At 45.9% G+C, this 127970-nt stretch overlaps 11 protein-coding genes, 2 long non-coding RNA genes, 2 other non-coding genes and 1 pseudogene across 25 annotated transcripts; 9 read left to right on the top strand and 7 right to left on the bottom strand.

Moving 5' to 3' along the window:
* Positions 1-8923: 8923 nt before the first annotated feature.
* Positions 8924-19531, top strand: LOC120221905 (patr class I histocompatibility antigen, B-2 alpha chain-like). The gene is made up of 5 exons (XM_039219562.1): positions 8924-8966; positions 12330-12491; positions 12754-13023; positions 19362-19373; positions 19527-19531. The coding sequence occupies exons 1-5, from the start codon at positions 8924-8926 to the stop codon at positions 19529-19531; spliced, it is 492 nt and encodes a 163-aa protein (XP_039075493.1).
* Positions 13320-15737, top strand: LOC120221879. The gene is made up of 6 exons (XR_005525917.1): positions 13320-13481; positions 14154-14407; positions 14528-14630; positions 14743-14887; positions 15026-15058; positions 15409-15737. It is a non-coding gene; the product is annotated as an uncharacterized LOC120221879 (long non-coding RNA).
* A 28009-nt stretch (positions 19532-47540) lies between the features above and the next one.
* Positions 47541-50896, bottom strand: LOC120221918 (BOLA class I histocompatibility antigen, alpha chain BL3-7-like). 2 transcript variants are annotated; one of them, XM_039219587.1, is made up of 7 exons: positions 50798-50879; positions 50258-50527; positions 49761-50036; positions 48877-49152; positions 48654-48767; positions 48189-48221; positions 47541-47849 (listed from the first exon to the last, which is right to left on the bottom strand). In XM_039219587.1, the coding sequence occupies exons 1-5, from the start codon at positions 50868-50870 to the stop codon at positions 48661-48663; spliced, it is 1002 nt and encodes a 333-aa protein (XP_039075518.1). In that variant the 5' UTR covers positions 50871-50879; the 3' UTR covers positions 47541-47849; positions 48189-48221; positions 48654-48660. The 2 variants fall into 2 exon arrangements, with proteins under 2 accessions (XP_039075518.1, XP_039075517.1); XM_039219586.1 differs by lacking the exon at positions 48877-49152 and having other exon boundaries at positions 47555-47849; positions 50798-50896.
* A 2237-nt stretch (positions 50897-53133) lies between these two features.
* On the top strand, positions 53134-54940 carry LOC120221903 (annotated as a pseudogene).
* Positions 54941-66858: 11918 nt separating this feature from the next.
* MCCD1 (mitochondrial coiled-coil domain 1) lies at positions 66859-67740 on the top strand. Its single transcript, XM_039219516.1, has 2 exons — positions 66859-67017; positions 67555-67740. The coding sequence occupies exons 1-2, from the start codon at positions 66859-66861 to the stop codon at positions 67738-67740; spliced, it is 345 nt and encodes a 114-aa protein (XP_039075447.1).
* A 317-nt stretch (positions 67741-68057) lies between these two features.
* Positions 68058-79515, bottom strand: DDX39B (DExD-box helicase 39B). Of its 2 annotated transcripts, none has more exons than XM_039219569.1 (11): positions 79412-79515; positions 77836-78178; positions 76714-76841; positions 76330-76422; positions 73840-74023; positions 72200-72318; positions 70015-70146; positions 69171-69280; positions 68928-69072; positions 68636-68783; positions 68058-68299 (listed from the first exon to the last, which is right to left on the bottom strand). In XM_039219569.1, the coding sequence occupies exons 2-11, from the start codon at positions 78044-78046 to the stop codon at positions 68283-68285; spliced, it is 1287 nt and encodes a 428-aa protein (XP_039075500.1). In that variant the 5' UTR covers positions 78047-78178; positions 79412-79515; the 3' UTR covers positions 68058-68282. The 2 variants fall into 2 exon arrangements, with proteins under 2 accessions (XP_039075500.1, XP_039075501.1); XM_039219570.1 differs by lacking the exon at positions 79412-79515 and adding an exon at positions 79116-79195.
* On the bottom strand, positions 73711-73787 carry LOC120221940. The gene has a single exon (XR_005525922.1). It is a non-coding gene; the product is annotated as a small nucleolar RNA SNORD83 (small nucleolar RNA).
* On the bottom strand, positions 78594-78669 carry LOC120221939. Its single transcript, XR_005525921.1, has one exon. It is a non-coding gene; the product is annotated as a small nucleolar RNA SNORD83 (small nucleolar RNA).
* Positions 79516-81010: 1495 nt separating the features above from the next.
* ATP6V1G2 (ATPase H+ transporting V1 subunit G2) lies at positions 81011-83985 on the bottom strand. Of its 4 annotated transcripts, XM_039219580.1 has the most exons (5): positions 83768-83982; positions 83385-83489; positions 82698-82798; positions 82053-82175; positions 81011-81314 (listed from the first exon to the last, which is right to left on the bottom strand). In XM_039219580.1, exons 1-5 carry the CDS (start codon positions 83817-83819, stop codon positions 81273-81275), a joined length of 423 nt encoding a protein of 140 aa, XP_039075511.1. In that variant the 5' UTR covers positions 83820-83982; the 3' UTR covers positions 81011-81272. The 4 variants fall into 4 exon arrangements, with proteins under 4 accessions (XP_039075511.1, XP_039075510.1, XP_039075513.1 ...); XM_039219579.1 differs by having other exon boundaries at positions 81011-82175; positions 83768-83985; XM_039219582.1 differs by lacking the exon at positions 83385-83489 and having other exon boundaries at positions 81011-82175; positions 83768-83985.
* On the top strand, positions 83501-93667 carry NFKBIL1 (NFKB inhibitor like 1). Of its 4 annotated transcripts, none has more exons than XM_039219572.1 (4): positions 83501-83587; positions 84699-84975; positions 92454-92675; positions 92855-93667. In XM_039219572.1, exons 2-4 carry the CDS (start codon positions 84711-84713, stop codon positions 93439-93441), a joined length of 1074 nt encoding a protein of 357 aa, XP_039075503.1. In that variant the 5' UTR covers positions 83501-83587; positions 84699-84710; the 3' UTR covers positions 93442-93667. The 4 variants fall into 4 exon arrangements, with proteins under 4 accessions (XP_039075503.1, XP_039075504.1, XP_039075502.1 ...); XM_039219573.1 differs by lacking the exon at positions 83501-83587 and adding an exon at positions 84046-84100; XM_039219571.1 differs by lacking the exon at positions 83501-83587 and adding an exon at positions 84161-84314.
* Positions 93668-95996: 2329 nt separating this feature from the next.
* On the top strand, positions 95997-106814 carry LTA (lymphotoxin alpha). 3 transcript variants are annotated; one of them, XM_039219578.1, is made up of 6 exons: positions 95997-96134; positions 104469-104618; positions 104920-105084; positions 105481-105585; positions 105671-105776; positions 106020-106814. In XM_039219578.1, exons 4-6 carry the CDS (start codon positions 105490-105492, stop codon positions 106430-106432), a joined length of 615 nt encoding a protein of 204 aa, XP_039075509.1. In that variant the 5' UTR covers positions 95997-96134; positions 104469-104618; positions 104920-105084; positions 105481-105489; the 3' UTR covers positions 106433-106814. The 3 variants fall into 3 exon arrangements, with proteins under 3 accessions (XP_039075509.1, XP_039075507.1, XP_039075508.1); XM_039219576.1 differs by lacking the exon at positions 95997-96134 and adding an exon at positions 103866-103966; XM_039219577.1 differs by lacking the exon at positions 95997-96134 and having other exon boundaries at positions 103983-104618.
* Positions 106815-108342: 1528 nt separating this feature from the next.
* Positions 108343-111159, top strand: TNF (tumor necrosis factor). The gene is made up of 4 exons (XM_039219575.1): positions 108343-108791; positions 109332-109377; positions 109565-109612; positions 109942-111159. The coding sequence occupies exons 1-4, from the start codon at positions 108606-108608 to the stop codon at positions 110361-110363; spliced, it is 702 nt and encodes a 233-aa protein (XP_039075506.1). The 5' UTR covers positions 108343-108605; the 3' UTR covers positions 110364-111159.
* A 1958-nt stretch (positions 111160-113117) lies between these two features.
* LTB (lymphotoxin beta) lies at positions 113118-115219 on the bottom strand. The gene is made up of 4 exons (XM_039219490.1): positions 114937-115219; positions 114461-114512; positions 114191-114262; positions 113118-113751 (listed from the first exon to the last, which is right to left on the bottom strand). The coding sequence occupies exons 1-4, from the start codon at positions 115096-115098 to the stop codon at positions 113297-113299; spliced, it is 741 nt and encodes a 246-aa protein (XP_039075421.1). The 5' UTR covers positions 115099-115219; the 3' UTR covers positions 113118-113296.
* LOC120221867 lies at positions 113751-118928 on the top strand. Its single transcript, XR_005525915.1, has 3 exons — positions 113751-113827; positions 114583-114882; positions 118787-118928. It is a non-coding gene; the product is annotated as an uncharacterized LOC120221867 (long non-coding RNA).
* A 232-nt stretch (positions 118929-119160) lies between these two features.
* On the top strand, positions 119161-120702 carry LST1 (leukocyte specific transcript 1). The gene is made up of 4 exons (XM_039219492.1): positions 119161-119235; positions 119601-119702; positions 119970-119992; positions 120482-120702. The coding sequence occupies exons 1-4, from the start codon at positions 119208-119210 to the stop codon at positions 120623-120625; spliced, it is 297 nt and encodes a 98-aa protein (XP_039075423.1). The 5' UTR covers positions 119161-119207; the 3' UTR covers positions 120626-120702.
* A 458-nt stretch (positions 120703-121160) lies between these two features.
* NCR3 (natural cytotoxicity triggering receptor 3) lies at positions 121161-124504 on the bottom strand. Its single transcript, XM_039219491.1, has 5 exons — positions 124428-124504; positions 124074-124221; positions 121613-121957; positions 121383-121490; positions 121161-121274 (listed from the first exon to the last, which is right to left on the bottom strand). Exons 2-5 carry the CDS (start codon positions 124126-124128, stop codon positions 121228-121230), a joined length of 555 nt encoding a protein of 184 aa, XP_039075422.1. The 5' UTR covers positions 124129-124221; positions 124428-124504; the 3' UTR covers positions 121161-121227.
* Positions 124505-127970: the final 3466 nt, after the last annotated feature.

Raw genomic sequence — 127970 nt, 5'->3', positions numbered from 1 at the left:
TGGTGTGAATGAAAGAGTCAGGAATAAAGTTTCATATGAAGATTTTTCTTAATTAAGAGCTGGGCATGGCTATTAATATAACTACCTTAATAATTGAGAATAGGTCAAAAATATAATAAGGGGAAACAGATAGGGGAAGATAATTAAGATATGTCCTAATAACAAAGCTACTTATGCATTATGGTGCTTGAATGGGAAAAAAATTGTATTTGTAATGATGTTTCAATATAAATTTGAATATTAATTTTGGACTGAGGGCTATTCTTTAAAGTATTTTAGATTCCAACACATCCACAGATATAGCTTCTCTGTTGACACATTATTTTATTATTTAAATTCCTCTGAGGCTACTCTAGAACATTGTGTTACCAAGAACTTGTCTCAGAACACAGTGGTTCTCAACAAAAACTGATAAACAGTGTACCATATGGATAATGTTAGAGATTATCCTTTTAAAATATTGTTAACCCCATCATTCTTCTCAGCCTTTTGGCTACGATCAAGCGTAAAGTATTGTTAACGTTTTAGTAGGTGCATATTGCTGTAATAGGAATTATGACTCTGACCGCACTGTTAAAGTTTAAATACATAATTATCAAAGGCCAGTTAGGTACTTTCCTGGACTAATGGCCAAGCATAGGGTCAGCAAACACAACACATTTTCTCTAATTTTTTTCCTATTTTTTAAAGTTTATTTATTTATTTATTTATTTATTTATTTTTTAATATTTTGTTTTATTTATTTATTTCTAGGAGAGAGAAACAGCGTGAGCAGGGGAGGGTCAGAGAGAGAGGGAGTCACAGACTGAAACAAGCTCCAGGCTCTGAGCTGGCAGTCAGCACAGAGCCCGACGCGGGGCTCGAACCCACGAACCGCGAGATCATGACCCAAGCGAAAGTCGGACGCTTAACCGACTAAGCCACCCAGGCGCCCCAAAGTTCTGGAAATTTCTTTACAGTCCAGGATTTCGGGGGTCCTTTTAGGACCTCATGACCCAGCCTTCTCCCTGGCCCCTGACATGATGTTTTCTTCTCACAGGGGAAAAAGATGGAGGTACACTCAGTCTGCAAGTAAGTATGGAGGGGTGATCCCTGAGATCATGGGTAGACAGGACCCCATGAGGAGCTCACCCACCCCATGGCTCCTCCCTTAGTCTCCTCTCCTGGGGCTCTGACCACGTCCTGTTGGTTCTGAGGCTGTGACCGTGCCCAGGACTCTGATGTGTGTTTCAAGGCTTCTAAAGGTGAAACCTTTGTGGTGGCTGGGTGGCTCAGTAGGTTAAGCATCCAACTTCACCTTGGGTCATGATCCCATAGTTTATGAGTTCGAGCCCCACATCAGGCTCTGTGCTGACAATGCAGAGCCTGGAGCCTGCTTGGACTCTCTGTCTCCCTCTCTCTCTGCCCCTCCTCCATTTCCTCTCTCTCTCTCTCAAAAATAAGTAAATGAACATTAATATATATATAAAGTTGAGGGGCGCCTGGGTGGCTTAGTCAGTTAAGCGTCCGACTTTCGCTTAGGTCATGATCTCGTGGTTTGTGGGTTTGAGCCCCGCGTCGGGCTCTGTGCTGACTGCCAGCTCAGAGCCTGGAGCCTGTTTCGGATTCTATGTCTCCCTCTCTCTATGATCCTCCCCTGCTCACGCTGTCTCTCTCTCTCTCCTAGAAATAAATAAAACATTAAAAAAAATATATATATATATATAAAGTTGAGACCTTCAAGGGCCCAAAGTGGGGAGGGGTTGAGGCAGAGGGGATGAGATTGGGTTAAGGGGATCCTCCGGACTTGGACATTTTGAGTGCGTGCAGGGTTTTTCCAAATGCCATCACTTGAATGTGTTCATGGTTATGTTTCACAGTGTGAGGCAGCTGCCTCATGGGGGACTGAGTGATGCAAAGTTTGTTCTCACTGCCACTTTGTGAGTTTTTTCATTTGCTCTAACAATTTTGTGAGCATGTTTGTGTGGAATCCTTAGGCATTTCTACATATATGATGATATCATCTGGGAACAGAGACAATTTCACTTCTTCCTTTCTGATTTTACTGCCTTTAGGTCTTTACATTTTCATAATTATTTTGGCTAGAACTTTTAATACTGTATTGAACAAAAGTGGCAAAAATGGGCACCCTTATCTTGTTTCTGACCGTAAAGGAAAAACTTTCACCCTTTCACATTAAGTATGAATTTAGCTGTGGTGTATTCATCTATGGTCTATTATGTTGAAGTAGTTTCCTCTATTCATATTTGTTGAATGTTTTTATTTAAAAAAGAGAGTGTTGAATTTGTCAAGTGCTGTTCTAATTCAGTTGAAATAATCGTGTGTTTCCTCTTCATTCTGTTAATGTGCTGTATTGTATTACATTCATTGTCTCATAGGTTGAACTGTATTTGCATTCCAAGAATGCATCCCAGTTTATCATGGTGATGCTGCAGAATTCAGTTTGGTCGTATTTTGCTCAGGATACTTATGTGACTACACAGGAAAGATAATGGTCTGTAGTTTCCTTGGATTGTCTCTGTCTGGCTTTGCAATCAGAACAATGTTGGCCTCATAGAATAAGATTGAAGTTTCCTCTTCAGTTTTGTGAAAGATTTTGAGAAGGATTGGTGTTCTTTAAATGGTTGGATTCATAGTGAATCCATCATATGTGGACTTTCTATCTCAGGAGGTATTTGATGACCAATTCAATATCCTACTAGTTATGATTCTGTTCAGTTATTCTGTCTCCTTATTAGGCAGTGTTGCTAGGTTTTTGTTTCTAGGGTCTTGTTCATTTCTTCTAGGTGATCCAATTTGATGGTACATAATTGTCCGTAGCAACTTTTATAATCATCTTTATTTTTGTAGAAGGTAGTAAAGTCCCCACCTACATTTCTGATTTTAGTAATTTTATTCTTGTCTCTTTGTCTTAGACAATCCAACTAAATAATTATCAATTCTATGGATCTTCCAAATATCCAGCTTTTGGTGTCATTGATTTTCTTGATCATTTTCTATGCTTTATTTATTTCTGCTCTAATATTATTTTCTTTCTTCTAGTAACTTTGGGTTTTGTTCTCTGTCTACATCCTTAAGATTAGAGTTTGGTTGTTGATTTCAGATCTTTCTTCTTTTTAAAACATTTTATTAATTGTGTATAATTAATTCAGAGTGTTTTGATTCTTCTTTATATATTTTGTTGTTGGACCAGATGGATCTGATAGAGATATTTAGAACTCTACATCCTGAGGCCATGGAATTCACTTTCTTCTCAAGTGCGTATGGCACATTCTCCAAGATAGATCACATACTGGGACATAAAGCATCCCCCAATAAATATAAAAGAATTGAGATCATACCATTCACACTTTCAGACCACAGTGCTATGAAACTTGAAATCAATCACAGGAAGAAGTCTGGAAAACCTCCAAAAACATGGAGGTTAAAGAACACCCTATTAAAGAACGAATGGGGGCGCCTGGGTGGCTTAGTCGGTTGAGCGTCCGACTTTCGCTTAGGTCATGATCTCGCGGTTTGTGGGTTCGAGCCCCGCGTCGGGCTCTGTGCTGACTGCCAGCTCAGAACCTGGAGCCTGTTTCAGTCTGTGACACCCTCTCTCTCTGACCCTCCCCTGCTCACGCTGTCTCTCTCTCTCTCTCTCTCTCCTAGAAATAAATAAAAATATTAAAAAAAAAAAAAGAACGAATGGGACAATCAGGCAATTAGAGAAGAAATTTAAAATATATGGAAACAAATGAAAATGAAAATACAACAATCCAAACTCTATGGGATGTGGCAAAGGCAGTCCTAAGAAGAAAGTACATTGCACTCCAGGCGTATTTCAAGAAATTAGAAAAAGTGCAAGTAAAAAATTTAACAGCGCACCTAAAGGAACTGGAGGGAGAGCAACAAGAGCACCCCAAACCGAGTAGGAGAAGAGAAATAATAAAAATCAGGGCAGAAATAAACAATATAGAAACCAAAGAAACAGTTGAACAGATCAATGAAACCAAGAGTTGGTTTTTTGAAAAAAATAAAATTGACAAACCTCTAGCTAGGCTTCTCAAAAAGAAAAGAAGAGCACTCAAATAGACAAAATCATGAATGACAATGGACTTATTACAACCAACCCCTCAGAAATAGGAGCAATATCAGGGAATACTATGAAAAACTATATGCCAACAAACTGGACAACTTAGAAGTAATGAACAAATTCCTAAACACACAATCACTACCAAAATTCTCACAGGAAGGGATAGAAAATCTGAACAGACCCGTAACTAGTGAGGAAATTGAATCAGTGATTAAAAATCTCCCAACAAATAAGAGCCCTGGACCTGATGGCTTCCCTAGGGAATTCTACCAGATGTTTAAAACAGAATTAATATCCATTCTTCTCAAGCTATTCCAAAAAATAGAAATTGAAGGAAAACTTCCAGACTCATTTTATGAAGCCAGCATCACTTTGATTCCCAAGTCAGAGACCCAGCAAAAAAAGAGACCTACAGGCCAATATCCTTGATGAATTCGGATGCAAAAATCCTCAACAAGATACTTGCAAATCAAATTCAACAGCACATAAAAAGAATCATCCACCAAGATCAAGTGGGATTCATTCTTGGGTTACAGGCCTGGTTCAATATTTGCAAATCAATCAATGTGATACATCACATCAACAAAAGAAAAGATAAAAACCATATGATGCTGTCGATAGATGCAGAAAAAGCACTTGACAAGATACAGCATCCATTCTTAATAATGACCCTCGACAAAGTCGAGATAGAAGGAACTTACCTGAAACATCATAAAAGCCATCTATGAGAAGCCCTCAGCTAACATCATCCTCAACGGGGAAAAACTGAGAGCTTTCCCCCTGAGATCGGGAACACGACAGGGATGTCTGCTCAGCACTGTTGTTTAACATAGTGCTGGAAGTCCGAGCATCAGCCATCAGACAGCAAAAGGAAATCAAAGGCATCAGAATTGGCAAAGAAGAAGTCAAACTTTCACTTTTCGCAGACGACATGATACTCTACATAGAAAATCCAGCAGACTCCACCAGAAGCCTACTAGAACTGATCCAAGAATTCAGCCAAGTTGCAGGGTACAAAATCAACGTACAGAAATCGGTTGCATTTTTATACACCAATAATGAAGCAACAGAAAGAGAAATCAAGAAACTGATCCCATTCACAATTGCACAAAAAACCATAAAATACCTCGGAATAAACCTAACCAAGGATACAAGAGATCTGTATGATGAAAACTATAGAAAACTTATGAAGGAAATTGAAGAAGACACAAAGAAATGGAAAAACATTCCATGCTCATGGATAGGAAGAATAAATATAGTTAAGATGTCATTACTACCTAAAGCACTCTACACATTCAATGCAATTCCAATCAAAATTGCACCAGCATACTTCTCAAAACTAGAACAAACTATCCAAAAATTTGTATGGAACCACAAAAGACCCCGAATAGCCAAAGTAATACTGAAAAATAAAACCAAAACGGGAGGTATCACCATCCCAGACTTTAGCCTCTACTACAAAGCTGTCATCATCAAGACAGTATGGTATTGGCACAAAAACAGACACATAGACCAATGGAACAGAATTGAGAACTCAGAAGTGGACCCAAAAGTATACAGCCAACTGATCTTTGACAAAGCAGGAAAGAATATCCAATGGAAAAAAGACAGCCTTTTTAACAGATGGTGTTGGGAGAACTGGACAGCAACATGCAGAAGAATGAAACTAGATCATTTTCTCACACCATGCACAAAAATCAACTCAAAATGGATAAAGGACCTGAACGTGAGACAGGAAACTATCAACACCCTAGAGGAGAAAGCAGGAAACAACCTCCTTGACCTCCACCGCAGCAACTTCTTACTTGACACATCCCCAAAAGCAAGGGAATCAAGAGCAAAAATAAACTGTTGGGACCTCATCAAGATTAAAAGCTTCTGCACAGCCAAGGAAACAACCCAGAAAATTAATAGGCAACCAACGGAATGGGAAAAGATAGTTGCAAATGACATATCAGATAAAGGGTTAATATCCAGAATCTATAAGGAACTCACCAAACTACATGCCCGAAAAACAAACAACCCAGTGAAGAAATGGGCAGAAGATATGAACAGACACTTCTCCAAAGAGGACATCCAGATGGCCAACAGACACATGAAACGATGCTCAGCATCCCTCCTCATCAGGGAAATACAAATTAGAACCACACTGAGATACCACCTCATGCCAGTCAGAGTGGCTAAAATGAGCAAATCAGAGGACTCTAGATGCTGTTGAGGATGTGGAGAAATGGGCACCCACCCACACTGTTGGTGGGAATGTAAACTGGTGCAGCCCCTCTGGAAAACGGTGTGGAGGTTCCTCAAAAAATTAACAATGAACTCCCCTATGACCCAGCAATAGCACTTTTAGGAATTTACCCAAGGGATACAGGAGTGATGATGCATAGGAGCACATGAACCCCAATGTTTTAGCAGCACTCTCAACAATGGCCAAAACATGGAAAGAGCCTAAGTGTCCATCAACAGATGAATGGATCAAGAAGATGTGGTTATCTATACCATGGAATACTACATGGCAATGAGAAAGAATGAAATCTGGCTACGTGTAGCAACATGGATGGACGTTGAGGGTGTTATGCTGAGCGAAATAAGTCTGGCAGAGAAGGACAAATACCATATGTTTGCACGTATAGGAGGATTAGGAGGAACTTAACTGAGGACCATGGGGGAGAAGAAGGGGGGAAATGGGGGGGAGAGGGTGGCAAACCATGGGAGACTCTTGAATGTTGAGAACAAATTGAGGACTGATGGGTGTGGGGAAGAACGGAAGGGGGGTGATGGGCATGGAGGGGGGCACTTGTGGGGATGAGCACTGGGTGTTATATGGAAACCAACCTGACAAACTATTAAAATTTTTTTAATAAATAAATAAACAAAAAATTTTTAAGAAAAGAGAGATAAGTCAACTAGACATTACACTGAGACACAGAAGAATATCTGTGGCATGTGTTCACCTACAGGAAGGTAAAAATCAGGCAAAAAACAATATTTGGTTGGAAAATACATACACTTTAGAAAAAGTCAAATGAATTGTAACCAGGAGTCTCAGGACAGAGGTTACACAGGGGGATGGGAGTGGGGATGGTTCATGGAGCATCATTCCTGCTGGTTCTTGTCCCAGTGCAGGTGCCCAGAGGTTGACTGTATCAGAACTCCTTCAACTGGCATTTTTCAAACTGGAGTTTGTTAGCCACTCTAGGTTAATTTTTTTTTAATGTTTTATTTATTTCTGAGAGAGTGAGACAGTGTGAACAGGGTAGGGTCAGAGAGAGAGAGAGAGAGAGATTCTGAAAGAGCATCCAGGCTCTGAGCTAGCTGTCAGCATAGAGTCCTATGCGGGGCTCAAACCTACGAACCATGAGATCATAACCTGAGCCAAAGTCAGACACTTTACCGACTGAGGCACCCAGGCGACCCCAGATTAATTTTTTAAGGAAATTAAAATGAAATACCAAAGTTTATACCAAAGATACTTTGTAAAAACTATTCTCATTGGGACAAAACCACAGCCAATTATTCTGAACCATGTTAGAGAGAAGATACAGAAAGTGATACACATAGGTCATTTGACCTTTTGCTCACTGGCATCTCTGTTGATTTCTTCCATACAATGTTGCATATGGTGTGCAGGCAATTGTATCTTGTGAAGGATTTGATGGGTCACATTAACCTCACATTCAACTGGATTCAATACATTAACAGAATGAAGAAATACATTGTTGTTCAATTTAAATTAAGCTGGAAATCATACAAAGTAATAACCACTGATGAAATAGTAAATAGGAATAGAAATGACAACAAAAGGAACAGCCTAAAAAATTTTTAGTACACAGTAACAGTGATTTTTAGAATTTGTTGATGCCTAAGTCTCATTGAAAACCATAGTGTGATATGTTAAATTATAGATGTTCAATTTATATAAACTTCTCATGATTACTTTCTAAAGAGAAATTTGAACAATTCAAGAAAAATAATGGGTGAAAGAAGCATTTGACTTACAAAGTCCAAAAACAGTATTTCATATTAACTTTGGTTTTAACGTGTACCTAAACCCTTTGACATCCTCCCTTCCAGAGGTGGATTTAAATGTCTCTCTCTTGACTCTTGAATGCTGACAAAAACTGAGGACTGATGGATGTGGGGGGGTGGGGGGGATGGGCATGGAGGAGGGCACTTTGGGGATGAGCACTGAGTGTTATGTGGAAACTAATTTGACAATAAACTATTTGTAAAAAAAAAATAAAATAAAATAAAATAAGGAAAAAAAATAAATAAATGTCTCTCTCTTGAGTGTGGGCCACCCTGAATGATTCACTTATTTTTTTTTTTTTTTTTTTACTTTTGAAAGAGAGAGAGAGACAGAGCATGAGCGGGGAAGGAACAGAAAGAGAGAGACACAGAATCTGAGGCAGGATCCAGGCACTGACCTGTCAGCACAGATCCTGATGCAGGGCTCAAACTCATGAACCACGAGATCATGACCTGAGCCGAAGTCTGATGCTTAATGGACTGAGCCACACAATGCCCCTGAAGGATTCACTACTAACTGACAGAAAAGGATGATGTAATGGTGTGTGACCCTGGGTCCAGGACATAAAACACATGGCAGCTTCCAGTTGGGTTTCTCTCTTTCCCTCTGTCTTTCTTTCTCTGATTACTTGCTCTGGGAGAAGAAGCTACTTAGTCATTAGCCACCTTATGGAAAAGTCCCCAAGGAGTCCAGGCCTCTCAGGACCATCAGGGAAGAAAAGGAGGCTTCTTCCAACAGCCACTTGAGGGACCCTTATTTCCTGTGAACTCCCAGTCCCCCTCAGGCCATCAGATAGTGCAGTCCTGGCTGACAACATGACTGCGACCTTGAGAGAGGCCCTGAGCCAGCAGCATCCAGGTGACCCTCTCCTGGATTCCTGACCCTGGGGAACTGTGGAAGACACTGAACACGTGTTGTTCTGAGCTGCTGAGTCTCGGGTAACTTGTGATGCAGCTGCACATAACTGCTACAGGGTCCAAAGAGCAGGATGAACTTTCCCACTTTACTTTCCATTGGCTCTACATTAACTATGAGATGCTCAACATCCTCAATTGGTTTTAAGAAGAATATCTATATCTAAGGGGACAGAATGCATATTATTAAAATTTAGGCAATCTATTTATTTTAACTTTGGTCTCTACTCTGACCCATTAGACAAAATGGAAGAAGCAGTCTGTCCCGGGCAGATTGCAAGATGGCTGCCCTAACCAACCTCACGCTGTTCATATTCTCCCAGTTGTTGGATCAAACACTAATCCAGGTGCTAGTGTGAAGGGACTTTGCATGTGCAGTAAGGATCATATCTGCTGAATTAAAACAGGAGGGTTGTCGTGAGTAATCCTGACCTCATCAGGTGAGCCCTTAATAGGATGGGGTTCTTCCTGAGTGAAGGTCTGGCAGAGGGAGCAAGACTCAGGGTGAGGGAGGCCTTTTTTAAGTTTTTATTTAATTTTAAAAAGTTTTTTTTTTTTTTTTAACTTTTGAGAGAAAGAGTACAGAGCATGAGCAGGGAGGGGAAGAGACAGAGGGAGACACAGAATCCAAAGCAGGTTCCAGGCTCCGAGCCGTCTGCACAGAGCCCGATGCAGAGCTTGAATTCATGAACCTGAGCAAAATCACATGACCTGAGCTGAAGTTGGATGCTTAACTGACTGAGCCACCCAGGAACCCCAAGACAGGTCTTGACAGCAGAATAGGCCACCAGCCCCAAACAGTGCTGGTGGCCACAGGAACTGAGAGCAACATCCCACTGACATTGTGCAAGGAAGTGGGGACTGCAGTCTTCCAGCTCCAGGAAATGGAATTCTGCCAACAGCTCTGTGCAAGCTTGGAGGCGACTTTGTGTTGAGGTGCAAACACTGCCTGTGACACCCAGGAAAGAACCCTCAGTGTCATACCAGACTGCTGACCCCCAGAACTAGGACAGATGGACGGGTGCTGTGGTAGGTCACTATGGTTGTGGGAATTTGTGCTTCAGCAATAGAAAACCACTGCACAGCCTCAGTGTACATAGCGGTCTTGCCCCTGGAATGAATTTATTAGCCCTCAGGTACACTAGTGGCGTGAAATAAAATCTTTCCTTACTTTGGTTTATGTATTTTTCATTTTATGATTTTTATGACTATTATTCTAATAGTCATATTTCATTCATTCATTCAACAACAATTAATTTAGTGCCTATTATGCACCAGGAATGGCTTTCTATGCTGGGGAGACAGCTTTCATCAAAATAGCCCAAAGCCCCTGTGCTCATGAGCCTTACATTCTAGAGGCTTCCCAAGAATGAGACAGCACCATTGGAGCATTTTCAGTGAAGACATGACACGACCTGACTCACATTAGCAGAATCACTAACCCCTGTGGGGAGAAGACCCCCAGGTGGCAAGTCATGGGGTGGCACCAGTGCCCCAATCCAGGAGGGAGAGGGTGGTGGAGACTAAGGGGAGGAGAGGGCCTGAGGGATGGGAGACAGAGAGAAGGGCTGCAGATGCAGGGTGAGGAAAAGAAGCAGAGGGGAAGAATTCTAAGCAGTGGAATTCTCAGATTTAAATATGTTGTTACACAACTGGTACAGCCCCTCTGGAAAACAGTGTGGAGGTTCCTCAGGAAACTAACAATAGAACTCCCCTATGACCCAGCAATAGCACTGCTAGGAATTTACCCAAGGGATACAGGAGTGCTGAGGCATGGGAGCACATGTACCCCAATGTTCATAGCAGCACTCTCCACAATAGCTAAAACATGGAAAGAGCCTAAGTGTCCATCAACGGACGAATGGATCAAGAATTGTGGTTTATCTATACCATGGAATACTACATGGCAATGAGAAAGAATGAAATCTGGCTACGTGTAGCAACATGGATGGACCTTGAGGGTGTTATGCTGAGCGAAATAAGTCAGGGAGAGAAGGACAAATATCATATGTTTGCACGTAGAGGAGGATTAGGAGGAACTTGACGGAGGAACAAGGGGGGAAATGGTGGGGGAAAGGGAGAGAGGCAAACCATGAGAGACTCTTGAATGCTGACAAAAACTGAGGACTGATGGATGTGGGGGGGAGGGGGGATGGGCATGGAGGAGGGTACTTTGGGGATGAGCACTGAGTGTTATGTGGAAACTAATTTGACAATAAACTATTTGTAAATAAATAAATAAATAAATAAATATGTTGTTACACAGATTTTTAATGAATCTCCATCTACAGGGCGCAGCAAGACATTCTTTGCATCTAGTGTTTACTATACCCTGGGGCTGCCTGAAAAGCCATTGCATCCTTATGATAATCAGGGTAAAGAAAACAGTACCAAGTGCCCCAGTAATATGCACATAACTTAGGTATTAATTCAAACACAGGAAATGCATGGACGCTGTTGAAGGGCATTTGGCTGCACCGAACACTTATAACTTGGAGGTGATTAAAGCTTGTGCACTCTTCCAGCAGAAATATACAGTAACAATGGTGCATCTATGGACTAAGGATATGTCCAGGACTCACACAGATGATCTCAGGGGTATCGAATGAAGATAATGTTAAAACCAGAGAGTCACTGATACATTGTTTGGAAAATCTAAGTGCTTTGTGAGTCTGACTGCTGTGCTGTATGGTCACTTTTCTCTCGGAAGGGATCAAAATCACTTTTACAGATTAGATTCCTGATGCTCAGGGGTTACCAACATTGTGCTACCACTAGAGTTAATCAACAAGAAGGAAAGTGGAATCAGGTACAGCTTCTCCAGGTGTAAAAAGAAAACCCCTGTCACTCCATTTCTGTCCCCTGGGTGAGCTCACTCTCTTATATCAGATTCCATGAAGGTGAATTTTCTTCTAGAACAATCCAGAGGAAGAGAGGTAAGGGGTAAGAGAGTCCTATTCAGAGAATATTCCAGAAAGGACTGTGGAGGAAAAGGGGGCTGAGCCCAGCCTGTGGGTCTCTCCCTGGTTTCCTCAGACAGCCCCTGGGCCAGGACTCAGGAAGACAGGATGACAAAGTCACCTGACCACCGTGCCCGAGGAGAGGGGTCAGGGCAAAGTCTCAGAACCCCCGGGAGGCCTGGCTCTCCGGGTTCTCTTCCGAGGGCGGTGTCTGGCACAGGGAAGCCCAGTGTTGGGGAGGCCTCTTCTCCTGGTTTTACTTGCTCTCACAGCCTGGGTCACGCCCTCCTGCCCGGTTCCTCAGCACGCGAGCCCAGTTCACACTCCCACTGCGTGTCCGGTTTCAGAGAACCAGTTAGCGTCACCGCTCTTGCCGGATACGAAGTTCTCAGGAACAGTCTCCACTCAGCTTCTCCCAAGCCCCCGAGGGTCTGCGGCATGGACCCCACAACCCTTTCTCCTGTTCGCGGGGGAGGGAAGAGGGGCTAACCCTTACCGAGACTGGGCGGGTGAGTACGGGGTCGGGAGGTGAGGGGACCGCCCGACAGGGACGCGAGACCCCCGGGGAAGGTGCCTGTCCGCCGCCCCCGGCACCAGACCCCCACTCCCCCCGGCCCCGCCCGGGCCTGTCCTTCCGCGTCAGTCCCCGACTCCGCCTGCTCTCCCCCACAGGGTCCCCCTCCCACTCCTTCCCGGCCGCCTCCACCTGGGACCCGCGCCCCCCGCGCCGGGAGGAGGGTCGGGCGGTGTCTCACCCCTCCGCGCCCGCAGGCTCCCACTCCCTGAGGTATTTCTACACCGCGGTGTCCCGGCCCGGCCTCGGGGAGCCCCGCTTCATCGCCGTGGGCTACGTGGACTACACGCAGTTCGCGCGGCTCGACACCGACGCTCCGAGTCCGAGGATGGAGCCGCGGGCGCCGTGGATGGAGCTGGAGGGGCCGGAGTATTGGGACCGGGAGACGCGGATCGCCGGGAGCAACGCACGGGCTTTCCGAGTGAGCCTGCAGAACACTTGCGGCTACTACAACCAGAGCGAGTCCGGTGAGCGACGCGGGCCCGGTTCCAGGTCACGACCCCCATCCCAACGTCCGCCCTGATTTCCGGGTCCGAACGTCACCCCAAGGTCCACCGACAAGCCACTAGATTCGGAAAGAGCCCACAGGGATTGCTCGGGTTTTGTTTCCGATTTAAACTGAACAGGCTCAGAGCGAGGACGGCCCAGGAACTTCTCTCGGGGGCGGGGTTACGTGGGAGTGGCTGGCCGCGGGGGCGGGGCCAGGGGCTTTCCGGATGGGAAGTGGAGCCGGACAGGCGGGTCCTCTGCACGTACAGTCAATGCTCAAAGAACGGCGCGGATTACATCGCCTTGAACGAGGACCTGCGCTCCTGGACCGCGGCGGACACGGCGGCGCAGATCACCCGCCGGAAGTGGGAGGTGGCCGGTGCGGCGGAGCACCCAGGAACTACCCGGACGGAGAGTGGATGGAGCGGCAACGCAGGTACCTGCAGAACGGAGATCAGATGCTGCAGCTCGCAGGGACGAAGGGATGAGGAATTTCCCCAGTCTTCCCTGAGCCTGGGGGCAGTGTCTCCCTCTTAGGAGAGATAAATGGGACTGATGCCAGAACGCACCCCCACCCCCATCCCCAGAGGTGGAGAGAGAAAGGAAACAACCCTGGTGTTCAGACTGGGTACCAAAGAGCAACCTGTCCAGAGTGCCCATGTTTCTCCCGGGACACTTAAGGAATACTGTCTCTCAGGGATGGAGGGGAAGCCATCTCTGAAATAACTGATCAGTCACTGTGGCAGCGGCTTTAGGAACCATGGGGACTTTCTTAGTTTTGTTCTCTGCCCCAGAACCAATGCGTTTGAGTTCTGACTTCAGCTCTTCTGTGTCCCTGGGCCTCCACTCAGGTCAGGACCAGACTTACCTTCTCTCCCTTCAGAGATCTGGCTCTTACCTTAGGCTTTCTTGTCCTGATTAAAGAACTTTCCAGACAAGAAGAGATCATTCCACATGTCTACGCCCAGTCCGATGTCTGGATTTTTTGCTTCTTGCTCCCACCCCAGTTGAACTGTCCATTCTCAGGATGGTTGGTCATATGAGTGCTGCTGCAGTGGCCCAAGACAGATGTCTTTTTTTTTTTTAATTTTCTGACCCTTCTTCTCAGACCCTCCAAAGTCACATGTAACCCACCACCCCATCTCTGACAGTGATGTCACCCTGAGGTGCTGGGCCCTGGGCTTCTACCCTGGCAGTGTGATGTGGAGGACCTGACCCAGGACTCAGAGCTTCTGGATACAGGTCTGCAGGGGACGGCACCTTCCAGAAGTGGGCAGCTGTGGTGGTGCCCCCTGGACAGGAGCAGAGATACATGTGCTTGTGTGGCACGAGGGGCTGCAGGAGTCCATCACCCTGAGAGAGGTGAGAGGGGAAACCTGGGTACAGAACCTTTTCTCAGGGAAATCTCTCTTCTGAAGAACTTCAGCAAGTTGGGGGCTTATGCCTGGGGTACAGGGCCCTCACCTTCCCTTCCCTTCCCAGAGCCTCCTCCTCAGTCCACCATCCCCATCATGGACATCATTGCTGGTCTGGTTCCCCTGTGGTCACTGTACTGGCTGGAGCTGTAATCTGGAGTAAGAAGCAGGTAGGGAGGGAGAGGTTGTGCTCTGAGTTTTCTTACCCCACTTAATGTGAAGTACCACCCACCCACGTGTGCTAGTCCAGTGTGGAATTGATTGCTAACAATTGCTTTTTAGTAAAACACATGTGAAAATGAAGGATAAATTTTTCACCTTGATGAATCTGGTGATGGGGACCCGATTTGCAGAAGTCACAGGACAGAGACGAAAGCCCCTGCTGAGGACAGACTATAGGAGGGTGGTTTGTCCAATCCTCACACAGGTACTTTCTTCGTGTTTCCTGATCCTGCCCTCAATCTGCAGTCACAGTTCTGGAAGTTTCCCTGGAGTTCAGAACTAGGTCTAGGACTCATAGCCCTGCCTCCTCCATGGGCTCAAACATGATGTTTTCTTGCCACAGGTGGAAAAGGAGGGGGCTACACTCAGTCTGCAAGTAAGTATGGAGGGAATGATCCCTGAGACCCTGGGATAGTGTAGACAGGACCCCATGGGGAGCTCACCCACTCCATAGCTTCTGTTTTAGTCTCGTCTCCTGGGGGCTCTGACCACATCCTTTTTGTATTAACCCAGGCAGTAATGGTATGGAGGGCTCTGATGTGTCTCTCACAGCTCCTAAAGTAAGACTCTGGAGGACCTCACTTGGGGAGGGGTTGGGCAGACGGAACACAACTGGGTTATGGGGATTCTTGGAGCAGGACATTTTGAGCATGCAGTGGGTGGGGTGAGACTGTCATCACTTACAGTGAGTCATCTAAATTTGTTCATGATTGTTTTCTTTCACAGTTTGAGCCAGCCTTGTAGGGGACTGAGTGACACAAGATTTGTTTACTTTCCCACCTGTGACATCAGTGTCCCTGACTTCTTTTTCTGCAAAGGGCATCTGAATGTCTGTGTTCCTATTAGCATAATGAGACGAAGCAGGGAGACAGGTCCATCCTACCCACCACGACCCTTCCCCACACTGCCCTGTGTTCTCTTCCCCAACTTGCCTTTCTGTGCCAGCAGAGATGAGACTGGTCCATCTCCCTCCTGTGTATATATACTATGGCTTCTTTATCCATTTATCTGTTGAAGGATACTTGGCCTGCTTCCATACCCTTGCTATTGTAAATAATGCCTGCAATAAATATAGTTTTCAAATTAGTGTTTTCATTTTCTTTGGGTAAATGCCCAGTAATAGAATTACTAGATTAGATGATAATTTTATTTTTAACTTTTTGAGGAATTTCCATACTGTTTTCCATAGTGGCTGCACCAGTGCACCACACAACACCACCAACACCACACAAGAGTTCTTTTTTCTCCACATCCTTGCAAACACTTGTTATTTCTTGTGTTTTTTTTTTTTTTTATTTTAGCCATTCTGACAGGTGTGAAGTGAAGGGTGCCTCATTGTGGTTTTCATCTGTATTTCCCTAATGATGAGTGATGTTGAGCATCTTTTTCTGTGTCTCTTGGACATCTGTATTCATTGGGAAAATATCCATTCATGTCTTCTGCCAAGAGATGGCTGTTTTACTTTAGATGCTCGCGGTGGACCTCCCTGAAAAGGTGAGCTTTGAGAAAAGATTTGATGGACCCATGAATTATCCATGAGATTGCCTGGGGCAAGGTCCTTCCAGGCAGTGGAAAGTCCAGTGTGAATGCAGAAGGGCAGGTGTGTCTGCGTGTTCTGAGAGGAAAAAGAAGACCGGTACGGCTGGAGCAGAGAGTAACTGAGATGAGATACAGGTATGACCAGACTCTATAATCTTGGAAGATATCAAAAGGGTTTTGACATTTGCTCTAAGTGTGAGGGAAATTACAACACAGTTTGAGCAAAAGAGAGACATGGTGGGGCACCTGGGTGGCTCAGTCAGTTGAGTACCCAACTCTTGATTTCGGCTCAAGTCGTCATCCCAGGGCCATGGGATTGAGCCCCACATTGGGCCCTGTGCTGAGTGTGGTGCCTGCTTGAGATTCTGTCTCTCTCTCTCTCTCTCTCTCCCCCCTGTGCCCCTCTCCCCTGCTCATGCATGCTCTCTCTTTCTAAAGTAAAAAAATAATCAAAAAAATTAAAAAGAGGGACATGGGACAGCTTCTGCTTTGAAAGGATCACTTTGTCTGCTGTGTTGAGAACAGAACGGGAGGCAAGGGGCAGGTGAGGCACTGGGGACAGCAGTAGAAAGCCAGTTCTGTGTTCCAGTCTGGGAATGTCTGCTCCTTTCACTGAGGTGTGAGCAGTGGAAAGAGTGTGAAGTGATGGGATTCTGGATACAATCTGTAAATCGACTTTGCAGCACAATCTAATGGATTAGATCTTGGGTATGAGTAAGAGGAGCCAGGGAGGACCCCCAAATTCTGGAGTATACAAGTGGAAAGATGGAGTTGCTGTCAGCAGAGATGGGGAAGATTCTGGGAGGAGCATATTTGGGAAAGGGCATCACAGACATTCAGTGAAGAGATGATGAGCTGAGATGTCTATTAGAAACGTGAGGGAATCAGCTTGGCAATCAGACGAGCGTGGATGAGTATGGAATTTAGGAGAAATGTCTGGGCCAGAGAAATAGATTTTGGAAGTGACACCAAGTAAATGATGTTTAGAACCTTTGGCATAAATGAGGTCACCAAGGGGGTGATGGCCATAGAAGAGAAAGGAAAAAGGGCCAAACCTTGGACCCCCAGTTCCAAGAGATCTGATCAGACCACACACTCAGAGCTGTCTGCACAGTCTTGGCTCCACCTGTCAAGGCACATAGACCAGGGAGTCCCAAAATTCCCTGTTCACAGGACTCCCCCAGACACCGTGTTAAGGCTCACAAAGCATGGAGTATGAGATTCTGTGTTTATGACAAGGTGCTGCTGGTGGTCTTCACGTCACCCTTTCAGTAGCAAGAATATAGATTAAGATTCCCACATGGCCCTCACTTGTAGGGCTTGCTAAATAAGTGATTCCTTGATCTTGTGCCGAATACTCTGAGCCTGGGTCTGGGGAGAGACCTGTGCATTTTGTGAGAAGCCCCTCAAGCAGTGCTGGTGCTCAGCGAGATCTGGAGCCACTGAGGTCAGTGATCAGAGCAGGCAGTGTGGGGAGGGGCATTAAAATCACATTTAAATGCATTTTCTTTTCCCTTGTAAAGAGAGGGGTGCATGTACGTTGTCAGTATGAAATGTGATGTTGTGAGACACACGTCATTGTTGTATCCTGGGGTCCAGATGAATGGAAGGACCAGGGAGAGGTTCACAGTTCAGCATGATCTACACCTCGGAATGCTTGCTCTTTGCAACTACTCCCCTGACAAATTTTTGGAGCAAACGATGGAATTCTTTTCTCTAAATGTGAGATTATGTTGGGGAAGGCCACCAAGCAGACTTGGGGCTACAGTGTCAGGAATGGAATACACAGTCCTACCCAGGTTGAAGCCCACACAGGGACCCCTACTGCTCTGCACAGACATCGTCGGCCATACCACGGACTCCCCTGAGGCAGGACACTCAGTCCTGAGTCTAGGACTGACGTTGCTGCTGCTCCTGGCAACAGGATGTAGTAACTGCCGCACACGGCTCCTGGGCAAATGTTTCTGCACAGTGTTAGCCTTGCTGACACCACCTCCTGAGTCAGGGCCAGCTCATGGTCACCTGCCTGGTGGAGCCTCATGCTGTGTCTAACTGGAAGAATATTAGGAAAATAGGTTTTCCTTGTCTCTGGAGGGAGGTGGCTTCTACCTCCTAACAAGACTCTTGATGTGGAATTCTAATAATAAAATGGCAGTTTGGGTGCTGGGGGTGAGGAATGGAGAAAGAACAGCTAATCGCCATTCTTGGAGCACAGACCTGAAGCTGCAGCTTGATCTAGTGCTATGCAGGCACTCAGGTTCAGCACTCTCCTCTCATTCCTCTGATACTATTAGATCCAACTTTTGTCTACTCCAGTTTATGCTGACAAATATATGGAATGGTATTGGGGGGTGTTGAAATGATTATTCAAATTGTCATCACTCTTTGTCTTTAACAACAGAACACCCGGATCTGTAAGGGGGTCTCTGTGTGCACTGATGTGTCATGTTAATATTTGTATTTCCCTGTGCGTGGAAATATTCTGGGGAGAGAGTCTCTAACATTTCTCAGTTTTTATGTGGCTGTCCCAAAGGACTAAATAACAAACCAACCAACCAAAAAACCAAAACACCACCCTGGTTTTCTAGTGTGGCTGTAGTGTTCCTCAAAGTCTGAACTGTTAGTAATCAACTGAGAAAAAAAAATGGTTTGTTTCAAATTTTATTTAAATTCTAGTTAGTGAACATATAGTATAATATTGTGGATTTTAGTGATTCACCACTTATATATAACACCCAGTGCTCATCACAAGTACCCTCCTTAATACCCATCACCTATGTATCCCATCCCCCACCAACCTCCCCTCCAGCAGCCCTCGGTTTGTTCTCTGCATCATTAAGAGTCTTTTGGAGCACCTGGGTGACTCAGTTGGGTAAGCAACTGACTCTTGGTTTCAGCTCAGGTCATGTTCTCAAGGTTTCATGATCAAGCACCTCGTCAGGCTCCGTGCTGCTAGTGGGGAGCCTGCTTGGGATTCTCTCTCTTTTCCGCTCTCTCTGCCCCTCCCTGACTCACACTGTCTCTGTCTCTCTCAAAATAAATGAATAAACTTAAAAAAAAATTTTTTTTTAAAGAGTCTCTTCTGGTTTGAGGAAGCAGCATTTTAGAATCACCACTCACCATTAGGGTTAGTCTATTAGGGTCTCACTCCTGTTGGACACCAGGCTTTCACCTCTTTCTCTGCTCAGCTCCTCAAAGCAGCCAAAAGCTCAGACAGATTTCTTGCTTGTCTCCTCAGTTTTGGCTAATGTTTTCAGAGCAAAAGTGAATCTGGAGCTCTGGGTCCCCTGACCTCACCCCTCCAGGCTGAAGTCCTCTCCTAGATGTGGGCTGGGTCTCTTCTCTGTGTCTACATGTTGAAAATTTCAATAAGATAAACTATGTTCCATCAGACTTCCTCAGTTGTTCCCAGTGGGATCATGAGTTCGAAATTCTCTCCCTAACCAGTAGTCAGAACGTAACCTACTGTCTAGGCTGAATCTCAGAGTAGTGTTGAAAGCTCCAGAGAAGGAGAGCATTTGATCCTAATCCAGGTGGGGCAACATCAGAGTGGGCATTAGCTCACAAGGTCAGGGTGGGGATCACAGATCTAAGAAGGGAGAGTTGGGGACAGAAGGGAAGGGACCCCTGAACTGGCTGGAGCAGGACTCCGGCAGAAGGGCAAAGAGTCTCCCTTGTATACTTGGTCCCATATTCAATTATGAGACCCAAAGGGACATTCTATTCCTCTGTGGTCACTGACTTTCCCTTCTTCTCTCTCACTGGCCCTTTCTCTGACCTTACTCAAGCCCCAGGGTCTTTCATTAAAAAGGACATGAATGGAATTGGGGTCATTCTAGGCAAGCTACCCACAGAAAATGTGTCTGAAATCTCACACACACCCCAGTTATCTGTCAGGACCAGATGTGGATGCTGGGGTCCCTCTCCTCACCCTCCCTTGGGTGAGGCCAACAGAGGACTCTTACTTCCCCAAGGGGTGACCATGGAGATGGTAGGTTCCCCCCCAGAACCTGAGGGCAGCAGTAGCTCATTTGTAACCTCCAGCAGTAGCTCATTTGTAACCTCCAAGTGTAGGAGTAGTGAGCCCACACACTTCAGTCAAGTAGCACCTCAGGATCTTTGCAAAAGACCTCTCCATTATCTTTCCCCCCTGCCCTTGGCCTCAGTAGCCAAACCGCCTGCCCTTGTCCATACTGTTAGTACTCCTTCAGAGACATGAAATCCTCACCATTCTAAGGGACTAAAAATGTCCCCTGGAGAAGCTCCCATTGGGGTCACCAACATCTGTAAGACTGAGACCAGAAACCAAGAATCAGTGACAAACCAGATTGAAAATGACACCTGAAACAAAATGCCACACACATTTCCCAGGCTGGGAGGGAGGGGTGGTCAGCACATTGCCCTGGCACAACATGGTGAAGGCCCTCTGGTCTACAGTTGGGAAAGCCCAGCTGGTTCTTATAAGAATCTCGACATCTCTCACAAGCCTTACTGGACAGTCCAAACTCTTCTGGCACTGCTAACACTACAGAAGTACTTCTGGATCCTTATCCTTCTGGTCTCAATAGTCAGTTCTCCTGTCCTCCAGCCATGTTGCCCGCAGCTCACGTTGTGATCAGCACAGTGGCTGTCCAAGCACAGCAACTGTTTGTGGTCCACAAAGGCAGTGTCAGGAAGCCAGGCTTGCTTATGCCAGGTGGACACACGTGGTGTGAAAATACACCAGGTAGTGAATGCAAAGGGTGGAAACGGTTACTTTGGGGTCCAACAGGGAGTGGGCTGGGGACCCCCCCCTTCTTTCTCTGCTGCTCCCTGGGCTCACTTCTACACCCCCACTTTGTCCAGAGAAGCACCCCTGGGAGACTGCTATTGCTTTGTGAAGCTGGGACAGATGAGAAGGACAGAGAGACAGGCCTGGAGAGGGACAGGATGGATAGAGGGGACCAGAGTTAGGGGGAGGGGCTGAGTTTCAGTCAGGGTCAGGAATCCCCAAATGAGTAGGAGGGAGATTAGGAACTGCTTGCACCAACTTCTCTAGACATCTCAGTATCTGTGGAGAACTAACTGAAATCCCCACCCACTTCTATAAACACAAATCTCCACTAACTTTGATGGACGTTTCCACAACCCCAAGATCTAATTCCAACAAAAGTGCATATGAGTCCTCAGTCCCCAGGCAGAACAATCAGAAGAAACTGAAGGAGGTCAGGGGAGGAAAGTAAAAGCCTGGAAGAAGTCCCAGGGAGAGGGCAACCCTGAGAGCTAGGTCCTACTTCACATCCACCTCCTTAAAGTGGAGATGCTCAAATGCAAACATGGCTCTGTAAGTGTCTTCCCTGAGCCTTCTCTTTACCCATTGAGCAGTCATTGCCCCATTCTACCTTGGACACCTGATCCTGGGACACTCTAGGTGACTGTCAAAGTCATCCAGCTGCTTCAGCCCCAGGCAATCCTTCTTGTTCTCCCTACTTCATAGAGTGAGCTCTTCTCCAAGGAAAGGCAATTTATTTTTGTTGATGGACAAGGCAAGTAGGGAAGAAAAAAAAGAGAGCTAGGGTCGAGGACAGAAAGGTGTAGAAAGGGGTAGGGAAGAGATGTCCAGGGCTCTGGGAGGAGGTAGAGATGGGTTACTCTCTCTGCCCCAGCACCCACTCAGATAGCCTTCCTTTGCTCCTCCTTCCTCATTATCAGTCTCTCCAGACTCCATGCTCACCAGCTCATAGTGAGCTTCAGCAGTAAAATGACTCCAGATTTACCTTAATCAGTAAAAGTTCTCCAGAAAGAAGCAGAAGGAGGGTTTGGAACTTCATGGTCTGGCCTCTGGATGGCTTGGACTTGGGGCCAAATACAAGGTCCCTACCCACTGGTGTGGATAATATAAACGTAGATTATTAACCAACCCTGACTGGCTTCTCTACAACCTCAAAACCCAGTGGAAACTAGACATAATGCTGTGTCATCTGTGGTTTGCTAAAGCAATCATAAATACCTGACACAGGTGTGTGAAAACTAAAGGTAATTCCCAGGATGACTTGCAGTTCCCAACATTTGGATCTCTGCTAAGCTGGGCTTCCCTACTGAGTCATTATGCTCAGTGTGCATTGAAGATTTTGAGATCCAAACCTAGAGATGTTCTGACTTTCATTATTTTATTTTCAGCAACAGGGCAGAATGTATCCCATTAGTCTGGACACACTTTCTTTTTTTTTTTATGTTGGATGATAATAAGATTACCTGTCTAATTTCCTGTCCCCTTTTCCTTTTCTCCCTTTCCCAGAATCTCTCTGCATGAATCCCCCAACCCCCAAACCTGATTCTATGGATAGTACAGAGTCAAAAGCAGAGCACTGAGGCCAGATTGCCTGGGTTCAAATTCAGGCTCCACCGTTTACTTTCTGTGTGGCCTTAGATAAGTGAGTTAAACTCTATACCTGTGGGCTCACCTTGAAAATTGGAAAAGATACCTCAGTGATTTATTAAAAGGGTGAAATGTCTGGGGCGCCTGGGTGGCTTAGTCGGTTAAGCATCCGACTTTCGCTTAGGTCATGATCTCGCCGTTCGTGGGTTCGAGCCCCGCGTCGGGCTCTGTGCTGACTGCCAGCTCAGAGCCTGGAGCCTGTTTCGGTCTATGACTCCCTCTCTCTCTCTGACCCTTCCCTGCTCACGCTGTCTCTCTCTCTCTCCTATAAATAAATAAAACATTAAAAAATTTTTTAAAAAAGGATGAAATGTCTTAACATGTGCAAAGCACTATATAATTGTTAGATAGTATCATTTTGGGTATTTTATTATTACAAACTTAAGCCTTTCTCTGAGGCCTGCCTCTTCCCCCAGGCTTTTTCACTGAAGGAAATTCACCATGGGAACTGACACTATCTGGTGCATTTAGACATCACTCATTCACAGTATGTAACTCTACATACTGCAGCATCATTAATCGTTTCCATCAGCTCTTTATCACTACCCTGGGCCGTGCTAGTTCACCTTGGCTTTCCTCAACCTGAAGCCAAAGAACTCTGTCTGCAATATAGTGCATAACAAAGTAAGGCATAGTCTTTACTCCCTTCTTATTTTTTTAAATATTTTTACTCCCTTCTTTAGTTAGAATCTTCATTCTGCGGTTTGCTTATAAGTTCCAGTCTACTCACTGACCTTAAGAGCATCTCTAAGCAGTACATGGCCTCATGAAATGATCCAGTGACATTCTTTTATTTCCACATTGAGCATATAGACTAGGTGCCCTTTGAGTCAAAAAAATCTTTTTCCACAAAATTAAAAGCCACTATGCACCAACCATAATGTTCTAAATGAAAAGATCTGTCAATGTCAAGTGTTGACAAGGATGTGAAACAGCTGAACACTGCTGCTGAAAAGAATAAACAGTCTCAACCAATTTGAAAATTGGTTTGTCCTTGTCTTCCAAAGATAAAGATTCACCTTCCCTATACTTGTGGATTGACTTTTAGGTATATAACAACAACAACAACAACAACAACAACAACAAAATATGTGTACCATTGATGTATTCAAAGCAGTTTTGGTTGTGATAGTCAAAAGACGGAAACAATCCCAAAATTTATTAACAGTACAGTGAATAAACTGACACATGTTCACATAATAGAATGCTACACAAGTAACAAAAATGGACAAAATACAGCTACCCACAACTACACGGATGAATCTCACAAATAATATTGTCGTGCACACAACACATAATGTTTTTTTTAATGCTTTTATTTCTTTCTGAGAGAGAGAGAGAGAGAGAGAGAGCACATGAACAGGGGAGGGTCAGAGACAGAGAGGGAGACACAGAATCTGAAGCAAGCTCCAGGCTCTGAGCTGTTAGCACAGAGCCTGATCTGGGGCTCGAGCCCACAAACCATGAGATCATGACCTGAGCTGAAGTCAGATGCTTAACCGACAGAGACACTCAGGCACCCCAACACACAATGTTTTAAACAGGAAAAAGTAATCTGTTCCTAAAATTCAGATCAACGGTTATTTGGGGGCAGGAAGAAGAACTTAGTGATTGAGGGGCATATGAGAAGGCTTTCTGTGGTGCTGGTAATGTGCTATCTCTTGACTTATATGTTGTAAAAGGTGTGCTAATTTTGTGAAAATTAATCAAACTGTTCACTGATGATCTGTGTGTTTTATACTTGAACTAGTAAAATATAAATGAATCTCTCATCACTTTTGGCACAAGCTCATTTTTCTTTTTTTGTTTTGTTTTATATACTTTTTTATTTTTTGTTTTTGTTTACAAACTCATTTTAATAAACAAATAAATAGGGAATTCAAGCCATTATCCTAATTTTTTGGTCAGAAATTTATTTCAGAGGACCCAAATTATTGATGGAGAAGCATCATCTTTCTAACAGGATTCCAATTAATAAATTCAGAAAGGAGAGAAAAAGTATCCTTTTATAGCCTCTAATGAAGTAATGAGTAAAGGCAAAGATCATCAGAGGATGTTTGACTATTAGTTGAAAGATTCATTAGGGGACTTTATAGTGGTTGGATATAAGGTGGCCACCACCTGAACCCATTAACCAATGTTAATGTCTCTACATGTGAAACTAGACGGATGTAATGGGGTATACACAGTGCCACCCATGAAGGGATTTTTGTCATTTATTGAAATTTTAAGTACATAAATCTTTGTTTGCTATTTCTTCTATCCCCACATATTGCTAAGCACAAATCAATGAAACAACTTGCTTAGAGCTTATGGAGTAATTAAATTTTTGTTATTTTCTCACACGCTGAACAATGATCTCCTTTTTATACCTTATGTATGACATTTTATGTCATCTTGACTAGGCTACAGTAGCCAGTTATTTTTTCTTTGAAATAATTTACTTCTTTTATAAAATTTTAATAAAAAATAATTAGATGTCTAATTAGTAAGCACCAGTTACACAGGTGCTACTGGTTTTTTTTTTCTTTTTTTTCTTTTTTTAAAGACTTTTTTGTGTGTGTGATTTATTTATTTTAATTTTTTTTTTTTACAAATAGTTTATTGTCAGATTGGTTTCCATATAACACCCAGTGCTCATCCCCATAAGTGCCAGTTATTTAATAACACTAAGTAAGTGTTACCGTGAAGACATTTTGCACATATGGTTAACATCTGAAATCATTTGACTTCAAGTAAGTTGAGGTTATCCTTGATAATGTACGGTGGGACTATTCTACTCAGTTGAAGACCCTAAGAGCAAAAACTGAGGTTTCCCAGAGAAAAAGAAATTCTGCCTCAAGACTACCACATCAACTCCTGTCTGAATTTCCATTCTGATAACATATACAGGGTTCATATTTGCCACTCTCTACAATTGTATAAGTTAATTCCTTAATATTTATTAAGATCTGAAATGATTATGGAGTTTCTGGAATTGATTCTCCAATCTGAGGCACTAATGACTCTATTTTAAGTAGTAAAAAGGGCACTTGACAATCCTTTGCAATAGAGATACTCACAACTGGATACTCACAACTGCAATAGAGTGTCACAACTGGATATTCCTAATCAAATACTTATAAAAGACAAAGTACATGGGTGACCATATATTTGATATGTTAGAACACTTTCATCAAACTGACAAGCATAATAAGATTGGCTGTTTGCTCCTAATTGTGTTAGACAAATTGAGGAAAGAAAAGGATGAGCTCAGGGCTTCAACTTTCCAGCTCAAGGGCCACGTAAATCACTTGAAAATTTTCTGCTCTGAAACAAAAATTCATCTCCTGTTACCACAGTTTAACTCTCTGAACACCAAACCTGAAGTCTCATCTTGCAAGTGGATAAATTACAAATTGAATTCCCAACCTGACATTATGTCTGCTGTTAAAGTGAGGGCATTTATTGGGAAGGAGTGGGACCCTGAAAATTAGAACAGAGACATATGGACAGATCCTGGTAACTGGAGACATTGAACTCCCAAATTCTGCAGAGTCTTCCTTAACTGTAGAATCAGTCCTTTGACCCCCATCTGAGGAAGTTAACCCTGCTTTGCCTGTGGACACTGTAATGGCCTCCCCGGAGGTAGTCACCTTGCAAGACACTGCTGATTCTCCTCAGGATGGATTCCGCCACTCCCCCATTTGCTTCTAGACCTATTACTACACTCAAGTCCCAGCAGACCCTGAAGGTAAGGTTGATAATGTAAACCATTAGGAGTTAGCCTCACCCCAATAGCACTGCATGGCTTTTCTAATTTATACAGACAGAAATCCAGGAAACATGTGGGGCACCTGGGTGGCTCAGTCAGTTGAGCATCTGACTTCAGTTTAGGTCATGATCTCACCAATTGTGAGTGTGAGCCCCACATCCTGCTCTGTGCTGGTAGCTCAGAGCCTGGAGCCTGCTTCAGATCTTCAGATTCTGTGTCTCCATCTCTCTCTACCTCTCTCATTCTCTCTCTCTCTCTCTGTCTCTCTCTCTCAAAAATAAATAAACATTTAAAAAATTAAAAAAGAAAAAAGAAAAAAACTCCAGGCAACATGTATGGGAATGAATATTAGGGGTCTGGAATCATGGTAGAAGAAATGTAAAGTTGGGTCAATCTATATATATGTTTTTTTATATAGTTTATTGTCAAGCTGGTTTCCATATAACACACAGTGCTCATCCTTCTTCTATGTAGTCTATATTTATTGACATGAGCCCACTCGCAGAGATTCTGGACTCAATATTGTAGCTTAAGGAACTAGAAAGGGCTCTAACAGGTTGTATTTTGGTTGACTGAAACATGGACCAAAATGTGACCAAATTTCAAAGAAATTTGAAATGCCAGAATTGCCTTGTTAAAATGTAGAGGAAGATATCCAACAGCTTAGGGAAATTGGAATGTTAGAGTAGATTTGTCTTATAATACATGCTTATTCATGCTAGAAGGGTCCAGAGGACATATCTTTCACCATGAGTGTGAGAAATAAATTTATGAGGGGAACCCCAGCTTCCTTGAAGAACTCTTTGGTCATTCTTCTCTGTAAGTCAGGAACTACCATGAGAACTGCGGCTCTGAACTGAGACTCTTTTTCTTTTTCTTTTTTTTTTTAATTTTTAATTTTTTTTTATGTTTTATTTATTTCTAGGAGAGAGAGAGAGACAGCGTGAGCAGGGGAGGGTCAGAGAGAGAGGGAGTCACAGACTGAAACAGGCTCCAGGCTCTGAGCTGGCAGTCAGCACAGAGCCCGACGCGGGGCTCGAACCCACGAACGGCGAGATCATGACCTAAGCGAAAGTCAGACACTCAACCAACTAAGCCACCCAGGCGCCCCCTCTTTTTCTTTTTAATGTTTATTTATTTATTTATTTTTTGTTTGTTTGGTAAATTTTTTTTTTTTTACAAATAGTTTATTGTCAAATTAGTATTGCAACCCGTTCGTGGGTTCGAGCCTGCGTCGGGCTCTGTGCTGACTGCCAGCTCAGAGCCTGGAGCCTGTTTCAGAGTCTGTCACTCCCTCTCTCTCTAACCCTCCCCTGCTCATGCTGTCTCTCTCTCCTAGAAATAAATAAAACGTTAAAAAAAAATTAAATGGAACCACCCAAACAGAGAGCCTCCTCAATCAATTCCCAGACTTGAGCCAGTTTACAGACCCAAGACCTTATGAATAAAATGGGGGCTGGGTCCACTTTAATAATTTTAAATAATAATATTAATTAATAGTAATTACAATTATTTAAATTTATTTATTTATAAATTACTTATATATTTAATAATAATATTAAATTTAATAATTTAATAATGAAAAAACTATACTGTGGATCTTTGTCCCAGCTTTCCCCAAAGTAACCTATGGCTGATTATTAGGGTGTCTGTGCATTGGGGGAAAGGAAATAATCAGATATTTGAAGGAAGACTAGACACTGGCTCTGAGCTGTTATTAATTCCAGAAGACCCTAAACTGCACTGTGAGCTACCAGTCACAGTATAGACGTTAGGTTATGAATGGAGTTTTAGCTCAGATCAATCTCACAGCGGGCCTTGTTAGTCTTGAACTTATCCAGTAGTTACTTCCCCCAGCTCTGAAATACATAATTTGAATAGACCTACTCAGCAAGTGGAAGAACCCCCACATTGGTTCCTTGACCTGTAGAGTGGGGGATATTATGGTAGTGGAAGCCACTAGAAAGGTCTTTACCTAGGAAGAGTTAACCAAAAGCAATAGTGCATTCCTGGAGAGAATAAAAAGATTAGTGCCACCATCAAAGACATGAAGGATGCAAAGGTAGTGTTTCTCACAATATCCTCTTTCAACTTGTCTATTTGGTGTATCAAAAAAAAAAAAAAAGATAAGTCTTGATGAATGGCAGTGGAGTATCATAAGCTTAATCAGGAGGGTGACCCCAATGAGGTGTTGTGACAGATGTGGTTTCATTGATTGAGAAACTTAACATATCTCCTGTTACCTGGAATGCAGCTATTGACCAAGCAAAAGCTTTCTTCCTCCATACTTGTTAATAAAGAATACAAGAAGCAGTTTGATTTCAATTAGCAAGACCAGCAATATATCTGTCCAGTCCTACTTCAGGGGTATATTAACTCTCCAACTTTATGTCATAATTTAGTTTGCAAAAAACCTTGATCACTTTTCCCTATGACAAGACATTCAATGGTACATTGCATTCATGACATTTTGCTGATTGGATTTAGTGATCAAGAAGTAGCAACAGTTACAGACTTGTTGGTAAGACATTTGTGTGTCAGAGGATGGGAAATAAATCTGATAAGTTCAGGAGCCTTTCATCTAAATGAAATTTGTAGTGGGTCCTGTGTCCTAGGCCATGTTAACATGTCTTTTCTAAAGGTGAAAGGTAAGTAGTTACATCTGACCCCTCCTACAGCCACAAAAGAGGCATAATGCCTAGTTGACCACTTTGGATTTGGGGTTCACCATATTCCTCATTTATGTGTGCTACTCGGCTCATTTACTGAGTGATCTGAAAAACTGTCAGTTTTGAGCAGGGTCCAGAACAAGAGAACTACGGGTACAGGCTGGTTACAAGCTGCTTTGCCAATTGGATTATATGATCTTGCAGGTCCAAGAGTGCTTGAATTGTTAGTGACAGGTATAGCTACTCTTCGGAGCCTCTGGTAGAGACCCCTCTATGTGAGTCACAGTGTGTACACTTAGAATTTTGGAGCAAAGTCCTGCCATCAATTGTGAATAACTAGTCTCCTATCTGAATTGTCCATCATGAACTGGATTTCTATAACTCACCAAACCATAAAGTTGGTTGTATATAGCAGCACTCCATCATCAAATATAAGTTCTGAAGATATATGTAAATCATGTGAGGAAATGGATCAAATGCCCACTGAGCCAATTCCTTCTATATATATTTTTTTATGAGCGACACTGTTTTATTTATTTTTTATGTTATTTATTTTTTTTTACAAATAGTTTATTGTCAAGTTGGTTTCCATATAACACCCAGTACTTATCCCCACAAGTGCCCTCCTCCATGCCCATCTCCCCCCTCCCCTCCCATACCCATCAGTCTTCAGTTTGTTCTCAGTATTCAAGGAAGAACTAACAATTATAAATGTCTACGCACCGAATATGGGAGCACCTAAATATTTAAAACAATTAATCACAAACAGAAACAACCTTATAGATAAGAATGTGCTAATAGCAGAGGACTTTAATACTTTGCTTACAGCAATGGATAGGTCAACCAGACAGAAAATCACTAAAGAAACAATGGACTTGAATGACACAATGGACCAGATGGATCTGACAGATATATTTAGAACTCTGCATCCTGAGGCCAAGGAATTCACTTTCTTCTCAAGTGCTCATGGCACATTCTCCAAGATAGATCACATACTGGGACATAAAGCAGCCCTCAATAAATATAAGAGAATTGAGATCATACCATGCACACTTCAGGCCAATTCCTTCTATATTACCTAATCATTCCCAGCCTGGACTTATGGATTCCCTCACTTGGTTGACTAAGGAAGAGAAAAGTCAGGCTTGATTTGTAAATAGTTCTACATAGTACACAGGCACCACAAAAGTGAACAGCTGCATGACAGCCCTTTTCAGGGTCATCCCTAAAGGACAGTTGTGAAGGAAAATCTTCCCAATAATGCAGCTGGTTGTTCATTCTGCTTGGAAGGAGAAATTACCAGAGGTGTGACTGTATACCAATTCATGGGCTATGGCCAGAGCTTTGACTGGATGGACTTGAAAGGAACATGACTGAAAAGTTGGTGGCAAGGATAACTGGGGAATATCTATGTGTCCAGAATTCTCTGAAGACAAAAATGTAAATATTTTAACGTTCCATGCAAATTCCATCAAAGGGTGACCTCAGAAAGGGATGATTTTAATAAAGTGGACAAGATGACTCATCCTATGGAAACCTGTCAGTCTCTTTGGTTAATGGCCTCATGAATAATGTAGCCATGATGGCAGGGATGAAGATTATACATAGGCACAGCAACATAGATTTTTCTTCACTAATCTCAGCCTATCTACAGCCACTGCTGAGTTCCCAATATGCCAGCAGCAGAGACCAACACTGAGTCCCTGATATGAAAACATTCTCTGAGGTAATCATCCAGATACCTGTGGCAGGTTAATTACATTGGACTGCTTCCATTATGGAACATGCAATGTTTTGCTCTTATCAGAATAGACATTTTCTCTGGATATGGACTTGCCTTTGCTACATACAATGATTCTGCCAAACAAAATCTATGGACTACAGAATGCAATATCTACTGTTATGGTATGCCCCACAGCATTGCTCCTGATCAAGCAACTCATTTCCAGCAAATAAAGTATGCCAAGGTGCTCATGGGCATACAGTTCGCTGGTTTTACCATGTTCTTCATTATCCTGAAGGAGCTGGCTTGATAAAATGGGGAATGACCTTTTGAAGACTCAGTTAGAGTGCCATCTAGGTGCCAACACCTTGCAGATTTGGGACAATGTTTCCCAGGAGGCTCTAAACAGAGTCCGATATATATTGCTGTATCTCTCATAGCCAGATTTACAGATTCAGGAATCAAGGATATGGAAATGGGAGTGACAGCACTCACTCTTTAGCGATCCACTAGCAACATTTTTGCTCCCTACCCACATGATCTTATGCTATAGAGGCCTAGAGGTATCAGTTCCAAAGAGAGAAATGCTTCCACTAGAAGACAGAGCAATGATTCCATTGAAATGGAATTTAAGACTACCACCCACCCACTTTGGCACCTCATGCCTCTAAATCAACACTCAAAGACAGTAGTTATTGTACTGACTGGAGTGATTGATCATCATTATCAAGGAAAATTGAGCTGCTAATACACAATGATGTTAACGAAGAGTATGTCTGAAATAGAGAAGATAACTTAGGGCATCACTTAGTCCTATCATAACCTCTAGTTAAAGGCAATGGAAAACTACAACAACCATTCAGGCAGGACTATTAATAGGCCAGACCTTTCAGAGATAAAGATTTGGGAGATATATCTATATCTATATCATCTATATCTATATTTGCCTATATATATATAATATAAATATATTTCTATAAAATAAATATATAAATATATATACTAGGGTGCCTGGGTGGCTCAGTCAGTTAAGCATCCGACTTCAGCTTAGGTCATGATCTCATGGTTCGTGAGTTCAAGCCCCGCATCAGGCTCTGTGCTGACAGCTAGCTCAGAGCCTGTAGCCTGCTTCGGATTCTGTATCTCCCTCTCTCTCTGACCCTCCCCTGCTCACACTGCCTCTCTCTCTCTCTCTCTCAGAAATAAATAAAACGTTTAAAAAATTAAAAATAAAATAAAAATTAAAAAATAAATATATATACTATTCAGTTTTTTGAGGTAACTTGATTGATACATTGATATTTCTAGTATTCAGGTTCACCTATATATCAAGCTCTGAATATTGTAATAAAAAGGGAAGAATCTTGCTCAAGAGATCAGTAAGATTGTAGACTCGACCCTTTTCCTCCACAAAAATGTTTGAAAAAGTAAATAGAGACTGACAAAAATAACTATATAGGAGTTCTGGAAATTACTCAAGGAGGTGTAGCCACCAAGCAAACATCCAGTCAAGAAAAGTAACATTCAAAATGGTAGGAAATATTGTGACATTTTACTCATCTTTGTCCCACTCCCTCCCCAGGATGCCACGGGGCAGTTGGGACAAAGAGCCCAATTCCCACTTTCTTTCTTCCTGCAGGCTGGAAGGAACAAAGTAGAACCTATTTTCAACATTCTAACTTCTTGGCTGCCCAGGGGATTGTTCTCTGCCTCATCTGACTCAGAACTCACACAGAGAAACCTAGTATATCTATCTCATGCTGGGAACATCTGCAGAAGTGCTATAGCACTGTGAGAAGTGCTGTAGCCTATGAAAGTTACAGGTGAAATGTAGACCCATGGATGCTTAGGGCAAGAGATTATAGGTAAAGGAATACAAAAAAATATCAATAGCTCAGGTTTCTTCTTTTATTTTTTTTAATGTTTTATTTATTTCTAGGAGAGACAGAGAGAGACAGCGTGAGCAGGGGAGGGTCAGAGAGAGAGGGAGTCACAGACTCGGAAACAGACTCCAGGCTCTGAGCTGGCAGTCAGCACAGAGCCCGACGCGGGGCTCGAACCCACGAACCGTGAGATCATGACCTAAGCGAAAGTCGGACGCTTAACCGACTAAGCCACCCAGGCGCCCCTTTTCTTTTATTTTTTAATCATGCTTATTTTAACAAACAAATCAAAGCACGCCTAGTTATAAGTCCAAACACTCCCCACTGCAAGCAAGGAGGAACACTACAGAGGACTAACCTGGAGGAAAGAGCAACCAAAACCCAAGAGCACACAGCATACACCAGAAACATTTCCTGAAGCACCAGGTCCTGGACAGTGTACAACCCCTTCTTAAAATAGCATTAGTCAGGGCGCCTGGGTGGTTCAATAGGTTAAGCATCCAACTTCAGCTTATGTCATGATCTCATGGTTTGTGAATTCAAGCGCCGAGTCGGGCTCTGTGCTAACAGCTCAGATCCTGGAGCCTGCTTCAGATTCTGTGTCTCTCTCTGTTTCTACCCCTTCCCAGCTCGTGCTCTCTCTCTCTGTCTCATTCTAAAAAATAAATAACCATTAAAAAATGTTTTTAAATATATAGCATTACTCTCAGGAGCAGGAAACATAACAAGCTTTCATAACACAAAAAAGACAGAAATCTATACAAAATGATGATATGGAGGAATTCTCCCCAAACAAATCACAGATATCAAAAAGAAATCACAACTATGGATTTACTCAAAACAGACATAAGCAATATATCTGAACAAGAATTTAGAACGACAATCATATGAATAGTAGCTGGGCCTGAAAGAAGCATAGAAGGCACCAGAGAAACACTTGCTGCAGAGACAAAAGACCTAACAACTAGTCAGGCCAGAATAAAAAATGCTATAACTGAAATGTAAAACCAACTGTATATAACTACAACAAGGATGGAAGAAATAGAAAATGAATAGGTGACATACAAGATAAAACTATGGTGGCACCTGGGTGTCTCAGTATCTGATTCTTGATTTCAGTTCAGGTCATGATCTCGGTGTCGTGAGATCAAGCCCTATGTGGGCCTCTGCACTGGTGCGTGCAGCCTGCTTATGATTCTGTCTCTTTCCTTCTCTCTCTTCCCCTCCCCCACTCACACTCTTTCTCCTTCACTTAAAAAAATGAAAAATAATGAAACTGAAAAGAAGAGGGGAAGGACTATTAGATCTCAAATGTATGCTTAAGGAACTCAGGGACTCTATAAAGCACAATGATATCCATATCACAGGAGTTCTAGAAAAAGAGTGAGGGAAAAGGGCAGAAGGTTTATTTGGACAAATTATAGCTGAGAATTTCCCTAATCTGGGGAACGAAACAACATACAAGTCCAAGAGGCACAGAGAACCCTCTCAAAATCAACAAAAACAGGCCAACACTGAGACATATCAAAGTGAAACTTGCAAAATACAAAGAAGAAGAAAGAATTCTGAAAGCAGGTAGGGACAAATGGTCCTTAACCTAAAAGGGTAGACACATAAGGTTAGCAGGAGACCAGCCCACTGGAACTTGGCAAGCGGAAGGGAGTGGCATGATATATTCAACGTGCTAAATGGGAAAAATATGCAGCTAAGAATACTTTATCCAGCAAGGATATGTCATTCAGAATAGAAAGAGAGATAAACCGTTTCCAAGACTCAGGTCTTCGGCTCAGGTCATGATCTCACAGTTTGTGGGTTCAAGCCCCGTGTTGGGCTCTGTGCTGACAATTAGCTCAGAGCCTGTTGCCTGTCTTTGGAATTCTGTATCTCCCTCTCTCTCCCTGACCCTCCCCTGCTCACGTTGTCTCTCTCTCTCTCAAAAATAAATAAAACATTTTTAAAAAATGCAACAAAGACTATAAAGGAACAGAGGCAATCTACAGGAACAGCAACTTTACAGGTAATACAATGGCACTAAATCCATATCTATCACTTACTACTACTGCCTTCTGTAAAGACGCATGGGAGAAGAATGAGGCACAAACAAGTCAGCTGTAAGAGAAAGGGAGCAGGGGATGACAGCTCAGAGAGACTGTCACCTGGAATAACTCCTCATTCCCATATTTATTGAAGAAGCGATAATCAATCAATAAGACTTCAAGATTGTTTTTAGTGTTCAGAGAGTGATCTCATGAGAAAAACAGAACTTGCTTAGGCATGTATGTTATGGTTGATCAGGCATAATCAATAAGTTTCATCAGACTAGGTGGTCTCTGAGGAAGCAGAGAAGTCAACACAAAAGAAGCAGGCAGCCTTCCACCCAGAGTGGGCCAGGCATTCCCAGCTGCTAGGCTCCTGTGTCATAAATCAGTGGCTTTTCCAGAGAAACATTACAATGTGTGTTTTCTTAGAGGTATATTAATCATCTATTAATCATTATAAAGTTTTGTGTACTGTTTCTCTCCATGACTACATTTTATGGGTCACATTGTTCTGAGGGGGCATCACAAATTACTCTGAATATAAATGGACTAATTGCTCCAATCAAAAGACATAGGGTATCAAAATGGATTTTTAAAAAGATCCACATATATGTTGCCTACAAGAGACTCATTTTAGACCTAAAGACACCTACAGATTGAAAGTGAGGAGATGGTGAACCATCTATCATGATAATGGATATCAAAAGAAAGCCAAAGTAGCCATGCTTATATCAGATAAACTAGATTTTAAACCAACGACTGTAACAAGAGATAAAGAGCATTATATCATAATTAAAGGTCTATCCAACAAGAAGATCTAACAGTTGTAAATATTTATTCCCCTAATTTGGAATAGCCAAATATATAAATCAGTTAATAACAAACTTAAATGTTTATTTTAAGATAGAGAGCACACAAGCGCAGAAGAAGAAGCAGAGAGAGAGAATCCCAAGCAGCCTCCACACCATTAGCACGGAGCCCAATGCAGGGCTTGAGCCCACGAACCATGAGATCATGACCTGAGCAGAAATCAAGAGTCAGACACTCAATTGACTGAGCCACCCAGCCACCCCCAATTAATAACAAACTTCAAGAAGCTCATTAATAATGATACAATAATAGTAGGAGACTTTCACACCCACTTGTAGCAATGGACAGATAACCTAAGCAGAAGATCAGCAAAGAAACAATGGCTTTGAATGACACACTGGACCAAATGGACCTAACAGATATACTAAACATTTCATCCTAAAGAAGCAGAATACACATTCTTTTAGAGTTCACACAGAACATTCTCCAGAATAGATCACATACTGGGTCACAAATCAGCCCTCGACAAGCACAAAAAGATTAAGATCATACCATGCATATTTTCAGACCACAACACTATGAAATTTGAAGTCAACCATAAGAAAAAATTTAGGAAGACCACAAATACATAGAGGTTAAAGAACATCTTACTAAAGAATGAATGGGTTAGCCAAAAAATTAAAGAAGAAAATTTTAAAATACATTGAAGCAAGTGAAAATGAAAACATGACAGTCTAAAACCTTTGGGATGCAGTTGGGGCGCCTGAGTGGCTCAGTCGGTTGGGCGTCCAATTTTGGCTGAGGTCATGATCTTGCGGTTTGTGGGTTCAAGCCCCACATCGGGCTCTGTGCTGACAGCTAGCTCAGAGCCTGGAGCCTGTTTCGGATTGCATCTCCCTCTCTCCCTGACCCTCCCCTGTTCATTCTCTCTCTCTCTCTCTCTCTCTCTCTCAGAAATAAATAAAACATTAAAAAAATAAATAAATAAAACCTTTGGGATGCAGCATAGGAAGTCCTAAGAGGGAAGTATATTGCAATACAGGCCTACCTTAAGAGGCAAAAAAGTCTCAAATACACAACCTAACTTTACACCTAAAGGAGCTAGAAAAAGAACAGGAAATAAATCCTAGAGCCACCAGAAGAAAGGAAATAATAAAGATTAGAACAGAAATAAGTTAGAATAGAAACAGAGTGGAACAAATCAATGGAACTAAGAGAAGGTTCTTTGGGAGAATTATTTTTTAATTAAAAGAACTTTATTACTATAAAGCCAGGACTTATGAAGAAGAAAGTTAAAGCATACGAACAGGAGAGTTAAGGATTACAGTTTTCCATACTGAGTTCCATACTGTTGTAACATCCTTCAGGTACTCAGGAAACTCTGACCCAGCAGGGTTCAGGAGGTAAATAGATCGCAACACAGACCAGCTTCCGGAGAGTGTCCTGAGGAGTGGCTGGGTGTAAGCTAAACACATGTCCTGAGGTTTTCACTCTAATCGGACAAAGAGAATTAATAAAATTGATAAACCCCTAGTCAGACTATCTGAGAGAGAGAAGCCAAATAAACAAAATCATAAATGAAAGAGGAGAGACCACAACTAACACCACAGAAATACAAACAATCACAAGAGAATATTTTTAAAAATGTATATGCAAACAAATTGGGCAATCTGGAAAAAATGGATAAATTCCTAGAAACATACAAACTACCAAAATTGAAACTGAAAGAAATTTGATCAAACCCATAACCAGCAAAGATATTGAATCAGTAATCACAAATTACCCACCGAACAAAAGTCCAAGACCACTTCCTGCGGGAATTCTACCAAACATTTAAAGAAGAATTAATACCTATTCTTCTCAAATTGTTCCAAAATATAGAAATAGAAGGAAAACTTCCAAACACCTTCTATGAGGACAGCATTATATTGATTTCAAAACCAGAGAAGGACCCCACTATCAAGGAGAATTTCAGACCAATATCCCTGATGAACATGGGTGCAAAAATTCTCAAGAAGATACTAGCAAATTGAATCCAACATTAAAAGAAGTAGTCACCACGATCAAGTGGGATTTACTCCTGGGGTGTAGAGGTGGTTCAATATTCACAAATCAATCAATGTGAAGCACCACCTTAATAAAAGAAAGGATAGGAACTATATGATGCTGTCAATAGATTCAGAAAAAGCATTTGAAAAATATAGCATCTATTTAAATATTTTTTAATGTTTATTCATTTTTGACAGAGAGAGAAAGAGTGTGAGCAAGGAAGGGGCAGAGAGAGAGACACACACACAGAATCCAAAACAGGCTCCAGGCTTGATGCTGTCAGCAGGGTCCAACGCGGGGCTTGAACTCACAGACTGCAAGATGATGAGCTGAGCCAAAGTCAAAACTTAACCGACTGAGCCACCTAGGCACCTGTACAGCATCCATTCTTGATTTTAAAAAAAACAAAAACAAAAACAAAAACAACTCAACAAAGTAGGTATAGATTGAACATACCTCAACATCATAAAGTCTATATACGAAGACCCACAGCTAGTATCATCCTCAATGGGGAAAAACTGAGAGCTTTTCCTCTACAGTCAGGAACAAGACAGGGATGTCCACTTTCACCAATACCATTTAATGTAGTACTGGAAGTCTTAGCCTCAGCAATAAGACAATAAACAAACAAACAAACAGCATCTAAATCAGCAAGGAAGAAGTCTAACTTTCACTATTTGTAGATGACATGATATTCTATGTAGAAAAAATGAAAGACCACCACAAATCACTAGAATTCAGCAATGTCACAAGATGTAAAATCAAAATTGCATTTCTTTTTGTTTTGTTTTTTCGTTTTTAATTTTTTTTCTTTTAGGGAGAGAAAGTGCAAGCAGGGGAGAGCGGCAGAGAGAGAGACAGAGAAGGAGAGAGAATCCCAAGAAGGCTACATGATCAGCACACAGCCCAATGCAGGGCTTGATCTCACAACCATGAGATCACGATCTGAGCCTAAATCAAGAGTTGAACGCTTACTGGCTGAACCATCCAGTACCCCACTGTTGTATTTGTATACACAAGTAATGAAACAGCAGAAAGAGAAATAAAGAAATCAATCCCAATTATAATTGCACCAAAAAACATAAGATACCTAACCCAAGAGGGTAAATATCTGAACTCTTAAACTATAGAACATTTATGAAAGAAATTGAAGAGGACATAATGAAATGGAAAAACATACCGTGCTCATGGATTAGAAGAACAAACATTGTTAAAATGTCTATACTACCCAAAGCAATTTACACATTTAATGTTATCCCTATCAAAATACTACCGACATTATTCACAGAACTAGAACAAACAATCCTAAAATTGTATAGAACCAAAAAAGGCCCTAAATAGCCAAAGAAATTATGAAAAAGGAAAGCAAAGCTGGAAGTATCATGATTCCAGACTTCAGACTATATTACAAAGCTGGAATCATCAAGACAGATGGTATTGGTGCAAAACCAAACTTAAAGATCAATGGAAGAGAAGTGAGAACCCAGAAATCGACCCACAACTATAAGGTCAACTAATCTTCAGCAAAACAGGAAAGAATATCCAATGGAAAAAAGACAGTCTTTTCAACAGATGCTACTGAGAAAACTGGACAACATGCAGAATATAACTGGACCACTTTCTTAGGCCATACACAAAAATAAACTCAAAATGGATGAAAGATGTGAGTTTGAAACAGGAAACCATCAAAATCCTAGAGGAGAACACAGGCAGCAACCTCTTTGACCTCAGACAGAACAATTTCTTATTAGACATATTGTGAGAAGCAAGGGGGAAAAAAGCAAACACGAACTATTAGGACTTCATCAAGATCCAAAGCTTCCGAACAGTGAAGGAAACAATCAATAAAAATTAAAGGCAGCCTACAGAATGGGAGAAGATATTTGCAAATGACATATTGGATTAAGGGTTAGAATCAAAAATATATAAGGAACTAATCAGACTCAACACCCAAAAGACAAATAATCCAGTTAAGAAATGGGCAGAAGACACGAATACACAATTTTCCAAAGAAGACATCCAGATAGCTAACTGACACATGAAAAGGTATTCAACATCACTCATGTGATTAAGCAATGGGATACATAACACATTGATGAGGTTAAAATACAGGTCTTAATACAGCACTATGGAAGGTTGGGTGAACCAAAAAGACCCCATACTTGTTCCCCAACATTAAAAAGCACCCAAACAAGGGGTGCCTGGGTGGCTCAGTTGGCTGAGCATCTGACTCTTGATTTCGGTTCAGGTCATGATCTCACAGTTCATGAGTTCGAGCCCATGCCGGGCTCTGCACTGACAGCATGGAGGAGCCTGCTTATGATTCTCTCTTCTTCTCTCTTTCTGCTCCTCCCCCACTTTTGCACTCTTTCTCCCAAAATAAATAAGTAAACATGAAAAATAAAATTGTAAAGCCCCAAATAAGATGGCTCTATTTACCCTGGTTTGGAAGAATTTAAAAAAGGAAGCAAAGATCACAATGAAAACCCTGATCAGCAATAGTCAGGCAAATTAACTGAGATAAGATTGACAAAATAGTTAAGGTAGTTTGACTTGACCCCTTGCTGAGGATTCAAAGCCTTATACATAAAAGTGGGTAAAATGACTGGGAGCTAGAGAACAGAAGACTCCAGGACTCCATTACACAGGAACACATGCCAAGGCGGCACCACAACCTATTCCTGATGCACTAATGTGGTCTATGATTAGACCTACAACCCAGCAATTGTACTACTAGAATTTATCCAAGGGATAAATTTATCCAAGGGATACAGGTGTGCTGTTTCAAAGGGGCACATGCACTCCAATGTTTATAGCAGCGCTATCAACTAGTCAAAGTATGGAAAGAGCCCAAATGTCCATCAGCTGATGAAGAGATAAAAAAGATGTGGTATATATACTTGGCAATCAAAAAGAATGAAATCTTGCCATTTGCAACTACATGGATGGAGCTAGAAGGTATTATGCTAAGCCAAATTAGTCAGAGAAAGACAAATATCTTGTGATTTCATTCATATGAGGACTTTAAGATACAAAACAGATGAACATAAGGGAAGGGAAGCAAAAATAATATAAAAACTGGGAGGAAGACAAAACATAACAGACCATTAAACACAGAGAACAAACTGAAGTTTGCTGCAGGGCGGGGGGTGGTGGTGCTAAATGAGGAAGGGGCATTAAGGAAGACATATGTTGGGATGAGCACTGGGTGTTATACATAGCGGATGAATCACTGGAATCTACTCCTGAAATCATTATTGCACTATATGCTAACTAACTCGAATGTAAATTTTAAAATACATACATACTGGTAATAGTTTAAAAAAAAAAGTGGAAAGAGTTTCTACAGGATCATGCTACCAGGAAAATGCAGGGAGAATATGTGCAGAAGCAGGGAGCCTCTATTCACCTAGAACTGACTTGGGGCCTGTGTGAGCAGCAGCTGGATTCTATCATCACTTGGACAGGGTCCCAGAAACAGCTCTCAAGTAGCCTATAAAAAGTCTAGAGTTTTTTCTTGCCTAGCAAGAAAGCAAGACATAGGATTAAAGTGCGAGAGAAGGCTAATGTCCGGGAGAAGACAAGAGCCCCTGATTAAGGGTCCTTGCTCTATTTTTATTAGGATCAGAAGGGTTACAAACATGGTGATGGACGTGCACAAAGAGATAATAAAACTGTGAACATCAACTCATGGATGTGAGGGAAAGGGGGTCTTGAAGATTTCTGGGGTTAGGGGTTTGGGTTAATACAAAACAAAATCCCTGGCACTGGGCAGGTGGCTGGCCGAAGGTTGTTTATAGCAGATGTGAGGCACCACCTCTGTTTACCAAAACTGGTCTAGGGGACAAGAATGATTGAACAAGTAACCTCAGGGTCAACAAGTCATCTTTCTTTTAATTATCTCCATTCCAGACAACTGTGACCTGTCCTATTTACTTGGTTCCCTATTTTTGTCCTTCCTTCCTATGAAAACATCTTTCTGATACAGTAGTAAGTTGGGGGGAGTTTTCACCCTGAATACCTAATCTTGCTTACCTCATATACCTTTGTACTGGGGCCTTTGCCCCACTCTCTATTCTGGGAGCCTTTGCCACCACCACCCCCATACTGGGGCCTTGGCCCCGCCCTCTCTATGCTTATTTACCTAGTTTTGTTTACCCAAACTTAGGTGTGAGCATCCTAAGGCTTTGTAATTCTTTATGCCTTGTTAACCCATCGGTGCAGGCTCAGGGAATCCCTAACCTTATTCTCCACATGTATGGTATTCCGTTGTATGGCTGTGCTACAGTTTATGGATGTATTTTCTTGTTACACACATTTATGTTGTTTCCCATTTGGCGCAACCATAAAAAGTGCTGCTGAGAACATTGTTATACATGCCTTTTGGTGCACATGTGAAAAAACAAACAAAAAACAAATGGCACTAGTCTGGAATGCTCAGTCGCATTTCCTCACACCAAAAAAATAAATTAGAAACCATAATGTCCAACAATGGGCATACAGATATGCTGACAGAGTAACAGCTTAACAGAGAGTTGGAATGGGCAATGGAAATACTTTGAAAACAGGGACATGGAGGCATGAAGTGGTAGCTCACACACCTTCACAAGTGTGTGCTCCCACCCAGCATGCGTGGGAATGCAGGAGTGCTCCACTACGAGGAAAAAGGTGTCTGTTTTGTTTTCCTGATGGATCTGGGCAGGACAGTGGGGTGGTGTAGGTGTGACTCTATAATCCTTCCCAAGTAAGAGGACATTGTATGATTATAGTGCACCTCAACATTCCCTCTTCCTACCTGCTGCAGTGTCTCAGGACAGGAATGCAAGTACAAGTGCCAGAAACAGGAAGGATTCCTAGGCAGGCGACTATACCTATGTTGTTCAACCTTGATGTGAGAATTCCCAAGGGACTGAATGGGAGGACTGTGCCTTCACCCCATCTGGCAAGGCTGGGGCTGACAGTGGGTGCAGCTAGACTGCCTAGTGGTCAGTTAGCCCACCAGTTCTGTCCAGGTGTGACCCTCCCCTCTACAGATGAGAGAAGATAGGGGAGGAGGGACTTGCCAGACTAGTATTGCTGCCTGCAGTCTAGACCAGCACAGCAGCTACACATAATGTTCCTTCCAATGGCAGAAAGTTGGGTATAAATGGAGAGAAGTAGAGACAGCAGCTGAGGGTAAAGGAATGGATAAATTAATTACATAATGAGGAAAATCCAATTTACATTAACACCTCCCAAGAGGTGTGAGCAAGAGATGACACTGCCTCTTAGCTCGATTATACCAGATGCCTGAGAGAGGAAGCCATATGCTGTGACCCCATTCCTGCTTCTGGAACCTGACGAGACTGAATGGAACCAGAACACCTAAGCAATCCTGGTAGACATTATCATACAGGATGATGGGCTAATTGTTACTGACTGAATGGAACTTTAGTAGTGTGCCAGCATCTTTTCACCTGTTGCAACAAGGGACCTATAGTCAAAGACCAGGGGGTGGCCTGTGTTAGAATAAAAATATTTGGTCTTTGTCCCTGGTTCCTGGCACAGACTTCCCCAAACTCTTGGGATCTCCTGAATGATAAGAGTGTTTCTGGTATGCTAATGAGATGACTTGGCTGAGGGGCCTAGATAGCTTCAGGTTGGGAGCTGGTGACCAGAAAGACCAAGCCATGATTAGAGAGTTGGCAACTTCAGCCTCACCACCACCCCCGACCTTTGGGGAGAGGTGCTGGAGGTTGACTTTAATCATCAATGGCCAGTGATTGAAACAAGTGCATCTATATCATGAATCTTCCATAAAACCTTCTAAATGATAGAGCTCACAGAGCTTCTGAAATGGTGAACACATCCACATGCTCAGAGGGTGGCACATGCCAACCCCACGGTGACAGAGGCTCCTGCACTGGGACCTTCACACTCCCACACTCATGTCCCTCTTCATCTGGCTGCTCATGTGTGTCTTTATAATAAATCACAATAATAAGCATAGAATTTTCCTAGTTCTTTGAGAGTACTCCCATCTTTGTAGCCAAGTAGAACAAAAGTGCAGGTGACATGGGAACCTAACAGTTGAGATGTGCCTGTGAAGTGAGGGCAATCTTGTAGGAAGAGTTTTAACACCTGTAGGTCTCATGCTAACTCCAGGCCGACAGTGTCAGAATTGAAATGAATTGAATTTGGGGCGCCGGGGTGGCTCAGGCAGCTAAGTGCCCAACTTTGGCTCAGGTCATGATTTTGCATCTTATGAGTTCAAGCCCCACATTGGGCTTTGTGCTGACAGCTCAGAGCCTGGAACCTGCTTCGGATTCTGTGTCTCCCTCTCTCTCTGTACCTCTTCCTCTCGTGCTTTGTTTCTTTCTCTCTCAAAAATAAATATTAAAAAAAAAAAAAGACAGATGAATTGAATTGGAGGACACCCAGTTGGTGACAGGGAATCAGAGAATTGGTCGAGGGAGGAAAAAACCCTCACCACTCCACAAGGAGAAATTTAGAGGAAGAGCAAGCAAGTAAACCTGTACTTCATCTTATCCGGGAGCAAAGGATAAGCAAAGCGTAAGCATTTAGATCATGTCCTTCCATCTGCTACCAGCTGTTCTGGTCCTGTTAAAAGGGAGACAGCAGGCCCAAAATGAAGTCACTTATGCTAAATGCCACCAAGATCTTAACACTTAACCTAAGTAAGTATTAAGCCAACCTGGAATTTCCTGCTCAGCACAAGTAGGTAAACCACTGAAAGACCACTTCCTTTCCGCTTAGGAGGGCCACCTTGCTTAAAACAATGTGCTTTTAATTGTACTTTTAAATTACTAATAATTTCCTTTTTCCCTTTCACTCTGACTTTAAAATCCTTTCTTTTCTACAGCTGGAAGAGTCCTCTTTTAATTTTTTTAAATGTTTATTTATTTTTGAGAGACAGAGCGTGAATGGGAGAGGGGCAGAGAGGGAGACACAGAATCCGAAGCAGGCTCCAGGCTCTGAGCTGGCAGCACAGAGCCCGACATGAGGTTCAAACTCACAAACTGAACCATGAGGTCATGACCTGAGCTGAAGTAGGACACTTAATGGACTGAGCCACCCAGGCGCTCCGTTTCTCCTTTCTATTTACTAGCTGGGAGGCCTCTCAGTTCATGAATAGTTGAATAAAGTCAATTTGACCTTTAAATTTTCTCAGTTGAGGGCGCCTGGGTAGCTCAGTTGTTTAGCATCTGACTTCAGCTCAGGTCGTGATTTCATGGTTCGTGAGTTTGAGTCCCACATCGGGTGAGCTGAAGCCCCACTTTGGATGAGCACGGAGCCTGAGCCCCACTTCTCTCTTTCTGTCTCTCTCTCTCTCTCTTTCGCTCTGTCCTTCAAGAGATTCTGTCTCTCTGCCCCTCTGTCACTTGCACCCTCTTTACTTCTCTCCAAAATAAAAATAAAATAAAATAAATTTTCTCAGTTGAGTTGCTGTTAACATTTCAATTTGAGGGATGCTATGGCTACACTGGAAAACCAGGCTGGTGATTTGGGTTTTCTGGCTGGTTGATTTTTCAGTCCTTTGCAAGGGTCATAAAAGCTGACAAATGTTAGAGATTCTCTCCCCAGAGTATTTCCATGCACAGGGAAATATAAACACTAACATGACACATCGGTGCACACAGAGACCCCCTGAAGTCTTACAGACTCGGGTGTTCTCATCCTTGCAAGAGACAAAGGCTGGGCAAACACATTTTGAGCAATCATTTCACCAGCCCACAACGCCACTGCACTCATTTGTGAGCGTAAACTGGAGTGGACAAAGCTGCGTCCAATCACATAGCATCAAGGGAATGAGAAGAGAGATGTCATACTAGACACTTGCTCCTCCAGCCGAACCTGAGGGCCTGCACAGCACAAGATCAAGCTGCAGCCTCAGGTCTGTGCTCCCAGCATGGCGATTAGCTGTTACTTCTCCACCGCTCACCCCCAGCACTGGATCGGCCTTCCTACATTAGGAGAATTCCACAGTTAGAGTCTCTGGAAGACACCGCCTCTCTCCATAGAAGAGGAAGGACCTGTTGTCCCAACATCCTTCCAGTTAGACACGGCATGAGGCTCTGCCAGGCAGGTGAGCACATGCTGGACCTGGTGACAACAAGAAGGTGCAATTGCGCAGAATGCACTTGCACAGGCGGCGTGAGTGGCAGTGTGCCACCCAGTCCCACCCAGCAGCGATGTCAGTCCTAGCCGCAGGGGCCGGTGTCCTGCTACAACGGAGGCAGCGGTGTGAGCTGTGACGTCTGTGCCCAGCAGCAGATGCCGCGGTTCCTGTGTGAGACCCACGCTAACGTGCACTTGTGGACTCTGTTCCTGGCTGTGTCGCCGAAGCCCGTTCTATGATCTTCCGCAAAATAATACATTATGTGCATATAAAATGTAAATGTGTGCGTATACAGTGCCTTTTGTCTTAAGTTCAACCAAGGTTAGATTCCATTATTTGCTCTGAAAAATCTGTCAGGGGAGTAGTTGCAGAGAGCAGGCATTCTGAGGTGTTTGTCACACTGAACGGCAAACCACTCCCTAGTCCTCCCACCCGACCACACCCCAGGATCCAACGACACATATCTCACAACACCACACCTCATACTGACAACACATGTCCTCCCTTTCCTCTCCAAAGATTAAAAAAAAAAACAACCCAACCACATTTAGATGTGGTTTTAAAGCCCCTCCCCACACCGGCTGCTCTTCTCACAGGCCTCTCCCCAGACCCACAGACTCAGGGTATTAGGCACAAGATCAAGGAGTCCCTTATTTAACAAGCCCCACAAGTGAGGCCGATGCCCAGCCATGTGAGAATCTGCATCTACATTCTTGCTACTGAAAGCATGAAATGAAGACCAGCAGCAGCCCCTTGTCATAAACACGGAAACTTCAATCGTGTTTCCCAGATGCAACAAAGAGTGTCATATATCTTGCACACATCATACACAGTGAAGGAGCGATCCGTGTAGAGCACCTCCCTAATCTGGAGATAGTATCTTTACTAATGTAGCCTCAGACCATGACAGCCCTGTGGCAGCTACAGCACAGCCACCCTTCGCGCTGCCATCAGTGGCCCCCTGTTCCTCTCACAGCAGCGCCTCCCCCTCCCATCCCCGCTCTCACACCAACTCCCCTGCACACCAAGTATATGCCCATTTTCAAAAACAACTATCCTCAACTCACAGGTGCTATTTCCCAACCAAATATAAATCTAAGGAGACTCTGCTTCATACCTCCATGACTTTGAGTTGGAGGCAGCACCAGGATCACCAGGGCAGAGGGTAGGCGAGCAGAAGATGGAAAGAAAACAAGAACTAATTTAAAATAAGAAATTATGGCATGCTTCTTGTCTGCCAATTCCAGAATCTGTTCCTCTTAGAAGACTGGGGAAAAGAAGGGAAGAACAATCAAGCCCGAGAAGGAGGGCAAGACCTGAATGAGACCGAAAATAACCTCTTGATACTCCAGATTCCTGTGCCCAGGGCCACCCAGGGCCTTGTGCAGACGTCGTCGACAGGCCAAACACCTCCTCCTGCTGACACAGACAGAAACAAAGAAACAACAAATAAACACCTAAAGACGGGGCTGAGGGCCCGACTGCGCCTGAGCCTCAGCAGACCCTGCCACTAACGTCTTGTTGCCACAGTCCTGGAGGCAGGACAAGGTGTGGGTGATATCCAGATACCCAGGTGATACCCTGGGTGATCACAGGTCCTGGAAGAGCAGGTTCTACTGAAGGGACAAAGACAAAAGAGCAGAGAGATTCCCCAGCTGAGGAGAGACCATGTCACACCCTTGCTGCACTAAGTGGCCATGAGGCTTCTCACAGCTTTCTCCTGTCCTCACCCAGAGCAGACTCAGCACACCAAACTGGCAGATTCTGGGAGGTTCTCAGGGCTTCCATTTATTTCCTCTCTCAAACTTTAGAAATCTTCTCCTTTAATCGATCAACTCCTCATGACAAGAACTGGAAAAACAAATTCACATGCAGAGTCCTATGTGCAAGAAGTTGTGACTCAGTGAAACATAAAGGAAAGACAGGGATGGAGAGGCCCACTCTCCCTCTGCTGGATCATAAAAGCAGATGAGGAAAGAGAACCGAGGTCACTGTGGGATGGGGTCGGGGGGGCGGTAGTCTCCCCACCTCCTTACTTTATGTTATTTGGAACAAGGACACATGCAGATGCCCTTTGCAAAAAGAGAAATCAGGGGCATTGTTCACAAAGTGGGAAAGTGAACAAATCTTGCATCACTCAGTCCCCCGAGGCAGCTGGCTCACACTGTGGAAGAAAATAATCGTGAACAAAGTCAGGTCAGTCATGTAAGTGCTGATGTTCTCAATAGCCCACCACATGCTCAAGATATCCTACTCAAAGAATCCCCATTACCCAAACTCAGCCCCTTTCCCCTCTCCCCTCCCCACTTCAGGCTCTCCAGGGTCTCACTTTTAGCAGTGGAGAGAGCCCTGGGCCCTGTTACTACTTGGGTTAAAACAAACAGAACTTGTCAGAGACCCCCAGGAGATGAGACTAAAGGAGTAGCTATGGGGTGAGTGAGCTCCCCATGGAGTCCTGTTTACACCATCCCAGGGTCTCAGGGATCACCCCCTCCATACTTACATGCAGACTGAGCATAACTCCTTCTTCTTCCACCTATGGAAAGAAAATATCACATGAGATGCCACGGAGGAGGCAGAGCCCCAGATCCTAGGTGAAACTGATAGCCTGGACCATAGGGAAGTTTCCAGAACTGTAACTACAGACCTATGGCAGGATCAGGGGGACATGAAGAAAAGAGATGTCAGGGCTAGACCAACAAGTCTCCTGGAGTCTGTCCTCACCAAGGACTTTGTTCTCTGATCTGGGACTGCTGGGAATCAGATTCTATCACCACATTCATCAAGGTGATAAGTTTGCCCTTCACTCTCACATAGCTGTACTCCAGAGTGAATGTAGCAACGAGCTGCACAGTGGACAAGCACATGTGTGTGGACGGCACTTCCCACAAATAAGGCAGGACGACTTCTACCTGGACTTGAAACACTACAGAAAGACAAGAAAACTCAGAGCACTCTCCTTCCTTACCTGGGCTCTACTTCCTCCATATGACAGCTCCAACCACCACAGCACCAGTGACCACAAAGGAAACCAGCCCAGCAACAATGCCCACCATGGGAATGCTGCGCTGAGGAGGGGACTCTGGGAAGAGAGGATAAAGTGAGAGTCTTGACTCCGAGGTCTCAGCCTCAACGCTGCTGAATTTCTCCACGTTTGGCTCCATACCCAGGTCTCCTCACCCCGTCCTTACCCCATTTCAGCATGAGGGGTTTGGGCAGCCCCTCGTGCTGCACGAGGCACGTGTATCTCTGCTCCTCTCCCAAAGGCACCACCACAGATGCCCACTTCTGGAAGGTCCCTTCCCCAGAAGGCCTGGTCTCTACAAACTCCATGTCCTGAGTCAGGTCCTCCCCATCACGCTGCCAGGTCAGGATGATCCCCGCAGGATAGAAACCCAGGGCCCAGCACTTCAGGGTGATGTCATGCTTAGAAGTGGGGTAGTGGGTGATGTGTGTCTTCGGGGGGTCTGAAGAGAAGGGTCAGAAAATTCAGGAATTTTACAACTGTCTCGGGCCACTGAGGCAAGTCTCATGTGGCCATTTTGAGAATGGACAAGACAGCTGGAATGGGGGAAAGGAGCAAAAACCCAGACACTAGCCTAGACACATAATCTCTTCTTGTTTGTAAATTCTAGAATTAGGGTGAGACAGCCCAGTGTAGAAGGCAGGTTTCTGAGAACAGAAAAGAAAGGGATTTCTGGTCCAGACCTGGCTGGAGGCTAAATGACTCAGAATAGGTGAAGTCAGACGCCAGACACATGGGGTGTGGGGCAGAGAACAAAGCCTAAGAAAATCCCCCAATGTTCCCAAAGCCATGTGAGCCAAAGTGAAAGGCTGATGAATTATTTCAGAAATGGTGTCCTCCTCCATCCCTGGAGAGACTGTATCCTTTAACTGTCCCTAGGAGAAAGACAGGCCCTTTGGGCCACTCTCTGGGACCGGATCTGAAAACCCAGGCAGTCAGTCTCCGGACCCAGGGGAGGGCCATATCCTGCTGTGGATCCCATTTCTTCCTATCCTCTTAGGACACCTCAGCTGGAGGGGAAATCGTGGGAAGCCGCACGGCCCCTGGTACCTGTGCGCAGCAGCGTCTTGTTCCCCTTCTCCAGGTACTTCCGGAGCCACTCGACGCACGTGACCTGCAGGTCGTTCCTCTGGTGCTCCGCTGCCCCGGCCTCTTCCCACTTGCGGCGGGTGATCTGCGCCGCCGTGTCCGCCGCGGTCCAGGAGCGCAGGTCCTCGTTCAGGGCGATGTAGTCCGCGCCGTCGTAGGCGAACTGCCAGTATCCTCGGAGGAGGCGCCAATCGGGCCCCACTTCGCAGGCAGACAGCCACTGGATGGTGTGAGATCCTGGCCCCGCCCACGCGATCAGCTCCGCCCCGGAGCCCCGCCCCGCCCCGCCCCCGAACCCCAGGGCTTACAGCCAAAACTGGCGAGTAAAAGTGCCCGCGCGCTTTTCCCGGGTCCCGAGACGGGCGGGTCCAGCAGCCTCCGGGGAGTGTTAGGACCCAAAGACTCGGGCAACCCCGGGGATGGGAGTCGTGACCTGGACCCGGGCCCGCGTCGCTCACCGGCCTCGCTCTGGTTGTAGTAGCCGCGCAACGTGTTCAGGCCCACTCGGAAAGCCTGTGCGGTGTCCTTGGCGCCCCGCGTCTCCTGCTCCCAATACTCCGGTCCCTCCCGCTTCAACCACTGCACGCGCGGCTCCGTCCTCGGACTCGGGGCGTCGCTGTCAAACCGCACGAACTGCGTGTCGTCCACGTAGCCGACTTCCAAGTACCGGGGTTCCCCGCGGCCGGGCCGGGACACCGCGGTGCCCAAATACCTCAGGGAGTGGGAGCCTGCGGGCGCGGAGGGGTGAGACCCCGCCCGACCCTCCTCCCGGCGCGGGGCCCGGGTCCCAGGTGGAGGCGGCCAGGAGGGCAGGGGAGGGGACCCGAGTGGGGGAGAGGAGGGCGGAGTCGGGGAGGGAAGGGGAGGACAGGCCAGGGCGGGTAGGGTTCTGGCCCGGGGGCGGCGGACAGGCGCCTTCTCCCGGGTCCCGCGTCCCCGCCGAATGGTCCCCGCGCTCCTGTCCCGTAGATGCCCTTTCCTCCCGACACCCCACTCACCCGCGCAGGTCTGGGTCACGGCCAGGGCCCCCGACAGGAGCAGGAGGAGGGTTCTGGGCCTGAGGACCCGCATCCTCGGGGTCTAGAGAATATAAGTCCTAGCAGGTCGGTGGCCAGGACAGGCCAGTGACCGCGGTGACGCTGATTGGCTTCTCTAGAAACCGGACTAGCAATGGGAGTACGAACTGGGGCCGCGTCATTAGCCGCGTCTTGAGGCAAGAGGGCTTGGCAGGTTGGAAGAGGGAGAAGCGCAGTGCGCGCGGAGTAAGGGACTGACTGGGCTTCCCCGCCCTTACACCCATCTCACGCCTGGGACTTTCAAAGACAGTCCTTTCCCGAGACCCGCGACTTTGCCCCGGTTCCTCTCACCTACACAGAGTGCCCTTTGTCTGTCTCCCTGAGGCCTGGCCCCAGGGTCTTTCTGAGGAAACCTGGGAAAGACACCAAGCTGGGACCGGTCCCGTTTTGTCCCTTTCCCTTCTGAAATCCCTCGACTTGAGCTGAGCTCCTTACTCCTTACCTCTACTCCCGACTCCTAGAAGAAAACTCGCCCCGAAAGAAACTGGATGTCAGAGAGTGAGCTTGCCCTGGGAATGGAAGTGGAGGGACATGGATTTTCTCTTTACACATGAAGTTGTGATTGAAAGCCCCAGCGAAAGATTCTCATGGAGATCAGTTTTTCTTTTCTTTTTTTAGTGTTCATTTATTTTGAGAAAAAGAGTGAGAGAGCAGGGGAGGGGCAAGACGGAGGAGGGTGAAAGAGAGAATCCCCCCCAAGCAGGCTCTGTGCTGCCAAGGGAGAGCCCGATTCAGGGCTCAAACCCACAAACTGTGAGATCATAACCTGAGTTAAAACCAAGAATCCGACACTAACTGAGTGAGCCACCCAGGTGCCCCAGGAATCTAATCTATAATGTGATTTTGCCCCTTCCAACAGAAATATCTAAACAGCATTGTAATCAAGACGCACAAAGCTCCTAAGTTGTATTTTCTCAGTGTATCTGTGTCTCCCAGCTTGTGTGTGTGTGTGTGTGTGTGTGTGTGTGTGTGGTTAAAGTGAGAAGAAATTCAGTTAACATTTAATGACACAGGTACGTTGAAAGTAAAAGGATGTTTTTATACAGTAATACAGGTTATATGGAAACCAAATTAAAAACACAATATTACTTATAGTTATCATAAAGAAAATGAAATACTGTGTATACACTTAACAAAACACAAAAAGGATCTGAATGCTGAAAATCACAAAATGCTAGTTAAAAGAAATCAAATTAAATAGAGACATAATATGTTCATGTATTAGAAGAGTCGACTTAGTAGAGATCAATTACTGCCAAATTGATCTATAGGTTTAATGCGATTTTTGCCCCAGGAAGGTTAGACCAGCTTATTCTAAAATTTATACAGAAAGGCATAGTACCTAAAATAGCTAACACACTCTTGAGAAAGAAGAATAAAATGAGAAAAGTCCCTCTATTTGAAGTTAAATCTGATGATATAGCTGCAGTAATTAAGACAGATTTTAATCAATTGGCACATAAACAGACATAAAGATCAGGAATAGCACCCCCAACACACACAAATATGCTCAGCTGACTTTTGACAAAGGCACAAAAGCAATTCAATGCAAAAGGATGGTCTTTTCAATAAATGATGCTTCAGCAATTGGACAGCTGTAGACAAAAACACATAAGCAAACAAAAACTCAAATGTAAATCTCTCACGTTATAAAACTGGGTGGCTCAGTTGGTTGAGCGTCCAACTTCAGGTCGGGTCACCATCTCATGGTTCATGGGTTCAAGCCCCTCATTGGGCTCTGTGCTGACAGCTCAGAGCCTGGAGCCTGTTTCGGATTCTGTGTCTCCCTCTCTCTCTGACCCTCCCCTGCTCATGCTCTCTCTCTCTCTCTCTCTCAGAAATAAATTTTTAAAAAATATTTTAAAAAAACATATAGTAGAACTTATATATAACATGTAAAATTATAAAATTATTAGAAAAAGAGAAAATCTTTGAAATATATCTTGACTGTGGTTATAGATAAACAAACCTACATATATAATAAAATTCCATAGAATTAAGTACAGTGGGCACTTCTAATAGAGGCAGTTCAAGCAGCCCAAGCAACACAGGTGTAAGTCAGAGTGGTGGTCATGGCTCTGGAGGTGGCAAGAAGGATGACAAGGATAAGAAAAAGAAATATGAACCTCCTGTACCATCTAGAGTGGGGAAAAAGAAGAAAAACAACAACAACAAAGGAACCAGATGCTTTCAGCAAGCTGCCACTGGTGACATGTCACACTCAGTGCCAGTTAAAATTACTGAAGTTAGACAGAATTAAGGACTGTCTTTTCATGGAGGAAGAATTCATTAGAAATTGGAAACAAATGAAGCCTTTAGAAGAAAAGCAAGAGGAGGAAAGATCAAAGGTGGATGATCGGAGGAGGACCCCAATGTCAGTAGGAACCTTGAAAGAGATTATTGATGACAATCATGCCATTGTGTCTGCATCTGTGGGCTCAGAACACTACGTCAGCATTCTTTTCTTTGTAGGTCAGTGCATGCCATCATAGGGATGCTCATGGATGACATGGATCTCTTGGCCACAGAGATGAAGGTAGGAAAGGCTCAGTCGGTTAAGCATCCGACTTCAGCTCAGGTCATGATCTCGCCATTCATTGGTTCGAGCCCTGTGTCAGACTCTGTGCTGACAGCTCAGAGCCCGGAGCCTGCTTTGGATTCTGTGTCTCCCTTTCTCTCTGCCCCTCCCCTGCTCACTCTCTGTCTGTCTCTCTCTAAAATAAACATTTAAAAATTGAAAGGAAGGAAGGAAGGAAGGAAAGAGGAAAGAAATTAAAAAGAAAGAAAGAAAGAAAGAAAGAAAGAAAGAAAGAAAGAAAGAAAGAAAGAAAGAAAGAAAGAAAGAAAGAAAGAAAGAAAGAAAGAAAGAAAAGGTACTCCCAGGAAACCTATGCTGATATTGGGGAACTGGACAACCAAATCCAGAAAATTAAGGAATCTATGGAGCTTCCTCAGTCATCCTGAATATTATGAAGAGATGGGTATAAAGCTCCCAAAGGGGTCATTCTCTATCGTCCACCTGGCACAGGTAAACCTTATTAGCCAAAGCAGTAGCAAACAAACCTCAGCCACTTTCTTACCAGTGGTTGGCTCTAGGGGCACCTGGGTGGCTCAGTCAGTGAAGCCTCTGGCTTTGGCTCAGGTCATAATCTGACTTTGGCTCAGGTCATGATCCTGTGGGTCATAAGTTTGAGACCCTCATTGGGCTCTGCACTCAGAGCCTGGAGCCTGCTTTGGATTCCGTATCTCTCCCTCTCTCTGCCCCTCCCCCACTCACACTCTGTTTCTCTTTCTCTCTCTCAAAAATAAACATTTAAAAAATTTGTTTTTAATAACTTTTTAAAAAAGAGTGGTTGGCTCTGAAATTATTCAGAGGTACCTAGGTGATAGGCCCAAACTCATTCGAGAATTGTTTCGAGTTTCGGAAGAACATGCACCATCCATCATGTTTATTGATGAAATTCATGCCATTGGAACAAAAAGATAGACTCAAATTCTGGTGGTGAGGGAGAAATTCAATGAACAATGAGTTCATTGAAACTGTTGAGCCAGTTGAATGAATTTGATTCAAGGGGTGACGTGAAAGTTATCATGACCACAGACGGAATAGAAACGTTGGATCCAGCACTTATCAGACCAGGCCACATTGACAGGACAATCGAGCTCCCCCTGCCCAAAGAAGCACATCTTTCAGATCCACACAAGCAGGATGACACTGGCCAATGATGTAACCCTGGATGAATTGATCATGGCCAAAGATGATCTCTCTGGGACCTACGTCAAGGCAATCTGTACAGAAGCTGGTCTGATGGTTTGAAAGAACATAGAATGAAAGTAACAAATGAAGACTTCAAAAAATCTAAAGAAAATGTTCTTTATGAAAAACAAGAAGGCACCCCTGCGGGGGCTCCACCTGTAGCTACCACATTTGCCTTCAAGGAAATGGTCGGGAGTGTGCCGACTCCTTGGAGGGACAAGATTGGGGAAGTTCCCCAGAGGAACCCATGTTCCAGGTGGTCTTTCTTAGCAAAACCTCCTGTGTACCTTTTTGAGCATGATGTGTAGGATGCCCACCGGGCTGCCTTCATCTATTGGCCACGTGCAGTGCTCTGTCCCCAATAAAGTGCGCTCCTTCTCAGACAAAAAAAAAAAAATTAAATACAGTAAAACCTTGGATTGAGCATAACTTGTTCTGCAAGTGTTCCGCAAGATGAGCAAACTTTCTAATAAATTTTAACTTGATAAACAAGCAATGTCTTGCAATACATGTACATGACGCCGAACATCACATGAGCCAATGGTTCTCTCTCTCTCTCTCTCTCTCTCTGTCTCCATGGAATTGTGGGGATCGTCTCCCATGTTGGATGCTCAGTCTCAGACCATGGTGTTTTGGCAGAAATCAGTGACTTTTCAGAACATTGGAAGGTGCCCACAACTGGAATTAGTGTATTTTTTTTGTCCCTTCAAAGTACCTATGGACAGTCCTTTGCTTTTCCATACAAGATCAAGCTTAGGATTGCTTTGCTTCATTCTAGGTCAGGCTGCCTACAAATGTAGAACCTTTCCTCTGCTGCCTTATTGCCCATTACATTAAATACAATATATGACAAGTGTTCCTTAATATTGTATTGTAGTCAACATCCATGGGAGTGTATACAATGACGTCTGTGCAGAAAAAGATTCCATTGAGCCAAAAGATAGCAGTGATTCTGTTAGCAATGATGAAAGTCATCCTACACAATCACTCTCCCCTCTTTTGTCTCCCTCACACCAGACATGAAGGTTTTCAAAAGTAAGTGCAAGTTAATTTGTTTATTTTTCATTATATTTTGTATTTTCTTTATTATTTTGTATTATATTACAGTATTGTAATAATTTTTATATGAATATTTTTGGGTCATGGAATGAATCACCTGAGTTTCCATTATTTCTTAAGGGGAAATTTGCTTTGATATACAAGTATTTTGGATTATTAGCATGTTTCTGGAAGGAATTATGCTTGCAAACCAAGGTTTTGTGGCACATACACAGATGAATACAAGTAAAACTGGAGAAATCTGAATAAGAGTAGTGAATTGTATCAATGTTAATATCCTGGTTTTAATATTGACTACAGTTTTGCAAGGTATTACCCTTAAGGAAAACTGAGTAAGTTACTCAGGATCTCTATTATTTCTCATAATTGCACATGAATCTTCAATTAGCTCAAAGTAAAAAACATTAATTTTAAGAAGCACTTGCAAAAAAACAAAAACACAACTCTCGTGGCTCCCAATTAAAGCCCAAATTCTTTAGTTTCATATTCCCAGCTCCCTACAAACAGACCTCAAATTCCCTTTCAAATCTCACCTTCCACAAGCCTTCTGCACACACTACTTTAATAATTGGATATTCTTGGGGCGTCTGGGTGGCTCAGTTGGTTAAGCGTCCGACTTCGGCTCAGGTCATGATCTCACGGTTGGTAGGTTCGAGCCCCGCATCGGGCTCTGTGCTGACAGACAGCTCAGAGCCTGGAGCTTGTTTCAGATTCTGTCTCTCTCTCTCTCTCTCTCTGACCCTCCCCTGCTCCCGCTCTCTCTCTCTCTCTCTCTCTCTCTCAGAAATAAAATTTAAAAACATTAAATAAAAAAAAATAATTAGATATTCTTTGGGTGCTTGCGTGGCTCAGTGGGTTAAGTGTCCAACTCTTGATTTCAGCTCAGGTCATGATCTCACAGTTCATGAGATTGAGCCCTGTGTAGGGCAGCCCCCAGAATATAGTAAATACTAGATGCAAAGAATATCTTGCTAAGCCCTGCAGATATAGATTTATTTAAAAATCTATATAAGAACATACTTAAATGTGAAAATTCCATTACTTAGAATTCTTTCCCTCTGCTTCTTTCCCTCACACTGGGTCTGCAGCCCTTCTCTCTGTCTCTCTCATCCTTCAGGTCCTCTCCTCCCCTTCGTCTCCACCACCCTCTCCCTCCTGGATTGGGGCACCGATGCCACCCCATGACCTGCCACCTGGGGCTCTTCTCCCCACAGGGGTCAGTGATCCTGCTAATGTGAGTCAGGTCGTGTTGTGTGTTCACTGAAAATGCTCCAGTGGCACCGTCTCACTCTTGGGAATCCTCTAGAATGTCAGGCACATGAGCACAGGGGCTTTGGTCTATTTTTGTCCATTGTATTCCTAAGAAATAAAGCTGTTCCTGGTACATAGTGCTGTGAGGAGTCCTCGAGCACAGTTAGCTATCAGAGCAGCATCCCAGAAGTAAGCCTGCTTAGTGTCCCTCTGTGACCAGTCATTAGCTGGGAACAGCCCGTGGGATGCAGGGCCTCTGCACAAATGTTTTTATAGATTTCAGGGCACAGGAGTGGGTGTCCCTGTGGCTGACTTAGGGAATGTGACCTAAACTCTATCCCTGAGGGATCTGATGGGCCACGAGAAATTAAACCCTTCTCTTTTTGGTTGCTGATGATTTTATTTATTTATTTATTTATTTATTTATTTATTTATTTTATTTATTTATTTATTTAGAGTGAGCATGGAGGAGGGGCAGAGAGAGGGAGAGAGAATCCCAAGCAGAGTTCAAGTTCGGTGCAGAGCCAGATGTGGCCTGATCCCAGGACCCCGAGACCATGACTTGAGCCAAAATCAAGAGTCAAATGCCCAACTGACTGAGCCACCCAGGCGCCCCTAGATGATTTTATTTTTTAAAAAAACTGAGTTTCAGGGGTGCCTGGGTGGCTCAGTTGGTTAAGCATCTGACTTCAGCTCAGGTCATGGTCTCATGGTTCCTGAGCTCAAGCCCCAGCAAAGCCTGCTTCTGGCCCTCTGTCTCCCTCTCTCTCTACCCCTTCCCTGCTCACTCTCTTTCAAAAATAAACATTGAGACTATTTTTAAAAAAATAAAAAACTACATTTCAAAAACCTGAGAAGTAGGGAATAGAAGAAAATGTTTCTACTTTTCAGTTTTCCTGCTGTTACCATTAAGAACCTGGAGAGAGAGGTTGCCTGGACGAAACGGAAACCTCAGAGATGGCACAAGAAACGCTGAGCTCCCCTGTCCTCCAAATAAAAGACTTTTGGAGAATAAGTAAGAGAACTGTACCACAATATTGAGTGAAAAAAATTAATTTTTTTAAATGTTTTATTTCTTTCTGAGAGAGAGAGAGACAGTTTGAGCAGGGGAGGGTCAGAGAGAGAGGGAGACACAGAATCCAAAACATGCTCCAGGCTCTGAGCTGGCTGTCAGCACAGAGCCTGACGTGGGGCTCGAACCCATAAGCCTTGAGATCATGACCTGAGCCGAAGTCGGACACCCAACCGACTGAGCCACCCAGGCGCCCCGAAAAAAATTAATTTTTAAGAGATGAATACTGAAGTACTTAGGGATAAAAGTCTTGATGTTGGCAAGTAATTTTCAAATATTTCTGCAAAATTACAGAAATATAATTTATTGCCAAAACATAAAATAAATTTTAAAAACTAAAAAAAGAAATACAATGTATTACATATATGAGGAAAATATTAAATTGATTAAGTCTGGGGTGGTAGGTACCATTCTTTCACACTTTAGGGACCATTGGAAATGTTCACAGTAATCTGGAGAAAATTTTTTAAATCATGCATAATGACCTGGGACATGTTCACAACATAATGTGGAATGCAAATTAGGCTTTGAGTGCGTGCGTGCGTGCGTGCGTGTGTGTGTGTGTGTGTGTGTGTGTGTTACTGAACCCAAGTTCAGCTGCTGGTAGCCTGAAAGATCTTTACTCAAGAGATGAGTTCTGATTGGAAAGGAATTTGAACTTCACCCAGGAGGCCAGCAACCCAGGGAGAAGGAGGACTCTTGAACAAAAGTCAGCTCTGAGGTTTCTGCCTGGCCCAGAGGTTTTCAAAGGGGTTCAGGGTACTTAATCAGCAAAGGGAATGCAGTGGCCTGCAACATGTCTTGATCCCGTGCAGACTTGATGGTGCTAGCTCCAAACAGTCTCAGTGCGAGGGGGTTGTGTGAGAGGGTCTGGTTCTTGCTGCATGAAGTGCAGGAGAACTCTGTTCTTTTTGCAAGGGAGGGCCAGGTCTACAGATACGCAAAGGGAGGTCATGAAATCATTTGTGTGACCTAAAAAAAGAAGAAGAAGAAACATTTTGCTAAAAGAATTGCTAGGCTAATCATAAAGCCAAGGCAGCTTCTAACAGACTTGCTGCCCTCTGCGGCCGGGGAAAGTTCTGGTTCTTCATTCCTCAAGGCCAACTGTCTGCAAAGCTCCAAGAAAATTAGTTAAATTAGTTCTGTTACAAATCAAGGGCCTCAGTAAGGTGTGTGTTAAACTTGAAGTAGGCCCTTAAGACCGGCTGGAGTGACGTCACATGTTCTGTGTGCATGTGTCAGTGTGAGTGACAGTGTCTGTGTGTTGGTATGTAGCAGTGTGCATGTCTGTGAGTGTGTCAGTCTGAACCTGCATTCACTAATTCAGTCACTCACTAAATGTTTTCAATTCAACAATCAGGCACTTTCAAGACAATGGAGATACAGCTGTGAACAACCAAAATCTCTACTCTTGTCATAAAAATTATATTCTCAAGGAGGGATAGACAATAAGCAATGAAATATACTTTAAAATGTGTATCGGTGAACCGGGTGTGAACAAAGGCAAAGCAGGCCAGGGGGGAGAGGGAGGCCGGAGGGAGGAACGACATGTGGTGGCTAGTGCTGGGAGGGCCTCTCAAAGAGGATGCTGGAAGAGAATGTCAGGGAAGGAAGTGCTTCTCATGTATCCTTCCTGAGAAAAAGTTATCAAGGAAGAGTACTGAAAAGAAGTAGGAAAAGAAAATGTTTCTTTTCGGTTTTCCTGAGTGTTGTCATCAAGGAGCTGTAGAGAGGAGTCCTAGTGGGGAGGTGGAAACCTCAGCACAAACCTCAGAGATGGCACATGGCTCCTTGAGCTCTCCTCTCCTTCAATCCTTGCCCCGTTCCTGACCTGGACACCTGTGGCACCCAGGGCTGCTCAGAAGCTGATTCGCTCCCCTACTGATGATGCCCAGCTTTCCCGTCAGCCTCTTCTGAGCAACTTACTGCCCAGACTCTTGCCAGGCTGCTTCGTTCGAATTCAGGCACAATGCTGCCGCAGCGCCCCCGCGTGGTCACAGGGATGAGGACCCAACTCTCCTTTGTCTTGCTCAGCCAGGACCTCCCAGGGTCTCCCTCTGCTCTCAGCACCAGAAGAGGGCTTTGAACACAAGAAGTTGCCCCTATCTGTGTCAGGTTGGGATGCAAAATGTTTCCCAAACTCCAAAATAACCAAGATGTTTCCATAGATGTTTCCATTGAGTGACCATTGGTTCTGCCCCTCAGGCACAGACAGGTCTCTAGGCAATAGCAGCTGGTTCCCAGGTCTGGGATGGACCCCACAAAGAAAATGGGTTCCCTGTCTCCAAAGATGGGACCTAGGATTCCTGAGTCCCTGTCACTTCTGCCGCTGCCTTTGGGTCTGGTTCAGTAAGTCTCAGATTGTGTCATGAAGTATGAGACGCAGAAGTCTGCAGGATCCCCCTGAGGGAGTGAGGCTAGGGTATAAATGAGGACATGAGAGGGGAAGATGTTACAAGGAGGGAAGGAGTCAAGGGAACACGTGGCACGGGAAGGGCTGGCCTAAGGAACACCTGTTTGTGTTTGCAGAGGGCTCTCTGGGTACCGGACCATAGAGAATGAATGGCAGATGTGGTGCCAGGCCTGTAGGGACCAACTCTGATCCCAAATTCCCAGAGTTTTCAGGGTCACATTCCCTGTGTTAATACTTCGTGACCATGGCTGAGCCCAGACCAGAGCAGCCAGTTGTCACGGCCTTCAGTTGTCCCTTCCTCCTCTATGACAAGCAGGGCCTGTGCACCAAGCTGAGAGGCCCCTGAGGATCGTGTGTCAAACATGCAGTGTGGGCTGGACACCAATATGAGCTACAAGGACATCAGCAATAGGACCCAGGGTGCTGACCGCCCATTTCCCAGTAATGGTCCCTATACCCTCCATAACTCACTGCCGAGGAGTCTGGGGTCCTGCATCTTTCCTCTCTGGTGACCCAAGTGCCCAGACTCTCAGACTGGACCCCTAAGGCCCTGCTCTCTGCTACCCGCCAGATCCTGAACTTAGAAGCTCATGATGCATCCTCAGTCCTAAATCTCATTTCTATCCTAACCAATGACCCAAAGCTTTGGTGGATGCCCCATCCTCCAATTCAAATGTTGAAATCTAATCCCCAGTGTGATGACATTGGAGGTGGGGCCTTTGGGAGGTGTTCAATTCATGAGAGTAGATCCCCTATGAATGGGACTAAGGAAGGTCCTTATAGAGACTCCAGAGAGTCTGTTGTTTAAGGCACGCAATGTTGTTATTTTGTGACAAACACTCAAGCAGACCAAGACAACCTCCAAAACCAAACACCACTCAGCTCTCTCTTTCAGTCCCAGGCCCACTTTAAGGAAACTGGTCACAAAATTTATTCATTTATTCACAAATATTCAGTGAGTGCCTCTGTGCCAGGCATGATTCTAGGCCTGGGCAGTCATTTAATCAAAACAGTAAAACACCTGCTCTCCTGATGCTTACAGTCTGACAGGAAAAACAAACAATGAATAAAAACATAATAATAGTATTACTGTGATATTATATATTAAGTGTTACTGTTATCTATTGCTAGGTAGCAATCCCAAATAATCCCTTTTTTTTAGCTCTCATTCTTTGCATTGACTGGGCTCAGCAGGCAGCTCTTCTGCTCCCTGTGGCATGGTCTGGAGCTGTAGTCATCTAGAGGTCCACGTGGTCCAGAACATTAAAGAGGGTTCTCTCATGGGCCACAGGCAGTCCTGTCATGAGCTGGGAGCTTTCTGGGGCTACTGGCAGTTTGATCTAGGTTCTCCTCCACCTGCCTCTGCACATGGCTTGGCTGCTCCCAGCTCAGCACCTAGGTTCCAGGAGGGAGTGTCTCAAGCAGCCAAGTCAGAAATCACAAGGCATCTTATGTCAGAAACCCAGAAGTCAAGCGGTGTTACCTTCTTGTGTTCTAGTCATTAAAGCCAGTCATTGATGGGGCACCTGGATGGTTCAGTCAGTTAAGCATCCGACTCTTGATTTCAGCTCAGGTCATGATCTTGGGGTTGTGAAACTGAGCCCTGCATTGGGCTCTGCACTGAGCATGGAGTCTGCTTAAGAATTTCTCTCTCCCTGTCTTCCTGACCCTTCCCTGCTCATGTGCATTCTCTCTCTCTCTCTCTCAAAAACAAAAGTCATTGATTCAAGAAGAGGGGAATTAGACCCCACTTCTAGATAGATGGTAAGATATTACAGATGGCCATCTTTGAAAAAGAAACCTTCACAGTATGTTAGTGATTGGAAATGTAGAGGAAAAAATAATGCAAAGTTGACAATCATTGTAAAGTAATGGGACAAGTGCCACTATTAGAGTGGTGACATGGAAATCTGTCACATTTCTATCCACTAATAGTGAAACAGCAGAAGGAGAAATTGAGAAAACAATTCCAGTTATATTTGCACCAAAAATAATACAATACCTAGGAATAAACTTAACTAAGGAGGTAAAAGACCTATATTCTGAAAAATATAAAACATTGAAGGAAGAAATTAAAAAGGACACAAAAAACTGAAAAGACATTCCCTGCTCATGGATTGGAAGAAAAAATATTGTTTAAAAGTCCATTCTACCCAAAGCAATCTACAGATTTAATGCAATCCCTATCAAGATACCAACAGTATTTTTCACAGAGCTAGGATAAACAATCTTAAAATTTGTACGCAACCAAGGAAGACCCTGAAAAGCCAAAGCAATCTTGAAAAAGACAAATACAGTTGGCGATATCACAATTTCAGATGTCAAGTTCTACTATAAAGTTGTTGTAATCAAAACAGCATGAAAAAAACCCACAGTATGGTACTAGCACAAAAATAGACACATAGATCAATGGAATAGGACTGAAAGCCCAGAAAGAAACCCATGGTTATATAGTCAATTAACCTTTGACAAAGAAAGTAACAATATGCAATGAGGAAAAGACAGTCTCTTCAACAAATGGTATTGGGAAACTGGATCACTTTTTTATACCATATACAAAAATAAACTCAAGATGGATTAAGGACCAGGACACGTGGGTGGTTCAGTTGGTTGAGCGTCTGACTCTTGATTTTGGCTCAAGCCACACATTGGGCTCCACATGGAGCATGGGAGCCCCCTTAAGATTCTATCTCTCTCTCATCTGCCTCTCTCTCCTGCTCACTGTCTCTATTAATTAAGGATTAAAGACTTAAATGTGAAACATGAAACCATAAAAATCCCAGAAGAGAGCATAGGCAATAATTTCTCTTACACTGGCCATAACAACATTTTTCTAGATATGTCTCCTAAAGCAAGGGAAACAAGAGCAAAAATAAACTATTAGGACTTCATCAAAATAAAAAGCTTCTGCACAATGAAGGGAAAAAATCAACAAAACTTAAACGGAGAAGATATTTGCAAATGACATATCCAATCAAGGTTAGTATCCAAAATACATAAAGAACTTATACAACTCAGGGCACTTGAGTGGCTCAGTCAGTTAGGTGTCTGACTTCAGCTCAAGTCATGATCTCATGACTTATTGATTGAAGCCCCATATCGGGCTCTGTGCTAACAGCTCAGAGCCTGGAGCCTGCTTCAGATTCTGTGTCTTCCTCTCTCTCTGTCCATCCCCTGCTCGTGTTCTTTCTGTCTGTCTGTCTCTCTCTCAAAAATAAACATTAAAAAAAATTTTAATTAAAAAAATAAAAATAGGGAGAGAAAGGACAAATCTTCCTTACAGAATAATTCCAAGTAACATATGAAGAGAATTCCCTTTCCAAAAGGTGGAGCTTGATTGCCTTCCCCTTGACTGTGGACTGGACTTGGTGACTCACTTCCAAAGAATAGAATATGGAAAGAAAAAAATTACTACTAAGTGCAAAGTTACTACCTTATAGTGGAGAAGTGTGGCAGAAAGAACTTTAAACAAGTGTTTCCAATAACCTTGAAGATCACGTATGACAGGAACAAAAATTGCCCAGCAGGTTCAGTGAACTTTGTAAGTTCACTGAATGCAGCTAAGTACCCACCTCCAGAAGAGCTGAAGGGTACAGTCACCTCAGTCCTGCCAATCTGCTGGGTAAGCATGCAATATCAGCACACTGACCTCAGGGAGCTCTGTAGCCCTTTGACCTCGTGGATGATGCTTCCCATAATCCTCTGCTTGTCTTTGGCTGAAGACAGGCTCCTCCTGCAAAATCCAGGCCCAACTTTCATTTGATTGTCTATTGGACATAGAGCCTTTTCTTATAAAAGGGGAAAAAGACTACTAAGACATTATGAGATACCCAAGAATAACAAAAACAAATACACACAGTAATATAAAATTAGGTAGTCTGGCTTACATATATTTATCTTCATTCCTTCATTTCCATGACTATGAATTCCTAAACTCATTCAATAGATTTGAGCTGACTCAAATGCCAGCCTTTCCTTTATACTAATTCTCACAGATGAATAAAACCCAAATCCATAGACTTTTTTTTTTAATGTTTGAGAGAGAGACAGAGCATGATAGGGGGAGAGGCAGAGAGAGAGGGAGACACAGAATCTGAAGCAGGCGCCAGGCTCCGAGCTGTCAGCACAGAGACCGATGTGGGGCTCAAACTCACAAACTGAGAGATCATGACCCGAACTGAAATCAGACACTTAACCAACTGAGCCACCCAGGCGCCCCTCCATAGACTATTTTAACTCGGCTTTAGGACCACCCACTGTAAATTATTGGAGGTTAATCCATTTTGGAGTTCATAACCTAAATTAGAAACTCAGATGCCTAATTTTCAAAAGGATATTTTGCTATTAGTGCATCATTTAGATTGTCTTACAGAAGTTTCACTTATTGTATTTTCTTAATGGCTACTAATCTTGCTTTTAATTTATAAATGTGGTTAGTTTAGCTTCAGTGTTAGTTGCCTGTAGTTTGCTTAACCTTATACTGGATAGTTTCCCACAGCCATAACAACAGTAGTTTGGGCCTCTTGTGTGTTTTTTTTTTTTTTCTTTTTTTCTTAAATAGTTTATTGTCAAGTTGGTTTACATATAACACCCAGTGCTCATCCCAACAAGTGCCCTCCTCCATGCCCATCACCCTTCTTCCCCTCCCCCCCACCCCCATAAGCCCTCAGTTTGTTCTCAGCACTCAAGAGTCTCTCATGGTTTGCCTCCTTCCTTCTCCCCAGCTATTTTCCCCTTCTTCTCCCGCATCGTCCTCTGGCCTCTTGTGTTCTAGTTGTTCTAATAATTAAGACTTTAAGGGGTACCCGCGTGGCTCAGTCGGTTAAGCTTCTGACTTCAGCTCAGGTCATGATCTCAGTTTATGAGTTCGAGCCCTGCATCGGGCTCTGTGCAGACAGCTGAGATCCTTGAGCCTGCTTCAGATTGTCTCCATTTCTCTGCCCTTCTCGGTCTCTCTCTCAAAAATAAACATTAAAAAAAAAAAAAAAAAAAAAGACTTGGGGCACCTGGGTGGCTCAGTTGGTTGGGCGGCCAACTTCGGCTCAGGTCATGATTTCACAGTTCGTGAGTTCCAGCCCTGCATTGGGCTCTGTGCTGACAGCCCAGACCCTGGAGCCTGCTTCAGATTCTGTGTCTCCTCTCTGCCCTTCCCCTGTTCACACTCTGTCTCTCAAAAATAAGTAAATGCTAAAAAAATTTTTTAAAAAGACCTTAAGCCATGCATACACTGCAAGTCAAATATGAATCATGCATAACCCTATCACTAAGAAATATGAGGAAACTTCTTTTCCCCCTCAAATCCTACCAAAGTTCTTGGTTCTTTTCCCACTTAAAAGTGGAAACATGTCAGCTAATGGGGAATGTGGGGTCTTTGGCCTCATCTAAAGTTGCTTCAGCCACCACCACCACCACCCCAAGTTTGAGAGCCACTGACCTCCAGGAAAGTCAAACTCTCTGTTCCTGGATCCCCATGCTATGGCAGAGGCCATTTTCCCTCCAAATTCAGCATGATGTCATAAAGATAGTGAACTGGCTAGCAGCTGTCCATTCTCCAGCCATCTTGTCTTCCGAGATACTTTCTTCTGCCTGACAGTCTACCTTTTTCCCAGATGATCAAAACTGGGACCACGCACTCCCTTATGAGCCATCTCTGCCCACAGGTATGTGGCTATGCCCTCCAGCCACAAGACATTTCAGAACATACTGCAGGAAAACCAACATGTATAAATGCTCACATCACATGTACATGGTGGTGTATGAACAGTTTTTGTTCTCATAGATTTGAGGGGAGGGCTCACGAGTTCAACAAAGCTTGAGACCTGTTACCAGTGTCATGCTCTTGTTGGGAGCCAAGGGTACAATGACACAACAGTGCCCAGAACTATCAGAGAATGCAAATCCCTATAACATGTAATGCACAACAGACAAGGAAAAATGTCATTCTGGGCAGCAAAAGGAGAAAAAGGAAAGAAAGGGGTAATCAATATTTAAGCCAAGCTATGAGCTTTCAAGTCAGATAGGGCTGGGCATTAATCCTCCAGGCTTTTCTACCAACCAGCAGTGGACCTTGAGCACATGTGGCCCAGGGAGGGCCCCAATAGGTACTGGCTGAATGAATCCTGAATGAAACCCTCTGAGCCAGTTTCCTGCACACCAACAATGTAACTTGCACCTTGCAGAACTGAAATGATTTCAAGACCTAGTGCTAGGAAAAACAGAAGTCTTAGTAGGCTGGGCACCAGTGTTCCAAAGCAAGTTCTGCCTCAACTAGCAGGAATGTTTTCACCTCAGGAAGACTCTCTATGGCCAGACTGGGAGGGAGGTGAAGATAGGGGCAGGGCCAGTCACTGAAGCGAGGCCAAGGCCTGGAGGGAAGGAGCCAGTTCCTGGTAGCTGTTGGGCGGCTCGCACAGCTCCCTGCTACACTAGCCATGGTCCTCCCTCTGCCCTGGCTCTCATGCTGCTGCCGTCGCCTTCTTCTGCCCTCCTGGCCCCTGGGGCCCCAGAGGTGCTGCTCCCAGAGCCCTAAGGCAAGCACAGAAGAGCAGACCAGCTCCACACGCAGTGAGAAGAGGACGTCACCCCCAAAGGTAAGTGTCACCAAGAGTGGAGACAGACAAGGGGGGAGGCCAGCATGGAGGAATCCCTTTGATTTTGTCACAGTCCTGCAAATATATGCCACCACCCCTAAGCTTGTATCCTGGTTCCAATTCCCAGATGCCCAGCACCCTCCCCACCCCTACCCCACCCCAGACTTTAGGGCTCCCTCTCTCCACAGCACTCCCTCCTTGCAGAGTCCATTAAGTCCTTGAACAGGAATTTCCCCTCACCTAACAGTTAATCATTTCTTAGTTGGGGGGAGGGGGTGTGGAGGGGAGGAGGTGGTGGAGGAACTACCAGTCCTCTCCTCTCATGACCCCATATCCTACCTCGTACAAATTCAGTTATAGCCCCTGAACAAACTACCCCCCAGAGGCCTAACCCCAAGACCAAAATCTACCTTGGCTGCACAGTACAGATGACCTCAATATAATGGGATTGAAACGCGGGAGGCAGAGGCCTGACTTCCAGCAAGCCTCAGCCCTCTTCCTGGGGTTAAGCTCCCTCCCCTCTGCCCCCTTACTCAGGGTTCCTGGCCCCGCCCCACAGCTGAGCTGGCCCAAGCTGAAGAGTTGCTGGAGCAGCAGCTGGAGCTGTACCAGGCCCTTCTGGAAGGGCAAGAAGGGGCTTGGGAAGCACAGGCCCTGGTGCTCAAGATCCAGAAGCTGAAGGAACAGATGCGGAGACATCGAGAGAGCCTAGGAGACGCCTAAGCTTTCCACCAGTTCCCATTTTACCTTCCAACACTGGAGAAATACTACATACCACCCACTGGGCTTTTGGGTCAGAAACATCCCAGCCCCTCCCAGGCCACTAAGAAAAATAGAAGACACCTCCCAAAAAGGGCAGAAATTGTGAAGTAGCAAGGAGCCATGGTCTCTGCAGGTGTCTTCTCAGTCACATCCCCCCACCTTTATTCCCTCCCCACTGACCTGGGCCCCACAGTAGGGCACACAGTCCCTTATAGAAATATACACTGAATCATGGCCTAACTTCACGCCAAATCCAATAAAGGGATGGAGCATTTACAGACACCACAGACGCATGTGTTTTTTAGTTTTGTTAAAAAAAAAATTCAGACAATTCAGGAAATAGAGGAGTTTAGGGAGTGGTGGTGATGCAAAAGGGGGAAGTTGTGGGGTATGGGTTGGGGGTTGCCAGGGTAGGTGGCAGTAGTGTCTCCTTCACCCCCATGCCTGCTGTCATCTCCTGAAGAGGGACAGACTGTCACATTCCAAAACGATGGGTGAGTCCTCTACCGCGTCTGTTCAACTGAAGAGAAAACATGGCACAATTAGAATTTCTAAGACATGGAAGTGGCAAGGCTGACAGAAACCACCCCCCGCCCAATACATGCAGATGTCTGTGTAGTTTATAAGTATAGAGGACTGGGAGTGGGAAAAGAGACATAATTTGTCATGAGACAGAGACCCCACATAGAGCTCAACTACACATCTCAACAAGGGCATCAAGATGAGGTCACATGAGCTTGTCAATTGCTGGTTATGCACCAGAGACCTTATGTACATAATGGGATTTAAAACAAACACACTAAGGAACAAGGAGACTGAAGAACTGAGGAGCCAGTCTCACGAGGCCAATACTCACTGTAGGAGGAAATGTCTATCTCATCAGGCAGCTCACTAATATTGACTTCAAAACGATCCTGCACGTCATTGAGGATCTTGGCGTCATTTTCATCTGACACAAACGTGATGGCCAAGCCCTTGGTGCCAAACCGGCCTGCTCGAGCCACCTGGAAGGAGACAGAGGGTGGCACTGGGAAGACCCCAAAGTAGGAAGACACCCAAAATAGAAGGGATGAAGATGTAAGGTATGAAGACAGAAAATCAGGGGGTGGGAGGAGACACTGGGATGCCCGTGTGGGTGTGCTGCTTACCCGATGCAGGTAGGTGTCAGAATCCTCAGGCATGTCATAGTTGAAGGCAATGTTCACCCGCTCAATGTCCATGCCTCGGCCAAAAAGGTTGGTGGCCACAAGAATTCGTCGTTGAAAATCTTTAAACTGCTGATACCGAGAAAGCCTTTGTGAGAAAGGAAATTAGAAAAATGTTGAGTCCTTTCTCTCAATGGTCTCTTTTCCTTCCCAAGGACACAAAACATCTTTCCATCTCTGACTCACCTCTCCTCCTGGGGCATCCCTCGGTGGATGGCAATGGCTGGGAAGTTCTGCTCCACTAAAAGCTGGGCCAGGGCAATGCAACGCTGCACAGATTTCACAAAGATCACCACCTGTGTGTGGAGAGTACGGGGATGTGGGCCCGTGTGGAATATGAGAGAGATTACATGCAAGGAGGATTTTCAGTAACTACACTCTTCTAAAGGAATTCCTCCTAGTCCATCCCATATATTCTTCTGTTCTAAATATAACTTAGCCTTTCTCTCTCCGCTTTGATTTCTCCTGAGCAGACATGCTGCAGAGAAGGTACAGAGAATAACCAAAACGACCAGGTGTGTTGAGAGACAAGAATGAGGCTACCTCATGAGAAAGTGGTAAAAATTAAAACTAAGTCTGAAAAGACCATGACCAATATTTCCTCCTCATCAAAAACATCAAACATAAGCATTTTACCTTAATTTTAGAAAGTTTTTGGTGCAAATAAACCACACAACAAGTGATGGAACCCTTCTTCTTGGTAAATAGCACAAGAAACAAATTTAAGAACCCAACAAACCCAAGCTACTTTGGAACTTTTAGAAGATTAAATCCCCTCAAGGATTTTCTTCATTGAGATTTTTAATTACTAAATACCGCTGTGACAGCCATGGAACAGAAACGCAGCTGTTCCCACCTTGTTCGTGCTCAGCCCCAAAAGACATTCTCACTTAAAAGAATTTCATTAAAAGACAATTTCTCCACCATTCTCACATCACATGGGTCATATCCTCAATTAAAGGGTACTTAACCAGGTTTCTGCTACAGTTGGAGACGTGCTCATCCCCCTACTGGACCTTGAACAACTGACCTGATTGAACTCAAGGACATCGAGAAGGTCAAAGAGCTTCCGGTTCTTCTCGTTGTCCTTCAGTTTCACGTAGTACTGCTGCAACCCATGCAGCGTCAGCTTCGTCTCATCATCCACGAAGATCTCCATTGGCTGGGGGGGAGGGGGGAGGAGGGGGTGGGGAACGGGAGGAGGGCAGAGTGGGGGGGTTAAACCTGGGGGGGTGGAGGAACTTGATCTCCAATACACCCCATGGGGGGGATGGGGAGAAGAGAGAAGATTGAAAACCCCACCACATCCCCAAAAACACCCCCATTTTAATGTGGTCTCTTCCACATTAGATCTAATTTCCTTCCTATCAAGTCTTAAGAATGCCCAACTACAAACTGTCATGGGAAGGGAAATTTGCAGGGAGGTAAAGGATCAGTGAGACCACACAATGGCAAGATGCCATTACTCAAAGGGCGGTGGTAGAGGAAAGAAAACAATGGGAGATGATCCCCAAAGGGCGAATGTGATCCAAATATCAGGGAATTGGTGGGACAGTGACTCAATGTCAGAATAACTCCACCAAAGCTAGTTATAATACAAGGAGGAGGAGAGAAATTGCTCCATTTGAGTATTCTCTCAACTAAGAGAATCATATCCACATTAGGAGGGTGGATATCTGTTAAGATTAGAATGCTACAATGGACATAATCAAAATGCCATAAAAAGAAAAGCATTACTCAAAGTGAGTTAACAACTTGTCCTCCGACCACAAGGGAACAATTTAGATGACACTGGTCTCTAAACTAAGAGTCAAACCAACTACAGTATTACATTGAAGGTACCAATAAATGGTGCTAAGAAGCAAATTCAGAGCGATACACACTCGTCTTTTTTTAAAAAAATGCACACACACGCACGCACGCACACTCACAAAACCCTTGAAGGGGAGGCAGGTAGCATAGAAAAATAAAAAAACAAATTGACACGACTGCACTCTAGAGCCCAATTTTCCTAGCGCTCTTCACTAACCTGGGGACATAATTAACATGAACACCCAGGGTCCAAGATTTTAGTAAAGGATGTGTGTCACGGGAGAAAACCAAAAGCCCAATCCCAGAAAGCTAGCAGGCTAGCTTTCCAAAAAGAAGTTCCATGACCTCCTTCAAATCTAATTCTAGCCTCAAGTATAGCTAAAGTCAGCTAACATCCCATGGGATGGAGCAGTACAAGCTGGGAAAAGAACACACTGCACTACTTATACGACAGGCCCGGTCTAGCCCCAAACCCTAACACCCACCTGGTTACTTCCAAGTGGAGCTCCTCACTTTACCTTTCCCACATCCCTCTCCTTTGAGTATTAAAAAAAATTGTCTTAAAAAAGAAAAAAAAAATCTACCCCCCCTTTCGGGACACCCCTCCCCCCAACACATATTGGGGGAAATGGGGAGCACGGCACGCCTTGGATTCAGGAAAAAAACCGGGAACGGAAAAAGAGGCTGGTTTGGTCCTCAGCTTCCTGGTCAGGTTTCCCCGCGGCCTCCGCTGCCGCCATCCACCGCTGGGTGCCGTCCGCATTTCCCCCGCCGCTCCACGGTGCTTCTCCGCTGCCGGCTCACATCAACCGAGCTTCCAGATGGGTGCGAGGAGGTATGGATGGTAAGGAGTAAGGGATCGGGGACTGAGGTGCCAAAGGCCCCCACCCCTGGAGGTGGGGAGGGAGCGGATTCATTTGTGCTGTTTGCTCTTCTTTTGGCCATGCCCTGCCATCTGTCTGTCCCTCTCTTGCTCTCCTGCCACCGGGAGGTTATGAGTTTTGGGGAGCAGAAGGCTCCAACTGTGTGCTCGATGCCACCTTGAGGGTGCGTGGCTGTAAAGGGGTGTGTAGGAGACGATGGGTGGGTGGTAGGGCAGAAAATGCTGCCCTCCCCCCAAAAATAAGAAGAGGTTCAAAAATGCTGTGATGAAAAAAAAGGTCGAACACTACCCGCTCTCAAGTTAACCCGACCAAGTCTTCCGGAGTTTCCCTGGCGCCCGCGCAGACCCTAACACTAGCTGTCTCTGCCTCTATGTGTCTCTTCAAGGAGTCATCACTCCCAGATGGGCACGTGCCCCCTTCTTGGCACTTGAAGGACAAAGGAGTCTGGAGGAAGAGGGCGCGGAAGGGGAGGAGGCAGTGGGCGGGGAGTGGAGGGAGAGAAGGTAGAAGGGTATTTACGTCTTGCATGAACTTGCGGCAGACTGGACGGATCTCTTTGCTCAAGGTAGCACTGAACATCATGACCTGCTTCTCATGTGGGGTCATGCGAAAAATTTCCTGGACATCCCGACGCATGTCTACAAGAGAAAAGGAAAAAGATTATAGGAACAAAGCAGCATACGTCATAGACAAAAACCAGAGACTGCCCAATGAGGTAATGGCTGCTGGAAATGGGTAAGCTTTGTCTCAGGTCTCCATTTATTCCAACCATAAAATCACATCCACTGTAATAACACAATGGAAATAACACATAGTGGAATGTGAAATAAAGACTCAGATTCCAGCTCTGTTTTAACCAGGCAGGAAATGAGATGAAAAAAACCCCCAAGGCTCACAATTATGATACAGAGATAAAGCCCACTGCAGAGGCTCAGATGCATAAAATCCTTAAGAAGCTCTTTACAAGGTCCTTCTCCCTTTCTCCCCTCACCCCAGCTGTCTAATAATATTATGTACCCAGTTACACTCTAGTTGTCAGAGTCCCTTCCATGGCTCCTCTAGATCACACCTTCCTATCCAGCCAGGCAATTAAGACATCTCTACCTGGAGCCCATCTTATAGCTCACATTAAAATAGTCAAAGACCATTTGGAATGACTTGCCCCTGGGGCTACACCATCCCAACTCTCTCATCTACTACAATTTTCCTTTCTTAACCCCACGCGACACACTGGAATACAGAAAATCCCCATAAACTCTCCATATTAATCCTAGAACTTAGGTCTAAAGATCTATTCATCTATAAACTGATAAATGCTGCACAGAGGATGCCAGGGAGTAAACAGCCTTCTTCCTTCAGTTAATTACCCCACCCCTGACACCCAGTGTAAGAATCCCCAAAGGAGAGAACTGTGGCGTGGGTGAGGTCTGAGGATCAGCAAAACTGGGGCGCCTGGGTGGCTCAGTCGGTTAAGCGCCCGACTTCGGCTCAGGTCATGATCTCACGGTTTGTGGGTTCAAGCCCTGCATCACATTCTATGCTGGCAGCTCAGAGCCTGGAGCCTGTTTCGGATTCTGTGTCTCCCTCTCCCTCTGACCCTCTCCTGCTCATGCTCTGTCTCTCTTGGTCTCAAAAGTAAATAAACTAAAAAAAAAACTTTAAGTGGGGCGCCTGGGTGGCTTAGTTGGTTAAGCATCCGACTTTCGCGTAGGTCATGATCTCACGGTTCGTGGGTTCAAGACCCGCGTCGGGCTCTGTGCTGACTGCCAGCTCAGAGCCTGGAGCCTGTTTCAGTCTGTGACTCCCTCTCTCTCTGACCCTCCCCTGCTCACGCTGTCTCTCTCTCTCTCTCCTAGAAATAAATAAAAAATATTAAAAACAAAAACAAACAAACAAACAAAAACTTTAAGATCAGCAAAGCCACTCCTCTCAAAGAAAAAGAAACCTCTATCACAGAAAGGACAAAACACACTTCTCCTTGCTCACCAAAGTTGCTTAAAAAGCCTAATAAAAATCGACAGGGGAGCCAGAGCCATCAGTCATGGGTGATAGATGAAGAGTCGTCCCAGCACTAAAGTGCTCCTGAATCAGAAAAACATCATTTGGCTCTAAAGGGCAACTCCCTGATCACCAGCCCCCATGCCAGCACTGCCACTCACCGAGCTGTTCAAGCATCTTATCACATTCATCCAAGATAAAATGTTTAATGTGTTTGAGATTAAGGCTCTTATTTCGAGCCAGGGCTAGGATGCGGCCAGGGGTCCCCACGACGATATGCGGGCAGTTTTTCTTCAGTACCTCTTCATCCTTCTTGATAGACAGACCACCAAAAAACACCGCGACCTGTAGTAACCCAGAGGAAAACAGTGTCTCACAGGAAGGAAAGAGTCCAATCTTCCCATAGTTTCCATCCTTTCAGTTTAATCTAAATGAACTTAAGAGTGTTTCAAAGCTAAAAGGAACACCAAAGATCACTTAATCTAAAATTCTTATTACATCCCCCAAACACTAAAGTTAAGAAACAAAAGTGACTTGCCCAGAGTTATGTGGCTAATTGAGAGCGTCAGGACTAGAATTTTCTCTGACAATGTAATAATCTTCCTTCCCATGATGCTATGGCCACACTTCATTGTAAGAATAAGGACAGCCAGAAATCACCAGAGTGTAAAGCACCATGAAAAGCTCATGGAACGTCCTTTCCTAACTGAACTCAGACCTTTAAATGCCTCTGCACAAACATTATTGCTAAACACATTACTCCATGTTATAAACATTAAAGAAGTATCCGTTGAGGATCTAGGCCTTACTACAGGATCACGTGACACCAAAAACTGCTTTCTAGTTTCAAGGAGAGAAGATCAATTACAGAATCAGACTGTCACAATGAAACTAGTCACTAATTACAGAACCAAATCTGCATCAAAACAGGAGGTACACAGCATATCAACTAGGAAGAATTCTTGCCAAAAATGTTTAACTTCAGTCAGCTGAGCTTCCAAATTAATATTTCAGTTAAAGGAAATACTGAAGGAAAGAACAAGTTAAACAATCCAATAAGGGAGTAACCAGACAAATCCAGAGATAGGGTATTCTGTAAAACTAACCCTACCTCTAGAACAAATCACTTTAGCACAATTTTGAACAAACGAATTATGTCATGACAATTTGCATTTGATCTTGACACCAACAATATTCTCTTTTGAGGTGCCTGGTTGCCTCAGTCAGAAGAACATGCAACTTGATTTTGGGCTCCTGAGTTTAAGACACACACTGGGCATAGACACTACTGAAATAAACTTAAAAAAAGAAAGAAAAAAAAAAAGAATGTTGTCTTTTGAGCCACAGGAGCTAACGAGCTGGACCTATAGAGGAGAAAGTGCAATTCTAGCTCACTAATAAGCCCAACAATAAATGTCTCCACTCCTAACAATGGAAACCATTTTCTGGTTTTCAACTTTTAGAATCAACCAGCAGCAAGACTGCTCCAGTGAAGAACAAAAAGTAAATACTAACGATACTGACAATGTAAGAACAGAGGTATGTGTCACACATATATAGCATTTACATTACTTTTAAAAAATTAAAATTTTCAAACAACAAACTCATCTCTCATGAAAAGATTGAGAGAACAGTGCCTAATAATTCGTGTCACAGAGCCATTAGGGGAAAAAAGCAAAAAAGGTTAACTAGCGATTACCTTCTGTGAAGTGCAGAGACAGGAGAACCCAAATCTTTTTGTTACGGAACCTTTTAGATTACTCAAAACATGTTTATCACACAGATACTGCTGTTGCTATTCTGGTTTTTAAGTGAACTATTTTTTGTTTGGCACTATGACTCAAAACATTCCCAGTTCCTTTAAAACATAAAATAATAAGTAACGGGAAAATCACAACAATCCAAACAAAAGTACTGTTCTTCACCACATCCTAGGAAGTTATACACATCAATGCTTCTCAAACTCCAATTACCTGGAGATCTTGTTTAAATACATATTCATACTCAGTAGGTCTGGGGTGCTTCCCACATAATCTGCATTTCCATCAGGCTTCCAGATGATACTGAAACTATGGGTTTGGAAACCACACCATAAAAACCAAGGTTATAGATGGAAAACAACCCAAGCCTATTCTGTTGTGGTCACCAAATGCCTTTCAATTTTCTGTCCTTTTCAAGAATCCTCAAAATTCACACACCACACTAGAGATGTTTTGGAGCTTCCAGCTTCTCTTGCCACACACCCCAGAATTCTCAAACTCAACCAAAGCACAGTGAAATCATTCAAAGTCAATGTAAAGAAGTAGTAAACAAAAGTGTGGTCTCCTGGAAAGCACCCTCCATAGCCTAACCATGCAGTCTCCTGCCACACAGATATATTAACACAGTGTGTTAAAAACCAAGGCAAACTAAAGATTTTCCAAAATTAGAGTATAGCCAACCTCTCAAAAATTACAATGTATTCAAATGAACCACAGACTGTAAATCCCTTGCATACTAAAGTCTGCAGAAACTTACCACCAGTAACACATAAATGACATTCACATAAGAGTAATTTAACATCTATGGACATGAAGGTTGCTGATCTACAAGTCTTCAATGCCTCCAACTCCCCACACCCTCACCCTCCCAGATCTCTTACCCTGGCTTACCTTGACATTGGGCATGTATTTAGAGAAGCGCTCATATTCCTTGCTGATCTGAAAAGCCAACTCCCGAGTGTGACACATCACCAGCACAGACACCTTGGGGTGGGGAGAGCAGACAGAGACAAACAGTATATCCCTTTACTATTCCTTCCAGGAAACGATGGTTACAAAAATACACCGGATAGATCATAAATGACCTCAATTCCAAGATCTAAATCATTAACAACACAATTACTATGCAATATCCCATATGGCCATCAGACAAAGGTAAGAGAGATCATTTAGCAACAAACTTATGGCTCTGAATGTATCCTGTGGCTGAGGCAAAACATCCTTCTCAAATATTCCTAACCAAAATGTCTTCCACAGCACTTTCCCCAAGTATACCTGTCCAGTAACCGGCTCCAGCTGTTGCAGTGTGGCCAGCACAAACACTGCTGTCTTTCCCATGCCTGACTTGGCCTGGCATAGAACATCCATTCCCAAAATGGCCTGAGGAATGCACTCATGCTGGACTAGAAGGTGGGGAGAGGAGAGAGAGATAAATTAGACTTCGTCAATCTCTAGCAGTAACTCCACAATCTTTTTCACCATTCCAAACCCATTTCTCACCGCTCAATTCTTAAAGGTTCTTATCAACTTCCAGACCCTTTATACCTCTCTGCTCCTTCAAATTCATCCCCAAAGCAGACCTCCCAAGTTCTATGGCCGGTCCCCACCCTCCTAACAACCATCCTGCACCTGCCAACACTTCACCTTTGGTGCTCCTGACTCTGTTTCTCTTAATCTGTAATCTATTCCCCTTAATCTGTAACAATCCATGGCATCTGAGTGCCTTTCCCAGGCCGTTCCTCCTACTTAGCTTCCCATCTTTAGGCTTAGTAACCCTGGACACAAATGAAGGGCTTGGCAGCTCACTCAAAGAAGCCCATTATACATCAGCCATAAAGACACTAAACACCAGAGTTGGCCTGACCCAATAGAGACTAAAGGTCCAACCAGCTTCTCTCTGGAAATTCAAAATTAGAAGCCTAATAACAAAATTAAGAACAAGTAGACAAAGGGGCACCTCCGTGGCTCAATCAGTAAGCATCCAACTCTTGGTTTTGGCTCATGTCATGATCTTGCAGTTCACGGGATCAAGTCCCACGTTGGGCTCTGCACTGACATTGTGGAGGAGATTCTCTCCTCTCTTTGCCCCTCCCTCACTCCTCCTCTCCCCCACCCAAAAAAAATAAACTTAAAGGGAAAAAAGTAGACAAAGAGAAAAACCAGTCATAACAACAAACAGCAGACCTAGAAGTTGCTTTTAGGTCTCCAGCTTTTTCACACTGTCATGAAAGAAAAACCAATCTATTTAAATCTCTCTTAATATTAAAACAGTTCTTGATACTTTATTTTCTGATCTACCCTAAATGAATACATATTACCTGAGGAGCTGTTTTACACACCTGTTTCTTGTTCCCTTAAAGAACCTAATGAATACTCCAGGCCCAGCAGGAAATTTACCTTCCGATGGATGCTCAAAGCCACAGTCAACAATGGCCCGGAGCAACTCTGGCTTCAGTAGGAAGTCACGAAAGCCAGAGCTGTGGATGGAGACATAGGAGCCCTTGACATCCTTCTTGGCAGGGGCCTCAGCCCCGTCTCCTCCTGCTGCTGTCTCCACCTCATCTTCTTCATAGTCCAAGAGCTCATTGTCCACATCGTTCTCTGCCATTACTGGGCCAGCAGGGGGAGAAGGGGAGGAGTCTCCGGATGGGTTCTCGCAGAGTAAGTGAAAACAAGGGAGGAGAGTGGGGGCTTGAGCAACAGTTTAAAAAAACGAACAACCTAGTTTCTGATAGAAGAGCTAAAAAAAAGAACAAGATGAAAGACTTATTAGTCGTGAGCAGAGCCTTCACCGCCTCTTTTCCATCCCCACACTTTTCCCACTTTGCCTATACTATGACAGCTTTATCTGGAAAGAAAAGTAACAGGAACACAAAACATAAAAACAAACATAATATAGTGGTCCCAGGTGAGGTGGTTAAGACGCAAGTTCCCAAAAGATTAGTTATCAGAGTAGCATAAACCAGGAAGTACGATGGAGAGAACCAGCAACTCTTGATCTATAAGTAACAACAGTGAAAAAAAAATACATAATGAAAAGCAAAATGAATCAAGGGAGTGGAGAATGGAGACAAGATAAAGACAAGTCCCGAAAAACTCTCACAGGAAGACTTTGTGCTTTCCTTACATCTCAAGGTGTTGACCCCTAACAAAGCAGCCATCAGTCAAGGGTGATAGATTAAGGTCATCATTGCAGAGTGCTCACTTCTCAAAATAAAAACATCATGTGGCTGCCATCCACCTCCCACTCCTCAGTAACCTCCTCCTGGTGCTTAACAAATCCCTGTGTAATTAATGTGGGGATTAGGGAGTAGACTAAGAAAAATGACTAGGTCGGAGACGAATACAACCTCCCCCTTACCATTAATAAGAAAAATGGTATTTGAGATAAACTCTCACTCCAGCTTTAACGCAAACTTTAGTAAGAGGTCTTATCACCCTTCCGTTACTTCTCAGGTGAGACTCCTTTCCGATAAAAACACACTGACATTACGCATAAAGATTTGGAGAATATTCCAAGTAAAGGTTGGTAAATCGAGGTAAGAAAAATCCAACTAGGCCCAGAAGACGGCTCCTCCTCCTATTCCCACCTTGGGCCATTAAGAAGACCCAAAGAAGAGAAGGAATGTGAAAAGAGTCCCGCCCACCGCAAATGCCCACGGCCAGAGAGCACCTACCGCTGCCTCTCACCATCACTGGGGCCCCCAAGAAACGAGGACCCCAGCGAAGGAGCAGGGAGCAAAAGGAACACAATGGCGCTGGTGCCACCATCTTGGATTGGGCCCCCTACCTTCCCTGCCCCCCCCGTAATTATTAAGAGCGCTCAAAAGGGATGCAAGCAATAGAAATAACGACCCATCTAGGCCCCAGGGACCAGACCACAGCCTGTGGAAGCGGTATCGGGAGTCCATGGGACAGGATGGCCGCAGAGAAACGCAGATGGAGGCGGATGATAAAGAAGGCCAAAGCTTACCTGAGCAAGGCGAGCGCATATGGCGGCGGCAACAGCGACGAGAGAGGGAATCTGCCTTCACTTCCGGTTCTCGGCTTCCCTCTCACCCGGGCCTCCCGCCTTCTCGGCTGCCAGCGCGCAGGCGCAAGAGACCGGAAGAAGACCCTTTCACGATTCCATAGTTCGGAGCGCTCTGGGGTTGCCTTTAGAAAATGCCTGTGAAATTTTTTTTTAAAAGCCACTTCTAACTCCACCGCTACCGCAAGTAACAAAGGGCATAAAGGAAACTGGCATCCTCTCCTACTGTTATGTTTTTTCTCGTGCCCTTCTCTACTCCTCACCCCTTCCTTTAGGTTCTTGTCAGGCAGGTCTTCTCTCCGGGCACCCCTCCGTGGGCTCACCGCTCGGGGGAACAAGGGTGGCGGGGACTGAGAGTTCCCACGGGGTCCTTGGCCTGGTAGTCAAGGTGACCCGGGTGCGTCAGCTTTGGAGCTGGGGAACATTGGACTCCAGCTGAGGGAATGGAATGAGTCTGAGCCGCGCGCAGGGGTCCTCCCCTCTACCCTTTACCCTGCAGTGGTGAGAGGTGTTTGTCCAAACCTTTGGCCGCAGTAGTTGATGCCCCAAGGGCCCTGAGGCTGTGGGGCAGAAAATTCGAGTCTGGAAGGTGTTCTGAATCCACTGAGCGGATTCTGCCTCAGGTTTGAAAGAAATGGTGGGGCTTGAGAGTTACATGACGTTATACAAATATTGTTAATTCGACCAGAATGTCTTGAGCCCCGCCTCCGGTAGCCCCATTGTTCAGCTTGATTTTTTTCCTTAATGAAACATTTGATAACCCAGTTTTTGATATGCTACCAAAGTCAGATGTGATGTCAACAAAAATGACAGCAAACGTTCGGCTCTCTACCTGTTACCACAGTTAACCATTTAACACTAAGGAATAGGTACCATTATTCCCATAATGTAACAAACAAAGCAACATGTGCAAAATAACAAAGCTAGTTGTTTAATCTAAACACCCTTTAGTCTCTATGGTATCCTGCCTCCCTACTTAAAGAGTGCGGTTAATAATTACACTATGTATTACCTCATTAGTTCAAGTCTTTGGTGAAGTAGGCATTGTTTTCTGCGGCCAAGAGAAACGGTGATCCAAGGATGGTGTCAGACATAAAGGGCAGTTTTCCCGACTTTTAAGTATCAATTGATTAAACAATATTTATCAACTGTCTACCCTGTGCCAAGTGCTAACTTGGGGACTCACTGATCGCCCCGTCATTACAGGGTTCACGTTCCAGGGAAGACAACATATAAACAAATGTCAAGTAGTAATAAATGCCATGAAGAAAAATAAAGCAAAATAAGGGGCAAAGAGTGCTTGTTCATACATCCCAGCTTTTCTCTATAGTTGCCATCTATAGTTCTCAGGGAAGGGTTTCCAAAGAGGAACCACATATGTTCCTCACTTTAGAGAAACAATAACATACCAGTTGCTTTTGTTTTTCCAACAAGCTTCAAAGGACAGCCCTTTTGGGTATTTGAGGAATACATAAATAAGGAACAAGAGAGTGAATGAAAGTGAGAAATGATGAAGCAAAAGGAAGCTGCTTCACACACCAATTGATTTGCCCATAGGTTTTTTTTTTTTTTTATTGACACTTTTTCATTGTTACAAAGGGAAGAGTGTTGAGGATGTAGAAAGGAAGGCCATGCATACAAGGGAACACAACATCACTCTGGATCTCAGGAAGCAGTGGGCATCTGATGGGTCTTTGGGGAGATCGGAAAAGGAAAGAGGGAAGTCCAGTAAAAAGAAAGGCCAATTTAAGACAAAAAGAGAGACTAAGAAATGTAACATCCTCCTGGAACCACAGTAGAGAGGCTAAACAAGGTCTCCATTTCCTTTCCCGGGATCATAAAGTCTCTGGGAAAAGAGAGATGGGAAGAACCAATTCTTCAGAAAAATTACTAGGTTCACAGAATGAGTTAGTAAAATTAGAGAGACATTGACAAATGTGAAGAAACAGTTGTTTTTTGGTTTTGACAGGTGGGCACGGGGTGGTAATAATACCATAGGGCTGACATTTATTGAATCACAGCTGCTACATGCCAGAAACCATGCTAGGCTCTTTACAGAGTGATTCCTAATCATTGAAGCAGCCCCATAAGGTAGGTATTATTGTTATTACAATCATCATTATCATGCCAGTCTTGCAAAGGAGGACACTGGATACGGGTTAAGTAACTGTCCTGGGTGCACAGACAGCAAGTGGCAGGGTTAGGAAAGGGACCCAATGTTTCCAGGCTCTGAAGTCAAATTTTTTTTCCATATCCCTACTTCTCCATGCTACAAATTTCACAGAGAGTTTCGGTGAGGGTGACTTGGGAGTTTACAAGTCCCTGTGAAGGTTAAAGAACAGGAAGGAGATTCAGATCTGAGCAAGATACTTATAAATTTCACAGAATTATTGGATCTTGCCCCTAGAATTTCTAGGAAATGGAAAGGAGAGAAAATGGGAAAGAAGCAGTGAAGTTGGTGGGTGGTAATTTTGTTTAGGGGATTTCTTTGAGGAAGGGAACTGGAAGGGAACAGTCAGGTCCTATGTGGATCCTAGGCAGCAATCCGGTAGTTGGGGTGGACCTGGGGCCTGACGTCACAAACCATGCCAAGAAGTTGGGCCAGGACGTGTTCACGGTTTCTCTGCTGGGAGCTCTGCATGCCCTGCACCTGGCGTCTTGTAGCCTGCTCCACCTCAGCAGACAGGTTCCCCTGAGAGCCCATGGCCTGGGGGGGGGAGGGGGGAGGGAGAAGAGGTGGAAAAGAGAAAAGCAAAAGCAGAAACACAGAAAGAAGGGTACAGGTATGTGGAGGGAAAGATCCTGGAGCAAGGCTAGGAAGAAAAGTCCTTGCCAAAACCACCCCCATCCCATGGAAATATCCAGACACCAAAGAAAGCAACACAATTCCCTTTCCTTTGAGGCTTGACATCCAACTTCATCCTAAAAAAACTGGAAAATCCCCACTACCTCACTACACATGGCCATAAAACTTTGCCTTCCACCCCAAATGACATCATACTCCACACAGATGGTGGCAATTCCCCCTCCCCCACAAACCATATAAGTCTTTCAAAACTCTCAGATTCTCTTACATATCACATATCTTGATCAATAACATGGTTCCTACCAAGGGTCTCCTTCAGTCCTTTACCACCTTATTTTCTTTTAGGGTCATCCCATACACACATCGTCAGATACACCTACCAACTTCCACCCAGGATCCCATCTCAACTCTCCCACAACGCACCGCCTGCTGCTTGCTCTGGAATTCCTGTTCCCGCTCCCGACGGTACTGCTCCACCTCCATCTGTGCCTCCTCCTTTGCCTGCTTCAGACGCCGGGCCTTCCCTGGAAGTAGAAGAATAGATAGGGGGTGGGAGTAGACCCCCTCACAAAATGTGATACTAGGCGTCATTCCTTTCCAGAACATTTTTCTGCCTTCTCTCAGCCAACCAGGTGCTAGATTCTAACACCCACCCTCGTAATCAGCCCCCGAAAATCATCCTCCTAATCAGCCATCCCAACAGCATCAGCTTTCTCCCTCCGCCCCATCCCAAGGACTCAAATGTTTGCTGTCCCTTCGCACTCCAATTTTCTTTCCAGACTCCTAAGGGAGAGAAAAGGGAACTCACTCTTTCTGGCATCTGCCACCTTCTCAGCCGCCCGCTTCTCAGCTTGCAGGAGCTGCTGGATACCCTGAGACTGACTGGCCATTTCTGTCGTTATGGCTGATGCTGTTTCGGATGCTACCAAGGTACCAGAAGGCTCCCCCCAACCCCCAACGCACACACACCACCTACTCCTCTTCCTCCAGCTCCTCGCTCCAATCCTCCACTGTCCCTGGGTCTTAATGCTCCCCTTTTCCGCTAAGCCTGCTGCACCAGGTGTCTCCTCCAAACTGATCCTCCCATGGATGGCTGGTCTCTTCTCCTACCTCCCACACTTGCAATACCCAGAAGGACCACCTGGGAGCAGCAGAGACCAGGCCCAGAGCTGCTCGCTCTCATCACAGCAGGTGCAGGGTTTCCTGGTCCGCCGCCTAGGAACGGGGGGAGGGGCAGAGAGGAGTAAAAAGGAGGCATAGAGGGGTTGAAAAAGGGGGAAGGAAGTCAACATGTGTCGTGTGTTGGGAAAAGGGTATGTTGGGTTTCTCTGAATTCTTCCTACTTCTCTTCCTCTCGTTTTTCTCTCTCCCTCCCTTTTTCATCTCTTTTTCTGTATCTTTCCCAAGTCTAAATTTTCATTTGCCTTGTCCTACTCTTGTTTTTTTATGTCCCTCACGTGTCTTTTTTGATTTGTCCCAGTTCTTGACCTCACCGTGTTTTAGTTTTGGTTTTCCATTTTCACCATGATTTTTAATCCTCTCCATCTCTACTGTTTTCTCTCTCTTCTCATCTATTTTTGAACCATCTCCTCTCTTCCCTGTCGGGGGGTGGGGGTAGGCTAAATCTCTAAATCATCGTTTTTACCCTCCCTTGCTCGGTTCCTTTTTCTCGTCTACCGTCCAGTCTTATCGTTTCCGGCGGACCCTTTACCTTAACTTCCCCTAGTTTCCCCCCGGAGGCCAGACTGAGGGAACACCCCCCCCCCCGCCCCCGTTCCCCTCCCGTCCCCTCGGAGCGAGACGACATCCGGTAACGTGCCTTCCAAGTGCGTTTCCGCCCTTTACCTGCGTCTCGGCTTGCGCCATTTCCGCCAGCCTACTGTGTCTCCGCCCTTCCCGCCTCCCTTCTTGCGACCGTCTTAAACACAGGCCTCGGGCCTACAGCTCTGGGGGTACTTAGGGGGGCGGGGGGGGGCAGGTCTGATGAGTAACCCCTCCCCCCAGGTCCCAGAGGGAGAAGCCTCCACATCTGTCTGTCGGGTACATTATATTCAATTTCTAGATCATTATTTTGAAATTGTCTGTGACTTTTAAATTCAGATTTCTGTTGATATAAATGTCCCTCATCATTATTTGTCTTTTTCAAAGTCCCGTATTAAAACTTATCTGGGCTAGTGAGCCTCAAAAGCAATTATTTACCATTTTCTCAGATTTTACATTAAAAGTATCAGTGACCCAAACTCCCTTCAAAACTGTTTTCAAACCTATCATCTGGTTAAGGGATGAGCGTTAGGATAGGCCTCATCTGTTCCCGAAGATGTAAAAAGAAGGGGAACCGAAGGGAGGAACAAGATGGACTGTCAGGGATTGGGGAGGGACTAGCAAGGCTGGGGCCCTGACTGCTGCCTTTTTTTCCTTCCTCAGCCCAAGACTTCCATGGCCTCCACTTCCCGCCGCCAACGCCGAGAGCGTCGTTTCCGTCGTTACTTGTCTGCAGGACGGCTGGTCCGGGCCCAGGCCCTCCTCCAGCGACACCCGGGCCTTGATGTAGACGCTGGGCAACCCCCACCACTGCACCGGGCCTGTGCCCGGCACGATGCCCCCGCCCTGTGTCTGCTTCTTCGGCTTGGGGCTGACCCTGCCCACCAGGACCGCCACGGGGACACGGCGCTGCACGCTGCTGCCCGCCAGGGCCCTGATGGTGAGTTTGCCTGGTGGGGAACAAGGTCATGAGCGGGAAGGCAATGAAGGCCAACAATTGAAAAATAAGCTAGTGATTCGGAGGAAGGTAGCTCTCCACATTGACATGTGGCAGTCATTTGTGCCTTTAGGTTACTGAGCTACCATTCATTCTCTGAAGAGCCCAGCATTCTTGAAATAGCAACTTCAATTTTCACATCTTTCTAGATTAGTAGCTACTCTGTGTCTTGACTGGTTGTTTGCCTGTAGTACAAAAAGTAGGATAGAGGGTAGTCTCTGCAGTTAGATTGCCTGGGTTCAAATCCCAGCTCCACATTAACAGCTGAGTATTCTTGGGCAACTTCCTAAACTTCCCTGAGGCTTAGTTTGCCCCCATGCAAAATTAAATAATAACTCTTGCTATATTCCAGCACTTCTCACAAAACCACTCATTTAGTCCTCACAACATCCCTATGTAATTATAAATATTAATATTATCCCCTATTTCTCGGGTGGGAAAACAGCACAGAGAAGTAACTTGCCAGAGTCACCCAGCAACAAAGTGGTAGAGCAGGGATTATAACCCAGGCAGCCTAACTAGACCGTCCGTACTCTTAACGACTGTGTTATCCTGTGTGATATATTGTAGAACTATACAATAATAGTGCCCATGTTCAAAGCACCCAGGCTGTCCTATATGTTTTGAGAATGAACTGACACCGAACATAATTAGAGCACCTGGCCTGAGATAGCATTCAGTAGATTTTGGCCCTTGTTCCTGTTATTAGCAGATCCATACTCCCTTACCCTCAGTTCTGCAACTCAAAACACTTAAGAGCCAAACATTTTTTATCAGTCAGCCACCAGACTCGTTTGGAGACAAAACCTAACCTGAACTAAAGTGAGACGATCTGTCATTCATTTTTATCCTACTGATGCCAATATTCACACATTTCACTGCAGAAACATTCAAGGTGTTTGGTTACTGGAGCTGCCCAGGCCTTCCTCCGCTACCTTAGATACAATGTATGTACTTTCAGATCAGCCCTACCAAATCCCAAAAACATCTGAGTTCTGAGAAACCTTTGACACTGAGGGTTTCAGGTGGGGACCTATTGACAGTGGAGGCACCTCTGTAGAGATAATAGTCCTTAGGAAGATAAATCCCTCTAGAGGTTTTCCTTCTAGAGTGAGAACATTAGAGGAAAATTGGGGTTGGGATGAACAACCTTTACTCCGTTTGATTGCTGCTATTACCGTCTTCCAGCTCCCCGAAAGAAACCCCTCTCACCCCAAAAGCTTCTCCCCGTATGGTAAATTTTCAAAATCCCCTTTAATTCCCCTTAACATAATGAGATAGGCTGGCATATTCAGGTTTTTTTGTTAACTAAAAACAAAAAGAGAAGGCTTGAGAAATGCAGGCATCTAATTTGACAGCTCATATTATACACCGCAAGAGAGCAGAGAACCCTGTGGCAGATCCCAGACCTCCTCCCAAGTTCAGCCTCTACCACTTGCCAGCTGTGTTAACAGTGACATGTGACTTAACTTCCATGACCCTAATTTGCCTTTTTAAAAATTTTTTATTTTTTTAATATTTTAACTTCTCTAAAATGAAAGTTGTGACAAGTAAATGAGGCAAGCACTTGGCAGGTCTGGCACTCACTAGATGACAAGTATTGTTATTTTTATTCTCGTATTATCCTACTATGGCTTTTTGAGTAATAAAACCATCTCATAGTGTGGCAGGATCTTCCGTCATCATATTGACATCTAAGAGCGTATGAGATTGACACTATTATCCCATTACAGATGAGGAAAGCAGGGCCCAGAAGATTTAGGAACTTACTGAAATCTCGTAACTGACAGGTTGTTGTCTTCCTAAGGGGGACCTGCACTCAGGTCACTCCCAAGCCCTGGTGTCCTCTCAGGCCTTACTTCCTCCTGTTCCCCTGACAGTCCTGCCACCAGGTGGCCCTCTGGCTCTTTGCTAAAATTGCCCTCCTTATTCAGCTTTGAGCTGTTCTGGAGACCATTCTGTCTTTAAATGCAAATATTTTCTTTGAACAGATGAAATGACCCAGGATGCACTGAGGAAGGGAGGTTTTTCCCCCATTCACACATTAGGTGAGGGATGAGGCAGTTTGTGCTGGATTATCTTGACTGTAAGGTCACAACCAATGAGAAGCTTGTGATGGCTTTTGGTAACTTCTTTTTGGGACCCATCACCTCATGAGGAAGTGGTCTTAGCTGCCACAGACCCCCATATAAACATACCTTAGTTGGACAATAACCATTCTCTGTATACAAGAATTAGTGAACACTAAGAAACAGTCTTTGCAAAAATGATTAAGTCCAAAGCCAGCCTGGTTTTTTGTTTGTTTGTTTTTTTGGTTTTTTTTTGTTTTGTTTTTTTAATGTAACATTTACTATACTTCTGCTCTGTGCCAGCAAAGTACCAGACATCTACCACTCATTACTCACTTTGACCTGCACAGTAGGAGTAAGCGGTGGCCCCATTTTGCAGCTAGCTGAGCCATCTGGTTTATGTTCCATTTGCCTTTCAGCCTTACCTACCATGGCACAACCACAAACCTGCAACTCCAGCTACATAACTCTGTCTTCAGTGACCCCAGGCATGTTTTCACAAGACTGCCTGTCTCTTACTTTCCTTCCCATCCACCTGATTTCCACTTGGCTAGGTTATCCTCCCTTTCCAGCCCAACGTAAGCGCCACCTCCTCCTTAGAGCCCTTTCTGACCACCCTGTCTGCTTTTTGTTTTTGTAATTTTTTTTTAATGCCTGTTTATTTTAAGGCAGAGAACAACGGGGGAGGAGCAGAGAGAGGGGAAGAGAGAGAACCCCAAGCGGACTCCACACTGTCAGCACAGAGCCCAATGTGGGGTCAGTCTCACAGACCGTGAAGTCCTGGCCTGAGCCGAAATCCAGAGTCAGCCACTTAACTGACTGAGCTATCCAGATATCCCCACCGTACCCACTTTTACCTCTTCTTCCTCTGTGCCTCCATCAATCATCACTCAGTATAAACTTCCTATATTGGTGTTTTTAAAAAGCGTGTTGTACCAGTTAGTGTGAATGTGCCTTTAAAATAGAAATCATGTCTCTTTATGGAGAGGGGAAGAACAGTGCTGCCATCAGTAAGACACAGAGTGCGTTTTTACTTCACAATTTTTTTCATATAGATTTTTCTCAATATTAAAGTACAACATATTAATTAAAGAACACTGGGAAGTTGATAATGTACTGCTAAATTGATGATAAAAGTGGCATTTCAAATCACTGGAGGGTGGTGAGCAATTTTGGAACATTTGGTTCATCTAGGGAAAGGACTCCTACCTCACACCTGACTCAAAAGTAAATTACAGGAGGGGCACCTCAGTGGCTCAGTCGGTTGAGCATCCAACTTCATCTCGTGTCGTGATCTCATGGTTGGTGGGTTCAAGTCCCACGTCAGGCTTTGCACTGGCAGCTCAGAACCTGCTGCAGATCCTGTCCCCCCTCTCTCTGTCTCTCCCTGACTTGTGCTCTCTCTCCCAAAAATAAACATTTAATACATAAATAAATAAATATAAATAATAGGGGCACCCGAGTGGCTCAAGCAGTTGAGCATCTACCTCTTGATTTCCGCTCAGGTCATGATCCCAGGGTTGTGAGATCAAAACCCATGTCAGGCTCTACAATAAGCATGGAGCCTGCTTAAAAGTCTCTTCTCTCCCTGCCCCTTTCCTCTGCTTGTCCACACCTCTCTCTAAAATTTCTCTCTCTAAATTAAATAAATAATAGCAACTTAGCCTGCTTAAAATTCTCTTTTCTCCCTGACCCTTTCCCCTGTTTGTCCACACTTTCTCTCTCTAAAATTTCTCTCTCATAAATAAATAAATAAAATAAGATAATAGCAGCTTAAATATCTAAGTACAACAGGAAGAGTATGTAACAAATTCATGGGAGGCGTTTCCTCTGGTGATGAGGGGCGGGTGGGGAATAATATTTAGAAGGCAATATTAGAGAAAGCTTTAGCTTTATCTATGATATTTTATTTCTTTAATACAAAATAATGTTGCAAAAATGACAGGACAGTAACATACTTTGTAGGAGGAATGGGGGTGCTTATTGTACTATACTTTTTTTTTTTTTTTGGATTTCTAAAAATAAAAATTAGCAGAAAAAAACATTGGAGAATATTTTTATAATCTTAGAGTGGAGAAAGCCTTTCTAAGGATGAAATAAAGCCAAAAGCAATGAAAGAAAATATTGATACAGATTTAACTACATAAAAACTTTTTAAGGATGGGAGAAAATATTTACAAATATGTGGCACAAGGGGTTGATATCTATAATATATAAAGAGCTCTCATGTCTACATGTATAATATCCAAGGGAAAAGTAGACAAGGAATATGAACAAGTCATTCACAAAAGAGATAAAGAGCGAGAAGCATCTGACTGGCTCAGTTGGTAGAGATTGTGACTCTTGATCTCAGGGTCATGAGTTCAAGCCAATATTGGGTATAGAGATTACTTAAAATAAAATCTTTAAAGAAAGACACAAGGAAAGAAAAAAAGAGAGGAAGAAAGAGTGGGCCAAAACATATTAAAAAAGGAAAAAAGTTAATCTTTTTTTAATCTGTCAGATGAGCAAAATTAAAAGAGTGGGTTGGTGATACTCAACTTTGGTAAAGGACGACACAGGCGCTCATATTCTATGTAGGGATGTACATTGGCACAAATTTGAGAGCAATTCAGTAAAATCGCACGTGTTCTTTGACTCAGAAATTCCACTTCCGAGAATCTACCCCACTCCTTGTCCACAGAGACATATGTAGGAGGCTGAACATTTTTGGAAACAAAATCTGTTGACTGGGGGTGGGAGATGTTTGTTTCATATACATAGTGGAACACTACACAGTCATAAAAAAGAATGAGGTAGGCTGTGTATACTCTTGTGGAAAAATACAAATGAGACGTTAAGTGAAAACAGCAAGTTGCCAAACAATAGATATAGCGTGGTTATATACTTCTGATAAAAGTTGCCCCACATATGCATTTATATACACCAGGACAGGACTGGAAGGGACCACAGCAAACGGTTAACAGTGATCAAATTTATTCTTCATCCTTTATAAAGAAAAACATTTTTCACATTAGTTGTATCCCATTTACATTAAAATATTTACCAAGTAAGATTGGAGCACAGTCACCCATAGGCCTACCACACAGAGACTAGAATTTTTACACATTACATTTCCTTCTACTTATTTTTTTAACCATAGGATTTGGCCTCTTTTTTCACATGGTTGTGACTGCATCCTATGTATGATTTTATAGGCAGGTTTGTCCTCACATAGGCATCGTTTTTAGTGGTTATTTAATATGCTGTACCATATTTTACTTGCCATGTTTTATAGTTGGAGGCCTTACTCCTTAAAACCTATGAATTTTAAAACCTCCTATGTGATAGGGGCACATGTACCCCAATGTTCATAGCAGCACTCTCAACAATAGCCAAATCATGGAAAGAGCCTAAGTGTCCATCAACTGACGAATGGATCAGGAAGATGTGGTTTATCTATATGATGGAATACTACATGGCAATGAGAAAGAATGAAATCTGGCCATGTGTAGCAATATGGATGGACCTTGAGGGTGTTATGCTGAGCAAAATAAGTCAGGCAGAGAAGGACAGCTACCATATATTTGCTCGGATAGGAGGATTAGGAGGAACTTAATGGAGGACCATGGGGGAGAAGAAGGGGAAAAATAGTGGGGGAGAGGGAGGGAGGCAAACCATGAGAGACTCTTGAATGCTGAGAACAAACTGAGGGCTGATGGAGATGGGGGAGAGGGGAAGGGGGGTGATGGGCACGGAGGATGGCACTTGTTGGAATGAGCACTGGTTGTTATATGGAAACCAGCTTGACAATAAACTAAGGGAAAAAAAAAAACCTCCTATGCAAGTCTGAGCACCCACCCATCCTCCTACCTGCTGTGAACCCTAGTTGGGAATAAACAGTTGAAAAACAGGACCAGGTATTTGCTGGATGGGACAAGTTGGGAGGGCTTGTGACTGGTCACGTCAGTAATAAGTGCCCCCTCCCCTCATCCTGTAGTGATTTGGGCTGGGCGGCACTCAATGATACACCAAGAGGTGATAGGTGGGGGGTGATGGGCCTCGGCTAGCCAAGGTTGGCCCATTCTGTTTTCCTGCCTTCCTGGCAGTGACAGGACAACCCTTCCCTTGTCCCATCCTTTTGCCAGGTGGCCAGTAGTGTCCAGTACCACAAAATAAAGATTTAAGGATTGCCAGCCCATTTCCTTCTGCCCTAGGGAGAGAAAGTAGGTCCACAGGAAGGGAAGGTACTTCACTCACCTTCCTCTGTCCCAGGAGTGAAGAGGTGCTTGGTGGCCATGGTGGGTGGGCTTGACCAGAAGTAGAGTATTGGGTTGGTAGTGAAGTGAGCAGCATGGCCGTCTGCTGACGCTAGAGTGAATGCAGTGAGGACTCAGGAAGAGGAGAGTTCAGGAATGTCAGTCCTCTCTTGTTTACCTCAGCCTCCTGTCAGCCAGGCCCTGGGTGGGATGCTCTGTCTCAGCCTTTTCCCCCTGCCCTAGGTCAGTAGTCATTTAGAACAAGCTTACTCTGCTCCTGGGAACATTTCTGTAGCTCAAGCTCGTTGCTGATCTGGACCCTCTACTTCCCAATCCCCCTTCCAGTATGCCCCATGAGACTGGCTGAGAGAAATTCGCCTGAAAACATTTATTTTACTCAGTTAATTGAAAAGCAATGCAAGGGGCACCTGGGTGCCTCAAGTTGGTTAAGCATCCTTCTCTGTTTCTGCTCAGGTCATGATCTCCTGGTTTCGTGAGAGCAAGCCCCACATCAGGCTCTGTGTTGACAGTGTGGAGCCTGCTTGGGATTCTCTCTTTCTCCCTCTCTCTACCCCTTCCCCATTCACACTCCTTCTGTCTCTCTCAAAATGGGTAAATAAATAAGAAAAAGAGCCATGTACAAGGGCACCTATTATTTATTTGTATATCTATAATGGTACAGAGTAAAATATTCAGGTATTTTACCAGTCTGAATTATAGTTTTGGATGAGAAACACACTAAGAGTTATAAAGTGACAATATTTTCTAACTAAAAATTAAATACATAGTTAGGGGTTTTTGACATTGCCCGCGGTGGCTGGAGGCAGGCTAGAAAATGTCATTTAACATAGCAGAACTCCTAGGACACTGAAACGGTTTGTAGGAACACAGGTCAGAGTATTGTAAACTACACACTTAACCACTCATGTGGTAAACTATCAGTAAATATTTGTCAGTGACCGTGATTTCCCAATACCCAGGAGACTTCCATGTGGGCAACCCTTTCCATTGCTCTAAGACCAAGGGAGTGAGTGACCAGCAGGATTCAAGATGGCAGCCCTGCCAAGGAGTGGGAGTCCCAGCTAATTTCTGCCCACTGCTCTCCCACCAACAGCCTACACGGACTTCTTCCTGCCACTGCTGAGTCGCTGCCCCTCTGCTATGGGAATAAAGAATAAGGATGGGGAGACCCCTGGGCAAATTCTGGGCTGGGGCCCCCCCTGGGATTCTGCTGAAGAGGAGGAAGAAGATGAGGCCTCTAAGGAGCGGGAATGGAGGCAGAAGCTGCAGGGAGAGCTGGAGGATGAGTGGCAGGAGGTCATTGGGAGGTTTGAAGGTAAGGAATCCATTCTCATTCATAGCTGCACTTCTTCCCTTTGACGGCTTTTCCTGTACCTACCGTATGGGTGCTCCCACTGGCTTCCTGTGCTCCTTCCTCTATACCTCCCTGCCCCTCTTGCCTGTCACCTTCTCATGGCATCTCCCCGACCACACCCATCATGCCCTCCCAAACAGATGATACTTCCCATGAGACCCAGGAACCCGAGTCCTTCTCAGCCTGGTCAGATCGCCTGGCCCAGGAACATGCTCAGAAGCAGCAGCAGCAGCACGAGGCAGAGGGAGCCCGGCAACCCCCGCGGGCTGAGGGCTCCAGTCACAACTGGCGACAGCAGGAGGAGGAACAGCGGCTCTTCCGAGAGCGAGCCCGGGCCAAGGAGGAAGAACTGCGTGAGAGCCGAGCCAGGAGGGCACAGGAGGCTCGTGGGGACCAAGGGCCAGAGCTGGCCAGGGCTGGGCCTAGGGCAGAGCACCCAAGAGGAGCAGGGAGGGGCAGCCTCTGGCGCTTTGGCGATGTGCCCTGGCCCTGCCCTGGGGGAGGGGACCCAGAGGCCATGGCTGCAGCCCTGGTGGCCAGAGGGCCCCCCTTGGAGGAGCAGGGGGCTCTGAGGAGGTACTTGAGGGTCCAGCAGGTCCGCTGGCACCCTGACCGCTTCCTGCAGCGATTCCGAAGCCAGATTGAGACTTGGGAGCTGGGCCGCGTGATGGGAGCTGTGACAGCCCTTTCTCAAGCCCTGAATCGCCATGCGGAGGCCCTCAAGTGACCCCAGGGAAAGAGTGAGAAACTGCAGGGAGTGCAGCCTTAGGGGCAGGGCAGTAGTAAGGGGCAGGTCAGGGCTGGGGATGACGAGGAAGAAGCTGATGCTGCACCACCGCGAAGCATATGGGGTGGGAGCGAAACTTGTAATGAGTGGGGGTGGGGAGGATATGGGCCACCACCACTGCTCCTTGACTCCTCCATTTCCTAATAAGACCTGGTTCCACATCTCACTCCCGGTGTCTCCTCTGCCTTTTTCCATTGCTGTGGTTTTCATCATACGTGACATCTCCTTTCCCACCCCGCCTGCCAAAAGCCGCAGCTCCTACACACCTACAACACGCACGCACACACTGAGCCATGCCCCCGGCAGGAGGCAGGAAGGCCCTGCTTGCCCACCCTCATGCACAGGCAGCCCTGAAAAGACCCATGTTGCCCACCAGGCTCACTCCCCTCCCTGCGCTGGGCTCCTGCACTCTGCAGACAGTGACTGGAGAAATAGATGTGAACAGAGGCAAAAAAGGGAACAAAACCAGTTTCCCTCCTCTCCCCAGTTCCCCGACCAGAACCACATCCTCCTCCCCACTTAACACCCCCTTCCTCCAGCACAGGGCTTTCCCTTTGCTGAGTCACTGAACGATCTGAGTTGGGGGCAGCTGAAGCTGGGGGCCATGAGGAGGTTGTGGGAGGATGGGATAGAAACAGAATGGACAGAGGAAGAGCCCTGTGGGGGAGTGGAATTTCGGTTGCTAAAATTAGGAGCAGGGGAAGGAGGTGGAAAGAGCCAAATTATGTAACCTGGGTTGTCTGCTCTTGGGCAACCAGGGGTCCACACCCAAGGCCATCTCCCCTCTAGTGCCTGAGTCCATCTCTCTTCCTCCAGGGCCCCAGTCCTCCTCTCTACCAGCTTTGCCCGCATCCCAGACCTCGGCTTCACCTCTGGGCAGTCCAGACTTGGCCTTCCAGATAGGTATCTTTTCCTGACATTGAGGGAAAGGTCCTGAGGGGTGGAGGGAGAGGAAGCTGTTGACAGTACCAAACCCCAGTGTTGTCCCCCAGGACACAACAGGGAACTCCATGAAAGGAAGGGATGGTACAGGCATGCGCTGGCATATGCAGTCTGCTCAGGTCTACCTCAGAGAATCTCACGAGTGAGAAACCTTATTTTTCAGATTTGGAGGCCCAGTGTACTCGGGAGAGTCCCAGGGGTGGAGGTGGAGGGGAAGCCTGTGGAAGCAGGGGCACACGGGGTGGACACAAGACCCTGGGAGAAGACAGCTCAGAGACCCAAGGCCTCGCAGGGACCAGGCAGCTGTTCAGGGGGCAGGAGGAGGAAGGGCTGGTGAGAAAGATCCTGTGAGAGGAAGCTGCTGTGATTCAGAGAAGAGCCTGTGAGCTGTGAGCAACCCAGGCGTCCGGTTCCTCTCACAGCCGGAGGTTTCGGAAGTGGCATGCAAAGAGCCCAGGTTTGGAGTTGGGGGGAGTTGGGGTTAGGATCCCGAAGCTGGTGTTGAAAGGTAAGCAATAGAAACTTTTGGTGTCCAAATTTGCTCCTCCATCCAGATTTGTCTCTGGTTTTCAAATCATTTCCCCTCTGTGAGAGTCACATAAAACCTAAGCAAGATAAGCCCTGATACCTGGTCCCCCAGACCTCCTTCTTATCAACGTCCCTCCCTGGTGTCTGGCCCCCAGCCCTGTTGGGGGTTCCCCTGAGATGAGGGCTGTTCACTTTCTCTGACCACAGGGTTTCCGCTTCTGTGTCTCTTGTTTCCTAGGTTGATAAAAATACTGAGCCCTAGAGGCCCTGGCTTCCTCTGACCCCCTGGGGCCAGGCAGCAGGCATCCTGTCCACTGTGTTGGGGGCAGGGAGGGGGGCCCAGGGATCCCCAAGGGATGACTCAGTGCCTCCCATGAAACACTGGGGAGGTGCGAGTGTGTATGTCTGCTCTCAAGAGCTAGAACGAGGAATCAATTCCCAGTGAAGGATGATGCATTGGGGTTCAGTTAGAAGAACAGGATTAGGGAAAAAAACTAGCAAGATGAAAGACGGTCAACTGGGGGGTTGGGGTTTGGGCAGATTTGGGTTAATTTAGGAAAAGGGTCTGGGAGGGACTCTATTCAGTGTAGTTCAAGTAGCCTAAAGAAATCCAAACTGCTTCAATATATACAGTCCAACAGGGGAGAGAAGGGGAGGCAGGCCCACACCTAGTTGTGATTCAAGACAGGGTGCTGAGTAAATGTTATACCATAAGACACGGTGTATACAGAAAGGGGAAGGTGCATTCCATCCAAAAGCATGGGGGCGGTGGACTCTGAGTAGGGAGAGGGCATTTGAGCTGGTGCTGATGAATGGGTACAATTTCTATGGGCGGAGGTGGATGGAAAGGCTCTGTAGATAAGTGAAACGGCTTCAGCCAAGGCCAGGAGTCAAAAAACGGCATATTAAGGGAAAAGATTAATGTCCTGAGGTAGATGAAGCACAGGTGTGAGTGAGCACATGTTGAAGAAAAGACCGCAGAATGCCAAGGTGTAGGATTTGGGACTTCATCTTCTGTGCCATAGCGACAGCTGTGCAGAAGAGAGCAAACAGGAGAGTGCTGCGGCGGTTACAGACAAGGAGTCAAGAAGAAAACAACTATCATTCTGTGAACGCCTGCCATGTTCCTAACATGAGTAATTCTGCCAACAACTGTTCAGAAGGTGGGTGGTGGGTCTCCGTTATGAAGAAACCAAGGGTTCATAAACGTACTGAACTTGCAAAAAGTAGTGCAATTAGCACGAAGTTCATCTTACTCTGAAACCTTTGTACTTTCACTTAGGCCCCAGTAACTCCAAATGGCATTAAAGGAGGGAACAGATCTTAAAAACCTTGAAAGGATAAATCATTAGTACAAGACAACTCTTGGGATGGTGGGACTGAGGGAAGAGGAATCTTAGGTGACGCTCGAGTTTTGAGCCTAGGGGATTAGAAAGATGATGCCTTCTGCCTAGAAGGAGACACCTGGTTGAGGGGAAAGATAAGGAATTCAGTTTCAGACATTGAATCAATAATTTCTTCTTTAGGAGAAAGAATTCCAAGCAGACTCCACACCTAGCACAGAGCCCAACACGGGGCCGAGCTTACAACCCTAAGATCATGATCTGAGCCAAAATCAAGAGTCCAAAGCTTAACTGACTGAGCCACCAGGTGCCCCTAATCAATAAAATTAAGTGCCTGATAGGAGCAGGGTACTCTGCAAAACAAAGGGTTTAAATGAAATAAACTTGCTGCCTTCAATGAACTTGCAGTCTAATGATATAAACAATATATAAGTAACAACTACAGGTAATTACTTTAAGTAGTACCTAGAGTAATAAAGTGCTCAGAGAAGGCCTGCTGAATTTGAGATGCTAACACTCAGGTGGAGACTTCCGGTAAGCAGGTCCCTGAGCTCAAGAGAAAGGTTTGGGCTGCAGGGGTAGATTTGAGCATCATTCCCTTCCTAGTGGAGATTGAGCCTCTGAGTAGACAGGATCTCCAAAAGAGGTTAACCAGAAGAGCCCCTGAAGATAGTCGAAGCAAGAGGAATCAATAAAGAAGGGAGGTGGGGAAAGACAAGTAGGGCAAGGGAGGGGTGTGCCAAGCAGAGACAGGGCAGATACATCTAATCCTTCAAAGAAGTCTAGTAGGGGAAGGTTGAAAAGATACTTTGGGTTCAGGAACTAGACAATTACAAATTTTGAGAAAACAGTTTCCACTTACCAAAGGGGCAGAAATCACTTTACACAGGTTGAGGAATGAGTGGGAGGTGAGGAAAGGGAGGTGGTAGGTAGAAAGTCATAGAATAGTGAATGTGGACGATAACTAAGAATCATCTCTGGTTCAACCCACGAATTTTACAGATAAGGAAAATTTTACCAGTTCCCAAAAAAAGTGGGTAGTCAAAGGGGCTAGTCTCTGGAGACATTACACAGAAAAAGAAAGTGAGAGATGAAATGGACATTTGAGGGAAAAAGAAAGTCCCGGAAAGGATTTTTTATTTACATGAAATTACAAAAATTAAACATGTTTGTAAAATGCAAGGCGCATGAAGTGAGAAAGATACTGAAAATGTATGTGGGAAAAGAATATAGTAAAGACAGAGGAAGTGGAATACACAGTGCAAAGGATCAGCCTTGGACAAGAGAGTCCTCTGAGTCAGAAGAAAAGAAAGATGAAATTTAAATAAAGTGAAGGAAAAAGAAGGACATGAAGAGATCCAGCTTGGAGGGTCTTGAGCACAGTAAAATAGATGACACTATCACCAACTGAAAGTAAAGAGAGAAAGTTGAGGCGTAAGAGGCACGGATTTTTAAAACGTTGCCTACAGGGGTATAACAGGGAATCAAGAAAGGATTAAGAAATACTGAGGGCTTTCTGAGGTTAGATGGCCAGAATTGGCAGATGGTCCCTTTTGGTGACATGACTCCCTCCTGAAGTGTTTGGCAGCCCAGGAGAAGGCCCCAAGAATGAGACCACTGAGTTTACCCAAATCAAGTTTTTCAAGGTCATCATGGTAGAACACAAAGGGATTCTTAAGTGTGGTGAAAGTAGTTGAAATTTTTGACAATGCAGTGCAAGTTAAACCAAATGGACAAGGAAAACAAGGAAAAAGGAGGGGCTGGAAGTCTTAGTGAGAATGGAGAACTAATTTGATGGGAGGGAAGAGTGGGGGGTATGAAAAGGGAGTGGTTGTGATGAGAGGGAGAATTCAGAGTTCAGATCTTGAAGACTGTAGCCCTTCCAAGTGAGGCTGAGGTTTGAGATACAAAATTGCTCAGGGATGCCTAAAGGGGGGCAGGGAAAGAGGCTGGAAAGCTGTTGTCATTGAGAAAGTTGAAGCACTAACAGGACAGAGCGTGAGATTCATTTGTGTGGTTTTGAAGTCTCTAAAGATGTTGGTGGGGATGAGATATGAAGAAAAACTGAGCTAGAGATAAAGATGTTAAGAGTGTGATCAGGATGTTGCTGGAGAAGACTGTTCTGTGCAGACAGGAAGAGCATGGCAAATACAAAAGGCATGGGCTTCAAGAGAAGAAAAGGAGGTTCTCGGTGGTGCAAAACCACGGTCTCTCCTCTGCCCCCTGCCCCTAGTGACTGGGTAGAAGAAAGAGCAGCCTTCACCAAAAAGAGAAGGAGCATCATTAGGGTAAATACTGCCAGAGGAAGACTTTCAGAAATGAAACAGAATTTGAATATATGAGGAGTTCCATAGAATACTGTGAAACTAACTGGTAGAAGTGTCCTCGGTGGGTAAGGAATCTAATCCAGGGAGGTTAGATCCCAGTGAGAGTTCAGGAGAAGATGGCAAAGTCTGGAGGAGGTAGGCTCCTGCTTCTGGAATTTAAAATGGAAGGTACATAACATTTATTATGAGGGAAAAAAACATAAATTCTTTGAAGGGAGTCTTAAGGGGATGCACAAGACAAAGTATTTCTTCCAGTTCCATGGCATTAAATGGCATCTTCATGCTGATGACTCCCAAGGTTGTCCCTCTAGTTCTGATCTTGCCTCTGAAACCCAGACTCCTATGTCACTGCCAAGTGACGTCTCCACTTGGATGTCTGCCCCAAAGATTTAGACTTAACCTATTCAGAATTGAACTTTTGGTTTTCCCACCTCATCAGAATCCATTTCCATCTCTCTATCTTCCACCCCCACTCCCCTGCCATCCAATCTATCATCTAGTCCTGGCAATTCTACCCCTGAAACATATCCCAAATGCATCTACTTCTCTCCATTCTCATAGCTGCCACCATCTTCTCTCTTGCTATTACTGCTATTGCCTCCTAACCAGTGTCCATGCTTTCACTCTTTCCTCCTACAATCCAGTCTAAACACAGGATCTTTTAAAAGCACAAATCCAATTAAAAAAAAAAGGGGGGGAGGTGCCTGGATGGCTTAGTTGGTTAAGCGTCCGACTTTCGCTTAGGTCATGATCTCGCGGTTCGTGGGTTTGAGCCCCGCGTCGGGCTCTGTGCTGACTGCCAGCTCAGAGCCTGGAGCCTTTTTCAGTTTTTGTTTCTCTCTCTCTCTGACCCTCCCCTGCTCACGCTGTCTCTCTCTCTCTCTCTCCTAGAAATAAATAAAACATTAAAAAAATTTTAAAAAAAATAAAAGCACAAATCCAGGGCTGCCTGGGTGGCTCAGTCAGCTAAGTGTTAGACTCCTAATTTCAGCTCAGATCATGATCTCACAGTTGTGAGATCAAGCCCCTCGATAAGCCCCACGTAGGGGCACCAGGCCTCGAATGGAAACTGCTTGAGATTCTCTCTCTCCCTTGCTCTCTCTCTCTCTCTCTGCCTCTCCCCTGCTTGGGTGACTGCGCGTGCAAGCTCACTCTCTCTCAAGAAAAAAATTTTTAATAAAAGTTAAAAAATTAAAACATAAATCCAATCACCCCTGCCTCTCTCCTCTTTCTCTCTCGTCCTCCTCCTTCCCACCCCCTATACCCCCCTCCCCCCCTTATACACACACACATAAACACTGACACCTTCCAAAGGCTTCCCATGGTTGAATAGAAGCCAGATGCTTTATTTCCCTCTGCATGGCCCTGTGTGATCTGGATCCTGCCTCCTCTCTCTGACCTCATCTCCCACCCCTCTCCCACTCTCTCTCTGCTCCAGCCACACTGGTTTCCTTTCAGTTCCTCAACACCCCCAGCTCATTTCTACTTTCCAGCCTTTGCAGTAGGCTCTTCCCTTTGCCTGGAATGCTTCTCCCCTAAACCTTCACCTGGTCACTTTTACTTGTCATTTGGATCTCAGCTTAAATGCCACTTACTCAGAGAGGACTTTTCTGACCTCTGTGTCTAAAGTAGTCCTCTGCCACTCATCACATGCCCTGTATTATTTCCTCATAGCGCCACTTACTGACTTCTTCAGTGTTATTTCCTTTCTGCCTTGCTAGGATGTCTGATTTCTTTGCCACCATAAACCTACTACCTAGGACAGTGCCCAGAGTATAATGAAAACTTTTTTAAAGTTTATTTATTTATTTTGAGAAAGAGAGACCAAGCAGGGGAGGGGCAGAGAGAGAGAGGAAGAGAGAGAATCCCAAGCAGGCTCCATGCTGTCAGCACAGAGCCCAACTAGGGACTTGATCTCACAAACCCTGAGATCACGACCTGAGCCAAAATCAAGAGTCAGATGCTTAAGCAAGTGAGCCACCCAGGTGCCCCCAATAAAGTTTTTTTTTTTAATGGAGGGATGGATAAATAGTGGGGTGAAACAGGAGATAGCTCAACTTCAGGTTTCTGGCTTAGATTGGACTTATCTTTAGAGTTAGGTTTAACTATAGGGTCAGGTATGGAGATGAGTAGATTTCAACATTTAGCTGTAGGAAACAAGGTTATGTTAGTTTAGAGGGTAAGTTTACTTTCAGGTTCATTTATTGGTATGTGTTTAGATTTGTGGTTAGGGTTGAGTTTGGGTTGCGATTTGGGTTGAGAAGTTAAATTTGAGTTAGGGTTAAACTTATTAAATCCCAATTTAGGTGGTGAAGCTCAGTTCAAGTTTGAAGCTAACGTCATTTCAACTTCATTTGGAGGCCTCAGAGATTTCACTAGTTTCTCCACTGTAGAGACTGTATTTCCCTGGGTTTGGGGCACAAGACTCTAGTCATCACCCCTCCCACCCAGGGAAAGCCCCAAACCAACTGCTGGCCTCCCCAAGAAAGAAACCGAATTTCACACAACCTCCGAAACTGAGATTGAAACCAAGATTGGCCCATCTCAAGGAGCGCCCTTCAGCACATCACAAACGCCCGTGACACTGAGCCTCAGCCCAGCTCTTGCCCTTCCTTCCTCTCTGTCTCTCATGTCTCCCCATCACTCTTTCTCACCTTCCCCTTTTTGTCCCTCAATGCCCCAGTCTTCCTCTCTGACCTAAGTTTCTCCCTTTCTCAGTTTCTCACCATTAATTGCAACACTGTTTTATATTTTAATACAAATGAGGTCTCTTGATCCATCAGCTTCTACCATCAGAGAGACAGAAGGAGACAACAGGAAGAAAAAGGAACCCCAGAGGAAAGGGGACACAGAAAAGGAAAAGAACAGGGACCAAGAGGAAAACCAACAGAGACATAAGAGAGAGGAGGTTAAAAGAATAAGAAGCAGCCAACATATCGACAGAGATATTTACAAGGGGCAGCTGTGGCTACTCTTTGTCCATCACATCTGGTCAGCCACCAAGACCTGTAGATTTTGCCTCAAAAACTCTCCTCCTGGGGCACCTGGGTGGCTCAGTCGGTTGAGCGTCCAACTTCGGCTCAGGCCATGATCTCGCAGTTCGTGAGTTTGGGCACCTGCATCAGGCTCTGTGCTGACAGCTAAGGGCCTGGAGCCTGCTTCACATTCTGTGCTTCCCTCGCTCTCTGCCCCTCCCCCACTCACACTCTGTCTGTCTCTTTCTCGCTCTCAAAAATAAATAAACATTTAAAAAAAACAACCTCTCCTCTTTTCCATCCTCCTGCTGCTGCCTCGATGTAATGTAGGCTCTTGTATCTCCTTGCTGGGTTATTGCACAACTCTCTTACCAGCCTCCACTTCTGGTTTTCCCTCCAGCTCCCTAAGTCCCATACCCCAGTCCATTCTTCATGTAGCTTCCAGACTCTTTTTTCCAAGGTACCTATTTGCATGAATCCCTGTCTCACTTAAAAATGGTGGATCCGTTTTTGGATCCTTTGTCTCCCTCACTCTCTGCCCCTCCCCCACTCACTATCTCATTCTCTCTCTCAAAAACAAAATAAATATTTATTATTATTTTTTAATGCTTATTTATCTTAGAGAGAGAAAAAGACAGAGCACAAGCAGGAGAGGGGTAGAAAGAGAGGGAGACACAGAATGAGAAGCAGGCTCCAGGCTCTGAGCTGTTAGCACAGAGCCCAACATGGGGCTCGAACCCACGAGCTGTGAGATCATGACCTGAGCCAAAGTCGGATACTTAACTGACTGAGCCACCCAGGCACTCCAAAAATAAACATTAAAAAAATATATATATTGGTGGCTCCCCATTATAATTAGAATGAAATAAAACTTCTTTTCTTAGTTTTAAACCCTTTAGAATGTATTCTCGGCTTACCTCCCAAGCCTCATCTCTGCTTCTTCTATTTGTACCCTATTGCACCTTTTGGCACATTTCATACTCTCCTTTACCTCCAGCCCTTGCACATACTGTTCCCTCCATCTGGAATGCTCCTTGCCATCTTCTTTGCCTCAACACTTAATGCCTGACACCCCTCCCCCAGGCCAAGTTCAATGGCTTTTCTATGGGCTGCCCACTAACACATTTTATTGTAATGATCTGGTAACTTTCCTGTCTTCCTACAGCTTTCAACTTTTCTGTCTTTGACCTCCCAGAGGTCAGGGGACTATCTTTCACATTTGCATCCTCATTGCTTGTCCAAGGTACTCAGGAAATGTTTGTGAAATCCAGAGAAAGGTAAAGAGGTAGAAGGAGAGTGAAAAGAAATAATAGATAAGATTGGAAGGCATGAAAAGCAAAGGGCCTCAAGAAAGAGGAGGAAAACAGGAGAAATGGCTTCTACACACCCTGAATGTTACTTATTATGTGCATGCCACAGGACACCAAGACAACTCAGAAAGTTTGTGCCAGAGGAGAACAACAATATGCCTAATGCCGTAGAGGGAGGGCTTTAGCCATTCTAAACACTCAAAATGAAAGCATGTCAACATCAGTAAGAATAATAATGATATTTGGGGTGCCTGGGTGGCTCAGTTGGTTAAGCATCTGACTCTTGGTTTCAGCTCAAGTCATGATCTCACTGTTTGTGGGTTCAAGCCCGCATCAGGCTTGGTGCTGATAGTGCAGAGCCTGCTTGGGATTTTCTCTCTCTCCCTCTCTCTCTGCCCTTCCCTCATCTCTCTATCAAAATAAATAAACTTCAAAAAAAATGATGATATTTGACATAGCCAATTGTTATTTTCTCAATCTTATGAAACACGGATAAAATCATCATTGGAAAACTTGCTTTCGTACTTACAAATTAAGTGAAAACTGGCTCATGTATAAGAATGCTCATATCGGGGTACCTGGGTGGCTCAGTCAGTTCAGCATCTGACTTCAGCTAAGGTCATGATCTCATGGTTTGTGGGTTCAAGCCCTGCATCAGGCTCTGCGCTAACAGCATGGAGCCTGCTTGGGATTATCTCCCTCTTCCTCTCTCTCTGCCCCTCCACTGCTCGAACTTTCTCTCTCAAAAATAATAAAAATAAAATAATGTTCATATCAACATCTTTCATAGCAGCTAAAAAGTAGAAATAAATCGAATGTCCATCAACAGAAGAATGAGTAAATAAATTAGAGTGTATTCATACAATAGACTATGACATCATAATGAGAAACAAACCAACCAACCACTACTGATATGCAACCACATGGATGAATCTCACAAACATCATGTTGAGTGAAAGAAGCTAAACCCAAACAAGTACATGCTATGTGACTTCATCTATACATACAAAAGCAGGAACAACTAATCTGTGGTGACAGAGGTCAGAAAGTGTTGGTTACCTTTGGAGGGTATCACCTCGGAGGGGACATGAGAAAACCTTCTGGGGATCTGAAAATATGATGGCTCCATGGCTATAAGCAGATGGAAAAATTCGGCAGGCTATACTCTTAAGAGATGTGTGCCTAACTGTACCCTAGTTCAAAGGGAGAAATCTTTAACAATTTTAAAACCGAATAGTGGTTCTGCAAATGCAGCTTCAAGATAAATCCTGTGGTTGTCCCCACCTTACCCTAGCTCACCACCCTCCAGCCCCTCCTGTGTGAAATTCCAAAGCCTTCCCTGGTAAAGAACTTTGGAAGTTGCTACATTCCTTGATACCAGAGCACGTTTGTTTGGGGTTACATAAATCTGATCTGTGAGGGCTGCCTCAGGTGGAGATGAGATAGAAGACACCCCTCTGCAGTGAGAGGAGACCTCATCATACATGAGTATGTGACAACATCTCTGAGGAGGGGAACCATAACATTTATCTTCCAAACCAGGACACTTTTGAGAGCAAAAGGGAGATCCATGAACATTTTCACCAGGACATCAGGCATAAACCAGAATGTCGCAGGCAAAGGGGAAGATCACGGAACTTCTTGATATAAAACCTGCCAGATGACCAGGGAAGTCCACATACTGGGACAAATGTGAGTTGAGCTGTTTGGGACAAGGATGGGGGGGGGTATAAGAGGAGGAAATGGGCACAGAGAGTAGCCTGTAATCAACCAAGGGTGCAGAGGTGTTATATATAATCGCTCTTCAGGGAACCGGGCCTCCAGCCCACGCCCCAGCTGCTCCCCACTCCTCTCCGAACTGACTGTCCGTCCCTTCTCTGGAACTCCTAAGCCTGACCCCGCTCCCTGCCCCTCCCAGCCCACGGTTCCCCTGACCCCACTCCCTTTCCCAGAACTCAGTCGTCTGAGCCCCCGGCCTGCGGTTCACTCCTAGGCCTCAGCCTTTCCTGCCTTCGACTGAAACAGCAGCATCTTCTAAGCCCTGGGGGCTTCCCCGGCCCAGCCAGGGCCTAGAACCCGCCCGCCGCCTGCCACGCTGCCACTGCAGCTTCCTCTATAAAGGGACCCAGGCGTCCGGGCCAGGGGCCCCACAGAGCAGGTGAGACTCTCCCACCCCGTCTCCTTGGGCTGCTGGGCGGTGGGCTCCCCCGGGCACCCTGCTCCTCCGCCTGCGCCCCAGCCCCTCCTGTACCTCCTGCCTGGGGCTGGGCTTGGTGGGTTTGGTTTTGGTTTTTCCTCCTTCTGACTCTTCACCAGTCATTTTCTCTCTGTCTCTATTACACATTCTGTTTCTGCCACGATCCCCCTCGGTTCCCTTCCCGTGTCTCTGTTTCTTTTTCTGTCCCCCCCTGCTCACCTTGGGGTTTTCCTGACTGCATTTTGTCCCCTTCTCTTATCCGTTGCCTTGTCTCTTGGGTGGCTCTCTCTCCGCAGGCGGGCAGGAGGCCGTCATCCGCACCTTGCCCCGCCCCACCTACTGTCTCTCTCCCCACAGATTCTCCCCATGACACCACCTGGACGGCTCTACCTCCTGAGGGTGTGCAGCGCCCCCCTCCTCCTCCTTCTGGGGCTGCTGCTGGCCCTGCCGCCTGAGGCTCAGGTGAGACAGCAAGAGAACGGTAGCTTCAGGGGTGGCCCAGCCAAACTTGGGCCCTAGAACCACCTTCAACCGTCTTCTCCCCTAGGGGCTTCCTGGTGTTGACATCTCACCCTCAGCTGCCCGGACTGCCTATCAGCACCCTCAGAAGCACTTCGCACAAGGCACCCTCAAACCTGCTGCTCATCTTATTGGTAAACACCATCTGGCCCTCCAGACATGTAGCCCCCAGATCTCTTCTTACACCCCCTTCAAGGAACCAAACATCTACTGCACCCCGCCTCCAACTTTCTCCACCTCTCCAAACAGGGGTATCCCTCTCCCATCTATCTTCCCAACCGTCCCCCAGGAACCCAGTCCAGCACTTACTTCCTCAAGGATTAAGACTGTTGACCCCCAGGTTCTTGACCTCTCCCATCCCCTATGGCTCTTCCTAGGAGACCCCAGCACCCAGAATTCACTGCGCTGGAGAGCAAACACGGATCGTGCCTTCCTCCGCCATGGCTTCTCTTTGAGCAACAATTCCCTCCTGGTCCCCACCAGTGGCCTCTACTTTGTCTACTCTCAGGTGGTCTTCTCCGGGGAAGGCTGCTTCCCCAAGGCCACCCCAACCCCTCTCTACCTGGCCCATGAGGTCCAGCTCTTCTCCTCCCAGTACCCTTTCCACGTGCCTCTCCTCAGTGCTCAGAAGTCCGTGTGCCCAGGGCCACAGGGACCTTGGGTGCGTTCTGTGTACCAGGGAGCTGTGTTTCTGCTCACACAGGGAGATCAGCTATCCACTCACACAGATGGCATCTCCCACCTACTCCTCAGCCCCAGTAGTGTCTTCTTTGGAGCCTTTGCTCTGTAGAAAACTCCAGAAGGAAAACTAATTGGTTGCAAGACCTTCTTCCATTTTGCCTCCATTCTGACCACTTCAAGGGTCACCACACCCCTTTCCACCATTCCACTTGTCTCGAGTCTCCCCTGCTCATGTTACCTGGAGCTTCCAAAGAAGGAATTCTAGGCAGCCCAGAGGACCATACCCCCCTGAACTACCCCAATGAAAGGCTGAGAATTTCAAGTCTGCCTAGAAATTCCCACCCAGAGCTCTTCATCTGTCCTGTCCATCTAAGGAAGGCCTGGCCTACCCATGGAAGGGGCAGACACATGGAGGAGCTTGAGTGGATGACAGGAGGCAGGGGAGGGGGAATTATTTATGAAGGGAAAAAATTAAATTATTTATTTATGGAGGATGGAGGGAAGGGAATAATAGAGGGCCATCAGAAGAGAGAGAGAAATACACCCAAGAGATGAAGAGCAAGAGAACATCAGCATAAGGATAACCCAGTGAGAGAGAAAACAAGTGGGTCTGAGACACTGAGGAGCTCTAGAAGGAAAAAAAGAGACTCTTAAGATCCAGCCACTGCTTGACCAGACACCCATGAGAAGACATCTGCACCTTCAATGAAGCCCAATAAACCTCTTTTCTCTGAAATGTTGTCTATGTCTGTCTGTTTGGGAGGGGAGAATTTCCCAAGTCTCTCAGGAACCGGAGGACAGAGGCCCCAGAAGAGACAAGAACTTTGGGCATACAAAGAGATAAAGAGCCTAAGGAGCTCGGGGGAAGTGTGGTGGAGTCATAGAGGCGAGGCAACCAGAGCTGCTGCAGGGAAACCAAAGGATAAGCTGGGAAGAAAAAGGAGAAATGGGGGTCCAAGGTCTGAAGGCATGGAGGGCAGGAGACCACTGGCAGATGCAGCCACATGTAGAGGCTCTGAGGAAAGGGGGTTACAGAGGGCCTCTTGGGAGAAGTGATCACACCAAAGGGTGTTCAGGACCATGGAGGTGGACCTGGGGACTCTCTGGAAGACATGGCCATGCAAGGATCCCAAGGAGTGGGAGACTCCCCAAGTCTGGGGGGGTGGGGAACACAGGGGACATTTTAGGAGACCTAGCGATGCAGAAGGGCCCTGAGGGCTAGGGCTCCAGATTTCTGGAGGGAGCTGGAGTTCTTTGGGATACATGGCCACACACAGGGGCTCTGAGGGATGGAGGTTTCGTGCAAAAATCAAGACCTCAGATTCCCTTGGAAGCCAAGACTGAAACTATCACTGCTGAGTCCTTGGTCAGAATGAAAGGAGAAGGCCTGCCCTCATGGAGTTTGTGAATTCCCAGGGTTGCTTTCAATCCCACTGGGGCTGTCCCGGGCATGTCCCTGATATTTACCACCCCCTCTCCAGCCCTTTCAGAGACCCCAATCCACATCCCCAGCCTTAAGCTGCTTCTGTCAAGCTTCTTTTTCCCCCAGGGACCAAAACACACGTCTCAGGGCCCAGCACAGTTTTCTCCCCTAAAGGTCCCCTTCTGAGGTTTCTCCCCACCAAGGACACAGCTTTCTGAAGCCCCTCCCTTTTCTAACTCTACACCTACCTTACTCCTGTCTGGAAATCAGAGGGAAACAGGCCACACAGACCTGATCCTAAAAAAAAAAAAAAAAAAAAAAAAAAAAGGAGGGAATGGGAATTGGGAGCAGTGAGAAACTGGGTCCAACCTCCAGAGTCCTACATACACAGCAGTGACCGGCCCAGCAAGTCTTCCTCAGAACCTGAGTGGGGTGGGTAGGAAGTATCCTTGATGCCTGGGTGTCCCCAACTTTCCAAACCCCCGCCCCCGCGATGGAGAAGAAACCGAGACAGAAGGTGTAGGGCCCACTACCGCTTCCTCCAGATGAGCTCATGGGTTTCTCCACCAAGGAAGTTTTCCGCTGGTTGAATGAGAGCTTTTCCCCGCCCTCCTCTCACCCTCCTCTCGCCACAGGGTGTATAAATGCAGCTGTCTGCACACCCAGCCAGCAGAAGCTCCCTCAGCGAGGACACCAGGGGACCAACCAGGAGAGAGAGAAGCAACTCCAGACCCCCCTGGAAATAACATCTCAGACGACACACCCCCAGACAAACAGACAAGCGACTCTCTCTCTCATAAACACTGCCTTAGGGCTCTACCATCTCCCAGCTGGACTTGAGCCCCCTAAGAAGAACATCATGAGCACTGAAAGCATGATCCGGGACGTGGAGCTGGCCGAGGAGGCACTCCCCAAGAAGGCAGGGGGCCTCCAGGGCTCCAGAAGGTGCTTGTGCCTCAGCCTCTTCTCCTTCCTCCTTGTGGCAGGAGCCACCACACTTTTCTGCCTGCTGCACTTTGGAGTGATTGGCCCCCAGAGGGAAGAGGTGAGTGCCTCACCAAGGCTTGGCTCATTCTCCTACCCAGAGAGAAATGGGAGATAAGGAGGGCAAGAAATGGGGTGGGAGAAGGAGGTGTACTAATGGGGACGGGTGAGAGAGAAAACATGGAGAAAGACGGGAAGGCAGAAAGAAATGTGGAGAGAGATGGAGGCAGAGAGAGAGGGATGGAGCACACGGAAGGCACTCTCTAAAAACTTCTTGAATGAAGAAATGAGCATACACATAGACACAGAGAGAGAGAGAGATGTGTGGAGAGATGGGAAAAGAACAAGTGATATGAATAAAGACATGAGACACAAAGATGTGGGCGATATGAGAGAGATAAGGAAAGAGGTGAGGAAAGAGATAAGGAAGATGAAGATAGGGTGTCTGGCACGTGGAAGACAGTGAAAAGTGTTGTTGAACGGATGAATCAATGGATGAACGGAGAGAGAAAACTAGACTATGAGCTCTATAAGCAGCATAGCTGTTTCTCATTTAGGGGTGACTTGTTCTGTTGCTAAACCTCCTTCTTCTCCCCTACAGCTCCCACATGGCCTCCAACTAATCAACCCGCTGCCCCAAACACTCAGTAAGTGTCTCCAAAGCCTCTCTCCCGATTCTGGGCTTAGGTGGGGGTGGGAGTTATTTCTGGGATAGCAGCAGTGGGGGAAATTCAGCATTTTGGCTTGAGGAGGAAGAGGAATGGAAGTCAAAGTAATGGGATATTTTCCAGGAAGCTTAAAGGTCTCACCTTTTCTTTCCTCTTTCCTCCTCAGGATCATCATCTCGAACTCCAAGTGACAAGCCAGTAGCTCATGTTGTAGGTAAGACTTCTGAGGATGTAGCTGGAGGATGGTGAAGCAGATGGGATGTAGAGGGCTAGGATTGGGGGGGCTGAACCCGGCCTGAGGGTAGACAGACCATGGAGATGGTATGAGAAGGACTCCCTGAGCTCAAGGAGAGAGTGAAGGAGGAGCACAGGCCTTGAGGGGGACACTCAGAACCTCATGGCCACATGAGATGCGGGAAGACAGACAGGGGACAGGAACCGGATGTGGGGGGGGGGGTTGGGCAGAACTTGAGGGCCAGGATGTGGAGAGTAGAACTGACAGGGTCACACTGACTTACCCCTCCCTTCTCTTCTTCCCTCCAGCAAACCCTGAAGCTGAAGGGAAACTCCAGTGGCTGAGTCGGCGTGCCAATGCCCTCCTGGCCAATGGTGTGGAGCTTACAGACAATCAGCTGATGGTGCCCTCAGATGGGCTGTACCTCATCTACTCCCAGGTCCTCTTCACGGGCCAAAGATGCCCTTCCACCCATGTGCTCCTCACCCATACCATCAGCCGCTTTGCCGTCTCCTACCAGACCAAGGTCAACCTCCTCTCTGCCATTAAGAGCCCTTGCCAGAGGGAGACCCCAGAGGGGGCTGAGGCCAAGCCCTGGTATGAGCCCATCTACCTGGGAGGGGTCTTCCAACTGGAGAAGGGTGATCGACTCAGCGCTGAGATCAATCTGCCTGACTATCTCGACTTTGCCGAGTCCGGGCAGGTCTACTTTGGAATCATTGCCCTGTGAGGGGGCCAGACGTCCATCCTTGCCCACCTCAACCCCTTTGTTATCTGCTCTTTCTGACCCCCTCATCCCCTTCTGGCTTAGAAAGAGAATGAGGGGCTCGGGGCTGGGCCGCAAGCTTAGAACTTTAAATAACAACACTTACAAACCTAAGATCCAGGGACCTGGACTTTGGAGCACTGGCCACCAGCAAGAATTCAAACTGAGGCTTCCAGCATTCACTGGAGATCTCAGGTTTGGATTCCTCAATGCAACCTGAGACACCTGGAATGTGGAGGTCAGGGAACCTTTCTGGCCAGAACACTTCAGAACATCCCTTAAGAAGATCTCATCTAGAACTTGACATGAGTGGACCTCAGACCCCCCTTTCTTCAGATGTTTCCAGACTCTTTCCTGAGATGGAAAGCCCAGCCCCTCCCTCTCGGGGCCAGCTTCCTCTATTTATGTTTGCACTTGTTATTATTTATTATTTATTTATTATTTATTTATTTACTGATGAATGTATTTATTTGGGAGGTTGGGGTGTCCTGGGAGACCGAATGAAGGGGCTGCCTTGATTCGGACATGTTTTCTGTGAAAACGGAACTGAACTCTAGGCTCTTCCCACCTGGCCTCCTGGCCTCTGTGCCTCCTTTTGCTTACATATTTTTAAAAATATTTATCTGATCGAGTTGTCTAATTAATGCTGATTTGGTGACTGACTGTCACTACATCGCTGAACCTCTGCTCCCCAGGGGAGTTATGTCTGTAACCGCCCTACTGGTCAGTGGCGAGAAATAAAATGTGCCTAGAAAAGAAACATGGTCTCTTTGTTGGAATTAATTCTGAGACTGCTTCTCTTTGGGGGTGGGGAGCCACTCCCCAAAGTCCTCTCTCTCTACCTGGCTTAAAATTCCTGAACCCATAAAATAAATGCAAATAAAAGTTACAAAAAAAAAGATCCCTGAACCCATTCCCCACTCTTTATAGACTACTGGGCTCAGGAGACCCTACATAAAACAAAGCCAAGCCAAATATGCCCCTCCTCCAGGAAATTGGAGTCTGAACCTAATTACCTCTCCCTCAGGGCATGGGAATTTCCAGCTCTGGGAATTCCACCGGGGAAGTCCTGCACTTTAAGTGTTCAGGTGAGATTTCCGGCGTTGCAGCCTGCAGGAGAGCTTGGGAAGGGCTGCATTCTCAGGCACCTGAATCACAGCCAAAGGACTTTCAGACATTCAGGCATCAGGGCTCCAAATGATCCCAGGCTTCCCCAGCAGCCCTAGCTGTGCAAGCTGAACCAGTTGCTAAGTCTCATCTACCCAATGAAGATACTGCATGTGGGGCCACGAGAGAACAGAAGCCCTAAACTACACGAGAGCACCTAGCATAGCTCTTGGCATAGCAAGCACTCAGTGAATTCTGTCTTTCTTCCTTTATCCAGCCCCCAGCTGTTCTGTTTCCGTGTCTCAGTAGATGGACTTGAAGAGACGAAGGAAAATTTAAAAAGAGGAATAAGATGCAGGTAAAGGACTCACAGGCAAGCTCTCACAGATTTTCTTGGTGAATGATGAGGGGAGGGACATGAGGTAAGTGAGCTCAAAGGAGAAAAAAGTACCTGTGTCGCCAGGAAGACTCTTCCGGAACAGTCAAAGACAAATACGGAGTCAGAAATGAAGACCCAGTGGGCCCTGGGTGACTCAGCCAGTTAAGCATCTGACTCTTGATTTCTGCTCAGGTCATTATCTTACAGTTGGTGAATTTGAGTCCTGCATTGGGCTCTGTGCTAACAGTGAAGAGCCTGCTTGAGAGTCTCACTTTCTTCCTCTGCCTTGCCCCATTTGCCATTTCTCTCTCTCAAAATAAATAAATAAACATTTAAAAAAAGAAATGAAGACCCAGAGAGTGGGAGTCCCCACTGGGTTTAGAAGTTGGCCCTTCCTTCCTGCCAGGGCTGCCAGGCAGGGGAAAGCTGTGTGGTCTGCCACAATGGGATAACCCACTGGGGTGACCTAGATAGGGCCTCGGGTCCCTCTCTGCCTCCTTCAGCCTGGAGCTGAAAGTGGGTCATGGGGTGAGGTGCCTGCTATTACTCACCCTGGGGCCCCAATACTTGCCAATGAATGGAAAGCGGAGCTGAAGTGTGAACAAGGGGTGAGGACTTTCCATCTCTCCCTGGACAGGGCCTAGTGGCCACAGATTTTCCTCCTCCCTCTCCTCCTCAGGTTTTCCCTGGTGTCCTCAGTCACTCTCCTCTCCCCACTCCAACTCTGTCTTTCAGCTTCCTCCCTTCACACCCGAGAGCTGTGTTTTTCCTTGAAGGTAGTGGCTAAAGGGGCCTTCAGGCAGTCAGGCAGGCAGCCGAGAACAGCTAGGCCCTCAGGGCTTCCTTCCTTGGGTTTTTCAGAGGTCTTTCCCTGGGTCTTTCAGAACGGGCTTGCCTTCCCCTGTAGTGATCCCTGTCGCTGATGCTGATGGAAGGGACCCAAGAGAAACTGCAGTGTGGAGTCAGCTGAGGACGATGTGGCTTTGAGAATAAGGATGCTTGGAGATGCTTTGCAGTTTGATATCCCCTTCTTCCCCCTTCCAACTGGGCTAAGGTTGGGGCAAATCCATTCAGAGGCAGGTGGTGGGTGGGAAACTCTCAGATAGCCTTTTTCAGAGAGCAAAGGCCATAGGAATTGATATGAATTGTTTCAAGGGACCAGAAAAAGAGAAAATATTTAACGAACACTTCTTTACCAACCCTGAATTAAGACATATTAGCATCTCAGCATCTGTATTTGGCAGCACTGAAGCTTGACACTCTTTATTTTCTTCAGGCTCGAAATCAGTTTTCATACAGTCTCCTTCATTTTTCCCACTGTTACGGGGTCCCTAGAGGCCGGGTCCCCAATATCTGGGCTGAGTCACACATTCCAGCCATGCAGTCGCTTTCCCCGGGTCGCAGGTGGCCCTCACCCCACCATCACAGCCCCAAAGAAGGTCTTCCCTCTCCTGTAATCCACCATATCGGGGTGACTGATATTGACATACACCCTCTCGCCCCTCCGGAGCTGCACCAGGCCGCCGAAGCCCACACTCGTGTACCAGAGAGGCCCGTACTCGTGCGTCCGGGCCGGGTCCAAGACCGGGGTGACGGTCTCTGCGCCCTCCAGCAGCAGCTCCGGAGTCCCAGGTCCATACGCGCCCCCCGTCCTGTACAGCCGGCTACGCAGCGTGACCGAGTGGTCAAGGAAGCCGTCGCCCGCAGGGGGCGCCCGACCCCGGTAGCCGACGTGACAGTAGAGGTAATAGAGGCCGTCCTGTGGGAGCGCCAGTCCCTCGGCGCCGGAAAACTGCGTCCCGCTCCTCAAAAACGCCTCTTCTTTCTTGGCCTCCCAGCCTAGCCCCTGCTCCTTCGTCCAAGCGCCTGCAGAGAAACGGGCCTGTCGGCTCTCGGGAACCCCATTCCAAAGGAACGATCCAGGCCCGGGGCTTCTGGAAGGGTGAGCAGGCGGGAGAATGGGGACTTTTAACCCCCCTGCAGGGCCTTTTAACTCCGCCCCCCGAACAGGGGTGGGGTGTGGAATGGGGAGGGCGAAGGTCGTGGTGCCACCTCGGCAATGATTATGACCAAGGGAACTAATAGCACCTGAGTGTGGGGTGCAGAGCGCTGTGGTGGGGAGATCCAGGCCGGGTTTTGCCTGCTCCAGTAGGGAAGCAAGAAGCGAAAGCGGGAGGAGCAGAAGGTGGACACTTTAGGGACGAAAGGTGGTGAAGCAGGTCGGAAACCGAGCCCTGCAATAACAGAGCAAAGGGACTCTGGGCGAGCAGAACTGGCATCCTTGGACTACCCCTGAGATCCTTACCTATGAGGTGGGCAGCTGGGAGCCTGGAGCTGAAATCTGTTCCTGCCTCCTCCTCTGGCAGCTCCTGTGACCCTGGAAGGGGTGAAGAGTCCACAATTGGGGGCCAGGGTGGCCATCCATGCATGGTCCCCCTGAGACGACAGGGGGCCAGGGCCCAAGGATGAGGCACCTGGATTCCGGGAGGAAAAGCTCATCTGGGGATACAGATGGAGGAGAGCTAGGCATCCCTGAAGGGCTGGAGCAGGGGAGGGGGTGATGGTCTGCTCTTACCCAATCGCTGCTGGGCCTGGGCCTGGGCCCCCGGGTCAGCAGTCCCTGTTACCTGGGTGGGTGGGGTCACAGTGCCCAGAGTTCAGTTTTAGCTGATGCCAACCCCACCGCTCCCAACATAGACCCAAGCTCCAGGCCTAGGGTTTTTCCTACCAGTCCCATCCCCAACATACATCTCCCTGGAAATGAGAGCAAGCAAAGCGTATGTACTTGGACGGAGACAGAGGCCTGAGTATGTCTTGGGAAGAGGAGAGGAGACAGCCAGGCAAGCAGGCAGGAGCTTGGAGATGTCAGAACACAACAGCACCACAGGATGTTGGAAAGAGGGCCAGCAGAGAGACAAACAAGGCATCCCCACCCACCGGGGACAGCCAGGCCAGCTGAGCAGGACGGGGCAAGAGGCACCCCAGGCACAGCCAGAGGTAAGTGAGCCTCAGCAACATGCAGCCCTCCCAGGGCTGGTTGCAGCTACTCACCGGTCCTCCCTGCTCCTGGGGCACCAGGGCCAGCACAACCAGGACAGTGATAGGCACAGCCAGCAGCAGAGTCACCAGGGAAGTGGCTCCTGCCACAGCCAGCAGGAGGCAGCCCTTCCCGTGGGGCCTCCCACCCCTGCCCTCCAGCCCCAGTGCCCCCATGGAGACTGAGCCAGGACCAGGGCAGGGGGGCTTTCATACCTCAGGGGTGGGGCTACCCCCTCCCCATAGACCCACACACCTGGCTGGGACTTTCCGCACACCCCTTGCTCCCCTCACCCAGCTTCCTGTTTACCCAGAGCTGGGGTGGGGCAGCTGGATGCCCGGGTTCTCTGAACTGGGGAAGGAGTTGGGGTGAAGAGACCGGCTTGCAGGATAGAGCTGGAGGGGGCCTTAGAGGTCATCTGGTTAAGCAGGGAGGGAAACTGAGGCCCAGGGAGGGAAGGCAGCTTACAGAAAGTCAGGCAGCAAAGCTGCAACGAGAACACAGAAGTCCAGATTTCCAGGGCAGTCTGCATTCTTCTACACCCTGGTGGTGGGTGCTGGAAGAAGGGCGGTGGCCATGTCCTTGAGAACTTGAGGGATGGATGTCTGCATTCTGGAGAACTTATGCCCACACTGGACCAACCTCCTCCTTCCATTTCCTTGCCCGCTCCTAACCCCCAGAGCTTGGTGAGAAGCAGAGTTAAGCCAGTCCACAGTAATAGCAGCTGAAAGGGACCTCAGCCTCACCACCGACTATCATCTCGCTGAGGAGGGATAGAAATGAGCATTACCTCCCTTGCTACACAGAGTGTAGACAGTAGAGTGATGAAGCATAGGCCCACCTCAAAGAGCCTTGCTGTCTAGAATAAGCCCCATCCATTTAGTAGGTGCTGACTAAATGTTTATGAATAAATGAAGAAAGCACAAATGAATGAATGAGTGAGCAAAACAAAGCAGCAAGGATCCAATAAATGGTATGATAGACAATGCAGTGGGAGTTACAGGGAGGAAAGAGCAGGTCCAAGGAAGTTGGATGTGGTGCTAGATCATCACTCCATCTCTGTTATTAGGTAATAATAATAATAAAATAATAATAATAGTAATAAAGCTATTATATAAATAGCAGTTAGCATGTGCTTGACACTGACCTATACATTTTATATATAATAATTCTTTTAATCCTGACAAAAACCCTAAGAAGAAACTGAGGCACAGAGAGTTTAAAGAACTTCTAAAAGGCCACACAGTAATGGCAGAGTCAGGATTTGAACCCAGGCTGTCTGGCTCCAGAGCCTTGACCACAAGACAGTTTAAAAACTGAGTGCTGACTTCAGATTTGTGCATTTTGGTGTATGTAAATCTTGCCTTCCTCAGAGCCCCAAAAAAGAAATGAGGAAACAAAATCTTGACTCAAGTCAACGATAAGCATGGTAAAAGGTTTAGAGGCAGGGGTGCCTGAGTGGCTCAGTTCATTGAGCGTCTGACTTTGGCTCAGGTCATGGTCTCATGGTTCATGAGTTTGGCCCTGCATCAGGCTCTCAGCGTGGGGAGTCTGCTTCAGATCTTCTGTCTCCTCTCTCTGCCCCTTCCCTGCGTGTGCATGCGTGTGTGCTCTCTCTCTCTCTCAAAAATAAATAAATGTTTACAAGTTAATTTTTTAAAAGGCTTAGAGATAAAACGTACTGATGTTTGCAACTTTGAAAGGTATCAAAAAATGAAATAGACAGGTATGTAATAAAGCAATATAGAAAACTGTTGGGGTGGGGCGCCTGGGTGGCTCAGTCGGTTAAGTGACTTTGGCTCAGGTCATGGTCTCCCGGTCCCTGAGTTCGAGTTCCGCATCGGGCTCAGTGCTGACAGCTCGGAGCTCAGAGCCTGGAGCCTGCTTTTGATTCTGTGTCTCCCTTTCTCTCTGCCCCTCCCCTGCTCACACTCTGTCTCTGTCTCAAAAATAAACATTAAAAAAATTTTTTTTAAAGAAAAAAAAAGAAAGAAAACTGTTGGGGTGCCTGGGTAGCTCAGTTGGTTAAGTGTCTGACTTCAGCTCAGATCATGATCTGTTTGAGTTCGAGCCCTGCTGACAGCGCAGAGCCTGGAGCCTGCTTGGGATTCTGTGTCTCCCTCTCACTCTGCCCCTCCCCCACTGTGTTCTGTGTGTCTTTCTCTCTCAAAAATAAATAAACATTAAAAAATTTTTTAATTAAAAAAAGAAAACAGTCAATTTTAGAATCTATGTGGTAGATATGTTCATTGTAAAATTATCTCAATTTTGTTCTGTTTGGACATTTTAATAATAAAATGTGTTTAAAAATTTTAAAAAACAACCCTAAATATTGTCCTACCATCCAGCATGGGGAATATTGTGGACAGGGGGGAGGGGGAAGAAATGCCAGAAATGCCTTCTTTGAGTTTGAAGAAGGCAATGCAAATGCATATGGACCCAGCCACCAGATACCCTCCTTTTCCCCTTGCCTCCACATGAGCTCCCCAGTCTTCACCCTCCTCAAGAACTGGGTGTGCACTCCTCCAGCACCCATCTCCCTCTCCATCTCGGTGTCCCTAAGAGGCCTTCATCCAGGTCTCGGTCCAGAAGATCTTGGATCACCACTCTTATTTTTGTGCTCAACCACAGAATGCTGCCTCCTGTAAGAAGTCTACCTAGATTGTCCATACTTCCTTTCCGAACACCAACTCATCATCAGCTTTCTGTCCTAGACTATCAGCAGTACTCAGGTACATCTAGTCTAGCTGCCTCTGACTCTCCTGTTTGTTAATCAGTCAGCCAAGTGCCCTGCTAGGGTATAGCCCCAGAACACCAAGCAAGCTACCCCAAATCTACTGGAGCTTCCAATCTCATATGGGAGCCTGGGTGTGTGTCTACACATGTACACTGGGATCAAGAGCTCTCCGCAGATGCAGTGTGAGGGGAAATTGGGGAAAGACTAATCTGGGAGGGTACCTCGAGGAGGTATACATTCACTGATGACTTGTGGGATCAATAGGATGGCTGGAGCTGAAGGGGATTATAGATTTAGTTACAGTCCTAGGAGTCTGAAAGGAAAGATGTAACCCTAACACTCAAGGCCTGACTTCCTCTACAAAGGAAGCTAGGGAAGTGCCCACACTTGGGGAGAAGTTAAAGGCAGAGGAGAGGCCAGAATGTCTGAAGTGACAACACCTCTCTACCCAGGCAGCTCTGGCCAGTCTGGCGTCTGTCTACCAGCAGGCCAAAGGCTCTGCATAAACTGGGAGAGAACAGGGACCCTGGTGGGGAAAATGGGGGTGGGGGGTGGCAGTCACACCCCACAGTGAGGTGAAGCTAAGATGAGGGAAGAAAGGATGGTTTTGAGGTTCCTAGAGCCCTGGAGTCATCTGCTGTCCAGCCTCTGCCTCTGCTCCCTAAAGAATTTAATACAATCCACTTCTGCCCCCACTTCCTTTCATGGCTACCATGGGCCCTCCTCTCCACCTGTGCTTCTGGTCCCAACCCACCCCCCACACACCACCCTCATCATTCCTCTTAAACCCAGGAAGGTCCCAGTTTCCAGACCCTGGTCAGTGCAGCTGGCTCTGGTGTGAAGTCAACTACCCCCTCTTTGCCCTCAAACAGGAACCAGTGGTTACAGGGCAGGAAGTGCCTAAGGGGAAGTTACGGGGCCCAGACATTTCTCCAGGCCCTACTTCAGCCCTAGCAGTATCTGCCCGTGGGAAGTGGCTCTCCACCCCAGCCAAACAGGGCTCTGCTGTCCTGAGTGGCTCTGGGGCGGAGGGAGCAGCCCCAGCTGCCAGGTGGTACTGGACACCACCCTCCCTATTTTTCATGGGTCCACACACACACTCAAAACCCTGTTTCCTCCTTCATCAGCTGCTCACCGGAACCTGAAACTATCCAGTTCTGGAGAGGCCCCTCTGAGCTACCTAGTCAGCCTAGGGCAGAGGAAAGAAAGTATACTCTGGAGCTGACACAGCCAGCTTTGAACCCCAGCTCTGCCACTCCTGGGCTGGACTTCCTTGTAAGTAAAAGTCTGAACTCAAGCCGAGGTTTCCCACCAGGGAAACAGACACCACAGTACCCTGGGTAGTGGGGGTTAGCAGTGACAAATGGAAAGCGCCCAGTTCAGGGTTAGCATACGTGGGGCTCCTCAGCCCTGGAACAATTGTAACAGAGGGCCCCACACATTACAGATGAGGAACTTAAGGCACGTGACTCTCCCCAGGCCATTTAGCCTAGCAGGGCAAGGGGGTAGGTTTCCTGACCTCCAGGCCAGTCTTCAGTGCTCGACCTAATGGCAACTTGTAAGGAATGGAAAGAGGGTAAGGTAACCCTCTGCACAGGGAGGGTTGTGGGTAAACAACAGTATGTGCATTCATGGGTAGGTGGTCAAAGGACAGCTGGTCCGGGTGGGCAAGGGACCTCATGGGGAGGCCCAGAGACAGCCCGGATGGCAGTGGGAAGCCTCTGAGGGGTGAGTAGTTGTGGGTGTGGGTGAGGTAACAGGTGAGAGGTGGGCACCTCTGGTAGGAGGTGAGATAACCCGATCTGGGCTGAAGAATCTGAGTCTGTTTTTCTGCCTCTAAAACTGTTGGTGAGGGGAGCTGAGATGCCCTCAGCCAACCAGGAGGATGGGGGAAGTTGAAGGGAGAAACGGGCCCCTGATACCTACCCCTTCTCCCCATAGATATATGTCTTTATCTATTTGGTGGGAGCCTGGGCCTGGGGGGGCTCCTGCTCCTGGCTGTGGTCATTCTGTCTGCCTGTCTGTGTCGGCTGCATCGGAAAGGTGAGCCCCAATCTCACCTCCTTCATTCGCCCCCCGCAATGCCCCGTGTTGCCCCCACCCACTCCCTTTCCTGCTGCTTTCCCAGAAGTCCCCGTCAATTCCCACACACCCTGGGAGAGGAGGGTGGGAGAGAGGAGAGGAAGGTGTCCAAAGAGAGAAACTGGCGTTTGGGCAACAGGAACCACAGAGATGTCAGCAAGTGAGGAAACACCCTCTGGGGTTGGGAGAGTGAGGGGGGACCCTGCTGAGTTTCTTCTTTTCTTCCAGTGAGGAGGCTGGAGAGGAGCTGGGTGAGTCCAGGGGCAGGGGAGTGGGTGATGGGGACGGCCAGGCTGGGGGGCCGAGAAGGGGGGCTACAGAAGAGAGGGGAAACAGGGGCACGAGAGAGCCAGAGACGCAGAGGAAAAAAAAAGGAGGAGAAAGAGAGAAATCTGGATGAGAAGAAGAGCAGAGAGAAATGGTGTAGAGAAAGGAAAAGGGAATAAGAAAGGAGAAAGAGAGTGGGAGCAATGAGAGAAACAGAGAGACAAAGAGTGAGAAAGAAAATCAGAGAGAATGAGAGAGATGCAGGGCACGGGAAAAAGAGAGAGAATAATGAATGCAAACAGAGACACAGGGAGGAAGGCAATGAGAGAAAAGAATTTAGGCCAGCAGAGACAGAGGGCAGGGGGCACTGAGGAGGCAATGAGAAAAGCGGGGAGGGCGGCAGCACAAGGAAGGACCCGGGGGAGGGGACTCCTCCAGCGACCTCTCAGCAGCACCTTCTACTCCCGCCCCAGGCCCAGCTCTCCGAGCAAGAGCTGCACTATGCGTCTCTGCTGCCTGTGCCCTGCCGTGAGGGGCCTGGCCTCAGCCACAGGGAAGGCTCCAAGGAGGACCCCAGCACCGAATATGCCTGCATTGCCAAGAACGAATCCACCTGAGCTCCCCCAAACGCCTCCCCCCAACCCAGGACTGTGGTCCAACCAAGAAAGACCAGTAAAGACCGTGGTCTCACCACCTTCTGTGCCTTGGGGTTCTCAGTCCAACTCCACTCAGTCCCATTTCAGCATGGCTACCACCAAAACTTAAGTGATGGATCTCCCCACCCACTCTGGGGTCAAGGAGTGATTTCTTGGGTGTTTAGGGACCCAAGGTTCCCTTAAGGCTAAAAAGAGTACACGTGTGAGCCTGGCAGGAATGGGGAGATGACAGGTGGAACTAATTAGATCCGATACTCCCCGCTTCTCAGGAGAATCAGATTTAGCCCCCTGCACCCCATAGGGATGGAGATGTTGAGTCCTGGATGGTGATGGGACGGGCCCCAGGCACAATTACTGGGAAGGTCACTCCTTGGACCTTTCCAGGCCAGGCTTGGCAGAAGGGAGAGTTAGGAGTCAGGGGACCCCAAAGAGGGACATTTTTGGGTACCTGGAGAATGGAAAAGGAAACTCATGAGACTCATAAGGCGTTAGCGGTGAGGCAGAAAAGGATTTATTGGGGTCTCCTGAAGAGAGTTGGGATGGCTGGGGTCTGGAATCACTCATCAGAGGCCCTCTGAGGAGTGGCAGCATGTTCCCGGGTGACAGTGGCCTGCAGGAGAGACAACAGGAGTTGCCCATCACCGTAGCCCTCCTCTTCCTAGTTGTGTCTCCCCCTCCTCCAGCTCTCTTCCACCATTGCCCTGGCCCCATTCCTTACATTTGCCTTGGTAATAGATGGTGCTGCCCATGGCCACAGAGATAAAGCTGAAGGCATAGAATGCAGCCCGAAGGAGGAGGACTGTGCTGGCCCCTAGCCAGTGAGGTCCTGAATGTGGGCGGTAGAAGGAAGGGCTTGGTAAGGAGGGGCCTCAGAAGAAGCCTGCACAGGCTCAGGGAGGCCTCAGGGAAAGGCTCCCAACTTCCAGGGAGAGGGGCCTCCCACCTCACCTTTCTCTACCACCAGCAGAGTCCCATTCCCTGTTCCAGCACCAAGACCCAGCACCTCCACCCTGCACACGTAGACTCCAGTGTCACAGTCTCGGGTATCCCAGATGTGCAGCTCAGCCTGGTGGTCACAGAGGAAACGGGAAGAGGCAAGAGGAGCCAGGCGGCCCCTGAATTCTGGCGTCTCGTTCCTCACTTCCTTCCCTGGGTCCACCTTGTCCCGGTACCACGTGACAGAGCCAATGGCCAGTCTCCCTCGGCTGGCATTGAAGGAGCAGGGCAAGAAAGCAGCGGTGCCCTCCTGGATATGAATCTCAGGGGGCTGGAACACCCGGAGAGCACAGGATCCTGGCAGGCAGAGAGAAGAACCAGAGAAATGCCTCCCCAGCTGGTCCCCAGGAAAAGGACCAAGAGCTTGCGGTAGAATATCCCAGCTGTATCCCCAACTCACAGGGGACCCAGAGGGCCAAGCAGTTTGGTACCTCATGAAACCCTTTCCTCTCCACCAGGCTAATTTCTTAACATTGCTCATTTAAATAGTTTTTCAGGGGCACCTGGGTGGCTCAGTCGCTTGAATGTCCAACTCTTGATTTTGACTCAGGCCATGATCCCAGGGTCACTGGATGGAGCCCCACGTCAGGCTCTGCACTGAGTGGAGCCTGCCTAAGAGTCTCTCTGCCCCTCCCTCTCTCTCTCCCCCTGTGCCTCTTCCCTGGTTGATCATGCTCTCTCTCTAAAATAAATAAATAATGGGGTACCTGGGTGGCTAAATTGGTTAAGCATCTGACTCTTTACTTCAGCTCAGGGCATGATCTCGCAGTTTGTGAGTTGGGTCCCACATGAGACTCAGTGCTGACAGGGCAGAACTTGCTTGGGATTCTTGCTCTCTCTCTCTCTCTCCCCCTTCCTTTCTCATGCTCTCTCTTTTTAAATTTTTTTAAATGTTCTATTTATTTTTGAGAGAGAGCGTGAGCAGGGGAAGGGCAGAGAGAGAGGGAGATACAGAGTCTGAAACAGGCTCCAGGCTCTGAGCGGTCAGCACAGAGCCCGACGCCGGGCTCGAACCCACAAACTGTTAGATCATGACCTGAGCTGAAGTCGGACGCTCAACCAACTGAGCCACCCAGATGCCCCTCTCTGTCTTTCAAGATAGATAAATAAACCTTAAAAAAATATTTAAAATAAATAAATAATAAAAATTAGCTTTTCAAATTCTTTCTTATACCAACTCTCATCCTCTTCCCATCCCATCATTCCCCACCTACATTCATGAGCAGCGTCTTACTGAAATTTAACCTGTCATGTTAAAATTGAAGTTTGGTAATGAATGTGGCTCTCTAGTTAACTAATAATTAACTATATTATTCCAGGTATTATTTTCACACCAGTGACATACTATATATATAGTACACCACCCTTGCTACTTTGTTTTTTGTTAAAGAGCGTTAACTAATTAGGGGCACCTGGGTGGCTCAGTCGGTTAAGCGTCCGACTTCGGCTCAGGGCATGATCTCGCGGTTTGTGAGTTCGAGCCCCACGTTGGGCTCTGTGCTGACAGCTCAGAGCCTGGAGCCTATTTGAGATTCTGTGTCTCCCTCTCTCTCTGACCCTCCCCTGTTCACGCTGTCTCTCTCTCTCAGAAATTAAAAAAAAATTAAAAAAGAGCATTAATTAATTAAGTCTTCTGATGAAGACTTGGCTAGAAATGATTGAAATCCCTATTTAACTCATCCAAATTGATAAATTAAACCAATTAGTAAAATCTCTGATTAGGTTCTCTAGTTCATGAAATTTACCTGCCATTCTTCTTTTTCAGAAGTGCTCAAACTTGAGAGCACATGGGAATCACCCAGAGTGTTTGTTCAAACAGATTCCTGGGCCCCACACCCAGAGACTTTTACTCAGTGGGTTTAGGGTGGGGCCTGAGAATTTGCCCCAGGTTCCCAGCTGATCCTAAAGCTGTGGGTCTGGGAGTCTACACTGAATGTAGTTAATGGATATGGCTCATAGTTAAAGTCTCTAAGTTAATTAAAATCAGTTTCACTAAGAAACTTCCCTTAGAGCTAATTAGGTCTCCCAAACTCCTAATTACATCTAGACCTTAGATAATAAGTTTTGCTTAATAGGCTTATTAAGCTCATCGAATTAAAATTGACCCCTTCAGAAAAAAAAATCACCTCTTCCTTCTTTAAGCCCTTTATACTGGTTCTTTCAATTTTATCTTACTAGGGTGGTAGCTGAGAAGAAAGGGCCTCTGGGGAGTGACGCTCCCAGCAGGCAACATGGAGAAATGGAGGCAATTGTGAACCGGGGATGTCCATGTTGTGTGTCAGCTTTCTGGAGGGCCCCATAGGCTCCCTGTTTCCTTTCCTGGCCACTCCCCTCAGGCCTCCGCGTCAGCCTCTCCCATCCACCCTCCTCCCAGCCCCACACCCCTCAGGGTTCTGGGAGAAAGCCCTCTCACCTGGATGGACCATGATAAAGATGAGCAACAGCATCCGGGGCATGTCAGAGGGCATTCCAGTTGGCGAGGGGGATCTGAGGGGTAAGCTCTGGGCGAAGAACAACCTACTACTTGTGGCCAGGGTCACCAGATGGAGGTTGAGAGCTTCCTATGACACACAGGACTTATCACTTATCACTTATCACTTATCACTTATCACTTATCAGGGACCTCAACTGCCTAGGACCTCAGGCATCAAATGCTTGCCTCCCCGAGGAGAGAGGATGGTGCTAATGGCAGTATCTGGGTCACTAGGAGGTGGGGGCAAAACATGGTCAAGTGGCCCAAGTGTTTGAGGGGGAGGGTGGGGCTTACATGGCTGCTAACACGAGGGTGGGTGGGTGAGACCAGGATGTGGTTCCCCTATCTTCTGAGGTTCAAGAAGACCAACGCTTTACCCAGAATAAACCTCCAGGAATCGTCCTGGGCTCAGAGCTAACCTACTTCCCCTCATCTTGGCTCAGCCGTGCCAAGGCTCATCCCATCTGTTCCCTTCCCTTTAGGCTGCTCCCCCCCCCCTCCCCCCACCAGGGCTGCTCTAGAAATTCTATAATGGAGGGGATTAGGAGAAGCAAGCTGATTGGTGGTGGCAGGAGACGGTTGCTAGGGTCTTTGTTTGGAAGCTTCATTTGCATAGCAATCAATCTGTTTTACTTAGGTTGTGTGGACTTGGGTGGTTTGGCCGAGTGCAAGGGATGGATGGAGAGGTTTGTACTCTTTCATATTCAGATCTCCATTAAAGGAATATACCTCAGGCTGAGGTCTGCTTTATCTAGTGTGTTCTACAAGCACTTATCACCCACGTATCGACTCATTTATTATTTTACTCACTATTTAGCTAGCACTTCTTGAGAAACTACCAAGTGCCCCTTACATGAAAAATATTCTTACAGACATGAAGGAAAGACATTGAGTTCATAACTCCAGGGTTATATAGGGATTGGTACAAGAATATACCACACATTATTGCAAATGCATTACACACCAAATGAGATACCACAGCACATAGAAAAGGAGGGTTACTTGTACAATGCCCCAGGTGAGACATGGGCAGAAACCTCACCCCACAGTTCTGGCTCCTTTTATGTTAGTACATCTTTTTCCCTTCGTGTCTCTGTTTCTAGCTCTGTCTCATAATACATTCGTGGATTGCAATTCCCAGTCTTCACTTCAGTGATCTGGAGTTTTGTTTTGGGGAAACAGTAATCGCATGATTAAGAATGCTGGCTTGAAGTCAGGCTGGGTTCAAATGCCAGATCCCCCACAAACTAGTTATATGATCTTGAACAAATTATTTAGCCTCTCTGAACCACCTAAACAAGAACAGAATCCACATAATCTGGGAAGGACTGAATCAGCCTTTCTCCATTAGGAGAATGGCTTCCTCCTCAGGGCCTCTAACCTGAGGGTATGGAATTGAGGTGCCATGGCTAGGCAAGGACTGCCCCCTGGTGGTCATGGAGCCTGAGGAGGCCTGAGACACCCAGAAGTGGTTTTTCTCAAAAGGGCCTGAATTCCAGATTCTGCCTGCCCAGTCCCTTACCTTCCCTCATCTTATCAACAGACCATCTCCACCCCAAAGAATCAATGTGGAAGAAATTGTTCCTTCTACTCAACTTTGAGAAGCAGTTTGAGGAGGGAGCAGAGATCACCACCAGTGGAGTGGGGCTGCAGGGCTGGGAAGGGCTACCAGCCTGAAGATAAAACTCCATGCTTTACACAGTACATGCGCAATCACATGGCACTGCTCCATGTCCCAGAACAATGTGGCTTAGAAGTTGAGTCCGCCTAAATTGGAGCCCTGGTTCCCCTGCTTACACATCTGTGAAATGAGGTTAGCATCTGTCAATTTCCAGACTTCACTGCTGTGGACGCTCAGTGTATGTTACCCCTAGCCCCTCCCCAGTCTGGGGCTAAGATGACCATTGTTACAGCTCTGCTTGAACTCAAGGGTATCTTGCTGTCTCCACCTCTTTTCTCTACCTAAGATTTCCAATACCCAAAAATGTTGTGGGTTCCAAAGATTGCACTTGGATTTTTTTTAAGTCCATCTAGAATAAATCCTGGTATAGGTGTAAATTCAAGGACCCTTTTCAGTAACTCTGAGACTCTCTAAGGAACTGTAACCTGCAGGACAGGAACTGATGCAATAATCATCCCAAGAAAGGAATCTTTCAAAAGATACTTTTACTGGGACTGACTCTAAAGGAAAGGCAGAGAATAAAGAAGTTGTGAAGTGGACGTATATGTGTCTGTGATCTAACTTATTTATGTATTTATTTATTTGAAAGCAACTTTTTTAAAAAAGATTTTATTTTTAAGTAATCTCCATACCCAACATTGGGCTTGAACAAGAGTCCCAAGATCAAGAATCCCATGCTTTATGGACTGAGCCAGCCAGGCACACCTCTGGTCCAGCTTCTTTAACACTGAACCAGAAAACACACAACTCAGAGCTCAGAGCAGGAAAAGAGGTGAAGACACAGAAGGCCCTCTGGAATCCCAGCACGGCAACCCCACCTCACCTGGAGTTTCCTCCTCTGTTAGTAGTGGTGAGATGTGGTAGACTTCTCTGGCCAAGTCCTTTTAAACACTTTCAACAAATTCATGGGCCCCATGTTCTACTTTCAACCTCTAGCCACAGCCACTCTTTTGAGGTTCTTACATCGGACCTCACCACCTTCAGCCTCGGTGCTCTCATTGTCTAACATCCTTCACATTCACCAAGAGCAGATACCTAACTCTCCAGCTGCCTCTCTATTCCAACCTCTGCCATCTCTCTGGGAGACTCAATATCCATGTAAATGGTATTTCTAAACATTGAGATATAATTCTTTGCAGTAAAATGCACAGATCTTGGATGTACAATTTGATATCCTCTGGCATTCTACACATGCATGTAAACAACATTACAAGTGAGATACAGATCATTTCCATCACCCCAGAAAATTCCGCATGCCTCTTTTTGGTCAATCCCCCTCCCCTCGCAGAACCAACCACTAATTTATACCCCTATAGATTTATAACACTATATTATGCCTTTATTCTTGAACTTCATATAAATGTGATCATATAGTACACACTCCTGCATATGGCTTCTTTTATTCAGTATAATGTCTGTGAGATTCATCTATTGTTGCATGTATCAGTAGCTTGTTCCTTTTTTTTTTTTTTTAATGTTTATTTATTCATTTTTGAAAGAGAGAGCCAGAGAAGGGCAGAGAGAAAGGGAGACAGATAATCCCAAGCAGGCTCCATGCTGTCAGTGAATAGTCCCATGTGGGGCTTGAACTCACACACCATGAGATCACAACCTGAGCTGAAATGAAGAGTCTGATGCTGGGCCGCCTGGGTAGCTCAGTTGGTTAAGCGTCTGACTTCAGCTCAGATCATGATCTCCCGGTCCTTGGGTTAGAGCCCCGTGTCGGGCTCTGTGCTGACAGCTCAGAGCCTGAAGCCTGCTTCAGACTCTGTCTCCCTCTCTCTCTGCCTCTCCCCCATTCATTCTGTCTCTCAAAAATGAATAAATGTTAAAAAATTTTTTAAAAAGAGTCTGACACTTAACTGACTGAGCCACCCAGGTGCCCCAGTAGCTTGTTCCTTTTTACTGCCAAGTGGTATTCCATAATATGGATGTACCACAGTTTTTTTTTTTTATCCACTCACTTGATGATGTACAGTTGGGTTGTATGAGCAACCCAAATGATCTGTCTTGCAATGATCTTTCTTGCAAATGATCTTTCAATACACTAATTTCACAGTTGCTCTACCTTGCCCGCTCCAACCACCACCTTGATTCTACATGGCCTACACCTTAGATCATGTTACCATGGAAGTTGTTCCATGTTAGAATCTTAC

This window comes from Hyaena hyaena, unplaced genomic scaffold (assembly GCF_003009895.1).
Source record: "Hyaena hyaena isolate Hyena2069 unplaced genomic scaffold, ASM300989v1 scaffold_830, whole genome shotgun sequence".
NCBI classification, from domain to species: domain Eukaryota; kingdom Metazoa; phylum Chordata; class Mammalia; order Carnivora; family Hyaenidae; genus Hyaena; species Hyaena hyaena.
This window is presented reverse-complemented; position numbering and strand designations above follow the sequence as displayed.

What these genes read in the sequence shown, in the direction of transcription:
- NCR3 (XM_039219491.1), bottom strand. Translation starts at nt 124,128, where the DNA reads ATGCCCTCTGACATGCCCCGGATGCTGTTGCTCATCTTTATCATGGTC. An exon ending in TCTGCTGGTGGTAGAGAAAG is followed by an intron (nt 121,491 to 121,612) that starts GTGAGGTGGGAG and finishes GCCCACATTCAG; the next exon opens with GACCTCACTGGCTAGGGGCC. An exon ending in CATCTATTACCAAGGCAAAT is followed by an intron (nt 121,275 to 121,382) that starts GTAAGGAATGGG and finishes TCTCTCCTGCAG; the next exon opens with GCCACTGTCACCCGGGAACA.
- TNF (XM_039219575.1), top strand. Translation starts at nt 108,606, where the DNA reads ATGAGCACTGAAAGCATGATCCGGGACGTGGAGCTGGCCGAGGAGGCA. An exon ending in TTGGCCCCCAGAGGGAAGAG is followed by an intron (nt 108,792 to 109,331) that starts GTGAGTGCCTCA and finishes TCTCCCCTACAG; the next exon opens with CTCCCACATGGCCTCCAACT. An exon ending in CCCGCTGCCCCAAACACTCA is followed by an intron (nt 109,378 to 109,564) that starts GTAAGTGTCTCC and finishes TTTCCTCCTCAG; the next exon opens with GATCATCATCTCGAACTCCA.
- LOC120221905 (XM_039219562.1), top strand. Translation starts at nt 8,924, where the DNA reads ATGACTGCGACCTTGAGAGAGGCCCTGAGCCAGCAGCATCCAG. An exon ending in CCTGAGCCAGCAGCATCCAG is followed by an intron (nt 8,967 to 12,329) that starts GTGACCCTCTCC and finishes GTCCGGTTTCAG; the next exon opens with AGAACCAGTTAGCGTCACCG. An exon ending in CCCTTACCGAGACTGGGCGG is followed by an intron (nt 12,492 to 12,753) that starts GTGAGTACGGGG and finishes CCGCGCCCGCAG; the next exon opens with GCTCCCACTCCCTGAGGTAT.
- LTB (XM_039219490.1), bottom strand. Translation starts at nt 115,098, where the DNA reads ATGGGGGCACTGGGGCTGGAGGGCAGGGGTGGGAGGCCCCACGGGAAG. An exon ending in CCAGGCCCAGCAGCGATTGG is followed by an intron (nt 114,263 to 114,460) that starts GTAAGAGCAGAC and finishes CACCCCTTCCAG; the next exon opens with GGTCACAGGAGCTGCCAGAG. An exon ending in CCCAGCTGCCCACCTCATAG is followed by an intron (nt 113,752 to 114,190) that starts GTAAGGATCTCA and finishes GTTTCTCTGCAG; the next exon opens with GCGCTTGGACGAAGGAGCAG.
- LOC120221918 (XM_039219587.1), bottom strand. Translation starts at nt 50,870, where the DNA reads ATGCGGGTCCTCAGGCCCAGAACCCTCCTCCTGCTCCTGTCGGGGGCC. An exon ending in CAAGACGCTGCTGCGCACAG is followed by an intron (nt 49,153 to 49,760) that starts GTACCAGGGGCC and finishes CCTTCTCTTCAG; the next exon opens with ACCCCCCGAAGACACACATC. An exon ending in ACCCCTCATGCTGAAATGGG is followed by an intron (nt 48,768 to 48,876) that starts GTAAGGACGGGG and finishes CTCTCTTCCCAG; the next exon opens with AGTCCCCTCCTCAGCGCAGC.
- NFKBIL1 (XM_039219571.1), top strand. Translation starts at nt 84,258, where the DNA reads ATGAGTAACCCCTCCCCCCAGGTCCCAGAGGGAGAAGCCTCCACATCT. An exon ending in TGCCCGCCAGGGCCCTGATG is followed by an intron (nt 84,976 to 92,453) that starts GTGAGTTTGCCT and finishes TCCCACCAACAG; the next exon opens with CCTACACGGACTTCTTCCTG. An exon ending in GGTCATTGGGAGGTTTGAAG is followed by an intron (nt 92,676 to 92,854) that starts GTAAGGAATCCA and finishes CCTCCCAAACAG; the next exon opens with ATGATACTTCCCATGAGACC.
- LTA (XM_039219578.1), top strand. Translation starts at nt 105,490, where the DNA reads ATGACACCACCTGGACGGCTCTACCTCCTGAGGGTGTGCAGCGCCCCC. An exon ending in CCCTGCCGCCTGAGGCTCAG is followed by an intron (nt 105,586 to 105,670) that starts GTGAGACAGCAA and finishes CTTCTCCCCTAG; the next exon opens with GGGCTTCCTGGTGTTGACAT. An exon ending in ACCTGCTGCTCATCTTATTG is followed by an intron (nt 105,777 to 106,019) that starts GTAAACACCATC and finishes GGCTCTTCCTAG; the next exon opens with GAGACCCCAGCACCCAGAAT.
- MCCD1 (XM_039219516.1), top strand. Translation starts at nt 66,859, where the DNA reads ATGGTCCTCCCTCTGCCCTGGCTCTCATGCTGCTGCCGTCGCCTTCTT. An exon ending in AGAGGACGTCACCCCCAAAG is followed by an intron (nt 67,018 to 67,554) that starts GTAAGTGTCACC and finishes CCCCTTACTCAG; the next exon opens with GGTTCCTGGCCCCGCCCCAC.
- DDX39B (XM_039219569.1), bottom strand. Translation starts at nt 78,046, where the DNA reads ATGGCAGAGAACGATGTGGACAATGAGCTCTTGGACTATGAAGAAGAT. An exon ending in TAAGATGCTTGAACAGCTCG is followed by an intron (nt 72,319 to 73,839) that starts GTGAGTGGCAGT and finishes TTTCTCTTGTAG; the next exon opens with ACATGCGTCGGGATGTCCAG. An exon ending in GCCGCAAGTTCATGCAAGAC is followed by an intron (nt 70,147 to 72,199) that starts GTAAATACCCTT and finishes CCTCCCCCCCAG; the next exon opens with CCAATGGAGATCTTCGTGGA.
- ATP6V1G2 (XM_039219579.1), bottom strand. Translation starts at nt 83,819, where the DNA reads ATGGAGAGGATTAAAAATCATGGTGAAAATGGAAAACCAAAACTAAAA. An exon ending in AAAACCAAAACTAAAACACG is followed by an intron (nt 83,490 to 83,767) that starts GTGAGGTCAAGA and finishes CCCCGTTCCTAG; the next exon opens with GCGGCGGACCAGGAAACCCT. An exon ending in TCCAGAGCAAGCAGCAGGCG is followed by an intron (nt 82,176 to 82,697) that starts GTGCGTTGTGGG and finishes TCCCCCCCCCAG; the next exon opens with GCCATGGGCTCTCAGGGGAA.
- LST1 (XM_039219492.1), top strand. Translation starts at nt 119,208, where the DNA reads ATGGCAACTTGTAAGGAATGGAAAGAGG. An exon ending in TTGTAAGGAATGGAAAGAGG is followed by an intron (nt 119,236 to 119,600) that starts GTAAGGTAACCC and finishes TTCTCCCCATAG; the next exon opens with ATATATGTCTTTATCTATTT. An exon ending in GGAGGCTGGAGAGGAGCTGG is followed by an intron (nt 119,993 to 120,481) that starts GTGAGTCCAGGG and finishes CTCCCGCCCCAG; the next exon opens with GCCCAGCTCTCCGAGCAAGA.